The following is a 121,896-nucleotide window of genomic DNA, read 5'->3' on the forward strand; positions in this document are numbered from 1 at the left end:
GAAACAAGCACAGGTGTTTCGCTGAACGACTTAAACATCTCTGGAGTGCAAAGCTTCTTTCGGTTCTCCTCGGAGCTCCACAAACAGAAAGAACTAGCGTTACAGCAGAGTGGGAGTGGTATCCTTTTTCTTTTTTTTGACATGTCTATTTGTGTGAGCATCAGATGAGCTGATTGGCACTGGAACTGACTGATTGCTCTTGAGGGAAGGTGGTAATTTCTCTGTCATATTGTGACTGATTATAGCTCTGAAATATGTCACTGTTCCAACTCCATCAGAAGTTTTTGACAGGAGGCTTTGATGTGTGTTCACACAGACCGGTAGACAGACAGCTATCAAGAACCCACTCCACAGGAAGTAACACAGCTGCTTTTGACTCTGCTCCGTGCAGACACCTGTGTGTTGTGTGTCACAACATACCGTGCAAATGCACGACGAATAAAGTGATTCTTAAAAACGACACTACTTCCCCTGTTATCGCAGCTTGCCTGCTTAAAACGTATACAACATGTGCTGGGGTGATAATTGAGTGACGGACAGACTGTTGGAGAGAACATCTTACTTGCAAATTTCATACTGAAATAGAAAAGGAGACTATGTAGCGCAAAAACCTGCAAACCTCAGACAAAAACAACAGATTATGTAGATGATTTGCGCTTAAAAACCTCATATAAGAGCACATTAACAAGTTTTTCTGTCCTACACGGAAGAAAATTAAATGTCTAAGGAGATCAAGCTACCTCTACAGCTTTTGCCTGGAGGCTGCCAGAATGGCGTAACAGCAGACATTTTATGGAGGAGCACTTTATAAGCCAATGTTCCACTGGGGATGTGTAACATGAAAACTGACTCACATCCTTTGCTTGTGGGCACAATATTTAGCAAGTCTTTTTTTTTGTCTTTTTTGTTTCCTCACTAATAAATTCGGTTTATAGGAGTTGAAGCCCACATTGCAAGTCTATTAAATATAGATTTAGATTCACTAGACTAGTCATACCAGTAAAATATCTATTCTTTTAAGAATACATAGCATTTCAGCAGCACTGTGTTATAGATGAATTATTTGGATCTTACAGCGTAACAGTTGGATACTTTGGCTCTTTTAAGTTATTATACTTTAGACTCAAATAGGTCATTTTTCTCATGGGTCTCCACTGGATAAGGTTGTTTTAATGACCATGGTTATTCGCTCTATTTCAGGGGCCAGGCTGGAAGAAATTCAATCCCATCATCACACTGAATTTGAATAAGGAGCTAAGGGTCACAGTGTAGCGTAGCTATTATCATACGCCTCATTATCACACACTTGGTTCATTCAGATCAGGTTTTCTTGGTCTTGTCCCTTAGCAGACAGAGAGGAAAAAAGTACCCAAAAAGATCATGTTACAATAGTTCAAAGGGTGGAGGAAGTGGAAGTGACTGGAAAAATCAGTTTTCCTTGTAGGGAATTTCACAAAGGTTTTGTGTCAGATGTTTCACTTGTTTGGTATGAGCTTTATCACTTGAGGTATGCAATGAACTTCACACAACAGAAATCGTGTCTGAGTAGAAAGTTGTTAGGTAGGATAGGAGCAGGAGGAGTCACTCAGGTCAGATCCATCGCAGAGTACAGTATGAGATTCCTCTCGGTCTGCATGTCTAGCACAAATCCTTGTGGGGTATTGCATCAAGACACTCTTTTATGTCTGGAGACAGCGATCGATGGATCTCTTTCCCCGGACGGAAGCACTCCTTATTCAGCGGTTGATTTCACGGCTGGATATCCGACACGCCACTTAATGGATGTGTGAGTGTGTATGTCGTGTGGTTCAGTGTACAGTTGTAGCATTGTAATTCAAAGTGATAAATTAACACCATGGGTAACAACGAGGCTACAGCATACTTCTGTAGCCTCTCTGTATGAAATAAAACAGTATTGGGCTGAAAACGCAGTCTGGCTTTAGAGTGGGTCACAGTATAGCAGCAGCTTTACCTTTTGAAGACTATGACCTGTTGTTAGGCATACTCATTGATACTGGTTTGAGTGAGGGGGTAATATGGTGCTTCAGGAGCTACCTTGCAGATTTAACCTTGTGTGTATCCGTGAAAGGATTTCCAGTTAAAATTCTTGGATCTCTTCAAAGGAGTCCCTCCTGGTTCCATTTTAGGCCCTCTCTTTAAAAAAAAAACAAAAAAAAACAAAAAACTATTTCTGTAAATAAAATTTGGGATAATATGTTTTTGAGCTAAAGTTCACCTTTATGAAGATGACACAATACTTTACTCTGAGTCAGGAAACTAAGGAGCTCCAGACTGCCTTTCAGGCATCACAGCATCTTTTCAATTAGGTTCTAAATGCCAACATGTTTTCCACAAATAACTTAGTTAATGCTGGCATTCGTAATCTAGGAGGAGGTTTTATTGAAAGACTAATGAAAAACTGTCTTAATTTACCAGTTAAGAAAATCCACGTACTGGCTACATTCTTAAATGTTACTATTCGTGGTGACTTTACTTACATGCAAACTACCTCTTCTACACTACATTGTCTGGACTGCGTATCACAACTCTTTAAGCTTCTCATCAAATTAGTTGTCTAACACAGCGGCCCCCAACCTTTTTATTTATGTCTGACAATGTTTTCACAGACCGGCGTTTAAGGTGTCGCAGATAAATGCAACAAAATAAAACCCTGAAAACCATAAATTTCACACCCGAGCGTCAACTCTCGCGGCCCGGTCCATGAGTCGCTTTAAGAACAAAAACATCACACTTTTTTCTGGCCTTCTTTAGGTCGAAGGACACAATAATAATAATGGATTGCATTTATATAGCGCTTTTCAGGACCCCTCAAAGCGCTTCATAATACCACTATTCATTCACTCTCACACACTGGTGGAGGCTACAGTTGTAGCCACAGCTGCCCTGGGGCAGACTGACAGAAGCGAGGCTGCCATATCGTGCCATCGGCCCCTCTGGCCATCACCAGTAGGCAGCAGGTGAAGTGTCTTGCCCAAGGACACAACGACCGAGCCTGTCCGAGCCAAGGCTCGAACCGGCAACCTTCCGATTACAAGATGAACATCCAACTCTTGAGCCACGATCGCAACAACACGATCGCAACAGCACTTTCCCCAGTACAGTGCTATATTGGGTAAACTCCTTATCTGTGCAATCCTTTACAACTTACAGATAGCTGCTATGATTTGCACTTGTCTAGGTGGCTGCTCCTTAGGGTGTCTTTTTGGGAACTTGGTAGAACAGCTTTGTCTTATTTTGCACTTCTGTTTGGAATAAACTTTACACTGAAGCCGAATGCTTTTGCCTCCCTGGGCAAGTCTACTTTTTATAAAAACTTTGGTGCAATTAATATTCATAAGTCTGACTTTATGTTTTTGTAATATTGTATTTGTTGACTCTGACTTGGTTTTTTTTTTTTTTTAATAATGTATATTCATTTTTATTATATCCACATTGATTTTATAATTTCTGCAATGGCATGCCTTCTGGGTAAAATAAAATAAAATAAAACAGGAAGCAAAGGTAAAAGTACCACACAGAGGGTTGACACTTTGCTTTGAGCTTCAGCTGCCTGTCTGTTTTTCATTGCACAGATCACTAGTGATATGAACACAAAAATATTTAATTATGAAATATGCAGTGATATTACAGTACAGTTGAGGGAATTGGAATTGATGTCAGGGGAATATGTTTAGCTTTTCCCTCTACAACAATCTTCATGGGGGTTAAAAAAGAAAAATAAGGATTTAAGATTCTTTTGAAGGAAAGGAAAAGTGAGTGCATGATTTGTGTGAAATGATGCCTGCAGGGGTAAATAATAAAAATCAGTTTCACCTTCCACTTTCCTCGCCACTTTATGAGACCAGCTAGAATACATATCCAGTTAGCAGTGAAGTGGAAATATTAAGGTAATTTGCCTGAATTTCCATCCAAGATATAACAGTGCAGACTGTAGCCCGGGTTAAATACCTGTACGTGAAAATCATCCAGCATGGCTCAGCGGGGGGAAAATGCAAATCATGATAAAGAGTGCATTAATCCTATTCACTAATCAGACATAGCATTATGACCAGGAAAGCAACAGGACCAGTGCATCCCACAGATGTGCGATTGGATCAGGATCTCGGGAATTCAGAGGCCAAGTCAACACCTCAAACTGAATCTTGTGCTCCTCTTCTATTCTAAAACTAAAAAAATATATATCCTTAAAAAAATTCTATTCTATTCTCAAACCATTGCTGAACTATATTTGCTTTGTGGCAGGGCACATGTTCCTGCTGCTGAAAGAGCCATCAGGAAATACTGCTTCCGTAAAAGGGTGTACATGGTGTGCAACAAAGCTTAGGTAGGTGGTGCTCGTCAAAGTAACATCCACGTGGACACCAGGACCCAGAGCTTTCCAACAGAACTTTCCCAAAAGCATGACACTGCTTCCCCCAGCTTGTTTTCTTCCCATAGTGCATCCTGGTGCCAAGTGTTCCCCAGGTAGACGGTGTACATGCACCACACCATCCACATGTACAAAAAACAAAAACAAAAAATAATTCATTAGATGAGAAGGCTTTCTTTTGTTGCTCTGTGGTCCAGTTCTGATGCTCACATCCCCACTGTTGGTGCTTTTGGTGGTGGACAGCGATCAGCATGCACACTCTGACTGGTCTGTGGCTGTATAGCCGAAAACACAACAACTGCAATGCACTGTGTATTCTGATCAGAACCAGCGTCAACTGGCTACAGTAGTTCATCTGTTGTATCAGATCACACAGACCAGCCTTCACTTCCCACGTGCATCGGTGAGCCTCAGCCTTGTCTCCCCTGTCACTGGTTCACCACTGTTCCTTCCTTGAACCACTTTTGATAGATGCTGATCACCGCAGACCGGTAACAGCCCACAAGAGCTGCAGTTTAGGAGATGCTCTGACCCATTTGTCTAGCCATCATAATCTGACCCTTGTCAAACTCATTTAAATCCTTGTACATTTTTCCTGCTTCTAACACATCAACTTTTAGAACAAAAAGCTCACTCGCTTCCGAATATAATAATCCCGCCCACTAACAGGTGCCGCGATGAAGAGATAATCAGTGTTATTCATTGCACCTGTCATTGCTCACAATGTTATGCCTGATCAGTGTATATAGTAGTTAACCATACTATGGGTTTGTGTACACTCAACATAGCTAATCCCGGATCTGCTAAAGGCACCATCTCTTGAGGTCATAGTTTAAGGTCTCATTTCCAAAAATTTCATGCAGAGCAGATTGATTGAATATTAGATGACAATTCAATACAACTGTGCTATTGTAAAAAACCTAATTTATGCACTTCACCATCAAACCTACTGGTACTGGTGGCTTTTACTTATTCACAAGGTTTATTAAATTCCTACAAGTTAGCTTATAGTCCACACATTTATTTATTTTTTAATTCGAGATGCACTGCATTTTATTGTGAAGACTGTGTTTCTTTTTGCAACAAAAGTGTTGAGTCACCAAATCAGCTGGATTGCAGAGGTTAAGAGAGAAAAATATGCTGTATAGGGAAAAAAAAACATGCCTGTGTGGTGTGCTGAAAGCCAGCCTTGCATGTATAGAGCTGGGTCAAGCACACATGGACATGCATTCAAGCACAAGTGCATGCATGCATGATTGTATAAACACATACGCACAGGGCAATGTCTCGTGCAAATCACGGCCTTAACGGCCCATGCAGCGAGGCTCAGGCTCAACTCTATGAATAGTAAAGCAGATCCAGCTGGGACTGCAAATCAGCAACATAAATAACAGATTAATATCTTTTCTTTTACAGATTAAACATTATCTTTCCCTGCATGATAAATGAATGGCTGCTATTCAGGCAGCATTCATTAACAGCGAGTCCTGCATCTGCATTAGTGTAGTGATGTGTGGTGCTGAAAGCTCATAAAGGTACAATTGCTACACTAATAAACATTTCTGGATTAGCTCTCTTCCATATGCCTGGCAGTTATATTTCTGATCATTGGAGCTGCGTGAAGCAAATTGAATCGAAGAGCAAGACGTTTGCTGTTGACTAAAACGAAGATAAATGAGATGTTGTTTATGCTGCACTACTGAGTTGGACTGCTTTGTCGACAGATAACCAAGAAAGCTTTGAGAAGGCAATTTGAGCAGCTTTAATGTCCTGGATTTAAACCTGGAAAAAGAAAACAATCCTTGGCGAGCTTAGTTGTGTGCTTCTCTGGTACAAATGTTAGAAAATAAATAGTTTCTCCCTTTGAAGCAAAATTTGCTTCTATGAGGCAGTGTGTAAGTGAAGCCAATGGTGGCTGATGGCACACAGATCAGTATTACACACTAGAGTAGACCTCCGAAGCTGAGGGAGCGATTCAGCCCCAGTGCTGTCTGTCAGCCCTGTGATATACACTTGGAGAGAGAGAGGTGGCGGGGATGGGAGGGGAGGTAGGATTTGATGGGTACATGCTGCTCAAACAACGAATGGCCGCTGGGCCTGTGTGTGAGAGAGAGAGACTGTTCACAGAAAGCAAGAGCAAGAAAAAAAGCATGTAGCCTTTGAGGGATTGACTTTTATTTGTGGCACGATGTCATATTTCGCAGCGTCACACCGGCAGTTCTTTGTGTGCGCCTGAGGTTTTCTCGCCCACATTTCTTTTCGATGCAAATGAACCTTACCGCGTTTCTGTCTAATAAAGAGAGAATCAAGACATGGTAGAGGCACTGTTTGTTTGTCATCACACACTGATATTTTTGCTCATCTCTGAGCCTGCAGCAAGGTAGCAATTTAAATGTTACCAGGGAACAGGTAGCGCTGGCAGGACAGCAAAGTAGACATGTCATCTCTTAGACTGAAAAACCCATTCCTCTCCTTCCACCTTTCGCTTGTCTGTCAACGAGGAGTTTATGCCTCCATTTGCTCATTTGAAAAGCCGTCCGGATAAATTGCTTCCGTTATCATAACAATCTGCAGTCTTCGCTAGCAGTGTTGGGAAGGTTACTTTTAAAATGTATTCCACTACAGATTACAGATTACATGCCCCAAAATGTATTTTGTAACATATTCCGTTACATTACTCAATGAGAGTAATGTATTCTGAATACTTTGGATTACTTAATATATTATCATGCTTTTTAACAACTAATGAATGTCCTATTGCTGTGTGATTTATTACTATTACTGAAGGCTACTCACCATACCATTAGCAACTAGATGTTTAAATCTTAATATAAATGAGTAACAGTAGGTGGACATTAGGTAAGGCTGCACTTTTTGCAGCGATCTCATATAGAAAACTATTCCGCGCGTATAGAAAACAGGTCTGTGGCTCTGAACCGTAGTAAAGGACCTCTGGCTAATACGTCGGGTTCGTGTCGGGCTCGTAGCCAAAAACTAGCTTTACTTTGTTGTCTGGGTCAACTTTGGTAGCGAGAGACAGAGAGAGGCGTTGAAAGGCTGCTTCAATGGAACTTATTGTTTTGGAGGAAAACACGAACACTGTGTACAGTCGAGTCTTAATAGCTTACTTACAACTGGGCTCGTCAGGCTCTCTGTTTGGCTGCAGTGGTTATTATTATATTTACATGCTTCCAGCTCCCGTTTCTGCTCGGTGACAGCTCGTACTTTTCCACTCACCTTTTTCTCCCTCCCTCGCTCACAGACACATAACGGGTATGACAGTCCATTCTCCCTGCAGCACGGACTACACTGCCCATCAGGCTACATGCTTTAGGGCGATGCCTGTAACACTCTGCTATTGCCTTCATATTAAATCATTTTTAATATTTCTTCACGTCATTATGAGACGCGAGATTGAGACACGGGCATTTGAGCCTCTTGTTTTGTTTGGGTTTCCACCGGCGTGGAATTACCAAAAATAGAGAGGGCAGAGCCGAACATATGAAACAGGAAAAGACCGCCGTGGAATCCCTTTATTTCAACAAAGTAACTGTATTCTAAATACCACCCATTATAAACAGTAACTGTAACGGAATAAAGTTACTCATATTTTGTCTTTTAAATACATAACAGCGGTACATGTATTCCGTTACTCCCCAACACTGTTCGCTAGAACGCTTTTGTGGGGGGCAGGGGGCACTGTTGGCAAACTGCATTCCTAAATTGTGCAGGAGGATAGCACAGGCATTGATTCCTGATAATAAGTGGTAAATAAAAATTACTTTAGGTTCACTTACCAGAAGTCCTGGGCACAGTTTATTAGCACAATTAAGTGCACATCAAGCAATCATTTATCAGAGAGTTTCATTGAAAGGACTCCAAAGTCTTTTTTTGTATACATTCATATATCACTCCAAAGCAGCTAAAACATCTTAAAACAATAAATATGGTTGCGTTACAGTATTGTGGAATATTCTTGAACTGTCACTCTTTTCTTATATTTTGCTGGGAAAATAAATAGCAGGTGGAGTGATTTATTGAAATATTTGTACAGTTCTTGCCAAGTCAATTTTGGGTATGGCTGAGTAGTAACAGTGCAAACATTTCTTTGGATGTTGACTGTACTTTGTCCCATTCTGTGTTGAGATGATATCACACTTTGTTTAACAATGTGGAGGTTCAAGTTCTAGGGAGATCAATCCATGACTGATGGTGCTCTGTCGTGTGTTTTTCTATCTTCTAGGAAGAAACAGAGATTCTACAGATTCTTAGGAGAAAGCAGCAGCAGGGAGAATTTCATGGTTTGATCCAGGAGTTGAAGCTGTTTCATGACCACTTTCTTACATATCTCAGGATGTCAGCGTGGCAGTTTGAGTTCTTGCTGGCAGAGTTGGGAGCACATTTCAGGATCCGGACAAATCATTTCAGAGAGCTGACTGACCTGGAACAAACCAATGAGATCTGATTGGACAGGTGAGTCTCAAAAATATTTTTAATGCACAAAATATTTACACAGATTTTACCCTTCCTATGTGTAAAGGTCTTAAGATACTACAGGATACTATTGTTTGAATATGACAGGGTAGTAAATATAGCAGAGGGTTATAAAGGCAACTGGAGCCTAGTCTGTAAGTGATCAGCTGTCAGCTTCAAAGACATGAATGATAAGCGAGTCCCTCCCTGTGTGCACACCTGAACTCCCATGTCACACTTGTCATGTTGTTACATCACAACTCAGGAATCTAACAAATAGATTAAGTTTGCAAAGTGTGTAAAGGACTTCACCGATATCCTACATTTGTAGTGTTTATAAACTTTGCATTTTTAAGAACTCTCCACTGTAAGGGAACTTTTTGGTTTTATACATTTCAAACTGAGGTAGCTGCAAGAAAAAGTTTGTGAGGCCTTAGCAGGGTCATGAAGGCCACGGGCCAAAATGTGTTGGTCAAGCAATAAACCTGCTCCTTATACAAGTTTCGGACTCACTTATTCCTAATGCAGCCGTTCACACCAACCATGGAATTAAGTGCAGTTATGCCAGAAGCATTCATTCTGTTTTTAAGAACCGACTGAAAGTGCCGGCAGTTCTGTACTTATTTTTCAGTAATTTGTTTTCTAAATTTAACCTTTGTCGTCTGATAAACCATTAAAAACTAAAACCAAATTTGTCTTCTCCACAAAAAGTGCGACATCAGGCACCATCCTGAAACATGTAGAAATGATTCGCACATCGTGCAACGTTACCCAAGATCTGATTATTAAAAACTGATGAAAAGTACTACTTGTTTATTTTTTTACCTAAAACATGGGGGGGGGGGGATTTCAAGAAAAGAACTATAATGAAATATTTACATTTTGTTCATCAGTGAGTAAAAACTAAATGATAACACTCCAGCTCCTAATTAGTACAAGTTTCCTCAGCTTCCCCGAAGTATATTTAGCCACATGTGTGTTGTTGCACTGCTGTTAATTAGAGGTATTTTGTATTCAGTATCTTTATGTAGATGTCAGTAATGCTGTTTTATGTTACCACAAGAAACTGAAGTCAACTTTCGTTATACAAATTATAATTACAATCTGGCAAAAAGCAGCAACAAAACAGGAAAAACAAACCACGAGCCTGCAGCGTGCACATAGGATTTCTGTAACTTGATGGTAATCTATCACTGCCAGTGTAACACAGCTAATGTTAATCTAAAGTTAACTTTCATGATAGGAAAGAATGACGGTGCTAAATCTAAGGCTTCCACAAGATGTTTACCAAAGGAATATCACTGCATTAATATTCGCCACGTCAGCCAAGATGGGATGAGCTTTGACCCTGCTGTCATTGCTTGACAGGTAGGGTACACCCTTTACAGCTCACCAGTCTTTTGCAGAGTAACACAAGGAGATGGACAAGCATTCACACCTATCACCAATTAGAAACCACCAGTTTATTTATTAACACGCATGTGTGTGGAAGGATGACTACCTGAAGAGGACCTACAGAGGCACAGGGAGAACAAACTCCACACGGAAAGTTACATTATAGTTTCAACCCGTTCTCACTCCCAAAGCCACCAAAACTAGAAAAATTATAACACACACACACACACACACGATAATTAACGCAACACTGCTCCAAAAGCACCACAGACATGACCAAGAGGTCCATTTAGCAGGTTCTGTGTCAGCAACCATTGTGTTTTTGGAACCATTACGCATCTTCACACGTTATTTGGTGAACTGTAGCTTTGGCACTTTGACCTCAGGTGAGGTAGTGCTTAATAAGGTCAGAGAGAGAAAGATTTCATTGAAATACCACAAATCATACTAAAAACATCCATTACACCCACGCACATGTTTTTAAAGCAATTACTACTAACCATCAAGTCACTTCAATTTTCTTCTGTTCACAGGCAAATGTCTAGAAAATTATGTTTCTTTATGCTGCTTTGGTTATACTTACCATACTTGTCTATTTCGTCAGGTCCTGTATCTAAAACAGGTGTGTGGGAGGAGCTGCTCCAGTACTTCCTGTTTATATAGGGTCATGAGGTCATCGATCGCATCACTGGGTGCAACCAAATGAAGGGTTTTTCATTTTGTATAGTATTGTTTATTTTCTTTAATGTAGCCTTTTGAGTTGTATTGTATGCAGTGTTTTACTTTTCAGACCATTTAGCTGAGTAAATGAGTCAATTTGATGCATAATCATATTCCAGTTCTTTGTTTAGAATCGCATTGTTTGGTCTGACCTATTTTTTCAATGGTAGAGACTAATGAGGTTCAGGTGTGTGTATTGCCTACCTGGTTGGTTGTTTTATGGCAGAATGCAGATACCAGAAATAAAGAATACTTAAAAGAAACTTGACTAGTTTGCTGATGCTGTCTACTTATCACCTGCCTTGCTGTTTATGTTATGCTACCTCACAGGCATGCACAACAGAGGTGGGAATCTCTGCATTCTACAAGGATGCAGAACTTAGAAAAAGAAGAAAAAAAAAGACTCAAACCAACAAAAATCCACGAAAATGTGATTTTTCAGTTTATCCTAAGGACGAATTTGCATGAGTTAATGTATAAGGCTTGGCCCAGCTTAACTTAGGAGTTTGTTCCAGATCCAGGAATTTTTAAAATTATTCTTTCTGTAATTTACATCAATACTTCTAGTGCTGTCAACATTAACGCGTCATCACGATTAACGTAATTAAATTTTTAACAGTTTTAACTGGAGCGCAAAATGGACAAACTGCCCAAAATGTGTTGACGGAGACATTTCAGGGATTTTGAGTCATTCTGCACTCCAGATGGGTTAATTGTGTTAATCTCGATGACGGATCCTTCCGCGGTACCGCGTTAACGTTGACAGCCCTAAATACTTCATTTTCAAGAAAATATCACAAGTTAATCCAAATCTAGGTAATTTTCTGGAAAGACACTCATTTCCTGTATGGTGTGGAAGGGAACCTCCATCCTTGCTGGAAGCATTCAGTCTCAGACTGTTAATGTGAGAGCTCTTTTTTTTTATTTTATTATTATTTATTTAGTATCTTTTCTTTAATAAAAAAAGGGCTGTTGCTAGTCTGATAAAACTTTTTACATGGTATTAAAGACCGTAAACTTTGCAGTCTCCACTGAAATACCAGATCTCTACATTTGTAATGAAGTGATAATCCACTTTTTGCTTTGCACCTTATTAAAAAAAACCTCAAATATCTTCTAAAGCCAGAGCTGTTGATGAGCATAGGACATGACAGTTCTGTAACGGTGCTAATTTCTCCTCCCATGCAGTCCAGATGGCAAATCAGAGAGCCCATAATCAAACATTAACTTTAACAACACCACCACAAGCAGCTCAGAGCCATTGCACTCCACCAGTTGGTACATTAACAATTCAAGTGGAGCAGTGTCGGTCTCCGAATGGTCTTCAAACAGAGCGTCGCTTTAATGGGATCCTGGGGGCACCTCATATAAGGGTCGTGAAAGGGAATGCTTGTTTCTGTAGGAAATAATGAGGTCACTCTCTGTATAATGAGGCAACTGAACTGGGGGGTGGGGGGGGGTGGGGTGACTGGGTTTGAGACGGCAAGACGTGTGGGATTTCAGGCTCACCTCAACATCAATTTGTCAAAACTGATTTTGGATCGCAATTTCGTTCCCAGCGTTTTCTCCCTCCTGCTCCGGGCGTCCTCCTCAGCTTACTGTCTTTAACACACTGTAATTTTGTCGTGTCATCAGCACCAGCAGGGTGTGACATCCCGCTGCTTTTAATCATTCTCAATCAGAAGGGACTGTCTCCCGCTCTCCGTCTCTTCTGCCGTCGCCCTTCGCCGATTTCTCTGCAGGAGACAGTCAAAATGGAGAAGAATGAAACATGTGTGCAACCTTTTCAAGGACAGCAGTGAGGATGGGCTGTCCGGCTAGAAAGCACTTTAGGAAAAGAAAACCAGTGGTGCGGTTAATACAGAAAAGAAGAAGAGGGGAAATAGATGAGGGGGCCTGAAAGCCGACTATGATGACTTCTATATATAGCCACTGCCGCGCGTGGTGAAGGCCTCCACTGTTAAGACAGCGTGCTCTTCCAGCTAAAGGGATTTCACAGAGAATATGTGTGTGTCAGTGTGTTGGTGTGTGCACACACATGTATCTTCATGTGTTTATTAAGGCCAGAGATTACACTGAACACTGCTCCCGACAAGAGGGGAGGAAGAGAGGAGGAGGAGGAAGAGGAGGAGAGAGCTGTTTAGCTGCAGGAGCTGTACCGTCCTTAATTACAAACCAAACAACCAAAGGCCTTCTCCCTTACAGGATAAATGCTTATGTGTTTCTCTGAAGGGCTATTATTACAAAACCTTTCTACTCAGCAATTTCTAATAATTAAATGTTACAAGGACCCATTTTTCCTACAAGGATCATATGGATTTCTTTTTTTAACGCTGTGCATTATTCAGCAAGGAAGACACGTTTTCTTCTTGCAGGCCAGTTTTTTTAAAATAAACCAGGCTGCACAATTTATTCTCATAATTAGTCTGACATGCACCACAGATAACAAAGGACAGTAGTATGCAACAGGTTCTGTTTCTAAAGTGATGCAGTCATCTATCTCTACATGGAGAAGATTAAAAGATAGATTTAGGAAATAAGACGTTCAGATCCATAATGACAGTTTACCGGTTCTTTCTGGTTACTGCAGCATGCACACCCCATAAAATTAAAGCTTATTCACTTACCTTAAAACACATGCAAATAGAAAGCTTGTAAGTAAAGTAGTAGGATGTAGGGGTACTTTCTGAGTTCACAGGTAGATAGAGTCATTCATGCTTTCTGCAACATTTTCTTTCATTTTTATTTTTTCCTTGTTTGTATAGCTGAAACATGAGTTATACAACAGTTTGCAAAGTCTGGAAAATACAAGCAGTGATTTATTGAAATGTGTGCAAAAATAAATGGAACTACAGCAATGTCGTGTTGAAAAATTAAGATGTCAGATGGTGATCTGAGTGTAATTATCTGTGTTCACAATTCCACTGGCTGAGATGTTGCCCCAAATCATGACTGAGCCTCCACCGTGCTTTAGAGGCTGTAGACACTCACCGTTGCACTTCTCTCTTGACCCCCTCCATAGATATTGACACTACCTTAAACCAGAAATTTCAATCGGTTGCCACTGATTTTAAGTCCAGTTCTTGTTTAAGTTGGCATACTTCAGCTTTTTCTCCCCGTTCCTCCTCCTTAAGATTGGCTTCTTGACAGATGTCTGTGAAGGTTCTCAGTCATCCAGGTCATCGTAGTCTAAGGAGCTTGGAAAGAAAAGCGTCTGGACTTCTTTAAGTTTCATGAAGACGTTTCACCACTCATCTGAGAAGCTATGGTGGGGAGTCCCAACATTTGACCCTAGAACTGAAGAAGCTTCTCAGATGAGAGGTGAAACATCTTCAAGCAACTTAAAGAAGTCCAGACGCTTTTCTTTTTAATCTCCTTAGACTTCTTGACAGATCACTTTAGTTATTCTGAAGGTGGAATTTAAACCCTTAACTTCTCCAGCTTCATAGTCAGGTTCATTACTTTATTCCAACTTTTCAGTATGTACAATCTTAAGATAACAGTCTTAATTTGCAACAACTTAAACAATTTCTACTATAACTCAAAAAAAATTTGCTATTATTTACAAAACGACCAGTGTTAGATTTCTCTCGGAAGCCACACCTCAAGTTCTTCACTGCCAGTCAGTTCATCCCATCTTGGTCTCATTTTAATAAGAAAAACATTTCCTCCTCCCATTAGCTCCCATAGAGACCATGAGAGGGAATGGAGGTAAATAAAAGACTCCTGATTGTGAAATAATGAGTACGCCAGTTGCTGCTTCCCAGGCAGCTGCTGCTGTCAGCAGGTTTTGAATCACTGTGAAAGCAGTGGAACGGGGGAATAATGGGAGCTATTAAAATAGCTATAAAGATTACCAACATAACCACCTACCAAACACTTCATTTGATGAAAGACGATTGGCAGATAGGAGCAACACACGTTTGACAGATTAGTTCATTACAGTCATATATGATATCATTAGAAAATTAACATATTTCTGTTCTCTGAAGTCACACCCACTGTGGTGAATGACAAGGAAACGGCCACAGTCTTAAAGTGAAGAACTGCATTTGTCTTGATGTGAGTAGTAAACAGCTCTCCAACCTCACTGTCATTTCAGTTCCAGGTGTCACTGTGAGGGAAAACTACTGACATCTCAGCAGTCATTGCTATTCTGTTCAAGTTTGCACACATACAAATCAAATCAAATCACTTTTTATTGTCACATCACATGTGCAGGCACACTGGCACAGCACATGCGAGTGAAATTCTTGTGTGCGAGCCCCACAAGCAACAGAGATGTGCAAACACAACAACACAAACGAGCAAAATACAAGAATGGCCAACCTGAAACTAATAAATATATGTACAATATATAATAGTGTATGCATTTCTGGATGTGTATACTAAATATTTTCCTACGTGTGTGTGTGTGTGTGTGTGTGTGTGTGTGTGTGTGTGTGTGTGTGTGTGTGTGTGTGTGTGTGTGTGTGTGTGTGTGTGTGTACACATTTTTACAAATTAAATAGTAAAAAAATAAAATAAAATAATAATAATAATAATAATAATAAAATATATAAAATATACAGAGTTGAATATGTGCAAAACAAGTGGCATTTATATACAGTGTGGAGTGCATAATGTTGAAGTTCCAGTAGTGAAGCTGAGGTGTCTATGACGTGTTCAGCAGTCTGATGGCCTGATGGAAGAAGCTGTCTCTCAGTCTGCTGGTACGGGACCGGATGCTGCAGAACCTCCTTCCTGATGGAAGCAGTCTGAACAGTTTATGGCTGGGGTGACTGGAGTCCTTGATGATCCTCCCCGCTTTCCTCAGGCACCGCTTCCTGTAGATGTCTTGGAGGGAGGGAAGCTCACCTCCAATTATCCGTTCAGAGCACCGCACTACTCGCTGGAGAGCTTTGCAGTTGTAGGCGGTGCTGTTGCCATACCAGGTGGTGATGCATCCAGTGAGGATGCTCTCAATGGCACAGTGATAGAAGGTCCTGAGGATGCGGGGGCTCATGCCGAATCTTTTCAGTCTCCTGAGAAGGAAGAGGCGCTGCTGCGCCTTCTTCACTGTTTTGTTTGTGTGTACTGACCACGTAAGATCCTCAGCCAGGTGTACGCCAAGGAACCGGAAGCTGCTCACTCTCTCCACAGCAGCGCCGTTGATGGTGATGGGGGTGTGTACTTCTCTGCACCTCCAGAAGTCCACTATCAACTCCTTTGTCTTTGCGACGTTGAGGGTGAGATGTTGTCTTGACACTAGTGGGTCAGGGCGCTGACCTCCTCCCTGTAAGCCGTCTCATCACCGTTGGTGATAAGACCCACCACTGTAGTGTCGTCCGCAAACTTCACAATGATGTTGGAGCTGTTAGTGGCTGTGCAGTCGTAGGTGTAGAGTGAGTACAGGAGAGGGCTCAGTACACACCCCTGTGGAGCACCAGTGTTCAGTGTGATGGGGGATGAGGTGATGCTGCCCAGTCTGACCACCTGGCGTCTGTCAGACAGGAAGCTAAGGATCCAGCTGCAGAGGGAGCTGCTCAGTCCTAGATCCTGCAGTTTCCTGTCCAGCTTCGAGGGAACGATGGTATTGAATGCTGAGCTGTAATCTACAAACAGCATCCTCACATACGTGTCTCTCTTCTCCAGGTGTGACAGGGCAGTGTGTAGTGTCAGGGCTATGGCATCATCAGTGGACCTGTTGTGGCGGTATGCAAACTGTAGAGGGTCCAGTGAGTCGGGTAGTGCAGAGCAGATGAAGTCCCTGACCAGCTTCTCGAAGCATTTGCTTACGATGGGGGTCAGGGCTACAGGTCGCCAGTCGTTCAATGAGGAGATGGTGGAGGATTTGGGTACAGGGACGATGGTGGCCATTTTGAAGCAGGCTGGGACTACAGACAGAGAGAGGGAAAGGTTGAAGATGTGCGTGAACACTCCAGCCAGCTGAGCCGCGCATGACCTGAGGACGCGGCCGGGAATCCCGTCCGGACCAGTAGCTTTGCGTGCGTTCACCTTCCTGAAGCACTTCCGCACATCCTCCTCAGACACAGTGTGCGCACTGACGTCATCCGCGGTGCGCACACTGTCCGGTCTCATGGTGTTCGCTGTGTCGAATCTAGCGTAGAATACGTTTAGATCCTCACACAGAGAGGCCGTGGTCTGCGGTGTGCTGGTTTTCCCTCTAAAGTCTGTGATCGTGTTTAGTCCCTGCCACATACTCCGAGGGTTGTCAAACTGTTGTTCCACCCTGTCCCTGTACTCACGTTTGGCTGCTTTGATCGTCTTCCGGAGTTGGTAATGTGCGTGTTTGTAGTCCGATGTGTTCGCGGAGGCAAAGGCGGTGTTCCGTGCCGCCAGTGCCGCGCGAACATCTCCGTTAATCCAGGGTTTTTGATTTGGGAAGGATTTAACTGTTCTGGATGGGACGACATCTTCCACGCATTTCCTGATAAATCCGCAGACTGAGTCTGTGTATTCATCAATGTCTCTGGCGGCCACGTGAAACATTTCCCAGTCCGCGTGATCAAAACAGTCCCGCAGCGCAGACTCCGATTGGTCCGTCCAACAGTGCACCGCCCTCCGGGTTGGAGCTTCCTGTTTCAGCTTCTGCCTGTAGGCGGGCAGGAGCAGGATGGAGCAGTGATCTGATTGGCCGAATGGGGCACGGGGGAGGGCTTTGTACGCATCCCGGAAAGAGGTGTAACAGTGGTCGAGTTGCCGGTTTCCACGTGTGTTGAAAAGGATGTGTTGATGGAGTTTTGGTGAGACTTTCTTCAGGTTTCCCTCATTAAAGTCTCCGGCTGTGATAAATGCTGCCTCTGGGTGTGCGGTTTCCTCGCTGCTGATCGCGCTGTACAGTTCCCTGAGTGCACGGTCAGTGTCGGCTTGTGGGGGAATGTAAACAGCCGTAATAATCACTGCTGTAAATTCCCACGGTAGCCAGAATGGCCGGCACTTAATCATCAGGTACTCCAGGTCCGGTGAGCAGAAGGATTTGACCGGGTGCACGTTCGCATAATCACACCAGCTGTTGTTGATCATGAAACACACACCACCGCCTCTGCTTTTCCCAGTAAGATCCTGTGACCTGTCCGTGCGGTGCACAGAGAACCCCGGCAGTTGTATTGCGGAGTCCGGTACTTTGTCCGATAGCCAGGTTTCTGTGAGGCAGATCACGCAGCAGTCCCGCATCTCTCGCTGGAATGAGATCCGTGCCCGAAGCTCGCACAGCTTGTTCTCCAGAGACTGCATATTAGCCAGTAATAAACTGGGTAACGGTGGTCTGTAAGTGCGCCGTCTCAGTCGAACCAGAACGCCAGATCTTCTCCCTCTGCGTCGGCGTTTGCGGCCTCCAGGGCCAGAGAACAAAGGCGTCTCAGGTGAGATGAATGGGGGGTCTGCAAACGGAGCATCCGTGTTGCAAAACTTGAACTCCGGAAAGTTATAAGAAAGACCGTCTTTTATGTCCAGTAAGGTTTGTCGGTCGTACACAAGGAGACAAGTGCTGCTCGTGAAAAAATAAAGGAAAAGTAAAATTAAACACAGAAGAAAGCCGTTGCTTGGGGGAGCTCGCGACGAGGCTGCCATACTCAGCGCCATCTTGATACACAGTGTGGTAAATCAATAACATTAGGTTTTTTTATATACATATATATATATAACAACCAGCTCGCCCCTGTGGGCGGTCAATCCTTCAAGCTCGGGTCCTCTACCAGAGGCCTGGGAGCTTGAGGGTCCTGCGCAGTATCTTAGCTGTTCCTAGGACTGCGCTCTTCTGGACAGAGATCTCCGATGTTGTTCCCGGGATCTGCTGGAGCCACTCGCCTAGCTTGGGAGTCACCGCACCTAGTGCTCCGATTACCACGGGGACAACTGTTACCTTCACCCTCCACATCCTCTCGAGCTCTTCTCTGAGCCCTTGGTATTTCTCCAGCTTCTCGTGTTCCTTCTTCCTGATATTGCTGTCATTCGGAACCGCTGCATCGATCACTACGGCCGTCTTCTTCTGTTTGCCTACCACCACTATGTCCGGTTGGTTAGCCACCACCATTTTGTCCGTCTGTATCTGGAAGTCCCACAGGATCTTAGCTCGGTCATTCTCCACCACCCTTGGGGGCATCTCCCATTTTGACCTCGGGACTTCCAGGTTATACTCGGCACAGATGTTCCTGTACACTATGCCGGCCACTTGGTTATGGCGTTCCATGTATGCCTTGCCTGCTAGCATCTTGCACCCTGCTGTTATGTGCTGGATTGTTTCTGGGGCATCTTTACACAGCCTGCACCTGGGGTCTTGCCTGGTGTGATAGACCCCAGCCTCTATGGATCTTGTACTCAGAGCTTGTTCTTGTGCTGCCATGATTAGTGCCTCTGTGCTGTCTTTCAGTCCAGCTTTGTCCAGCCACTGGTAGGATATATACACACACACATATATATATATATATATATATATATATATATATATATATATATATATATATATATATATATATATATATATATATATATATGTATAATATATATATGTATATATATATGTATAATATATATATGTATATATATATATATGTATAATATATATATGTATAATATATATATAATATATATAATATATATATATATATATATATATATATATATATATATATATATATATATATATATATATATATATATATATATATATATATATATATATATATATATATAATATATATATATATATATTGGGGTAATAGGCTGGCCAAAGGAGGAGATAGAAGCCACTGACATAAAGACAAGAAAGCTCCTTTCGATGCATGGAGGGTTTCACCCCAAGTCCAGCACCCTGAGGCTGTACGCTAAGCGGAAGGAAGGGGGCCGGGGACTGGTGAGTGTCAGCACCACAGTCCAGGATGAGACAAGGAACATCCAAGAATACATTGGGAAGATGGCCCCAACTGACCGAGTGCTCAGTGAATACCTCAGGCAGCAGAAACCCAAGAAAGAGGAGGGAAACGAGGAACCATCATGGAAGGACAGGCCCCTGCACGGTATGTACCACCGGCAGATAGAGGAGGTGGCTGATATCCAGAAATCCTACCAGTGGCTGGACAAAGCTGGACTGAAAGACAGCACAGAGGCACTAATCATGGCAGCACAAGAACAAGCTCTGAGTACAAGATCCATAGAGGCTGGGGTCTATCACACCAGGCAAGACCCCAGGTGCAGGCTGTGTAAAGATGCCCCAGAGACAATCCAGCACATAACAGCAGGGTGCAAGATGCTAGCAGGCAAGGCATACATGGAACGCCATAACCAAGTGGCCAGCATAGTGTACAGGAACATCTGTGCCGAGTATAACCTGGAAGTCCCGAGGTCAAAATGGGAGATGCCCCCAAGGGTGGTGGAGAATGACCGAGCTAAGATCCTGTGGGACTTCCAGATACAGACGGACAAAATGGTGGTGGCTAACCAACCGGACATAGTGGTGGTAGACAAACAGAAGAAGACGGCCGTAGTGATCGATGCAGCGGTTCCGAATGACAGCAATATCAGGAAGAAGGAACACGAGAAGCTGGAGAAATACCAAGGGCTCAGAGAAGAGCTCGAGAGGATGTGGAGGGTGAAGGTAACAGTTGTCCCCGTGGTAATCGGAGCACTAGGTGCGGTGACTCCCAAGCTAGGCGAGTGGCTCCAGCAGATCCCGGGAACAACATCGGAGATCTCTGTCCAGAAGAGCGCAGTCCTAGGAACAGCTAAGATACTGCGCAGGACCCTCAAGCTCCCAGGCCTCTGGTAGAGGACCCGAGCTTGAAGGATAAAACCGCCCGCAGGGGCGTGCTGGGTGTTTTTTGTTTTTTTTATATGTATATATGTATATATGTATATTACATTACTGTTCAGGCTACTTTTAAGCCACAGCCTGCATAATTCATTAGGTTTGGAAGTTAAAGACAGCATTACATACTGGCCCCAACATTGCATTCTTTATCACAAATATATAATAAATCAGTGACACTATACTGGCACTGGTTACAAAGAGCTGTAGGACGCCATGTTAAAAGCTAGCTGTGTCATCTCTCCATGTGCACATATGTTTGTATGTAGATATATTTTCTCTAAGGTTCCAAAGTAGCAGTCGTTCATTAATGCTGACCCATCCATCCATTCATTTTCTTTCACTTATCTGACGCAGGATCACAAGAGGATCTAGAGGCGATCACAGCTACCATAGGGCAAGAGGTGGGGTACACCCTGGAAAGGTTACCTTGGTTGAATGTTTCTCTGTCAACCATTCACACTCGTATTCTCACCTATGTCCAATTTAGAATCACCAGTTACCGTAAACCAAATAATTGCATGTCTTTGGGAGGAAGCCGGAGTACTCGGGGGAACCCAAGCAGATGTGGGGAAAACATGTGAACTCCACACAGAAGCCAGGACCTTCTTGAGCCAATGCAACAGCGCTAAATGATGCAGTGCCCTAATGTTGATCCAAACCTCGGATAAGAATGCCAACAGTTATCCATTTTGCATACTTAGTACCATAAATACATTATGAAGAGGCCTTTGACAGTAACCATTGTGCCTAAAACTTTGTTCAACATTTGAAAATGTTTAAAGATGTGTCATTGATGCTGCAGTAAGCTCTCACTCAGATTTACATTTGGATCATTTCTGACCAAATCGAAGTGGCTTAAAATCGAGAAGGCTTCCAGGCCTTACAGGTGTAGTGATAAAAATGTCTTTGGTTTGCATTATGTATGTAAAGGATTAACTGCACCCTAAAATATAGCTCTCTGCTTGCTATCACCCAGCACTGTTACATGTATGGAAGAGAGAGGAAAAACGTGTGTGTGCCAGGTCTGTGAGTTCATGGGCGCCGGACCAGAGTCACTGAGAGTGGTTAATGAGAGAGTTGGCAGAGTTATTAGCTGATCAGTGTAAGTTAGTGATCTGTGTAAGAAAGGATTAGGTTCCACACATTTTGCACAACCTGAATAGAGCCACGAGCTCCGTCTGAGCAAAGCTCATTAGGTTTGACTGTGGCTGTCTAGAGAAAGAGAAGATGGATGTAAACTGCAATCACCATAATGGTGCAATTCAAACGGTCAAGAATAAATGCACGCGTGTGTGTGTGTGTGTGCATGAATATTTGAGTGCAATGTGTATATTTGTGTGAGCTTTGCTTAATCGGCGCCTCACATTCAAATTTGATTATCTGAAGTAACAAGATGTAATGCATTCAAAGAGATAAACACAAGGTGTCAGGAGACAAATTCTGGCAAAGCCCACTGATGGTTTGTACATATTCATTTCCCCCACCCACAGTACACAGTGAAGCTGCTGTAGTCGACTGCACAAACAGATCAGCTCTGGGCACTTTGTTTGATGTTGACAAGCTCCTGATCATAGGCTGTATGTTAAAAGTTGACGTGAGCAAGATGACATCACCTCGTGTGTGGCAGACCCCATATTGAAGCCATGAGTTCATCAGTTTGTCCATCGGTATCTTAATTTTTCAAACAAGACTATGCAAGCAAGGGGTGGATCTGACTGAGGAATCGAGAGCACTGCACACTCATGCAGGATTGGCTTCTTGTCTTTTGTCAGTTTTTGTGTCTGGATGTGATCATGATTTATAAAAAGGAAATTGGTCTTTGTTGGGGATTTAAAACTAGCGATTAAGACCTTAAACTTATTAGAAAAGTATCTTCTGTGATCATAAACTGAGAAGAAGGGTCACTTCTCCATAGATAATTACAGCTGCCAAAGAGCTTATATTTTTGATTGCTTGCCATCATTTCTTCTGTGAACACAATAATTTGTAAAGTTTTGCATGTACGGCTGTAGAGTGGAGTCATGGTAACCATCCATTACACCTTTGCTTATTTCCACCAAGCTCTTCAAAGTCAGTTTAATCATTTATTAGTCAAAAATGGTCAGAAAGCCTTATAACTTAGACGCCATGATTGCTACAAGTGTGGCGTGTGTTGTCAATATGTAGAAAGTACTGTATAAAGATTTAAAATAGCATGTTGCATTTGACCTTTGACCTCTCCTTCATCTTCAACAGATGAATCTGAGTGTCAAGGTGAAAATAATGCTATTCGGAGCTATTAAAACTATGTTTCTTACTGCCATTGTTTGACAACATACAGGCATATCGTGATTCCGCATGTCGTGTTATTTATAATGACTGTGTCATGCACATTATAGTAACAGGTTATAATTGTATAAATACATAACAATTTGAATACATACACAACGTATTTTGTAAAACAAAATAAAATAAAAATAAACCTCTCCCAACAACCACTGGAAAGAGTTTTAAGACACAGCACTGGCTACACTTTTAAGATCCAGGCATCTATACGTCCATATTTTATGTGCAATCTATGCTCCAGACAGGAAAAAAAGTTGCCATCTCATCTTGGCTATAATCACTAGGTGTTAAAATGTAAGCCAGGCCTGTAGATTTAGCAGGGAACTTGGAGATAAAACACCAGAGACGTGCTTTACCTTTAAAAATACAATAGCAATTAAGACGCTCGTATAAATTGTTTTCAGTAAATAAGGCTTACGGAAAAGAGGATGCAGCAGGACTGCATTAGTTGCATCTTACTACTCAAATTAATGTACTCTTTCAAGGTAGCCTGGTACATCTTTTTGCAGAACGGTTTTACAGCTGGTAGTTTTGCACAAAGCCCACATCCACAGCAGAGGCTTGTCAGCACACATCAGATCTTGTTACAGTTTATACAGTCTGCCAAATGAGGCCAGCTCTTCAACATCTTTAAAAGGTTTTGGATTGAAATGCAGGCCTTTATATGAGGGAAGAATTTGCTTGTCACTGTTGATGATACGCATGTGCATGTTCTCCCAAAGCACAGAGCCCCCTCACACTGCCTGATGCCAGACGTGTCTAAAGTCAAAGCCTTGAGATCTCCAAAGTTGATATATTCATCCAAAGGGATCATGAATGTCTCTGGAAAAATTTCAAGACAGTCCATCCAATACATGTCAACGTATTTTACTCAAAACTGCATATGTCAAGCTCCTGATGGAGGAGGGGGAAAGATCCTGGTACTATCAAAGCTTTTAAGATGATGTCGGGACAATGAATGTCTTTTTTTTTTTTTTTTTTTTCTTTTTTTTTTCTTAAATGACATCAGAAACAGCAGTATGCGACATTACGTGATGGCAGAGCTTCAGTTCATCCTTTGTCATTTTTTTTTTTTTTTTTTTAATAAATAGGACAGGGGGAATGAATGAGAGAAAGAGGGGGAGAGAAAGAAAGAAAACCAAAGGGGAGAAGAGACGGTGAGAAGGGGGGGGAAGAGAGAGAAAAAAAAAAAAAAAAGAACTCCTGGGTCACCTGTATGGAGAAAAAAAAACAAACAAACAAAAAAAACAAACAGAGGAGACAGCAAACAACAAAGAGTAACATAATAATAGAGAAAACAAAGCACCATCACAATAAACTAGCTAGTCATAGATATCAATATTTACTAAATAATAAACGATATTGTGCAGCACGCAAGATAGACAGCGCACAGTGTGCTTTGAGGCAGCAGCCAAGAAAGCTTTAGTCCGCGTCTGTGAATACCCATGTGTGCATACCTGTGTGGATCAGCATGCTTGCATTCCAAAGGTTTCTCCATGTAATGATCTGCTAGGGAGTGTGGGGGGGCCACAGCCCCGTCCTCCAGGGTGTGAAGCGGGTATGGAGGAGATCAAAACTCCAGACATCCAGAGGCCCCCAGAACACAAGAGACCATGGAAGACCAACAGAGGGGCAGCCGCGCCACTGTTCCAGTAAGAGCTGAGGAGAGTCCCAGATGAGGGCTCGCCCAGCAGCCGCGGAGCAGAAGTCAGGGGGAGTTGCAGTGACGCGCCCGTGAGCTCCGCCGGCCCCCAGCTGTGCCTGAGTGACCGAGCCCCAGGCCGAGAGGCCGGGGGCACCCCACCTCCAAAGGGGCCTGAGCGAGCCCCAGGCCCCAGGCCCCGACAAGTGGCCGCCAAGGAGTGAGCCGGTGTGTACCCGGACGCCCACCCCCAGACACAAAGAACCACCAACACACCGACACCTGAGGGAGTCCGCCACCGGCAGGGGAAGTGGTGGTGGGTGGAGATAGGCCTCCAAACCTTGGAGGGCCTGAGGTGTCCCCAGAGAGGGACAATGAATGTCAGTATAAAGTGTCATAGCAATTCTGACAACTTACTGAGTCTGCACCGATCTCTGTAGCTACGCTGCCGGGATGACTCCTTGCATCACGGATAAATGTTTCAGATTACATAGGAGAAACAAAAATAATGGAAATCTGAACACACCGGCACTGTGTGTCAAGTTGTCCGTGCACAGGAATGCTCAAGTAAATATGTTAGTAAAATAAAACACAGCGATTATTTCCTGAAGTGAGAGATCGAGGCTGAGTGTCGCTGCGTAGGTGCTGCTTGTGGAACAGTCATTTAATACGTTCCAAGTTCCGTTCTCTACTCCTCGAGTCCGAATACAAAACTAAATAGCACACACTGACTCGGGCATTTCCTGTAGTAAACGGTTATTATATAAAAACAAGGCCTCCTGCCTGGCATTATGTAATACAGTGGTGAATTAGGGAGATTATGACAGACGCACAATGTTGAGGACATCGGCCCTGCTATAAGACGCCCGTCAGTGTGACTCTTCCTTGTTCTGTTTCTCCCTCCTCCATCTCTTTCTCCTGTTCCTTTTATCCCTTCTTCTCTCACTCCTCAATCATTGCATCATTTCTTTTAGACAGCCTTTGTTTAAATGCACCATGCAATGCCTATAGTGTCAGAGCAACCTTGCAACGTTTTGGTTAATTCAAACAGGTGTCCGTCCATTATGTTAGGCATCCAGTCAGCAGCGCAGAGGAAACTAGACTGCTTTTTTTCCTAACGATACAGAGCTGCATTTGAAAGTCATTCCCACTTTCTCTCTCTTTTTTTTTTTATTACAAATAAGCCTAAAATTGTCTGGGAGACAATCAAGCCCCTGTCCTCAGCCTTGAAATGAAACGACTCCTTTGTCCCATCTGTTGTCTTCTGTATGAAGGAAATGGCCAAAGTGGCACCACGGGTGCTTTTGAAGTGTCCTAGAAAAATGAAGAACACCCATAATTTGATTAACTTTATGTTTGCTGCAAGCACAATGAACAGCTTCATTGAGCAATGTGTCACTGGATAGCGATAGAGGCTCTGTGAAGTCGTGCATTATGATGTTGGAGTGAAGAAACGGTTATTTAATTTACATGTAAGCCCCAAAAAGCTGCCTTCAGTGCTCGTCTGGACTCTGCATATCTACAACTCCTGACATACGGATAATGAACAAGTGTGTTTCTGGTTTGTAATAAATTGGACAGATTTGTACTTGTGCCTGCGTGTTCATTCGAGCATTTTGAGCAAACATCGGAGTATTATTTGACCTTCAGAGCGGCGTGGTGATAAGAGGAAACAGGAGGAGGGGCAGTTGGCCTGAGTGCAGCCTGATAAAGCCAAACTCCAACAATCTCTATCTCTCTATATATGTGTATATATGGAAAGCGCTGAGGCATGTAAGAATGCTGTGCCAGGCACATCACTACCCGGCCGTCCTTTTACTCTGTGCGCCATGCATGAACTGCCTTATTTCCCTCCCTCCTACCCTTACTTCACCCAAGTGAGCCAATCAAGACGGAGCAGGATAATGAATTACATAACAGCAACTTCTGTATAATTGTCTCCCTGTCTGGCTCCGTCCCCTCGGCTATAGGGGACAATTAGAGAAGAGAGAGGAAGACAGGATAGGATGGGCGAGACACACACATGAGCGAAGGATGAAGAAGAAAGCGTGTAAAAAGGGGGGGGGGGGGGTAAACAGCAAGATGGGAGTAAGACGTTTGACATTTACAAGGTTGTTATTGAGCCATTTAAAATTCTTGTGGCACAGCAGAACATCTCTATCAAAAAATATGCTTCATAGAACCGCAAACACAGTCTCGCTGCATCTTTTAATAAAAAAGTCAAAAAGGTCACTAAAGACCCCTCCTTGTTCGGCCTTTCGTGTGGTGTTAAACACACACGTATAATAAAAATAAATAAAATCGATTCAACAAAAGCAACAGCCTTGCAAAGTGCACAGCGGTGCAGGAGTGCTCGTGTTTCAGAATCATCAGGGGCGACGCCAGCCTTCACTCCTCCCGTCTTTTGTGGACCTGGCAAACTCGAGAGAAGAGACTTCATATAGCAGATCACTCCTTTGGAGACTGCAGGTTGTCTCTGTCACTTAATATCACAGTCCTAGCTGCCAGTGTTAGCAATGACTGACATGACACAGAGGTCATGCTGAGACTTCCTCCCAGCTTTAGATATATTGTGTTTTGTGAAAAGGGAGAAACAAAACTTCTTCAACTCGCTACACCTGTGTAGTCGTCTCACTCTAGGGGCAGGTAAGGTAACCTCCAATATCTTTCAGTATTGCAAAGCTGTGTGAAAAGTTTTTATTGTGAGGATCCGTCGCTCAGAATCAAATCACATGACACAGCTCGTGCCGTTCCTTGCTTGTTGCTGTGTGTGTGCCAGTGCCCACAGCTTGCAAGAAGCTTACCAGCTAGCAAACATTTAACTTTCAAGCATCTTTCTGCATGCATGCAATGCTCTGCCAAGCAGCACTTTGTGTTTTCTTTGAACTCTTGTTAATCCAAAACTAAATTGTTCTTCTCCTATCGACTAGTGTCTGGAGCAGGGCTGTCGCAACATGGGATTAGGCTGCTACAACACTGTTCTCCAAAGAATCGGAAATATTGATGTCTTGATACCAATGGAAGTTTGTAAAATAATAAATAAAATAATAGTATTGTCATCACATAAATTCATCTTTAGCTTTGTATATGTACTTTGGTCTCTTTTTAATGAGTATATGGGTTAGAGAAAGAGACCAGAAACAGACAATATTATAATATTATCAGATAGTATTTATATTCTAAACACATAATAATAAACATTTTAAATATTAACACCAGTAAATCACACTGTCATGATCCTGGGCCATGTTGGCCCAGCATTCTTAGTTTTCATGTATTTTTGTATTTTGTTCTTTATTTAGGCCATGGTTCCTGGGTTGCTCTGTTAAGTTGTTCCTTATTTGATTTCCCTCTTGTGACTTTTACCCCCTGTGTGCCCCTCTATATCTGTGAGCCCTCGTCTCCCCTCCTTGTGTTTTATTCCATGTTTCCCCAGCCCGCTATGCCTGTGCTCTTCTGTCTCTCTCTCTCCTCCTGTCTGCACCTCTGTGTACTTCCTGTTTTACTTTGACAGTCTCCCGTCAGTGTTGTGTTACGCCTGCCGTGTCTCGTTATGATTATCTGTGTCAGCTGTTTCCCGTGTGCTCCCACTTCCCTCGTTAACCCTCTGTGTATTTATGTGCATGTCTCCCTCAGTTCGGTGTCGCGTCGTCAATGTCTCCTCCCCGAACATGTGTGCTTTTCTGTGTTCCCTCGGGCCTCAGTTAGCATTCCCAGTTTAGTTCTGTTTCTTTGTGAAGCCTGCAATAAAGCAGTGGTTTTGAGTTCAGCTTTTTGTCTCCGTGAGTTTTGCGTTTGGGTCCTCTTCTGCCTCCACACAGCCAGTTTATGACACACACCCTCTCTATGCATATGCGTCTTTCATTTAGCAAGATGGAGACTTGACCTGTGTGAACCACAACCTCACTCACCAGCTCAGTCACTCCTTGCCTCTGATGCCCGTCGTGCTCCTGGCTCAGCAGTTACAACCAAGTTGTAGTGAATGAATGAGAGATTTTAAATCTCTCATTCATTCATTCATTACAACGTGGCTCTTAGTGGCAGTCAAGGAGAGAATCAGCTTTTAATTCACACGCATGATGAGACAAACACACTAGAGCACTATAGCATAATACATGAAAGTACAAAATTCATTCACAGCTGCCAGAGCGATCATCAAATTTCCTTTGAGTAGCCAAATTCAGAATAGATGGAGATTAAGCTAGGGGAGAAGCACAAACTGGGACTATTTTAGCGAAGAGTCAATGAAGACATTCTTTGATGACTTCTGTATCTTCTGGAGAAAATAACCGAGGCGATGTGACTGTTGTTTGTTGCCATAACTAAAGCTGAAAAGTTATTAATAGCCACATCTGTTTGTTGTCCACTCCCAGTGTATCAGGTCTGGATACAGTGACTGTTTAAATTTAAAGGCTTTCTCATGACACTGCTATACCAGGAGAACGAGCCTTTGGGTTTAGGCCAACTCCCCGATCTGTGCAACACATCAAAGTCTATAAAGCAAGGGTAGTGCATCGCTTTGTGGACACCATGAATGCTCTACAATAATGAGAGTGTGGCTGCATGTGCTCTACTGCGATTAATTTACCTTTCAGTTGAAATATTCTCACCTCCAAAACATTTATGCAGCAGGATTCTGACATTGCAGGGAGTGCCATGAACTAGAAGTTATAAAACTGCCTCTTTTATTATTTTAACAGCAGTTATGTGTGCAAAAATAATCTGTAACTGATAGAGAGCAAGGTGTTTGAGCGATTTTCTTTAAACAGTGGACTTATAAGTGTGTGTGTTTCATTAACCTATGGCTCTCTTCTTAAAAAGACAACTTCCATAAAATATGATCAGATTACAGCAGTATCAGTCACTCAGACCTCATCTTATTTGAGGTGTTACCAAACCTTGGACATTTCTGTTTTCTCTACACTTAACACTTGACATTTTGAGATTGGATTCATCCCCACATATAATTAGAAGTTTAACAGCAGCAGCTGGGGATTTTATTTTATACATAAATTCAGAATCAATAAAACTATTTAGTTAAAATACCACTAAAGCTGTTACCATTTGCCCCCTACAGCAGGGTCGCCTATATCTGAACTGGTCTTCTATTGCATCCTGCTCCTACATCGGCAGCACCATCCACCTGCTCACTCTTATTTCACTATTGGCTCAGAATGCATTTCTTGTTGTGAAGAAAAGTAAAATTCATTTGGGTTCTGTACAGAAGAAAAGCACAGAGCAACAGTGGATATGGTGTCTTTTTTCAGCTCAACAACAGCCAACAGCAAACATGTCTGTTCATTCAATCCATTTCACAGAGGACTCTTCTCAACAAAGCTCAGTATGAAACTGAATTTTATACAGCCAAGCTAAAAGACAGGCTGCTATACATTACAAGGCCAGTGTCAAGGAGGCAGAACCATAAGCTATTAGAAAGATTGTACAACTGAAATGTTTGTACTGATAACTGAATTGAGTCACTTGCGACCACAACAACCTGCGACCAGAACGCTAAATCCACCACAATGTGCTACCCTAAGCAAATAGTTTGGCTAGTTTTTGCCAAACAGAGACATCCTGCTGTTAGCGTTGATGCTGCCCTCTCTTATAGTCTGGCTTGAACATTAAGGATGGATTCCAGAAACTGCCACTTCCAATCAAGAATGAGAAACTCCTGTCAGTTATAAACAGGAAACAGTTTGCTCAAGTTCATAAAAGTAATAATAAAGTTAAAAAATATATAATGGATGATAAAAGAAAAACATTGCCTGGTATGATGAGTCTTGCTTTCTGCTACAACATTTGGATTTAGGGGTCAGAATCTGGCATAAACAACATAAACAGCATGACGGTCTGACTCAATCTTTGCATCGGGCTGCTGCTGGTGGTTTAAGAGTGTGCGAGATATATTCTTGGCTATTAACACCACATTTGTAAACAAAACATCCTACCTGAGTGTTGTGGCTGACAATGCCAGATCAGATCAGCTCAAACTGGTTCCTTGAACATGACAGAAAGGTGAACTCATTCTTCTCAAACGGCCTCCAAAAGTGGGCTCAACCTGCCTAGAAAGGTATACCTAATAAAGTGGCCGTTAAGTGTATTTTTTCCCTAAAAGTAATTCAAAAGAAGCTTGAATTATTAATATTAAAATAGTCAAGTTAAGTTCTTAATTATATTTCCTGTATAACTGTCATCTGTTATTTGTGTCCAAGTAGATTTACCAAATTACTCATAATAAAACACATTTGCACATCTCCTTCAGCCTGGCTGAAGCTATGCTCCGTGGTGTCCTTTTTATATCCAGATGGGTATTAAAAACTAGTGGGGGGGAAGACTAAAGTGAAAGAGAAGGAAATTAAATCAAATTGCAGGGTAGAGTGAAAGAAAGGAGGAGATGAAGTATGAACCTGAGGAGTGAAAGCATCATCAGGCAGGAGGAAAAGGGGAGTAAGATGAAGGTGGAAGAAGGAAATGAACAGAGTAAAGTCAAAGTAAGAGGAGAGATGATGTGTGAATGTAAAAGAGAAAAGGATCCAGAGCTGCAGGTTAGAAAAAAATCAGGAGTATATGTAAGAAAAGCCAAAAGGGAAGAGATGGGATGGGGATTAAAAAGATGGTTTCCTGTTGCTAATTAATGACTTAATAAGTGATTTAAGCTGATATCTAAGATTTACAGTGGTAAGGACAAACTGCCCTTTAACAGGAAGAAACTAGAGGTGGGCAGACTGATATCGATAGTATTGATACCAATGTCAGTATTTTTTTTAAATCTGTAGTATGAAAAATGTCTGAATCTGTTGACTGTCACATTTATTTTTTATAGCCTATATCACATTTAAACAAACGAAATTGCCCAAAAATGTTTTAGAGACAGACATGTTTACATTCCATCCTTTTTCTTCATCTTATCCGGGGCCGAGTCATGGGGGCAGCAGCCTAAGCAGAGAAGCCCAGACCTCCTTCTCCCCGGCCACCTCCTCCAGCTTGTCAGGGGTAACACCAAGGTGTTTCCAGGCCAGCCAAGACATATCACCTCTCCAGCGTGTCCTGGACACACTGTCATGCCATGGGGCCTCCTCACAATGGGACATGTCTGGAACACCTCACCCAGGAGGCACCCAGGTGGCATCCTGTCAGATGCCTGAACCACCTCAACTGGCTCCTTTCGATGTGGAGGAGCAGCGGCTCTACTGTGAGCCCCTCCCTGATAGCCGAACTAAAGGACTCTCCTTTCCAGCACCCTGATGTAGACTTTTCCAGGGAGGATGAGGAGTGTGATCCCCCTACAGTTGGAACACACCTTCCAGTCCCCCTTCTTAAAGATGGTAACCACCACCCTGGTCTGCCAATCCAGAGGTAACGCCCCTGATCTCCATGCAGAATTGCAGAGGTGTGCCAACCAAGACAGCCCTACAACATCCAGAGCTTTTAGGAACTTAGGGCGGACCTCATCCACCCCAAGAACCCTGACACCAAGGAGTTGTTTAACTGCCTCAGTGACCTCAAAAAAATGCAGTTTAAAAATACATTAAAGCAGAAAGGTGTGTTTTACTGTGTTACCTGACTATTGTGGAAAGTAAACAAACAGTGATTTACTGGTCATTAAATTGTGTTCAGAATTTGGAAAATGAATGAAAAGTCATCTCATAAATGATGACACACTGCTATCCGCTAACATGGGTTAAAAATACAGCTTTTGGTAGTGGTATCGGCATTGGAAATACCAGCCCTGTATTTATTCGGTATCAGATAGATACCAGCACAGTAATAAAAGAAACCTTCAGCAGAACCAGATTAATAATAACAATTTTTTTATTTATTAATTTTCTGACAAGGGAAGAAGAGGGAAACAACACAGGCATCTACACTAACCCTTCAGTCTGTGGGGTCACCCACTCAACCTGGTGAGCTATAGTGGAGCTTTCTGTACATTACTGCGGCGGCGCAGATATAAAAGCCAGACATAACTGGATAACTGGGTGACATCAGCCCTTAAACTTGTGATATTGCGCCGGCTTTCTCTGCCTCTGCCGACAAATGCAAGAGAATACATTCAGAATGGAAATTAGCTGCTTGATGTGCAGTTTTATGTGCCGTGAAATAGGGTTTTCCAGGTGTTATTTCTCCCCACATTCACCATAATTTACTCAAGGACTGTCACACAATGCAAACCATTTTTTTTTTCTGCTCGCGATGACTCTGCCAGTTAGGGAGGCATGTATGACACAGACCAAACAATTTTCTTTTTTTTCCAACAGAAAAGATCTTGGCAGCATCATCTCGAATGACGGGGTCTCTGATCGGGATGTCGACGCCAGAGTAGGGAAGGCAGTTGGTGTCCTGCGACGTCTCCAACCTATTTGGAACTCGACTTCCCTGAATGTGAGGGTCAAGATCAGACTACTGAACTCTATCGTCTTCCCTACTGCACTTTACGCTAGTGAAACCTGGCGCTCAACAAGTGCAACTATTCAACACCTGAACGTGCTTCAACAACGTGGCTTGCGGCGAATCCTGAGAATTTCCTACCGGGACCGAATAACAAATGAGGAGGTCCTACGAAGAGCAGGCACCCGCCCATTAGCCGATGTTGTTGCAGAAAGACGCTTTCGCTTTGCGGGACATATTTTACGCCTACCCCCTCATCGCCCAGCTAAGATTGCCATGACATGGCGTCCACGAACTGGCAAGCGAAAGCAAGGCCGACCAAAGACCACATGGCGTCGAACATTTATGGACGACCTGAGAACTGTCGACATTGCCTGGGACGAAGCTGAAGCAGTCGCTGCTGACCGACATCGATGGAGATCACTAGCTGCCCGATGCGCCGCTCGGCGTAGGAGGAACTAATACCTAAAATAAATCCAACAGAAAAGGCACCTTACCATCAAACATCACCCCGAGCCTGTCAAAACAGATTTCTCTGACACAAGCAAGGGCACCCTCCACCCCTCAGAGAGGTTTCATAGAAGCTACAAAGATGTAGAGACAGACAACACTCATAAAAACCCCAATTCCCTGACAAACCTCATGCCCCTTAGGAGAGAATGCTTACAAATTGACATATAACTTCACACTATCTGCTGTTATTTCTCATTTTCTGATGTAATAAGAAAATGAGAAATACACAATACACTGTCACAAGACTTTCTGACGCCGGTGGCTTTTTGTGATGGGTATAAGTCCGTTAGATAAATTAGCCTCACTTGCACAACCAGGCACCCACACATACAGGGACACATCCTGGTACACCTCATTCTGCTTATGTCATCAAATGTGGTGTTAAATTTGCGCTCAGAGCAAGAATACGCTCTACCTGTCACCATGGCAGCTGCGTGGGGTGATTGCAATCATACAATCAGCGACGGCTCGTGGGAAATAAGCTCGGGAAGAATGAGCTCTCCGGAGAAAAAGAAAAGAGAGACTGAAGAAGAGAGATGGAGACAGATGGAGTGAGAGAGAAAAGAGGTGAGCAGATATGACAGAGGGAGAATCAGAGTAACCTTTTGTCTGCAGCAGTGTGGATAAAGTATTTGACTTTGGCTGTCTGCAGCTCAGAAGAATTTGAGTGCATAGAGAAAGCGCGTGTATGAATAGCACAAATTATTGAACAACAAGCAGGCTAAATTAGTAATGAGCCATTTCATAATGCACTAACTCTGATTTCGACAAGTAGGCAATGGTGCCATTGCGTCTAACTTTTAGGCTTACTTGTGTGATGGCCACAGGGTTGTTGATTGGAGTTTTTCCAATTTAACCGATGGGTGAAGCTGGCCTAGTTAAGGATGCAGCACACCTGAGCAGGTTGGAGGATGCAACAAAGCAGCCCTGCCAGCAGCTCGCAAGGGATCCTGTCCTTGTTTGGCACGCTGGCCGGTTGTCTGGCTGTCACTACAGCTTGTGTAGTCTTCCTTCTTAGTCACATTCTTTTAAGCAGAGTTGTGGCACTTGAATTATTACATTTTATGCTCCTTTATAGTCCAGTAAATTTCAATGTATCATTTTTTTTTCTGAAGATTTCTTTTTTTTAATATATAGAGAAGATGAAGCCAAACACACCATGATGAGGTGTATCAGATGAAAAATAAATAACCAATTAGACACACAGGGCATGAAGTATTTTTTTTAAACCCTCCCAGCTGTTCAGTAGTTTGATTGAGCACATATTTTTTTTAAAAAGTGGGTAATTAGCTGGAGAATTCAAAGGAAACATGTAAGAAAGCGCAACTTTGATGAGAGATGTTCCTAGCAACTAAGTTGCTAATCGTTTAAAGCAAAGAAAAAAAATGTAAAAGTTGACTAAAAACCAGAAAACCTTCAGAACCTTGAACAGACTATTCTGTGAGTATTTTATATGAAACCATTAATAGAATCATGTTTCCGATGTAACTGAAATGTGTGGCTTTTTTGGCTAACCTTAATAGCGTTAGCAGCAACCACTGTTTCTGCTACGCTAGCAACCACATCCCAAAACACTATATGATTTTACCTTAGTTCATTGTAAAATCATTGCTTACATTGCTTGTTTGAAACAGTAACTGACACTGCATATTTGTAAAATAAGAACAATACATTTAATGAGCAAGGCAGCAACTTATTAATATGTAGTCAACTGGTCCATTCGTCATGAATCCAGACCAGAGTTCCTGTGTGGAGATGGTTTACCAGCTGTTGCTACCTTTCTAAACTTCCTAATTTAGGTAACAATTATGTCCTGAGTGTGAATACTTAAACCTAGGCTACGTTCCCATGTAGACAGGGATTTGGGTTACTGTAGTTTTTGGAAAACTCACACAGGGTGAAGAATTTTGAAAGACGTACATCTTTATCTGTCACGGTTCTGGGTCCGTTGGACCCAGTATTTGGAGTTTATTATGTTTTGGTTCACTTTTGCATCATGGATTATTCTTTGTTTCTCTGGTACTTTGTGTTTCAGTTATCTTGGTGTTTTGGATTGTTTCTCATTCTCTTGTTGTGATGTTTATTATTATTATTATCATTATTAGAGTTTCATGTTTCTATTATCCATGTTTTAGGAATGGTGGTTTCATGTATAGTTCAGTTCCATGTTTCATTTTCTGTCTCTGTGTTGAGTCCATGTCTCTGAGTTGTGATTCATGTTTCCTGTTTTATTGTGAAAGTCTTTGTCTTATGTTAGTGTGTGCAGCTTTGTTCCCCATGTCTCGTTAGCCCTGATCTCTCCCAGCTGTGTCTCCCTTCTGTGGCCCATTTCCTCATTACTACCCTGTGTATTTAAGCCCTGTGTTTTCCCATGCCCAGTGTCGTGTCGTACCCACAGATTATGCCTGTGTGTCCTTGGTCTCAGTGGTCCATCCTCCCTTCATGTTTGTTTTCCTGCCAGCAATAAAGCTGAGGTTTTTGAGTTACATTCCGTTTTCCGAGTCCTGCATTTGGATCCTCATCTCTGCCTGCCCGCACACAGAGCCCTGACATTATCTCTTTTTTTGGACATCAGACTGTGCGCCAGGTTGTTTGTTGGCCATTTAATGGCCAACATACCTCCATGGTTAGGTTATTGTCTATGGTATGCACTTGACAGCCCTTTATGTTTTTAAAAACACCTGTGTTCTAGACTAAATATGATGTTTTTGGCTAAAAAAATCAACGATAATCTTTCACAATATTGTAATTCAAGAGGCCCACAGGAGGACTAGACCAACCAACCAACTCTCAGTTCTATTTCCGGCTTTAGAAAATACTGCCAGGGAAAAATTTAATGTAATATAAAGACTAAAGATGTCCACATAACCATTTAGAGTAATGCAGAACATTAATATTTTCTCAGTTTTCACATTTAATGCCGTTTGAAATGTCTACAAAATTCACCTTGAAGGGAAATGAACTAAACTAGACAATTATTATAATCAAGAGTGTGACGAATGCTAACTTGAGCTGAGTTTAGTTTGATGTATCCTGGTGTCTTTAGGAGTCTTTTTTTCTGAGATCTGTCTTCAGACAAAGAGAGTAATTTTTAGATCTACATACAGTGGGGCAAAAAAGTATTTAGTCAGCCACCGATTGTGCAAGTTCCCCCACTTAAAATGATGACAGAGGTCAGTAATTTGCACCAGAGGTACACTTCAACTGTGAGAGACAGAATGTGAAAAAAAAAAATCCATGAATCCACATGGTAGGATTTGTAAAGAATTTATTCGTAAATCAGGGTGGAAAATAAGTATTTGGTCAATAACAAAAATACAACTCAATACTTTGTAACATAACCTTTGTTGGCAATAACAGAGGTCAAACGTTTACTATAGGTCTTTACCAGGTTTGCACACACAGTAGCTGGTATTCTGGCCCATTCCTCCATGCAGATCTTCTCGAGAGCAGTGATGTTTTGGGGCTGTCGCCGAGCAACACGGACTTTCAACTCCCGCCACAGATTTTCTATGGGGTTGAGGTCTGGAGACTGGCTAGGCCACTCCAGGACTTTCAAATGCTTCTTACGGAGCCACTCCTTTGTTGCCCGGGCGGTGTGTTTTGGATCATTGTCATGTTGGAAGACCCAGCCTCGTTTCATCTTCAAAGTTCTCACTGATGGAAGGAGGTTTTGGCTCAAAATCTCACGATACATGGCCCCATTCATTCTGTCCTTAACACGGATCAGTCGTCCTGTCCCCTTGGCAGAAAAACAGCCCCATAGCATGATGTTTCCACCCCCATGCTTCACAGTAGGTATGGTGTTCTTGGGATGCAACTCAGTATTCTTCTTCCTCCAAACACGACGAGTTGAGTTTATACCAAAAAGTTCTACTTTGGTTTCATCTGACCACATGACATTCTCCCAATCCTCTGCTGTATCATCCATGTGCTCTCTGGCAAACTTCAGACGGGCCTGGACATGCACTGGCTTCAGCAGCGGAACATGTCTGGCACTGCAGGATTTGATTCCCTGCCGTTGTAGTGTGTTACTGATGGTGACCTTTGTTACTTTGGTCCCAGCTCTCTGCAGGTCATTCACCAGGTCCCCCCGTGTGGTTCTGGGATCTTTGCTCACCGTTCTCATGATCATTTTGACCCCACGCGATGAGATCTTGTGTGGAGCCCCAGATCGAGGGAGATTATCAGTGGTCTTGTATGTCTTCCATTTTCTGATGATTGCTCCCACAGTTGATTTTTTCACACCAAGCTGCTTGCCTATTGTAGATTCACTCTTCCCAGTCTGGTGCAGGTCTACAATACTTTTCCTGGTGTCCTTCGAAAGCTCTTTGGTCTTGGCCATGGCGGAGTTTGGAGTCTGACTGTTTGAGGCTGTGGACAGGTGTCTTTTATACAGATGATGAGTTCAAACAGGTGCCATTCATACAGGTAACGAGTGGGGGACAGAAAAGCTTCTTACAGAAGACGTTACAGGTCTGTGAGAGCCAGAGATTTTCCTTGTTTGAGGTGACCAAATACTTATTTTCCACCCTAATTTACGAATAAATTCTTTACAAATCCTACCATGTGGATTCATGGATTTTCTTTTTTCACATTCTGTCTCTCACAGTTGAAGTGTACCTCTGGTGCAAATTACTGACCTCTGTCATCATTTTAAGTGGGGGAACTTGCACAATCGGTGGCTGACTAAATACTTTTTTGCCCCACTGTATATGATCAATAATGCCACACATTGATCCTGAATCAATTAGAATCTTAATTTCACTTCAGAGAAGTGATTATTTGCCTTAAGTTTATAAAGTCGATGATTATAGTAACACTTTTATTATTGTTGTTGTTGTTGTTGTTGTTGTTGTTGTTGTTGTTGTTGTTGTTGTTGTTATAAACATTTCAAATAAAATATAAACTACAGTTTCAGGCATAGGTAGCATGTGTTACACTGAAATAAATAAATATAATTTTTTATTATTATTTCTATATATGTGTAGTATTACGGAACCCCGCAAGGGACATTGTATAACAACGCCACAGCAGATAGAAGAGAATATCAAGAGTTTATCTTTTTTTTTTTTTTTTACCTAAACACACAGCGTAAGATAAAAATGTATAAAGGGTTGCTCGTGATAGAAAAGCCATCTCACATCATTGGATGACCATTTTATTGCTTTGGTTCAGCCCGGCTATTCTTTTGTTGTTGGTCTTAGCATGTAACTATTGCATAGTTCTGCAACGCCAAATGAAAAGCCAGTGCTTGGACAGCAAACATAGAGGAGCATTTAGCATCTGAAAAGCTGGTTGTTTTTTGTTTTCAGAATGTAGGTAACTGAAAACAAACCAAAAAGGCAATAAAGGCTTTCAGCAGATGACCAGCAGCATCACTACAAAGAAATACCGATTCTTAGTTTAGTGATATAAAAGACGACAGGTTGACAATTTGTTTACGCTGCCCCCAAGTGGCCAAAAGCTCTGATTTGAGAATAATTGTTAGTGTAAGTGACTTTTAATTGTAATGGAGCATCTGGATCATTCTTCCAAGACCGTGAGCAGGGGCAGGAAAACCCCAACAGGACCAAAGATTAAAAGCAAAGCCAAAAAGAGGCAAGCTGCTTCCTAATGAATCATTAAAAAAATAAAAACATGGCTAAAACCAAAAGGGCTCAAGGTCTGTATTTTAAAAGTCTCCGCAGTTGGAAGTGCTCCTGGGTGACTGTGTAGTTTGTTCCACCAGCAGGGGGGAGAGCAGCAGCCCTGGGTCCCCTGTGGTGCAGTGCTCCATCCTGGGGGCTCAGAGGTGCAGACTGTTGTTTGACCTGGCAGTGGAGGACTGTGAGATAATAAGCTCTCTGAGTTATCGGGCTGGCTGTTATTGCACGCTGAAAAGGCAGCAGAGAGATTTCGAATTCAGTCCTAGAGGAGACAAACTCCCACCTGACCCAATCTTTTACTATTCCATGATGTAACACTCCTACTTATGCCCTAAGCTCATATTTCTCTACTTCTTTCCTCTCTCGTTTTTATAACTCTCTCTATCCCACCCACTCTGTCTGCCTCTCTTGTACATTAGCTTTCTGTGGGAATACGTTGAATGAGTGAACTTGCCTGCTTGACTGAGCCTACTGTTCAGCTCATTCCCCCTTCGTATGTCCCCACATTAGCCTCAATGCATTCACTCTCCGACCCCCTTCCCCTCTGGGCTTCCAAATCAGCCTCTGCCCCACCCCTAGCTGCTGCAAAACACAACAACATGATTCACCCCTTCACCTGCCCGAGCTCATCTCTTCTGTCATGCCCCTCATTCTTGCAAGCCCTGCATGTGCCCACATCACCATTTGCAACCCTGCCCTCCACCACTCCCATCACTCTTGCTCGCTCTCTGTCTCCAGCAGCTACTTCCAGCTGCACGAGAGAGCCATATTTAGCATAAGCCGTGAAAATCGAAAAATGCTCCGTCGGAGGACGCCATCAGAGTGTGTTAGCGGGTGAAGTTTCACACTGGGGCCCGGGGTGTGTGTACTCGCAACTACATGGCTCAAACCAACCAGATGCTCCATGGGGAGATGAAAGAGCTAGCGCAGCAGTTTCACTGAGCCACTATTACTTCATGCTTCACAAGAGGAGCATGAAGAGGGAGGAGGAAGGAGGATAGTGCCTTCAAAGGAATGGAGAGCACAACAATACCGTAGATCAGCTGGGAATCTGTGCAACAAAAGAGACAGACAGTGAACGCTCTCCACGGTCAAACACCTTTCCATCTCTGGGCTTGTAAGCATTTGGACATCTTAAGGTATTCTATCCACCAAAATGTAAAGGATTAGGTGTAGTTTGACACAAGCAGCAGAGGACACCTCTCTGTGACTGACTGTTGGACAGGTTCTGTCAACCCGGGCACAGCCAATAAAAGTGCAAGCAGAGAGGAAATATTGCTGCTCCTGGCATGCTTTTGCTAGCCCTGCAGCACACTCAGATTATCAACAACCAACAACAACAACAACCAAAAAGATAATCTCCTGCACTGTAAATAGTGGGAAGGAACATTTAGGCCAAAACACACACACACACACACAGAGCCAATTCCAGAGAGTTAATTAGGGTTCGAATGATTGGCTGCAGAGAGTGTGGATGAGCAATGTGGTTCTCACAGATAAAGACGATTGGCTCTACTTATTGTTGTTTTTGCCTTTTTCTCCCCCCAAAAACTCATTCTTAGGCTCATTTGGTTAATTAATACTGATTGCCAGATTGCTTCATTAATCCGATTACTGACCAGACTGCCTGTTATCTCTGTTAGGATATTATGGGATGTTACAGGGGAGAAATGTATGTTATCTCACAGACCGAATGTAACAGTACAAGCAAAGTGTTTGAAATTTGCATGCAAAATAAAGAAGCCATGATGTTTATTAGTATGTAGAAACACTTTTTTATCACCCACAAATACCTGCAGTGGACAGCCCCGAGCACCTAGATGGTGTTCTAGAACAGACATTTTGAAGCCTGCACTGATTCCACAGACATTTCCAAGATGAAGTGTTTTTACTTTCATTGAACTTGTGCTCTCATTTCCCTAATCGCTCGGTGTGGATCTTTAAATGCACGCAACAAGTTGAGCTTATAATACCCTGTGAAATCGCCAAAATCAATTTGTAATTTTCCTCCTAACCTTGCAGATGTACCCTTAAATTACCATACGCTAGCCCAGCACCAATCTTCCAGTTCACGAACAGTTAGTGTCTTCATCAACGCTACTTTTCATATCTAAAATATTTAACTCTTTCCCCTTAGCAGCTTTTCTAACACTTTTAAATTATTTGACGTGATCACAGGACTTTGTTCAATTTTTTTTAATTAGAAGAAGAAGCAAACCAAATATAGAGCCCGGTCAAATCTCCCCCACATCAAACTTGTTCTTGACATTTAAATCCCCCCACCCCGAGGGGCTTTTTGCAAGTATTGGTCAATGTAAGTGATGTTTCTATCGACTCTCCGTTCATACTGCAACTGGCCCTCTGCGCTCCAATCAATGGACGCTAATGCCTCTATTATAATCCATGCTCTCAAATTAAGGCTGCATTGATCAACAGGCCTTGAGTTGCTACAGTGTGCAGCAGCGTGAGGGACTGGAGGGATATCTGTGTTTAAAGCAAACAGAAACTCGCAACAGCAGCGAGAGAGAAGACGACGTGAGAGCAATGCTGGATGCAAGCATGCGTTTGTGTGTGTGTGTGTTTGTTTTTCCAACTCGATTTTTAATTTGTAGCATTTCCCCAAGGTTTTTTAGTATGCATTGTCGCTTTCGGTTTAGAGGGGCTGAGAAAATGCATCATGCGTGCCGATCAAAGGTGTGCTGGATTTTAAACACTGCTGAGCTTTGGGGCGACGAGTGAAGAAATTGCGCCAGGTGTTTTTCCAACAGAACAATATTGCATCAGTAAGCCTTTTTGAGCATTGACATGCATCTTGTTTTTCCTTGTATGCTCAGGATGATGTATGCAGCGTGGATTTGGCCATGCAGGTACTGCAGATCACAGCAGCTATGAAGTGTCGAAGTGCACTCGCTTCTCTGTTTCTGCCCTTTGGCAACAATAAAATGAGATCTTTAAAGTCTTTATCGTATTTCATTACCGAGAGTAAATTGAAGCGACAAATCAATCTTTTCTTCCAATAGTACAGGCTATGACTTCTCAAACTGCTCTCTTCTTCCAGAGTTGATTAAAAACTCTTAGTATTTAATCTTTAATCTTTCCAAGTGGAAGCATGCGTACTCGTAACAGTCCACACGTGCTGCATGGCCAATCCATTGAGCCATACCTAAAGAGCAGAATTAGAAGTAATGTTCCCCTTTGTCTAAGAACATCTTTAATTGATAATAAAACTTCAAATAATAGCACAAAAACCTTGTTTTTGCTCACGCTTTCTCAGACAGACGGTCTTGCTTCCTGCATCTGCTTTTGGTCTCTGCTGCTCCCTCCTCTCTCAAATTCACCTGGAGGCCTGTAATATACACAGCCACTCAGTCAGCTTTTCATTTCCAAGGCTGACCGAGGCAAAATACATCTCAAAAACAAAATGGAGCAGTCAAAAATACACAGTGTCAGGGAGAGGTGTCAAATATGCATCTGTGAACATTTCAGCCTGCAGAAAAGACTTTTAGAAAGCATTTTCTTTACATTGAGTAGATTTTTTTTTTTTTAAAACAGCACATCTTTTTACATATATATGAAACATGTTATGGAATAATTCGGCACCACAAGAAGTAGAACTGGGCAGATTGATCTAAATATCAATAGTGTCCATACCAATGCAGGCATTGGTATCGGATCGATACAAGAGCAATAGGCTTGATAATTTGTTTATTATGTAATCCACTGAATTGTGTTGAATTTTGGGGGGGAAATGAAAAAATATACGTTGACTGTCACATCTGTTTCATGTGCTAAATTCTGTAGCACATTTAAACAACAGAATTTGACCCAGAGTGCTTTAGAGACAGGCACATTTACATTCTAGCTCTCAAAAAAGAATTATTGGTGCATATTATTTGTGAACAATTGGCCCGATGGGCGATGCAAGGTATTTTATTTTTTAAATTTCCAATTAACAGTTGTATTTTTTACAGCCTTTTATGCATGTTTGTTAATAAAATGAACTGCTTGTAATAATAGCAAATAACAATTGCAGAAAGGAATTTGAGGAGGTGAAAGACTAAACTGAAAGATATGTGTGCGTGTATGTGTGGTGTTTATACCACTGCTGTTGAGACTTAGTTTTCTTTTCACTGTAATTAGTTCGATAATAGTTCATGTGGAAGATTTGCCTTGTCTGATTTATTTTTCACTTTAACACCTGAGCACTTTAAACCAAGCAATCGATGTTTTGATGTTGTAATTATCTCTTTATTCTTTTTTTTTTTTTTTACATCTTTGTACTTTTTCTGAATTGGGTGTTGCTGGTTTTCTCACAGAGTATCTCTTGACTGAATGTGGCTTTTCTAAACTTCAAGGCTGTAGTAACTCCACAGTCACCTTCTTTTGGTTTGTGAGTTTGCGTGGGTGTACAGTTGTAAGTTTATGGTCACAATGCCAGTGCGGTCATCAGGTTTTTCATTTGTTCAATAGAAAGGTTTTATTTAACCCAATATTATTTAACAATATTGCTATTTTTAACTATTGCCAAAAAATATTTCACATGTTAGCCTGACAGTCACCCTGGACTTTCAAATTAGAGTTATGGTGGTTACAATTTTTACCACTAGCTGTCAGTAGCTTCAGACTGTAGTCATCTGAGGTCTGTTTTCTTACCCATCACAGTTAGGTGCATAATCCTAGCTACAGGACAAACAGGTTTTAGTCAAGAGAGATCAAAAACATTATATCAAAATACAGCCTATAACAGCCAGTTCCAATCAGCATGTTTATACTGCTACCAGTATAAACTGGTCAGATCCATTTTTTGTTGAAGGCTGTGAGTCCACTTTTACCTCAGCCGTCAATGCCAGGTGAGCAGCGTCCACCTTTATTTACTCTGAAAGAGGCTGTGAAACTTTGGGAAAGGAGTCTGATACACGTCAGTTAGTCAGAGAAGCTCAGTTCTGATCAGTGATAAAGATACTGTGGTGAGTTGTTGAGGATATGCTGAACTGTTAGTGAGCACTGCTGTTTTTGCCACTCTTAGCTACTGTTAGCCTCTGTTAGCTGCTGTTAGCCTCCTTTAGCTGCTGTTAGCCTCTGTTAGCTGCTGTTAGCCTCTGTTAGCTGCTGTTTGCTGTGAAGCTTTTTTGAAGTGGATGTAACATTGCTGGATTCTGAGGGTTAGCAAATACACTCTCATACAATGTGAGAATTTAATCAAAATGTTTATCAGAGAGAAAGTGTGATTTCAGCCCAACATTAGCTAGCATAATGTTCGCTTATTGCCACTTGTTGTTGTCCAGCCAGTTCTTGTCAGCTGCAGGAGATGGCAGGGTCACATATCTAACCTGCTGACAATAAGTAACTGTGACATTTTCAGGAAAAATGAGCATGTTTATGCACATTTTCATGTGTTAGAGCCCTGATTTCAGTTCAGGAAATGAGGCTTGGGGTGAGAAGGAAGAGGATGATATTTGATTAAGGTGCCAGTAGTGTTGTCTCTTTTTTTCACGTTTCCCTTCTTTGGTGAAGGTGATCCCTTCTCAGACAATAAAACATAGGTATGACATATTCATATTTAGAATCCAAAGATTCAGTTATTAATCTACATGTCTCTCAATGGCAAGCGAATGCCTGCGACTTCTCTTTTCCTCCACTTATGTGGCCAGTATCTTTCCAGAAATAGTAAAACAATGCATAAGTTTATGAGAATGCATCAGTTTGTTGGAAGATGTAATTACACAGTATTCATTGTATATTTATGAGTACAGTATCCTTTTTTTCTGTTAAATAACCTTACAAAAATCACTAACTGTACCTTTAAATTTGAGAGGGACTCAAAGAAGAACAAAAATTCACTAAACTTTTTTTTTTGTATCTACTGGGTTTTTAATACGCAACTGCTTGTCGGTAACATCAGCCTTACCAACTTTATAGTGAAAACAGTAGTTTATAAATGTGATCTGTGTGACACTACTCCCCCTGAATGGTCAAAAATCCGGTAGGTGCTAAACATTACTTTCACATTTTCTCCCAGTTAGGCTCCAAATACATATTTGCTAAATCAGTAATGATTTGAGTAATTTAACTCTAATTTTAAGAATTACAGGAATTAACACTGTTAGCTTATCCCTGAAACAACAGCCCCAATTCTTGTATTATCACCGTTATCTCACAGCCGAGGCACTCGGTCCAGCCCTGAATTATGTTCTCCTCTCGGGCTTGCTAGCTGCTCATTTCCTCTCCTGTCTCTGTATTATTTTTGTCTTTCTCCCTCTATACTTCTATCTCTCTCTCTCTGTGGTGACATTAATTACAATGAGGAGAAAGTAATAGCACTCATTGCTTCAGAATTACAGCAGACATATTCAGAAAATGCATAGCCTGATGAAGTGTCCACTTCACAATACTCCATGATTTATCACTTGTTCCTGCCACAGCGCTGAGGCACATAAATCGTATTCTGCACTGTTTACTGCCACGGCGTATGTCTCACATGCAGAGAGGGCAATGTGTCATTTCTAGTGATGCAGGCTCCGTGTGTGTATGGAAGGTTGTTAAAATAATGTAAGAATCTGAGCTTGAGGAAATGCAAAATATTTCTTTAAGATCAAAAGGCACATAGGTTTGTATGTGAGTGCACCATAGACTATTTCACATTAAAATGTTCACCCTAACAGCATTAAAAATACATGCTTACAGCTAATTTGAAGCCCTGTAATCCTCCCCTCCATAGCAAATGACAGGTGCCAGACAGCTGTAGCTGATCACTGTGTGCTAGACTTCACTTCCACTAATTCAAGTCCTGGAACTGGACCGCTCCACAGCACCTGCGGTGCTGTCACCTTTTGGAGCAATTTTAGTGGATATATCGCACAAATAACAAGTGCCTGCGGTGCGTTGCAGACCATCCAAGTTATTTGTGCTTCAGTTTCAGCTTTCATATTGTTTCCAATTCTTGAAATGAATCTAAGAAAAACTCCAAAGACCGCACAGACTGACAGGCATAAAAAAGTATTTTTGCATCAAACAAAAAAAGCTAATAACTGAAAACACACACGTATCCCGACATGCTGTTCATTGTGTCTTTAAAAAAATTAAGGAAACTGGGAGAGTGGAGGACCAAAGGAGAAGTGGCAGGCCTAAAAAAAACCAGCACGTGAACAGTATTTGAAATTCATGTGCACATATCAACTGTTCACTGAGGCCTCATCAGAAATGGTCTCTGGGGAAGGGTGGGTGCCAAGAAGCATATCTCCCTGTTTGCAAAAAGGCTCAGTTATGCCAAATTAAACAAGAACTGGACTTAAAGTTACGGAAAACAGGACTTACAGGGTCAGGAATCCAAATTGGAACTTTTTGTTTCAGAGCATCATCATCAGTACATACAGAGGAGGTGCAACAGTGTCTGCAGCCATCTGTAAAACACAGATTTTCATCCAAATCTGATGGTATTTTCTGATGGTATCCATGGAAAGCATCCGATTGGGAACAGATTCATTGTTTCACCACGGCAATTATCTCAAAAACACTTTAACACTGTAAAAACATACCTGGATAGCAAAACACACAGAGCCTGGACCTCAGTTGAAACATTGTGGGATCAACTTAACAGGGAACAGAACAAAAGGCAGCCAAGAATAAAGGACAAAGGAAGAATAAAGGCTGAAGACTAAATATCTGGTGGTCGTACCAGATATTGTCTTTCAAGCTTGTTACAGTTGTACAGACTCTGTTTTTGCTTCATATACTGTATTTCCATGTATGTTTGTACAAGCTTCAATAAATCGCTGCACTCATTTCCCAGTTTCCTAGTGAAATATAAAGAAATGAGGGGTGGCTTAAGACTTTTGACAGCGCTACAAGGCACAACTTTGTCACCCTCCTCCTCTCACCTCAGTGTTCATAGCATGCAGTGGCATGCACAGTGACACACACTGATGCAGTACCACATGCCCTCCTCTCTCTTGGTGAGGCATGGAGTGTGTAGCCAGAGTAATGGATGGATGGATAAAGGAAATATGGAAGTGAAAGAGAAAAAATGAAAAGCATCATAAACATTATCTGAGACACCTGCACATTTTCTAAAAATTTGACTAAAGCTTAAATAAAACGATATTCATTAGGAAATTTAATCGAAGTCTGTGTCTCACTATCACTTTTGTATGTCAGTGTCTTTATCTTTACATTTGTGTGTGCTCTACATGTGACCTCAGTGTTTGATTCCAAAAAGAGACGAAACGCTCAGCTTGCCGATTCACTGTTTTTTTAGTCTATACTAGACATCTAGTAGCACCTTTAAGTTAATTACTTTAATCACATAGAGAAAATATGATATGGTGAAAACCCTAAATAATACATACTGTATGCCTAAGCCTAAATGAACAGCCTGAAATATTATTTCACTTCAGCTATCATTATTAATATATTAATCTTTTACATGCAGTATATAAGTGGAGGAGTCCCATGCTGAAGATTAAAGTTCTGCAAACCTTGTGGCCACATTAAATAGAGTCTAAAGTTATTGGTTCATTTTTCCTAGCAAGCTTCACAAGACTGTGGAATGTATGCACCACATAGCCAGATGTTAATTATAGAGAAATAAAAATCTCTTTTGGGGCATTCTGTTACATTCAACCTCTCAGCAAACATCATATTTCTCAGGATTGGATTAAAAATGCCGCAAACGGCAACAACACCACAAACATAAGCAAGAGGTTCAGTTCAGCTCCTGAGATAAAGTCAAGCTCACTGTGTAACATCCGTCTGTCACTCACAGCCAATTAATTCATTTTCAATTATTAATTTTTTTAAACCCTTGGTTGCAATAAATGTTTTTTCTCCTGTAAAATTTTTTAACACGGGGTCATTCCATCTTCAGGCATGAAATACAACATATATAATATACAGAGCACATACTAATAAAAAAAGTAAAGTATACAGCTGAATTATACAATAAAGCAAAATAAAACATCTCGGATACTTTTTAACATGAAATTCTTAGTAAAATGAAGAAAATGCCATTATTATTCAACAGTCATGCTATGAAACTATAACAAGATATATAAATACGTGCTGCATGGCCAATCCATTGAGCCATACCTAAAGAGCAGAATTAGAAGCAATGTTCCCCAAGATATATATATATAACAAAACTTTTCATAAACACAAATAACATAGTAAAACAATTAAAAGTAGTGAAAAAGGGATTAGCATCTCATTTCATGGGAGTCTTGCAAAGCCATGTTGCAATGTCCACATGATGCATTGGTATGATTGGCAGCCCAACCTTAACCATAACCCTGATGGCTTGACTGCTACATGCAAGCAAACTTGAGGCAGTCAGCACGCCAACTGCTGAATAAATGCTGCACAAGCTGTAATAAAAATAAAACAGTTAAATTGTTGCTTTTTTAATGCTTCTTTGTATATTTTAAACGTAAAATTATAGGACGTGCATGCTTACAAAGTGGGTCCCAAAATGTAAAATATGCATATATTTGGGTTACTACTAATATTTTGGTTTTTGTGGTACAAGTTGTTATAAATGTTCAATCCAACCTGCAAAAATGAATAAAAAATAGCATTTTCTTCATTTTTATGACTAAGAATTTCATTTCAAAAGGTGTTTTACATGTTTCACTTTGCATTATTGTGAACTGGAACTATATGCCTTTTATAATATCGCAAGAGTGATCAAGCCAATACTAATAAAAGCCAGTGAAAATGTCTGGCTTACCTTTAACAGTTCTTGATATACTCATGTTGAATTATTGCCTCAGATTTCAAAATGCAAAAATAAACATACAGTGGGGCAAAAAAGTATTTAGTCAGCCACCGATTGTGCAAGTTCCCCCACTTAAAATGATGACAGAGGTCAGTAATTTGCACCAGAGGTACACTTTAACTGTGAGAGACAGAATGTGAAAAAAAAATCCATGAATCCACATGGTAGGATTTGTAAAGAATTTATTCGTAAATCAGGGTGGAAAATAAGTATTTGGTCAATAACAAAAATACAACTCAATACTTTGTAACATAACCTTTGTTGGCAATAACAGAGGTCAAACGTTTACTATAGGTCTTTACCAGGTTTGCACACACAGTAGCTGGTATTTTGGCCCATTCCTCCATGCAGATCTTCTCGAGAGCAGTGATGTTTTGGGGCTGTCGCCGAGCAACATGGACTTTCAACTCCCGCCACAGATTTTCTATGGGGTTGAGGTCTGGAGACTGGCTAGGCCACTCCAGGACTTTCAAATGCTTCTTACGGAGCCACTCCTTTGTTGCCCGGGCGGTGTGTTTTGGATCATTGTCATGTTGGAAGACCCAGCCTCGTTTCATCTTCAAAGTTCTCACTGATGGAAGGAGGTTTTGGCTCAAAATCTCACGATACATGGCCCCATTCATTCTGTCCTTAACACGGATCAGTCGTCCTGTCCCCTTGGCAGAAAAACAGCCCCATAGCATGATGTTTCCACCCCCATGCTTCACAGTAGGTATGGTGTTCTTGGGATGCAACTCAGTATTCTTCTTCCTCCAAACACGACGAGTTGAGTTTATACCAAAAAGTTCTACTTTGGTTTCATCTGACCACATGACATTCTCCCAATCCTCTGCTGTATCATCCATGTGCTCTCTGGCAAACTTCAGACGGGCCTGGACATGCACTGGCTTCAGCAGCGGAACACGTCTGGCACTGCGGGATTTGATTCCCTGCCGTTGTAGTGTGTTACTGATGGTGACCTTTGTTACTGTGGTCCCAGCTCTCTGCAGGTCATTCACCAGGTCCCCCCGTGTGGTTCTGGGATCTTTGCTCACCGTTCTCATGATCATTTTGACCCCACGGGATGAGATCTTGCGTGGAGCCCCAGATCGAGGGAGATTATCAGTGGTCTTGTATGTCTTCAATTTTCTGATGATTGCTCCCACAGTTGATTTTTTCACACCAAGCTGCTTGCCTATTGTAGATTCACTCTTCCCAGTCTGGTGCAGGTCTACAAAACTTTTCCTGGTGTCCTTCGAAAGCTCTTTGGTCTTGGCCATGGCGGAGTTTGGAGTCTGACTGTTTGAGGCTGTGGACAGGTGTCTTTTATACAGATGATGAGTTCAAACAGGTGCCATTCATACAGGTAACGAGTGGGGGACAGAAAAGCTTCTTACAGAAGACGTTACAGGTCTGTGAGAGCCAGAGATTTTCCTTGTTTGAGGTGACCAAATACTTATTTTCCACCCTGATTTACGAATAAATTCTCTACAAATCCTACCATGTGGATTCATGGATTTTTTTTTCACATTCTGTCTCTCACAGTTGAAGTGTACCTCTGGTGCAAATTACTGACCTCTGTCATCATTTTAAGTGGGGGAACTTGCACAATCGGTGGCTGACTAAATACTTTTTTGCCCCACTGTATATATGCATATATCTTGAAAAAAAATTGATATATGAAGCTAAAATTTCACAGAAATCTTTACACATATCCAAACTTTGGACTATTAATTTGCAGGGAAATCAGAGACGGCTGAGCAGAAGGCCCACAATAATTGGAGATGGAATGACCCATAATGCTATATGGGGGATTGACTCAGGTTTTTTAAGCTGGCCTCAAGTGGCCATTAGAAAAGATGCAGTTTTCAGGGACGTTATTTTCCAGCCCACACATACATTTGCTTTAAATGTACCTGTGGGCAATAAGTATATTGTGTATTCAGTACAGCTGAGTTGGTCTTTATTGCTAAGGTGAAAATTTTAGGCAAATGTTTTGCTCATGCATCAAGCCATCGTACACTGACTTGTTTTCATCCCGAACACAATGCCAGCGGTTCCCTGTAGTGACAATGCTTCATCTGCACCTGACATGCCACGTCGTTTTAAGGCACCGCAAAAATATGTAATGGATATCCCAATCACAAAGGCCAAGCACAAAAGGAGGCAAACAGGCTTGAGAAAAAGCTGCACAGGCAAACATTTCATTCAGAAAAAACACAAACGAGACGTAGATTTGACTGACGCGGAGCAAAAGGGGTGCAGAAGCACAAACAGAAAGACAGGTATTAACAAACTGTGCTTTATCAGTTTAAATTAGTTTGAACCCTGAGATGGCAGAAGACTCTCTAATCCTTTTTCCCTCAGGCCTTAAATCACCTGCCATCCACAAAGTCACCGTCCATCCCACAGGAAAACACTCATTACAGGCTGCCATTACGTTTGACTGCATCTCTCGCCATAACCTTGAAACACTGTTCACTCAGCCAAAAACACCTCATTCCAGTGGGAGAGCCAGGTCAATTGAGTCAATGTCGAGTGACTCCTTTCTTCCATGGGCTTTTTTTGTGGTGTGGGGGATAGGAAATGTTACTTCAACCCAGGTGTAGGTGCATCACATGAGAACATAAAGCATAAAAGCAGTGGGTGTAACTATATGCATTGATCTCGCGAAAGCCTGCTGAGGGAATTACACCTGAAACGAAAGTCATGCACAGAGAGCGAGACAGATCCTGCAGAGTCACTGTCCTTGAAGACTTCCATAAAGATGTCCTTTATGATAGCGACGTGTATCATGTGAGAATGTGTCATCAGCTAGCTAAAAGACACAACCAAAGAAATCAAGGCCACGCGTGTTAGCAATCTCAGAGGCGTGGAAAAAAAGAGGAGCGTCTCATCATTTATTTCTGAGAGATATTTTTATGTTTGAAGTTGTAAAGAGTAGAGATCAGTTGGGACATAAAACCTAGACATTTTCAAGGCATCGTTGCACAATTTTTCTCCTCTCATAAACAATTTCACACTTAAAACAGCCTTGTCTTTAAAAATTCAAAGCACACATTTGCTGCCAAATCAGAATATATGTACTCATTTGAAATGCATCATGTATTGCTCATTCTTTCTTATTTAGCAGCAAATTATGTTACTGCTTTGCGTTAGACATAACCATACTCCACTCCACAGTGCTGATCCATAACAAATCCGATCTGCATTTTTCTGCTACTTCATTTGTAATGGAAAAATACCCCCCACCCCCAAAAAACTCCACACACACACACAGCAGAGAGCAACTGATGTCACGGGAGACAAATGACAGAGGAGGGGAGCTGTAGCTAATTTCATGCCTTGTATTTTACTGTCATGCATGGCTAATTCACAGTTCAGGCCAGCGCAATGAAATGCATGCCCTGTGATCTTTCACAGCCCCCACCCCCTCCACACACACACAAACACACACACATACATACACCCCTTAACCAAGGCTGCAAGTGGTAGCGTCTGAGTTATCTTTATGCGGTGGGGGCATTGGTGGGGTGGAGGGCCTTGAAAATCCATATTCCAGTTTACTTTCATACAGTGCTAATTCGGAGAAAGCCCGATAAAACCAAGGGGGAGACAGTACTGGCAGTTCCATTTGGGTTCGCCACCCTTGACTGGCTCTGAGATGTAAATGAATATCCACTCCAGCATCCGCTGTGCCTTTTCTGATCTTTAATACCTTTGTCATAACACACTACTTGGCAGAAAAAAGAAAAAAAATACATATATATATATATATATCTATATATCTATTGATAGATATATAGATATTGAGGAAAAATACATTATTTTAAAGATTTTATAGAGTTTTAAAGAACAAATGTGACACTTTAGAGAAATTCCACTCTCATGTCTATAATGGTGAGTAATATGTGGTCTGTTTATTCAGCTTTTTAAAGCATAAAATATTGTTTAAAATAAGATTTTTTTTTTTTGTTACGCACCCCATGACAAACCATTTCCAAATAAGAAAAGATATTTTGGTTTAAGGAGACGTCAGCCTACATTTTCGCACATTTTCCAGCCCTGAACAAAAAGCCAGGTGATTCTCGAACATCGGCTCACTGGTGTGTGACTAAGCGAATGAAAAAGACACAATATATGGATTAGACAGCTGTGGAGTTACCCGGAGTCACATTTCTCCTCTTTTTGTTGAGACTAACGTCACATCGCCAGCTCACTATATATAAAGTTGGATACCATTACAGCTCCCTGGAAGCAGGACATCGATACCACGTCGCCGTCACCCCACCCAGTCACTAATGTGCAGACGGTAGTTGCAAATAGTGTCACCAGTGCAGTATGACATTACTCAGATATTTGGGCTTCAACTGTGTGCAATCCAAAGAAGAAATGATGTCTCATTCATTCTTTATATATCATCTGTCCTTCAGCCAATCACAAGCCTATCATAATCAATCAGATCAGCGTGTCCACTGAAAGTAGTGAGACTGAAATGATAGCAAATAATCAGATTCCTTTTAACTCAAAAAAATTAAATAGCAAAGAAGCTGCACTTGAAATGTCAAAACAGTTGGTTAGAGCAGCTGTAATCTAGGCTAATTACTGAACCCATCAATGAAAAGAGTAATCACATCACTTTAATGTATTTAAGTGCTGAGCTGGATTTTGTTTACTTAAGAGCCAAGATAATGGTTTCATCTGGTTTCCAGTTTTCAATCTGCACTAATACATTAAGCCCCCATAGTGGTATAGAAGTCGTGCCAATCTTTTCTTTTAACTTAAGGTAAAAAAGGTGAATATTGATTAAAAGAACAATTCAATGCTTGGTGAATTCTGCTTCACAATGAGAGGAAGGATCAAAAAGCAAAATCACAATGAATGCGCGTCCACCACAAGCCAGTTATGCCTGTGGTAACTTTTCAGTGATCACCAAAGGCTCCCCTCCCCACCACACCAAATAAGTGAAAAAACAATAAGTGTAGAGGTATTTCACTGGCTGCTGAAGCCCAGGATGTTTGCAAGTTATTAATGCAAAGTTCTTCACAAACCTTCACGTGCATTTTTGGTCTCTACCCCCTCAAACTGAATTGAGTTAGCGCTGCTGAAGATCAGAAAGCACAGAAAATGTTTGGAAAACTGAGTGCAAAATTGGGGCAACCATTCTGAGGAACAGTTCTCCTTCACCAGCCGGGGCTAGTCATAAGAGACCAATGGAAGATCGCTGGCACTACTGCGTCTATGTTTAAAAGACAACATTATTGCTATTGCTAGCATATTTAATATTTAATAATCAATCATTTATAATGTTTTGGATTGCTGATATGACCAACATGTCTACAACATGGATCAAATCCTGATGCTGCTGTGTCCCTTCTTGCTTAGCAGATAATGCCAGGTGATCTGCTACCAGGTACGTGCAGAACCAAGATGCAAATTCTACTTCCAGTTTCCTTCAACTGTCGAAAGCTGTTAGGGTGGAGCAGCCCCATCGCATCACTCACTACCAGAACACGTCATCTGGTTGTAGTGGAGAAGCAGCCATCCTAAGGTGAACCTCGCCTGCAATTATTATGATAATGAGGTCCATTTCAGTACACTGGCTGCCTGTGGTACGTTTGAGAGAGCCATGAATAGAAGATGGTGAATGGAGACTGAAGGGGAAATGAATAAAATCTGGGGTTTGATCGCCTTGGGGAGCCTCCATGCATAAAGATGAAAGCACAAGGGCCAACGTTGTTCCAACGAATCAATCAGACAGTGGTTAGAGGGCGTGGCTGGCCTGGCAGTTCCCCAACTGTCACAGGAATATGTCCCACACACAGCTGTGTGTGAGTAAGCCCACTGATAATTATGGACAAATCACATGGCACATCACTGACACAGACATGCACAAACCAGAATCCACATAAAAAAAATCCCAGGCAAAAGGTATGAAATATGTACAGTTCTGTTGGCCTTACATGATCAGAACTCAGTTACACCATCAAAAGCAGATACATTTACTTCTCCTTTTTCTACTTAGTTAAGCAAACGCACCACCTCATTTTAATCTGAGTTTAAACGTAACAACTTTGCTAAAAAAAATATATAAATATATATAGTTTTGAAAATACAAGAGTTAATAAGAGTTTAGAGTTTATTACATACTTGCTGTATTAGACCTCACCAGGAACCATCCATGACTATTTTAGTTTAATTCAATTCAGTTTCAAGAGTTGCCTCAAGGTGCTTTATATTGTAAAGATGCCAAAATAACAGAGAGAAAAGCCCAACAATCAGATGACCCCCTGTGAGCAAGCATTTGGCGACAGCGGGAAGGAAAAACTCCTTTTTAACAGGAAGAAACCTCCAGCAGAACCAGGCTCAGGGAGGGGCAATGATTTGCGGCAGCCAGCTGAAGGTGAGGGGAGGGAGAGAGGACACACTGTGGTAGAGAGAGAGAGAGTTTAATATCTAATGATTGCATTTTTTAATGATTGTTCTTTCCAAAAGTGAGAGTTTCATGCCTCTAAACACAACAGCAACAAATTCCTCAGTTATGTATTGCTCTTAGTTATTTCGAACACACAGACAGAGGATTGGTCACATTGCGTAGACATGGGCTATCCTGCCAGACACAAGCAGGGGGGTGGGGGTGCTTACCCAAACATCACATAAATCTAAAAACCCTAACATAGGTCCACAATTAAATTTACAAACTAAGATTCCCTGATTATATATAAAAAATACAATTAGAATTCCCCAAAAAGAACAACAACTAATTATTTTACAAATTTTCCAATGACATGTCCTCTACTTTCAGTCCACTTTTTCGGAAACACAACAGATAAGTATTATTAGCAGAAAGAGGAAAACCAGAGTCAGAACTTTTGAGTAAATGTGTGCACCAATATTAGAAAATAACTATCTTCAATAAAAGTATCAAAGCAAGATTATGTTCCATCTTATTTAAACATTTTTATTAAAAATTTAAGCTAGCTAGCTAAACTAAACAACACATAGCCTTGTGACGATGAAGCAGCTCTAGCAGTGTGTGTGTGTGTGTGTGTGTGTGTGTGTGTGTGTGTGTGTGTGTGTGTGTGTGTGTGTGTGTGTGTGTGTGTGTGTGTGTGTTTTCTTTACCCTGGCTTACAATCAATCTATGGCTTGTTTTTGTAGCCACAGTCCTGAGCTGTTGTGTTGTGCTCTGTTTGTGCAGGTTGGAGCTGTAGCAGAGCGATAGTTGACTTGTGCTGGAGAAATCAAGGGGCTTGAAAAAGACACCCAAAAAAGTCCCTGCAGCCCATGGTGTCCTAATGTGACCTTGACAACAAGTGCTGAGTTCCAAATCAAACATTTACTACAGCAGCTTGCACAAGTTTCCTTACTTCCCTGTGAACTGCACACGTAACACAGAACTGCTATTTTGCTGTGTTTCAGGTGAGAGCAGTATACAGGCACTATATACATTTATGTAAAGTTGATACTTCTACAGACTAAGGAAGATATTCAGGTGAGACGTGATGAGGTACGTGGTGCGCTAGCTAACGATGTTAGTCCTGCATCTGACTTTGTAACTGTGTTGTTCCATCAGAAATATGATAAAACTGGTTACTGGTTTATTGTCTATCAGTTACCCTGTTTACTAAGGGCTAATTACACATAATCCCTTACAAAAGTAACACAGACCAGTCATAGTAGTGGAAGCCAACAGTAACACAGAACTACTATTTTGCACCTGGGCGAACATTGTCTTTCTTTAGTGTGTAACGCTAGCTCCACTGAAAACCAGGGAGCGCATGAAATGAGGCTGAACTGCAGATTCTTAAAGTCGCTTCTCAAATCCTTTGCTTCACTTCGAGGGCTCTGTCTCAAATCTGGAGCGATGCATATCTCCACTGTTGGAGACGCTGCCGCTGCTCACTATCAGCACCCTTCATCGAGCCCCGTGTGCCACTGCTCATACTTAGCTCTGCCTGTATCTCCCCCTTCCCCATTCTCAAGGTCAGATCGACATCGAGGTGCCGAAAACCAGCCACGGCGTGCCCACGAATGCATGAATGCGGCATGAAATTAGGGTTTAACAGAGAGCAACTTGGCTTCCTTGTTTATTTGAACACACGCAGCAGGCTGAATAATTGCGTAAAAGGCTTGCCAGTGTGTGCGGAGAGCATTTTAATTTGTTCTTGTCCGCCCTCTCAACAACAAGCTCTCTCTGAATGACAGAGCAATTTTTTGTTGATTAGGAAATCAATGACTTCCTCTCCAACATGGGAGGCAAATGATGGGAGTGCTGGTGTTGATGGGAGCCCATTTCACAAAACCAAGCACCCTAAATGGGGTGTGCACTGTCCAAGTTGGGAAAATGCCAAAAGAGCAGGAAGCGAGGGTTGGGGGGGGGGGGGGGGGGGGGGGGGAGTATCTCAGACAGCCCGCCTGCTGATGCAAAGAGGCTCTGACTGGCCGCTGTTGGCTCCCTCTCTCTCTCTCGCTGTCTACTAATGCGTTTCCTGGCACTCGCACAGAACTGCGCACAAGCACGCCTGCTTTAGAAAAAAAAACATGCAGTCGCCCACAAGTATACAGCATCATCTCGCCATTTCAGTGTCTGTCTCTTTCTTATGCAAAACAGATGCAGTGTAGTAGGGCTCAGAGTCATAGAAACACCTGGAGGCATCTTTGTTCTCACTTGTGATAGTGGATGTGCTCGGATTTGTGTGTGTGTGTGTGTGTGTGTGTGTGTGTGTGTGTGTGTGTGTGTGTGTGTGTGTGTGTGTGTGTGTGTGTGTGCAGAACTGATGACCCTTCTCGGGATGGTGCTGACATCTAGTGGCAAATCTGAGAACTGAGGAGTAGATATGATTTGCTTGACATGGTTCATTCATTATGTAATGAGCCAAAGGGTGAATAAACACATTTATTTATTCGACCTCGAAATTCATGAAAATCAAAATAAGCATTCCAAAAGAAAAGAGAACATGATTGATGCAATATATATATTGGAAAATGTTTGTATTATTTGCTCTTCTATCTAACCATTGCTAAATAAAATAATCATTCACAACCTCGGGCAGGGATGTGTACATTTGTTAATGTTGTTTACGCCGCCGCATAAACTACAAGGTCTTCAGCACTGAGTCACCCACTCCTCTGCTAACTTAATCATCCATCCCCTGACCTTATTGTGTCCATCAGCTGAACATGCATGTTTTAAAAATAATGGATTCACAAAGACAAATACGAACAATCAAATATTGTTCTTCTTCCACTTAGTCCGCAGTGCTGCTCCCTTTCTTTTAGATGACAAGCTCCATTGGTTTATTTAGCCCCCATAAGCTGTGCAAGCCCTCTGCCGACCTTATTTGGCCCAGTCTTTTTCTGGAATCCATCCTAATCCTGGCAAAGAGGAGCACTGAGCAGGACTCCACTGCAGGAAGGCCAGTGAGCATTGCCCCTGGCTTTGACAACACAGTAACCCAGGATTTTGCCACTCTTAAAATAACTTAATTTCACTCAGTCTTTTTTGCATTGTAAAATTTGTACCCATCTTCCTTTTTCTTTGCTCCCTCTTTAGTTATATCAGAAATCCCAACAGTTTCTAGCTAGAAAAAGAGAACAACATTTTGTGAACATTAAGCACTAATGACCAGTGAGGGATAACGAGCAAGGTGTCCATACCTGTCTAACAGATTTACAGATTCTATTTGTGACAATACCGAAGAACTTACATCCATGTAATTCAAACCGATTCTCTTCATCAAGCAGCCGGAAGAGGGAACAGAAACAGCATTCTCTGTGTAACCTTGTGTGGCAGGTAAATGGAAATAGACACAGACTCGTTTAAGACCATCTTTCTGTATCTAATATCTGAGGTGACACATAGTGACGCTATATGAGATTGTTAGCTCAGGTGGAGGACTGCAGTGCAACAATGAATAAACAAAGTGCCACAATAGCTTTGCTCTCTTTTGTCAAATGTGCTGCATGGCATGCAGTAAACATCCTCTCGAGTGTGTCAATTTGTATTTGTGCACGCATATTATGCATGCAAATGTGTACTTGTGCGCGTGCATGTGTGGGTGCGTGTACATACACCAGACTTGGAACTGGCAGTCTGGTGACCCACTTTAAGTTGTTTTCATTTTATTCATTCACTCCTCACGAGGAGCTACAAGGCTCTCGTGCGTTCTCTCAATGTCTCTCTCTTTTTTGAAACTTATTCCTGTTCTCCTCCCAGTATTTACCTCACAATTCGTGGGGATCGGGCTTTTCAGGCACTGGCACCTAGGCTGTGGAACTCCCTGCCGTTGTCTTTACGCTGTCTAGACTCTACTGACTCCTTTAAAAAGCAGCTGAAGACATTTTTATACAAACAGGCTTTTAATTAATTTTAACTTGTATGTCTGATCTTATTGTGAAGCACTTTGTGATTTTTATCTGTGAAATGTGCTATATAAATAAATTTTACTTGAATTTACATGAATCATTTTCAGCAGAGGGGAGCTCATCTGTGAGAACAACTCCTCCTCTCCAAAGAATAGAGCGAGGAGAAGACAAATTCTTTTGATTCCCGTATCTCCAGCGAGCAAATTACAAGTACTTCTCATAGCTCGGCGCTCATTGTCCACTTTTGAGTTATCCAGGTATGCTTTTACTGCACCTGTAGTGTGTTTAGAATCATGATCATCCTGAAAAATTTCATCCTTGTCAATCAGAAGCTTTCCAGATGGTATTGCATGCTGGCTCAAAATCTGATGGCATTTTTCTGTCCTCATAGTTCCATCAGTTTTGACAAGATCTCCAACACCACTGGCTGAAATGCAACGCTAAACCATGACACACCCTTCTCTTCTTACACATGGCTGTAGATACTTGACACTGTATTTTTCTCCTGACCTCCTCTGTCTAAATTTGGAATGAGCACCCCATCAGACCCATTACCACTAATTTTCCTTTCTTTGCCCTTTAGCACACATTAAAATAATCATCTGAAAATGGTCAGGTATAAGGATGTGACTGAAAAAAGGTGAAAAAGAAGCCAATGTCCAAAGAAAAACTTTGAAAGACCTTTGGAAAGCCTGGACAGCTACTGCTTAACATCACTTTAAAAAATGACAACCATTATTCTTTGACAGTCTTGCTGTATGGTAATGTTGTGCACTAAAATTTGCATGAAGCTGAAACAATGAAGAAACAATGTAACAAATAATTCTAAGAGTTCTTATTTTTATTTTAACAATGTATCAAAACTTGCCTGAGCATGACAGCGATGCTCAGCTGATTGCATGAGAGTTCTAAAAAAACACAGTTAACATATTACTTTCCTCGTGTACATTAATAATGAAACATTTGTCATTGTTATATCAACACAGTTGGTTTTCCATAAGGAGTCTTTGAACGGATAGGTCATGTTTTTTTAAGCAACAGAAGCCAGCAGCACTAAAAGGAACCTAAAACTTTCATTCAGGAGCCGGGTGGGCCGGGTGGGCAGAGGGATACATTCAGTATGTATAGACGTGTGGATGAATGATGGATGTATGATGGCTATGTCCATTCATCTTGTGCCCTAGAGTTTAAACATCACTTTTCCCTGGTTGATGTCCCCCTACAGTGACACTGAGGGGCCATGTTGTCATGTATCAGGGCATGCGTCGCCTTCCCCAGCCTCAGACACTACTGCTGCTCTGAGCGTCCACATCGCCAGGAGCTCTGCCACCTCCGTGTTGGCCTGCATCACCTTTTGTCATGACCCCAAATTAAACACAGCCAGGAACATGCGGAAGCGCCCTACTATTATTAGTCTGGCCTCATGATGTAGAAAATGCACGACTGGTTTGCTTTTTGTGTGACCTTAAGCTGAGGAATATATTCCATTAAATGTTGCTCTTCAAACAAAATAGAGAAAAAAATTGAATTATTTGTCATTGTCATTTTTAAATCCCACTGAAGAGATTTGTGCAGCCTCTTGTATTTCATTCAACGGCCAGGAATGTGGGATCAATCAATCATTAAAACTACTTGTGTGAAAAATGTATCGTGACCACTTCTGTCAGCGTAACCTAAAAACTGAATTCAAACATCCCCCGTCATTCACAAAGAAATGCTGCTTGTCATGCGTCTACAGCACTTCTTAGAAGCTCCCCGGAGGTTTTTCAGTTGAGTGGTGAAACAATGACCTCTCCATCAGTAATCCTGATACAGCATATCCAGGGTGTGCACACAGGATGGTGTAGGGCTCCTCAATGCCAAATGTCAGGCACATTAAATAAAGAGCGAGAGGGAGAAGCACCCAGATGATTGGGTTTATTAAAAGCTTTCTTGTCCTGTACCACAGCCCGATGATTGATCTCCTTTGACGTGTCCTTTTACCCTGTGTCACATTAATAAACTATGTCTCTGCTGAGGGACTGACAGACTGCCTCACAGGAGAGACACAGAGGAAGGGGAGGAAAGAAAGCTTACAAGCACCTGTGGGGATGTCCCGTATTGCTTTATGGCTGATCATCATGTCAGAAGGGTTGATTCAAGATATTCATCACATACAATATAACAGCAAACTCTATTATTTTGACATAATCCTACAATTCTTGGGCAAAGCACGTTTTTGAAACAAATGTAAAAAAGTGAAACATATAGGCTTAAATGGGAACTAGGACGTGATTGCTTGAGGGTTTCCTTCCAGCTGCTTTACACAAGATAACGTCAGCTGTTTTTCCTGCTTGTGCTTTTACACTACTTTGTAGAGTCAGTGCTTGCAAAAACAGAAACATGTAAGTGCAGCTTGGACTGTTGGTCCAAAGGGCTGCAATTTATCAGTGACTTGTCAGTCCATTCAGCAATTTTTATTAAAAGCACTTTAACTAGCATTTTATTTAACACCGCACTTTAGGCATAGAGTTGCACACCAATAACTATTTGCACAAAAGAAGTTTATTTATTGAATATTTATTGAGTAGTTTAATAATTAGCAGGTAGCCTTTTGTTCCAGGGCCTGCATAGCTGCTCCTCATTGAGACGTGTGGTGGTTGCCCTGGAGGGGTAAAGAATTGTTATGGGGAGCAAATAAGGTCTAGTGTTTAGTAAAACTTAGGAAAAGGTTTATGTGCGAAGTCTAGAGGTAAAGGTTTTGATGTAAAAAGTCCTCTGTGACCTCTCCAGGCTGTTTGGGCAAATGCTTTCCCGGGAGTCCGGACATCGTTTAAAGGTTCCAGGAAAGCCGATGGGTTAAGAGAGTGTGGGGAACATGTTCTTTTGGTGTTTTTATGATGGTGCTGAGATGTAAGGTTAAAATATATCATAGTTTTCATTGTTATTAGAAAATGGTAAAATGCATATGTTTATTTATGAAAATGTGGGTTGTCTATAGATGGTGGAATATTGGAATTTGGTAAACTCACATGTGAGCAAATAATGGTTTAGTCCTTTAACAGATGAGAGTATTTAAGGCTGCCATTTGTCCTTAGACAGTGTGTGCGCTGTGTTACTGTTGGAAGGCCTGACCTGCCCTTAATTGTCTGTGCAGTTATAGCATATGTGGACAAATAAGCACCTCTTGCCTCTGCTATACTCTGCCTCAGCCTTCATCTCCACCTAAATCCAGCCCAAAATGTTGCTTTGTTACACTTTGCTTCAAAAACAAAAGATATTCTAAAGGGGGGACATCAGGGCTGTGAAACTTTCAAGTATAGTAATGCCATGACAGATGTCAAGGACATGTGTGCTGCCATTTTCAACACTTAGCACGAAAAAAGCGTCATGAAGCAAATATCATTGACTGTAGGGTATAAAAGATGGAAATAGCCTCCGTGATTTCTGTTATATGTTTAAATACTTGCTAACTTGCGTTTTTGGAGCCAGAAAGGTGCAATTCACCAAAACTGGAGCACAGCAGAAAGCTCCCATCGACAGCCACATGTGCTGGCACCTGCCATTTAAAGCAGCCAAGCTGCTAATGAAGTTGTGAATTTTAGCAATGAATTAAATTTAATTAATTAAATGGATAAAACATGCAAGAAATACTTGCTTTAAATGTAGGCACTTTAACAGGAGCATCTGTGGGGTTTGATTCACAGCCAGGAACTGCAGTTTTTGACACGTCTATGCCGGGTTCATTTTTCAGCCCTTCAGTTTGATGCTTGGCACGTACACTCAATACAGAATCTCCAAATGCTTTTTGCAGCAAGTTACAATCTGATCTGTCTGCACTTACTGGCTTGCCTGAGACTCCACTGATAGCCGTGAGTATTACTTACAACACCAACTGAAAAAAAACATACAGATGGCTTATAATAATAATAATAGATACTTTATTGATCCCCATGGGGAAATTACTTGTTTTTCTCTGCATTTGACCCATTCACTCAGTGAAGCAGTGGGCAGCCCACTAAGCAGGCGCCCGGGGAGCAGTGTGTAGGGACGGTACCTTGCTCAGGGGTACCTCAGGGTAGCCGTTAAGTGGATTCGAACCGCCGACCTTCCGATCATGGGGCGACCACTTTACCTACTGAGCTATCCCTGCCCCTATAAAGGCAGTGAGTATAGTTTTGTATTTTCACAACAATGTAAATATAACTCCCGCACACTGTCTCACTTACTGCATTAGGACTCTATAAATCTAGCATGCAGGAGGACCTTTTTCTATTCACTTTGTTACTACATGATCTAGAAAGCCTACTGTCAATTTTTAAGAACATAAAATCAAGAAATAACCACCAAAAATAAAAGCATGAACAGCACATCTTGAAGAAACAGATTCTGAGTTGTCTGGTTCTTGTTTTAGGTGGTTAAAAGGGTAGAAAACTAGTCTGAATAATTTCAGTTCCAGAGACCAGAGGAGGCAGAAGCTGGGCTCTATTTCCTGTTACACATCAAATTTCCTACACATCTATTTCCTGTTTCTTGTTTCTGGTGGTTGTCGTCTGTTCTATTCTGCGCATGTCTGCTCTGTCTTCGCGCATGTGCAGTTCATTGCTTAGGAAGAAACGGGAAGATGTCTCTGACGAGGTGAGCTTCACGACAAAGCCTTTTGTAGTTATAAATTGCAAAACTGTTAGGAAATAAGATATCGATTCAACCGATTGGTTTCTGGTGTGTAGACTACGATTAATGTATCACACTGATATGTGTGGTATGTACGCTGTCGTTTCTGTATCTGATTTAGTCGATGCCAACGGCTACGGCTAGCAAGTAAAAATGTCGCGAGTTCCACATTTAGCATAGCTAGCTTATCAGCACGCAGTTGTGGTCACGATATGATGTAGTTCGTTGTGTAGACGTAGTTTAGGCAGCCACGTGTTTAAGCTTGCTTCTTTAACGTTTTCTCTTAACTTACCTTGATCATTAGCTATTTGAACTGACACACGAGTGTCTTAATTAACCTCGAAGCTACTTGTTGTCACTAGCGGCTAATGCTAGCCAGGGCTTAGAGCGCCTGTGTTACTGTTCATCACTTTGAGACTTACATGAGGATTCCTGTGTGTTCAGCTTTTTACCGGCGCCGACCCAGCTGTCCCAAGATCAGTTGGAGGCAGAGGAGAAGCTCCGGGCCCAGAAGTCTTACTCTACCGCCCTGGTTGCATCCCGTAGAGAGCCCCCTCCTTATGGACACAGAAAAGGCTGGATACCTCGCTCACTCGAGGTAAAACCTCTTGCTCGTATGGGATAAGGTTTCTTGTTTGGCTCGCTTATAGTTGGGTCCCTTTTTGTCTAACCTCTACGGGTTGAAGATGAAATCAACCCTGAGTTTTCACTGCAAAATATGTGTTTCTGCAGGACTTTGGAGATGGAGGTGCTTTCCCAGAGATCCATGTGGCTCAGTTTCCTCTGGAGATGGGTAGAAAGAAGAAGACATCAAATGCCCTGGCAGTACAAGTGGATGCAGAAGGAAAGATTAAATATGATGCCATTGCCAGACAAGGACAGGGAAAGGATAAGGTATATGGGCATTTTATCCCTTCGACAGTTAGCAGGGATCCTCTCAATACAATCCATACAATCCAAGAATTTGTCTTTAAATCATAATATAAAAATCAGCAATTCTTTTAAGGCCTGAATAAAACCTGTCATGTACATCGCTTTCGCACGGCCAGAAAATGACTTTTAGGCTTTAGTTTATTTGCATCTCTGGCTCTGTTTTCATTTTAAAAAGTGGTATTCCTTTATTGGTTTCATTTTTCATGCTTATAGGTGATCTTCAGTAAATACACAGACCTGCTTCCAAAGGAAGTTCTCAATGAAGATGCTCCAGGACTACAGAAGCCAGATGAGGAGGCTATACAAGAGGTAAGAGCACGTCGCCCTCAGAATTACTTTAGATTTGAGTGCTCACTTGTCATTTTTAGAACCATTTACCAAAGAAGTAAAAATTTTATATAAAGCCGTCACAAAGTGCTTTTCGGAGGTATCAATGATGTCAAAGAAAAAATGGACAACGTATATTTTTGTCCCAGTAAAGTTGCTGAGCGAGTGAAACAATTTGTCATAATTAGTTTTGACAACTTTGTATTTAGACTTTTTAAACTTAATTAGTAAGAAGTGTTGGACACCAGGATGACTGCTTATCTTTAAGATTCGTTTTAGTTGTCATTGTGAAATACAAGGTTGTCTAACAAAATTACTGATTCAAGTCTATTTAATCCTCCTGCAAACTAAACCATAAAGACCTAAATGAATGAATAAATAAGTAAAGAAAATAAAAAGACAGTTCAGGCTGTAGTGTTTTAGTGTACTTGAGATATTACTGATTCTCAGTAGATCAAAGCCTGCAATTGTTTGAGATTGTTCATCTCCCGATTTTGCACCATGCTCAACCTTCATCAGTTTATGTTGTTTCCAGTCAGGATGCTTTCTTACTACTACATGTTTGAGAAGTACAGTTTCTCTTGTGTCATGTGACTGCTTTTCTTGAATCTGGAATGTAAACATGATCATCCTTTTGTAGCTCACAGAGAAGACCCGTACAGCCCTGGAGAAGCAGGTGTCTCAAAAAATCGCTGCTGCCATGCCTGTAAGAGCCGCAGACAAACAAGCTCCTGCACAGTACATCAGGTATGTATTAGTCAGAAGATTATCAACACTGCACACAGTCAGGGAGGAGGGTCGGAAGGTTGACTTCCAGTTTCTGTAGTGCTCTGTAGTACATGGGCCTGAGGCCTTCTTTCAGTTCTACTCCTGTTCTTAGATTCTTTTAATGCGGGTACAACAGCTTTTGGGTATAGCTTATTAACAGTAAGCTAATGATGTAAACTAGCTAACATAACTACTCAAGTCTAGGAATCAATTCAGATCATCCCCCCAAATTACCTCTTTGTTAATAATGCAGCTCTCCTCTGGATTCACTTGAATTTCAGTCTACAAAACCAGAGTTTTGCACTGAGACTGTATTAGTTTAGTTAGTTATTGATTAATTTCTGATCATCCTAAAGGCTGCAATACAAGAACAGACGGTACAGGTGCAAGCAGAATTATGCAGAACCTTGAACACACTGATCAATTAGTCTGACTCGTGATTCTGAGAACATGCATAGATCTGTGTATTTCATGCAAGGCAACAACTTAACAAGAAGCTTTTTATTAGAAAAATGTGATGATCAGAGTTTAACTGATAAAATATATCACTAACTCATGACATGAAATGGAAGATTAACTTACAATTATCATTCACATTACCTGCACCACTTTGGCAGTTATGTTAATTGTTTATATAAATGGTCAAATGGTGTATCACTAACTTGTGGGATAGCATTATGTTTTCTCCTTTCATACAGGATGCTGTTTAAAGGGCTATTAAATGAACTATTGAAGTATTTGGAGAATTCAGAAAGCTCTTATTGCTGCCGCGCAACTACATGCTTGTATTTTTTAGCTTTAACGGATGTCAGTGTGGGTTAGGATAAAGTTTTGTCTGTCTGGCACTTTCCCCTCATCCTCTCCCTCTTTTCAAGGTACACCCCGTCCCAACAGGGAGTGGCATTTAATTCAGGGGCCAAACAGAGGGTGATCCGCATGGTGGAAATGCAGAAAGACCCCATGGAACCTCCACGTTTTAAGTAAGTAAACATTATCTCCATCATTAATTTATGTAATTTGAAATGTGTTCATTTAACCTTTAATATCTGTTTTGACACTTTAATACATAGTTATGATATCTAGATGTTTATTTTGTAGAATGTGTCCCTTTTGTGGGTGTGGTGTTTTGATCACCCTAGAAATTTAAAGTAAGGAGTAAATGAGGACTTCCAAGTAAAATGTGTTAAAAAGTCTTACAGGATTAATTTTTTTAAACATCTAAAATATTTTGCCTGTCATTCTTCGTGCTTCAGAATCAACAAGAAGATTCCTCGTGGACCGCCTTCTCCCCCTGCCCCTGTGATGCATTCTCCAAGCAGAAAGGTAGAGTTGGCTCAAACAGATGTCCGGCTTTTCAGGCATTTTAACGCTGCATCCTAAATCAAGTTGCTTGCACTATGTTTGACAGTTTCTCAGTTTTGTTACAGATGACGGTCAAGGAGCAGCAAGAGTGGAAGATTCCACCGTGCATCTCCAACTGGAAGAACGCTAAGGTAACATGACATCTGAAATAGTTATTGGGTCGGTTTTGTTTTTTGTACATGTGTGTGCCCACTTTTTTTTCCTCACTATGCTTGGTTGCGCTCAGGGCTACACCATCCCACTCGACAAACGTCTGGCTGCTGATGGGAGGGGTCTTCAAACGGTTCACATCAATGAAAACTTTGCCAAGCTGGCTGAGGCCCTTTATATTGCTGATAGAAAGGTAACACATGATTGTCAAAGGGAATCTGAAAGGTTGTGCTTTAAAGTGATCGTTCGTTGGTTATATTTAAATGCTGATTATGTCTGCAGGCCAGAGAGGCCGTGGAGATGCGAGCTCAGGTAGAGAAGAAGATGGCTCAGAAGGAGAAGGAAAAGAAGGAGGAGAAGCTGAGGGAGCTGGCCCAAATGGCTCGAGATCGCAGGGCAGGGATCAAAAGTCACGGTGACAAAGGTGAGCCCTGAAGATAAGAGCCAGGAATATAAAGTTTACTTAATATTCATGGGTGTATCTGTGTGAGGCTTTTCTGAGCAAGTAGAGCGGACTCTGTTATCAGTGCTGTCACCACTGCCAAATCGGGAACATGACCGGCATAAATTATGACAACATTTTTCAGTCTGCCAGTGTTGACAGGACCAGTAAGCTGTGAAATGATGTTCCTGCTTCCCCACTGATAATTCACGTATATTTTTGAGAGGAAAAATCAATGTTTCGTGTCTATTTTTTTCTTCTTCTTTTTTTTACGCCTTGAATGACTGTTTAGCTACAGGACATTGACTGTGATTATAAAATAGAACTTTTGCTGTGGTAAATGCTTCATCCATCAGCTGTGATTTTGATTCAAATATTCTAAGGTTACTTATAACACCTTCTCTTGTTCTCTCTTTCTGCCCCGCCCTGTTCCCCTGCTCTTTTCACCCCACACTTCTGTTGCACCATTTCACCTCATGTGTACCCCTTGCTTCTCTCTTCTTCTTTATTATTCGTTTTTTCTTTGCACCCTGTTCTCTCCCTCTTCCCATCCGTCCATCTCTCGCGGCAGGTGGCGAGGACGGCGAGGCCAGGGAGCGTGACGAGATCCGCCATGACAGAAGGAAAGAGAGGCAGCACGACAGGAACATTTCCAGAGCTGCTCCCGATAAGAGGTGCTGGACACGCACTTTAAACGCACCGCATGTGAACTCAACCACCCTTTCCCTCTAAACACGCACGCATACACGAATGCAGTCCACACTGCTGAATCATTCATGGAGCTAGAGCTAATACTGAACAAACGCAGCAGGATCCAGCAGCGCGCTCAGGATCCACAGACTGTTTGTGCATGGGGGATGCGCCGCCAGTGTGCATTTGTGTGTTAAGTCATGTGTTCTGCACGTCAGGTTGTCAGTTGATGGAACTGTGGGTCCGTGGAGAAGGGAAGAAAGTGAAATTCAGAGGAGAGCTCATTACAGTCACAATTCCAGCTGTCAGAAAGCACAGACCTTGTTATCTTAAAATTACTTTTCACTTGACTGTTTGCTGAAGGACAATCAAGATGTTAAAGTCACCAAGAACTGAATAAAAAAACTTCACATTTCAATATATATTTAAGCTTTAAGGCCAGGATACAGAGTTTAAGCATTCATGCAAGTTTCTCCCAGCATTTTTCCAATAAATTTTTATGTATTATATAACATGACATTGAAATGACACTTTTATTCTCTTTAAATTTTTGAAGCTGTAGCACTCACATTATTACAGCACTTTTAAAGAAAGTTAAAGTAAACTTTCTCTAAAGTTTTCCATGAGTCATTTCTTCTATCTTGTCTTTGATTTCTGCTGAACATCCCTTTGATTTCCTCTTTCCGCGTCCCAGGTCGAAGCTGCAGAGAGATCAGGACAGGGACGTCAGTGAGCTCATCGCTCTGGGCAAGCCCAACCCTCGTTCCTCCAGCGAGGCGCAATATGACCAGAGACTCTTCAATCAGAGCAAGGTTGGAATGATTCTCACGTTTTTAGTTCCACTCTTCCAGCGTTCACATCTTGGGTTTTTTGCTGTGAAGATAAATGTAGCTGAAAGTTTCAGTTCCAGATCAAACTGGATCTTAGTCTTTCTTTTTTCCCTCTTTCTTTTCAGGGTATGGACAGTGGCTTTGCTGGTGGTGAAGATGAGACGTACAACGTGTATGACCAGCCTTTCCGCAGTGGCAGAGATATGGCCTCCAACATCTACAGGCCCAGCAAGAATATAGACAAAGATGCTTATGCAGATGATTTGGACTCACTCATGCACAACAACAGGTATGAGGACTTTTTCTTTTTCTTTTTTTCTTCAGACGGCGTTATTTGACCTGTTCACCTTTTTAACTGTTCTGGGAAGAAAATGATTACAAAAATGTTCCTTTTTATATTACTACTGGGCTTGCCATGCACAAATAATCTCAGGGTGGTTACATTCCTTCCTTCACCGGGGCGAACCATCGGTAGATGCCTGGTGCTGTGACCCTCTCTCACCTCTTAGTCTCTTATCCACTGACCTGGCGGACCTCCCTCTTGGTGTCAGAACTAATTCCGTCTTGATGCCCACTTTAAAGGTTTGGCGTGATATTACTGCCCACGTCGGAAGAAGAGGTTTCTCTAGTGCACTGCAGCCTCTAACTAGGAATAAAGCTTCCCCCCCGGGTATTGGCATTAATATATTTGATGATTGGTATTCCAAAGGTATAAGATTTATTTGTGATCTGTTCGAAAGGGGTAGTTTTATGGCCTTTAATCAAGTTCAAGTTAAGTATAATTTACCACAGAAACACTTCTTTGGATTCCTGCAAGTAAGGCATTATGTGAACTCCCTTAAATTTCCAGCCAATCAACCAGTTTTGAACCCTGTTGAAAGCTTTCTTCTCAAAGTTAACGAGGAAATGACTACAAAAAAGAAATTTATTTCTCTTTGTTATGGGAAATTGTTGTCTTTGAACTTTATAACCACTGATAAGGCCAGGGTTCGGTGGGAAACCGACCTCGAAGCTCAGGTTGGTGCGGAAGCATGGTCCAAAACTTTCAGATCTGCCATGAAATTGTTTCCCTGTAACAGACTAAAGGAAAGCCAGTACAGAATCTTACATAGACTACAGCGTACGCCGGAGTTCCTAAATAAAATTCACCCTCAGATTTCTGCTCTTTGTGTGAAGTGCAATACGGCTGTAGGGACCTATTACCACTGCATATGGCAATGTCCTTTAATTACTAGATTTTGGAAGAATATTGCTATAGAGCTTTGCTCTATTTTCCACCGAACGATCCCACTGAACCCTATGCTGTTCGTTCTGGGTCTATCTATAGAAGGGCTCTCTCTGTCTTCTGTACAGATGCTTTTGTTAAGTAAACTTTTACATTTGGCGAGGCGATGTGTACTGTTTCAATGGATTCAGAGACGGCCTCCTACTGTTACACAGTGGTACAGAGCACTGCTCAGGGTGCTGCCGATGGAGCGCCTCAGTGCCATCATAAAGGGCAATTGTAATGCATTCTGTAGCATATGGCAGCCTCTGCTTGATCACCTACCTCATGACCTTACTGTGCTATTACATAAAGGGGACTCGCAGTTTGTTTTTAAACACACTGATTAATGTCTGTGTTTTCCCCCCCCTTTTTTTTTTTTTTTTTTTTTTTTTTTTTTAATTTATTGTTTCCCTTGACTTCGAATGTGAAACGCTTTACATATTTTGTCCCAGGCGTGTGTACTGGTAACTCATATACCTGCATTTGCTTTGTTATTATTTTTTTTTTTTCATTTTTTTTGTGCTTGGCTGTGCTGACTTGTTGCTGTTCGTGTTGTTCTGACAAAATCAATAAATCATCGTTTCAAAAAAAATGTTCCTTTAAGATAAACATAATGTGTTGACAACACATCCAAAATTTAGAGTCACCCAAGGAAGGACTGAACACAATAAATCAAGAACACCTTGGACTTACTTTATTATATTCATATTCTCATTATGAGGTCATTTCAGAGATATGTTTAATATGTCTAAAAGGGTAAAAAAGCTGAAGTGGTGGTATCTGTGTCAGCTTTATTTGGATGTCGTATTGTTCCAGCAAGTAATTAACAACATAACTCAGGAACACAGTGACAGATGTGTGATCATACTTCCTCATGTGAACCTTATTTCAGAGCTTTCTGCCATGGATACAATTTGGTATTCCAATACGCTCCGTCTGCACAGGACGTGGGTCGCTCATTGTGCATCGTTTGGTGCTGACGGTTTGTTGCTAGCAGACATTCCAGGCTCCGGTTACCTAAATAACTTTGTCATATATATTTTTTTTATACCAGGTCATATGTCAGCTAGTGGTATCCTGCCTTCTCATTGGTAATTCCTTCAGTCGCTCGCATTGGGAGTTGATTTTTCCCGGAGCTGGTCAATTCACATCGCCAGCAGTTTTCTCACTTTTATAATAACTTGAAGTCGTCGCTGTTGTCTTGTTTGAATTTTGCGTTTGAAAATGTGTGGAATCTAAGCATAGTAACTGTTAATTAGGCTGCTACCAAGATGGCTAAGCCTGCGCCCTTTAGCCAGGGGAGTATCTATGTTTCTTTTAAATGACAAAGACCTAAAAAATTTCAAGGTTATTCTAATTTTATTTTGAGGCACGAGACAAGCATTCACATGAATCCCAGCAGGAAGTCTCGTCCTTGAGGCAGCAGTGCTACACTCGGCTAGTCGAGCATAGCCTGTCCCATATGTTTAGTCACCAGGTTGTCATTGTGCTTCAGGAGTGTTTGGTTGGCCACAGGGTGCGAGACCATTGTGCAAAACAGAATGTTGAAAACAGTTTTTGACTGACTTACCAGAGACATTTGCTCCATGATATTTTCAGGGTCATTTTCTTCTCATTCAAAATGTTCTGCCCCTTGTCAGTGAGTCCGTTTAATAACCTGCAGATCAGGTAGGGATTGGTAATGAGTTATTTTCCTGTCCACTTTCAGGTTTGCCCCAGACAAAGAGTTCTCAGGCGCCGACCACGGGCAGAGGCGCGAAGGACCTGTTCAGTTTGAGGAGGATCCCTTCGGTCTGGATAAATTTTTGGAGCAAGCCAAGCAGCACGGCGGCTCTAAGAGGCCATCCACTAGCAACCGCTCCAAGGATGACTACCACGACAAGAAGCGCAGGAAGGAGTGAGAGCAGCTCGGTGCACTTCTCATACAGAGGGGGAGTCAGTGCATCCCCTCAGCGGTTGAGGGGTGTTGTGGTATACAAGTATCTGTCAGGACTGGACATTAAGATTGATGTCTTCTTTCAGTGTGAAAGAGGGTGTAAGGCTGTGTAAAACGCTTGTTTTTTGTTTGTTTTTTTGTCTATTAGACTTCATTAACCCATGTTGAGCATTTGTTGTGAGGCAAAGTATGAGTGGGCTCTGCATCTGAAACATTACTCTTTATACAGTGCAACCTCTTTCATTTCACATGTGGCTGGGAATGGTGATAACTGACCCTGGAAAAAATGTAGATTTTAGTCACTGTCTGCTTTTGTTTTTATAAACCTGTAATGCTGAAGGTTACAGAATAAACTCAACAGGAATTCCTCAGTATTTACCCCCTTTTTTTTCCTCACTTTCTCCTCACATTCCCTCCTTTTTTTTGTTATGGCAGTGTTTTATTTAAACCCCTCGTACATTTGTGAGCACAGTCCCTGTTTTATGGCAGATGTGTACAGCAGCTTAAATGTATCTAGAAGATATAAATCCAGCCAAATTTATAGTTCTTGTACATTACTACCAATGGATTGAGTTTCATATCGTGTGTAACTGCTGTGCTTTTTTAATTAGTAAACAAGTTTGACTTGTCTTTCCTTGTCAGTTATTTTTAGTCCGGTTAAGCTTCAGTTATTCTAAACTTTTCCAACATAGTGGGAAGTCCATTAGTTGTGTAATTGGCATAGTTTGTACATAGTAGATTTCCATTATTTTAATCACTTCCTGAGTAATGCAGTCCATTTACATAGATGATTAAATGCCTGAAATGCATTCAGCAAAGCCATCAATTACAGTGTGTGAGTAGTTTTCAGGGCTTTTTCCCCCCCACTGGAAATTGGCTGTGCGATTTATGTGATGATTAGGCTAAAACTAGTTCAATTAATTACAATTAATTATGATTTATGCAGCCTGACAGTTTTATTTTCCCTGGCTCTGGAAAATAATCAGCGTGGCATTACACAGCCCAGTGGACTCCAAAATCTTTGCACCATGCCATTTTCCACTGATGCTTGAAAAGGGACAAACAGTGGTTACATGCACAAGACTGTTCTTCAGTGGGCGCTGTTTATGGGTATTGACTCATGCACGGTTCTGAATGCGATTGTTATGTTGCACATCTTTTTACCAGCAGGTGAGAAATTATAGCCTTAAGCCACAGCTGCACAGGAGGCTTAGTGTGAGCAGCTCACTGCTGAGCTGAAGGTCATCTGCAATAATACTTAGTCCTGTATTTATGCACTCCTGGGGTCGTACTCGCAGGTCTATATAACAAATCAAATATCAGCTATCGTACAGCCACTTTGGATAGCTGGCTTTTTTTTTTTTTTTTTTAAGAAAGTATGTTTTCTGTTGGACGTGAGAAAGATCAGATACTGATGTAAACCTGAGGTTATTGGAAAGGTCATTCCAAAACTGAAGACCTCTAAATACCAAGTTAGGATATCCAAGTGTAATTCATTTTAAAGACGGGTGTAGTGTGGCCTGCAGGCCAGTGATAACATTTTATTGTACGTGCAGATGTCACAAGGAAAGGGCGTACTACTGTACATTTACTTCATACACTGTTTAGCACACAATAAATAAACCAAAGCCAAACACGACTGAATCTATTTCTTTAGTTTTCATAGCAGACTAAGTCTTCCTAACATTAACAAATACAGTGAGTTTCAAGGAATTTCCAAGTCACAGCCCCCACCCCACTAAATTGCAACTAAGCTTTTCAATCCTAGCCCTAAAGGAACACTTTGCACCATTTCCATAAAACCTAAAGTTGCTTAAACTTTTAAAACCTGCTTTGTCTGCCAGAATTTAAATGGAGATGACAAATTTGCACTCAGCCCTTAAGCTTGTTCCTATTCTATTTAATATTTCAACTGAGCACAGATCCTGAAATGATACTCGATATATATTAAGGGTATAAATAACACAAGACCATTGTACACATTTACATCTATAGTAGGAATGGCACTGACGATCCAAACTGCATATGTAGTTGTAAAGAAAAAAGTTTTCACTGAAGTCTTTGCAGCCATGAAAAGCTAAGTACTGCCTCACCGCTTCCATAAGAGGATGTTAAGTGTGAGCACCTCTGTAAAAGCAGCAGTTTAAGCAGTTTGTCGGTCTGAAGCATTCAGGCGTGGGTGAGCACAATGACACAATCGTCCCAGTAAATCCACTCCAAGGTCAGACGGTGCAATGCTCAGAGAAACTGCAGCAAATCCAAGAGCCGCATCTCAGACTCTACAGTCTCAGTTGGCATGATAAACGTTAACGTTCATGACAGTACAACTGGAAAAAGATTGAACAAGTGTGGCTTGTTTGGGAGGGTTGATAGGAGAAAGCTTCTCACAAAAAAAGAACATGTTAGCACAGTTAGGCTTTGCAAAGTTGCATCTGAATAAAGCAAACAGCATATCAGCACAAACACGTCATATCAGGTGTTAAACATGGTGGTGGAGGTGTAATGATTTGGGTTTGTTATGCAGCTACGGGACCTGGGGGCCTTGCAGTCATTGATTTGGTCTATAAACCAAACCAAAGTATACAGACGTTACCTGTGTCCCATCTGCACACAGGTAACGTCTGATCGAAACTGGGTCATGCAATAATATAATGGTCCCGAGCACAGCAGCAAACCTAGAAAAATTGTTGCAATGCCCCAGTCAAAGTCCAGACTGACTGAAATGCTGTGGTGGGCGAGCTGTGCACAAACAAATTCCTGTAAACCCCAACAAATAGAATTTCAATTCAATTCAATTTTATTTATACAGCGCCAAATCACAACAACAGCCGCCTCAAGGCTATGTATATTGTAAGGTAGATCCTACAATAATACATAGAGAGAAAAACACGATAATCACATGACCCCCTATGAGCAAGCACTTTGGTGACAGTGGGAAGGAAAAACTCCCTTTTAACAGGAAGAAACCTCCGGCAGAACCAGGCTCAGGGAGGGGCGGGGCCATCTGCTGTGACCGGCTGAGGCGAGAGAAGGAAGACAGGATAAAGACATGCTGTGGAAGAGAGACAGAGATTAATGACAAGTATTATTCAGCAGAGAGGCCTGTTAACACATGTTGAGTGAGAAAGGTGACTGGAAAGGAAAAACCCGTAATCCCCCGGCAGCCTACACCTATTGCAGCATAACTAAGGGAGGATTCAGGGTCACCTGGTCCAGCCCTAACTATATGCTTTAGCAAAAAGGAAAGTTTGAAGCCTAATCTTAAAAGTAGAGATAGTGTCTGTCTCCTGAATCCAAACTGGAAGCTGGTTCCACAGAAGAGGGGCCTGAAAACTGAAGGCTCTGCCTCCCATTCTACTTTTAAGTACTCTAGGAACAACAAGTGGTTCATCGTAACGAACATCGTAACGAACATCGTAACGAACATGGTTCTACAACCTACTGAATCATGGGGTGTACTTAACGTATAGATTCCTATGAAAACCTTATTTTTCCTATAAGTCTAACTAGGTATAAACATATGTAATGATATGGCAGAAGAAATTCGAGTCAAAAATAAAATAAAGGTTGAATGGACTATAGCCTAAAATTCATTCTCCTCACTGTGCTGATACAGTTCTCACCTCCCGTCGGACCAGAGGAAAAAGCTGTGAAAGACCCAAACTCGTCTACGGACTGAGAAACCAGGCGCGAACACATTAAACTCTCGCTCAGTTTCAGCAATGTGGCTCTGATGTGATTTAACACTGACCTATACTTGCGAAGAAAGAACCCGACATGCTCCAAAGTCATCTAATTCTTCACCAGTGTGGGGGAAAGCAGGTGGTTTGTCACAGTCTCCCCTCTGCTCTTGAGGAAATGAGCTGAATAATAAAAAAAACACGAGTCAGTGGTAGGAGAGGGCTCAGATATTGTAATATTGAGAGCTGTCCTGATTTTTCATTTCTGCGTGAGGCATCATTTTTAGGATCACTCTATTGTCTCGAACATGTTATATTATCTGGAACAATGACATGAAAGGGGAACAAGCTGTATATGAATAAATGTTGAATGGAGGGATAGAAACTCAACAGTGTGAGAGGTACTTTAGGGACAGCGGGGGTTTATTGTGAAGGCTTGATATGAGTGTCAGTGTGAAGAAATCAATATGACAGACACCAGCTGAGGGTAACTGAATCACAAGTGTAGTCACGCACGACTCTCACGTGTGGTTGTGGAGGCACAAAAAGAAAGAAGGTAAAAAAAAAAAATGTTGTAAAAAATCTCAAAAGTCAACACAATTTAAACTTTCCTATCTCAAAACAACAGGAAAGTTGTGTTTCCCTTCAGCCGCATTTGTGCTTAGACCACTGTGGAAGCACTGAGGACAGCTTGATAATGGGCCTCCTCTCCACTCTTGTCTGCCTTTATGGATGTGCACAGAGGAAGATGAATGAGATTCTTTATTCATGAAGGTAAGAGGAAATTGGTTCCTTGGCATTGCCTTTGTGTGCTGCTCAATGTAAACCGTGAACATATTGTGTCGGGACATAATGGAATCCTCAGGTCACCAGCCGGGACCGTGATGGATAGCTCCTTATCTGTGCTCCACAAGGAAACAAACCCAGAAATAATAAACAATATTGAGTTGTTGCGGCACATCTTTCCACTTGCTGGACTTGAAGGAGGATAGCTTAGTTTATTTTGTGATTCCTTTTGTGATTTCCTCCCCCCCCCCCCCCCCCCCCCCCCCCCCGACCCCACCCCTTCCTCCTGTTGGTGGCAGCAAAGCAATAAGTTTGGTGATAAATGTTCTAGCCTGCTGCTGATGACCTGTCGAAAACAGTGGCCGGAGAGAGATCTTGTCTCCCTCTGTGTCTCTTCCAGTATTGAAGGCAACCTTTTCATTTTGTCAGAGAAACACCCCTGCATCCACGGAAAACACTGGATCCATTCCCTCTCTGCCATGAAACTGGCATGACTTATCTGCTCTGTAGGACAAAAGGTCAAAAATCCCTACTCTCTCTATGGGCTCAGAGATGGATTTTTCTTTATTTACGTAGGCACTGTGCAAGAAATGTAAATTTGATTTACAGCAGCAATAATCTAGAAAATATACTTTCACTTGACCACCACATTTTGCCTTCAGAACTCCCTCCATTCATAACAGAGATTTTAGTCCACATTGACATGATAGCAGATGATGATAATGCATATTTGTTGAGATCTATTGGATTGGGATTTGCAGACTGTGGAAAAAAACAGTCTGAGATGATCTGAGTTTCATGACATTACACATGATTGTGCTCCAACCGTCTATCAGAAGATCGGTATGATGTGGTCGTAAAGAGAAGTACATGTTCAGTGGGCTGTGGTGTTTAAACAATGCTCAGCTTGCACTCAGGAGGCAAAAAAAATGCCAAGAAATTCTACAAACAGCATTACAACAACACAACCATCCTGAACTGGTGATAAAAGGCAGGATGGATTCACTGGTTCATTTTGTTTACATCAAATTCCGATCCAATCATCTGAATGTATCAGCACCAATCAAGACTCAATGTTCTTCCAAACGTCTATTTGTCCCGTTTTTGTGAGTCTGTGTGAATTGCATCCTCACTTTCGTGTTCTAAGCAGAAAGGCTTAGAACACACCTGGTGTGGTCTTCTGCTGCTGAAGCCCATCTTCTTCAGGGTTTGACAAGTTATGCATTCAGAGAAGCTGTTCTGCATATCTTGGTTGTAATGAGGGATTTGAGTTGCTGTTGCCTTCCCATGATTCCACCATAGCTTTGCAGACCCTTTTTATCCTCTTTTAGCTCATTGTTTTGGATGTAGCCTGGAAGATCAAATTAGCACCTCGCTAGTAAATATAAGGGAACATTTGACTGCAAATTAAGGTGTTGTCCCTTGTCTGCTGCTTACTTATTAATTAACTTGGTCAGTTTAAAATGTGTCAGGGCTGTGTTTACATCTTATTTCTGTGCCATTAAAAAAGTCAAAGAATTAATGCTGATTGTAATATATGAAATATTCATACCGTCTTTAACTGGCAGAAAAAAATATCTATTTATGCACTGAACATTTAGCATAAAAAACATGACCTACATTATGTTCCAGCAGTCTTCTACTTACAATGTTTATTTTATATTGTAATCTTGAAATATTCCCCTTTGGGCCTGATATGGTTTTTCACTCAAACACATACTGAGATATTTATAGGGTTAGTGCAGTTTACAAAGCCGCACAGTCTGGAAATTGAATATGTCAAACTGACACTCAGCACTAACAGCAGCACACACCTGAGCAACCTCTGTGCCCCTCAATCACGTTCTTATCATTAGTTCCTCATCTGCGCACATTCACGCCAGAAGTCACTCCTCATTATGCAAGCGGTGTAGAGCTGGACAGAGTCTACTGCTCTCTGGAAAATAGTCCACCTGTCAATCTGTCTGTCCCGCCTGCCTTACCTGACTCCATGGAGGAGGCTCTGTCCTCTTCTCAGTGGCTCTCTCTGCTGATAATCTGTGATAGAGGCGAGGTTTCAGACAGGTGTAACCATCTCTAATGGTGGTGTCAGTCAGAAAGCAGCCTAGCTGCTGCACAGTGGCGACAGGATCCATCCAACATTGTGGAGGTGCGCGTATAGATTTTTTTCCTTTCCCATTGCCTACAATATTAAAAAGTTGTCTTATATTGTGTGGTTGCTTGATGTATACGTAACTTGATAAGAAAACTCAGAAGAGGGCCACAAGATTTTTCTAATTTCTCGCCCATATGGGATGGACTGCTCCGCTCCCTGATGGATTATAACCACGGCAGCTGATGTCTTCATTTATAAAACAAGCAACAAGGAATGACGATGGTGGAGTAATATTGCTCATATGAGTATCACCTAATCCTCCTCCATGCTACGCCCATACTGACTATTCTCCCTTTAGCCGTTTACAGTGTCACAAGCAGTGCTCTAATTAACACTTTGTCCCTACACGATTGTTGGAAGCATTGATTACAGGAATTATTAGTGAGCGCCGGGATGGATCATTGATTGGGATATGACTTGCAAATTCTCTGCGAAGCGGAGCGTAATTCCTAGCGACGAGCACCCTCGTTTATACTCATTTATATTCTTACTTGTGCACCAGTTTGATTTCATCATTTGTTATCGCCCTGCGTTTAGACACCGCCGAAGTTAAAAATGGCTGCTTGCCTAGACTTCCTCTAGTGCTGGGTCTTAATAGGCTGTCGTGGGAATAGGAGGAGAGATTGATTCTCCTGATGATTTCATTAGATTACATCAAAGCGGGGAAATTGCAGCAGAGAGCAGGAATGCATCTTCGGTAAATGGGAAATAATGCCCTGTTTGAATTACACTGTAAGAACGTTGGCGGGGACATATGACCTTGTCAATGGAGATATTGTAATTGTGATGTTTTTCTCATCAGGGAAGTTTTCTTGGGGCATCACGCTGGGTAGATTATGATAATAAGGTATTTGGATTATGATGCAAGAGCAGGCACATAGGTTTTATAGCACCGCGGATCAGTGAAAGAATCAATATCTGTAAAGAGTTTTTGCATTCATAGTATGTCTGAGTCGCTGCAGGTATCCAATCAGCCAGGTGCCCAGGGAAAGAGTTGCTATGTGCAGTGTTCTCCTTTTGAATACGAATAAATTGCAAGGATAATTTTCCGTTTTCATGATGAGGATGAAGCTGTTGTTGGGCAAATTTTGAAAAAACACCAACAGGTAGCATGACTAGGCTAAAGCTGAATATCAGTTGGCTGGAAAGTTGATGTTTGCTTGAAAGAGGAGGCTTGAGGTACATATGCTCCCAGGCATAATTACTCTCATGTTGCATTTAGATTCAAATATTTTATAGACAATAGATCCTCATGTCTAACCAGAGATGGGGAGAGGATGAAAAAAATCCCTTTGATCAGTTCCCATAACAGACCATATTATTTTAAAGCGGGCTGCAGATGTTGAAATGTTAACATCAGACGAACAACTTGTTTGTTTCATTGACCAGTTAATCATTATATTAAGTAAGATACAAAGTCAAAAAATGAAGTCATGGTCATCCAAATTACGGAAGATATACAAAATCAGGCCTCTTCAGCATTCATTTGCCAACAAGTCAGTCTAACAGCCAATCACAACTAGCCAAAATAAATCGAAAACTAAAAGAAAAAGCCCAATACCAGTAGAGTTGGCAACTTTAATTAGGAGTTTGTTAGGATTTGAGTATACAGATTGGAAGGTGCTAAGAGTTTCACTGGGAGTGAGCTGGAGACAAAGTTAAAGAGTCGAGACTGAGGTGTTTTGGACATGTGCAGAAGAGGAGCTGCCAGGCAGGAGGAAAATAGAAAGACCATAGAGAAAGTTCATGGATGCAATGAAGGAGGACATGCAGATAGTGAGGCAGATGATCCACCTAACAAGACGAGCTGAAAGAAGAAGAGAAGGGTATACATTTTAATTCTACCCTATTTAACCCACTCTTCTAGGAAAACTACAGATCTGGCACCCCTGGCAGGAATGGAGGTCAATTTTTAATATCTTTTCAGCTCTTGGAGCTCAGTACCTGGGACTGCTGCCTCACTTGCTTTAGTTGGGAACCCTTGGACGTGCGATAGTAGCAGCTGAAAAACAAAAAGGTCTGTGATACTGTTAAGGTTATATCTCAGAGATGAATCTGTTCCACAGTTATCATAACGCGTAACATAACATAGAATTTGTATTATTAACAAATAACAGTGTAATGACTATCCAATGCATCAGATCTGTTTAAGGGATAAAGCTAATAATTACGAGAAGACAGAGGTCATACCAAGAACAAACAAACTGCTTGCTCATTTTACGTTAGTATGGTTTCCACAGTCTCATCAGAACGAATACCATCAACGTAAAAGCTCCTTGCACTATCTGCATCCATGAGAGCACGTCCCTGTACCTTTTAACCCTGCCTCTGATCCTATTAAAGCTGGATCCTTATCACCTTTATCAGGTTTGGAATGGATGGGTGCTTAACTGCATTTGTGCACAGTGGTAAGAGCTGACCAGGCTGATGTTGCATTAATCCACAAACAAGGTTACCACCTTGAGAGGAGGGCTGACCATTGATTAGAGAATTAAATCATCAGATTTTATCATCAGTGTCTTAATTGCGGATGTGACACCGAAGCAACACGCCGATGCCGCTTAACTCTGAACTATATTTGACCGACAGCACCAGCATATAACCTCTGACTGCAGGTACGGGAACAGATGGGGCTCAACCTTTCCATAGCACAACAGTGCCATCTAGGAGGCTAAAAGTGGGAATGGGTTTTTAAAGAGTCTGAACAGCCCTGTTCACATGAAATATTCCTCCAGCAACCAAACAAATACATGCAAATGATGGACCCAGAAAGGAGCGTAATGCTGCTTTACAGCAGGAGGATTGTACAAACAGTCACATATTATCCAGCACTGTGTGCTGACAGCCAGGCACGTTTCCCCACTAGACATGTACCAAACAGGAAAAGAACAGGAAGTACAACAAGGAGGTCCACCACAAAACCCTGGCTGTGTGTCCAGGAAATGCCATTGTTGCTGCACGCTTTCACAACAGAGATCTCTTCCCTGCCTGTGTACTTCAAATATGGTCCATGGCAGTGTTTCTCCCATGAAGTAATACGTAATTAAGGCGTTAATAGTGGAATTAATTTATTGCACAGTATACACAGTGACGCATTGTTTTGTATCTTCTCAGCACATAAAAACGTCTGCGGAAAAAGGTGTTCAGTTGACGCCCAAGCGAAGGTTATTCTGGGTTATTTCCAAGGCCCGGGCTTTAGGACGTCCAACGCTAACGAGAGGGTGGGCCTAGCAGAGAGGGAGGGAGGAGTAGAGTAAGAGCTCTCACACTGTTCCTAATAAAACGCAATGTCATCACGTTGTTAAATCCCGCCACGAAATTTGCAGATTATGTTTCCTGAGCTTAATGGCAAATTGTTTGCCTAAAAATTGGGAGAATCGTGACAAGTGCTAATTGCAATGAATCCAAGACCCCAAATTAGTTATCATCACTTTTCTTGTTATTTGAACAGCAGCTGTTACGTAAGACATAGCAGGAAATGTATATAAGCAGTGACAGTCGTTTCTCTCTTCTCTCTCTCTGTCTCTCTATTTCTCACACACACACACACACCACCACCATATATATGTGTGTGTGTGTGTGTGTGTGTGTGTGTGTGTGTGTGTGTGTGTGTGTGTGTGTGTGTGTGTGTGTGTATTTTATCGTTCATTGTTTTGTTTAAACGATAGGAACAATATTTTTTGACTTAAATAGACGATCTTTGTCCTGGAGTAACCGCATTGGCCAATAACACCATTGAGGGGCGGGGATTTCCGGCAGTCTCGTGTCTTCATGGTTCATAGTGGGCGTTGAATAGCGTCTTCTTCTTCAGCTCATACTTCACGATAACGTTACCCAAGTTAAGCTACGTCAAACCGGGAAATTTATAGGTTTAGCCGGTCGACGAAGATGACGGAAAGTGCTACGAGTAAGCTGCTAAACGGGGACATTTGTCACCGGACCTCGAATGGTAAAAAGGCCAGTAAAAATGGCTTCGTGAAGGATCACTCTCTGTTTGAACAGCCACAGAAGTATCGCCGCCCCAGAGACAAGGTAAGGCCCAACCGTCAACTGCTAGGGCACATTCATATACAAACAGCTCTTCAGCATAGTTTGAATTAATCCTGTTAGTGTTAGCCTGTGAGCCGTTCGTTTGTATTACTTCTGTTTGTACTGTGGCCACATACTCCTGTGAGGGAGTGTGTTTCCACAGCAGGCATGTGAGTGTGAGTAGCTGCCATATGACTGTGACCTCACGAGTTAGCTGCCATGTCAATGAAATTAGCCAAGACTGAAGTCTGGGCAGTTGGTTCACGTCTTTATTATTATTGTTATTATTTCATATTCCGTACGTTTGTTTTACGCTTTCTCCTTCAGCGCCATTCAGCATAGAAAAAAACTGTAAACCACCGTTAGATTCCTCTTCTTTTGGACATTACTGCTGGTATTTTCCCTCATTTCTAACTTTTATATTTTCAAATTATTCAACTTTATTCAACAAATATTTATAATGTATTTCAGTGGGGGAGACTGTTCAAATCTTCTTTCAACTTACTCATCTTTCATCTCTAACTACTTCCACATACGTTGACCTACAGACACAAAGTTTGAATGGTGTCTGTGGTGTTCAAAGTTTGAGTTTAATGCTTTTTTTTCACCCGTTTCAGAGTTTATAATGGGTGTCTATGGAATGTTGGCAATTACAGTGAGAAAAGCCAAATGCCAGAGTGGCATAGATCAAAAGATGCACCTTAAAATCTTCTCTTTCAACTGCTGCTGTGTCCACAGAGTTTGGTCTACAGTTATCAACAATGCATCTTTCAAAACTAACACATGTAACCTTTTTAAACTGTGGATGCAAGTGAAGGGAGTAACTTCTAACCAACCCATAGAGACATACTGTGTTGTATTTTTAGTTAGTTTGTCTCAACAGCAGGAAAGACTCCACTTTTTAAATTGCTCCTGTGGCCACATTTATGACAGCAGGAGCATAACGAACACACTGTTGTGTGTCTGTAGTGGATTCTCCCCACATTTCAGTGATTTAAAGAATATGAACTTTCAATATTCATTCAGATGTTTTGTGATTCTAAATTTCTTTTGGTATTGGTCAGCTTTTTCTCATCTCAATTTTAAAGATGTTCAGCTACTTTCCAATTTTGAAACTACTTCTGTGTGAACTTTAGCTCTTAACTGTTCTACATTTTAGCCTTCAGGTGAATGATTCGGCCTATTTCAGCTCATTCAATATGACATTACATTTCAGCTCAAAACATTCAGCTATCAGCATTCACACTGCAGTTTCTTCAGGAAATGCATTCTCTGGTGATCTCATACAGTCTACACTTTTAGGCCTAATACTATAAACCTCAAGCTAGCTGTTTAAGTCAAAATTAACTTGTACGTACTTTTTATTTTTAAATAAGCATTTCTCTTTAACATATTCCAATCTAGAAAGTCACTACTGTGATTCTACCTTGTATTGGGTTTTACTGCGCTGTATAGGCTACATATACTTATGCTGTCAAGGGGAGCATGCCACCTGATCAGGCCTGACTGCAGTGGAGACTTTTTTCTGTAACTTTACACTCTGTTGTTTTTCACCTCTTGTATGTATATTGCACCTGTTCCAGGTGAAATCAGACAGGCCTTTGTTTGCGCTGACCCCAGTATGAGACGACTGAGGTCCTGCGGAGTTATTACCACAGAAACCTATCAGTATCCTGGGAGAGAAGGACACCACTACTTTCACATGACACTTGAGCAGGAGAGGAATGTCTTCAGGCTGTGAAGGGTGGGGTCCTTCCCTTTCATTCCCAAGGCAGGAATGAAACCCACAAAAAGAAAAGAAAAGAACTCTTTTTGAAAGTGTTTTTTTTTTTTGTTTTTTTTTTTTTGTGGTAGTGGAGGTCTGCCTTGTGCTTGTTGTTTTTAGCTTGTTTAAATTGAACACAGAAGGGAGACAGCATTAATCCAACAGCATTCAGAATGCTGATTTCAACACTAATGCATTTACATTACTAGATCCAGATTTTGTGGCTATATTAACAGCTTAATCCTTAAAGATATATATAGACGCTCGTTTTAACATCGTCAAAGTTGCAAATAATGAAATGAATGTATGTGGCGGTAAAGGCTGTGAACCAAAAGATCAGTTTAGAAGTTTCTTTTTCCTACTCTTGCCTCTGTGTGAGTCACTGGTAGCGAATATGGTCATCTTAGGGACACGAGGCTGACTGCTGCCCTACCCACCTGCTCCTCAAACCTTCAGTTTATGAGGGCGGGGCCTGTAATGAGCTGGTTTAAGGCAAAAAGTAAAAGCTAATGGAGTCCCAAAAAAAAGAAACCTGGAGCTAGAAATGCGCACATTAGGACCTCTTTAATTTTATTTGGCAATGTCAAACTGGGTGATTGGCCTTGGTCATTGTTATACATGGTATTTACACTTAAACTGGAATTGCTGTAAATGGTGAAAAAGCGTTCTCCTGTGCCTGCTTTGATTGGGCACTCTGCTTGCTGTTGATAAGGCCTTGAATTTGTTGTTGCTTCCTGGTGAGACCTGTGTTTAATGGAGGAATAGGGCTGTTAATAATTTCTCTCTTTTAGCAGCACTGTTTTGTTTTTTAAACTGTTTCCTTCAGTCAGCTAGTTGAAATGAGTGTTCCCTGTTGATCGAGTGCAGTATTTAACACATTTTACAGTAAAGACTGGATTTCAATGACGGATCAATAATCACGTATGACAAGTTTATCAAAAAATGGTTGGAAGAAGGATTTGAGCTTGCAGAGTGAAAGATCCTTTCAGCTGACAATTAGACATAATTTGTTGTGTCTGATGTGAACCGTACACCAAGAGCTGCTCTTATTATGTATACAGTGTAATATGATCTGCTGAACTGCAGAGGAAGCATGAGAAAGAGCAAACATAAAGGGTTGTTTTTTGGCTGTTTCTCTGGGTGCAGTTTCAGTGATGCTCGTCTATAAACAAATGGGACCTCTGGTGTAGTTTTTATTTTATTTTTAAACAGAGTAAATCTGAAGCCAGGCAAACTACATCTAGTCTTGTTGGCTGCCATCGGTATGCAACAGTCTGTTTGAACAGTGCACTTGAACAGGACTGTTTTGTGCTCACTGCTTTCAGAAAACATGGCTGCCCGAGTGCTATTCTCTCAGTGCTGTTTCAGTGAACCTTTACCTGTGTGGTTGGGTTTAGTTACACACCCTGTGCACACACATGCACGCTTCTCTCCTGGTCATAAGCTCAAAGGTGTTTCTCGGAGAGGCATGACTGGTCATATGCGATATGGCTGCTAAGCTGCAGGGCAGAGCAATGTAATGAGTAACTGCCCTCATCGGTTTACTGTTACCAAAAAAATCAAATACCCAAGCTTTTTTATTATTATTTTTTTCAATGTTGTGCTGCTCCACCAATCTATGACCACATTTATATCACCTCACAATCCAAGATCAATATAACTATTCATAAAGCTCAGTGACTCAGAGCCCTAGAGGGAATGGGCTGGGGGGGGCTGCAGTGACACAGGAATGCCTCAGTGTCCACGAATATATGTGCTTATTGTGTAACTTTTAGCTTTCTGACAGTCTTTGCAAGACAAACTCAAACTCCAGCTTAAACCGGAGTGACCGCTGTGTTTTGGAGTTCTTGTATAGTAGTAGTAAGCGAACAGATCTGGCGAGATGCGGAAATGGTCTTAAATCTATATCTCACACTCAGATTGGCTGGTTGAATCTGCACAAAGATGTTTAAATTTCACTTGTTAATTGCAATTGAGATTCTAACCTTTTGTTTTGTTTTTTGTTGACTTCCAGAACCAAAATGTCCCCCATAATTACAGCTTGTACAAGAAACCATTTGTGGAATCCTTCGAGGAGACTCCTCTATGGGTTGCTGTGCTCACCTACATGGGCTACGGTATCCTCACCATCTTTGGCTACCTCAGAGACTTCCTTAGACACTGGGACATTGAAAAGTGCCATGTGGCCCGTGAGAGAGACGAGCAGAAGGTAATGAAGTGTATACTGAAGTTTTTCACATACAAGACAAATTCAGGGGACAAATTCCAAACAAGACAAAATAATCTAGTCGTCCTACTTTTATTGCAACATGTTTTATGTTTGAATTTTGGATATTTGATGAGTTGGTGTTCATGTTATGTTGTTTTACATCTGGTTCAGAGATTGCTCCTAATTTAAACTGTCAAGATTATGTTAGAAATCGTCTGCACTTTCTCGCTTTCTTTCTGCAGGATTTTGTCCCCCTCTATCAGGATTTTGAAAACTTTTACACCAGGAATTTGTACATGCGGATCCGAGACAACTGGAACCGCCCTATCTGCAGTGTTCCTGGTGCCAAGGTGGACTTGGTAGAGAGAGTAACTCACGACTACAACTGGACGTTTGAGTAAGTCGCTTGTTTTTTGTGTTGTTTTTGTGGTTCTTTGTCTCCATGTGTTTATTTTGAATAGAGGTGTTTCACACGAAGGTCATTACTCCCCTGAGAGGTGTGTGTGTCTGTTCCATTAACATGCACTTTAAGTCACTGACCTTGCAGTTCTGATAATGAGAGTGACGTAGTCTCTCTGAGGTGTGTATTTCTGTGTCACTGATTTACACTCACAGTTTACTGACCTTGTGTTTCTGATAGTGAGTGATGCAAGGCATGATTCACGTGGTTATGTTGAAACCACTGCTTTCTGTCACATGATGTCCTAAGATACACCCTACACAACTCATTACAGTAAAGTATGAAAGAGAAATCATCCCTGAACATGCTGACATCCCAAAGCAAACTGGCAGTCGGTCCTTTAAAGCCTCAAATGTATTTCCCTTACACCTGTAGATTTCCAGAGGTACTATTTAGGAAAATATGATTAGACGATAATGACGAACCAAATTAGATGAGTGAGTTGATCATTTTTATTTCTGTGTTTACTTCAAGGGCGTTCAGAGTGCTTTAGCTCAGTGCCCTAAAAGAGCAGCTTACTTCTGTAAAACTTTAAATACAAACAGATTCCTGTTCTGCCAGGAATCTCTCGGCATACAGTTTTTGTGCTGATGTTAATGCCAGAGGAGGTTTGGAATTCTGTAGTTAATGAGTCTGCAGAGCTTTGGCGACTTTTACCTACGATTAGAGCTGGGCGATATAAGATTTTTTCATATCACGATATGTTCTTTTCATTTCAGGCGATAACGATATCTATCACAATATAAGCCAAATAACTATATTTGTAAGATTTAAATGTGCCGTTGCTCACAAGTAAAATGTGAAATAATCAGCAGCTTCTTTTGATTTAAATATTTATTTCCCATAATAAGTTCAACAGGGTAGATGTACTTAAGGAACATGAGACTTTTTCAGATAAATAAAGGCAAATATTGCAAACTACACAAAAGGCAGCCGCTAAAGCGTTTAAGTTTCAAAATAGAACAAACGAAACAGACTAAATTGTCAATTCCACTTAGAAACAAAATATTAATTCTAAAAATAAATCTTAGTTTGTTTTACAGAAGAACAGACAAAATTGACTAACTTTTGTCAATATCAAATAAACTGAGAACTAAAAGGAAATTCTCAATCTCTCCTTGTTGTATAGCTGAGCTTTTCAAACAGTTTTAACAGTTACTTTAGTCTGACAAAAGCCGAATGACGAATTAGCGCTTCCAGTCAGAGATTGAGCATGCACTGGTTTATTGTATTTCCAGACTTGCTTTCAGCACAATTTACAGTGGGCGCTGCTCTGTTTTTGTCAGACTTGAAATAGCCGAAATACCTCCACACTACGGAACTTCTATGGCTCTTCCGTTCGACAATCTCTCCGGCATTGGAACCATCATCTGTTTTCTCTTCGGTAACCTTCGGTCACGCTCGGTTGATTTTTCTCTAGTCAGTCATTTCCTCCATTACCGCTGGCTGCTTCCCAAACAAATACACATGTGCGGCACGTAACAAGTCACGTGACGCTGCGGCTGTGATTGGTTCGGCTCTGCGCTACTTAATTTGGATTGGCTGTTGTTCCTTTTTTTTTTTTTTTTTTTTTTTTAAAGAGGACAAGAGAGATGAGGCCTATCGCAATAGTTTAACGTTTCCTCGATAGAAAAGTTATTTCGCAATACATATCGTTATCGTTCTATCGCCGAGCTCTACCTACGATCCACCGTAACTTTAAAAGGTCCACTGCTTTGTAGCTGAGTTGTTGTGGTTCCTAAATGCTTCCATTTTGCAATAATGCCACTTACAGCTGCTCATGAAATGTCTGGGAGGGAAAACTTTCATGAACTGACTTGTTGCAAAGGTGGCATCCTGTCACAGTGCCATGCTGGAATTCAGTGAGCTCTTTAGAATGACTGATTATATCACAAAAGTTTGTGAAGGCAGACTGCAAAGCCAGGTGTGTACGGCATTTGGCAGTAGGGCTGAAAACAGGTGTGGCCCAATACTTTTGTTCATAAAGTCCGGCTCTGCTCTAAGTTTCTTTCTGTTAAAGGGGATGTTGTTATTTCTCCCTATTGTAGGTAGCACGAGCTAGCACATGCTACCTACAATAGGGTACAGTAGGGTCTTTATAATGTTAAGTGATCTGTAATTAAAGAGTTGAAAAGTTTATTGACAGCTACTGAATTTAGTTCAGTAGCTGTCAATAAACTGCTCTGCTTATTTTAAAGACTATCATTCTTTAAAAATATTTCTCTGATTAGTATCTATTGTTTTAAAAAATGCAGCATACCTGCCAAATTCTATTGATAACATAAGTTTATTGTTCCAATGCGCATGATAACATTGGAAGCTGAAATGTAAACACTAAAAAAGATTTGCATTGCAAAATGAGCAAACAAGGTTAAAGAAACAACTTTTTTTAAAACCCAATTTTCTGTCTCTTCCCGTCAGGCATACAGGCAAAGTGGTGAAGGACGTTATCAACATGGGCTCATACAACTACCTCGGCTTCGCTGAGAACACCGGAGCTTGTGCCGATGCTGCTCTCGAGGTCACCAAAATGTATGGAGTGGGAGTTGTCAGCACTCGCTGTGAGATGGGTAAGGGGTGAAATCTTTTGAATGTTGACATTTGGTCTGTGAAATCCTTCTTGTGATTCGTCATCCTTCAAGGATGCTTTTTTCCACTATGAGTAAAAGTGGAATTGCCCAGACTCTCCACTTCCACTTAAACCGCTGCTCCACATTTGTTTTCACTTTCAGGATGCATCAGTAGCCACAGCTCAAGTGCTGAAATAATAATCTGTGATGGGAGCTTTGAAATTCAAATCCTTTTACAGTTCAGCACCTAGTATGCTGCTCTCTTTTTCTCTTTTTTTCTTTACTTTTTTTTGGGGGGGGGTGTAGCTTAAGGGAAATGGACTGACTTCACCGATATGATAGAAAAGGCAGCGTGACTTAGAGAAAAGTCTGTAATTTAAATATTAGAGGAACCTGAAGAGCTGCTGTGATTTTTCAGGAAACTTGGACATCCACGAGGAAATGGAGCAATTGGTTGCCAGGTTTCTGGGAGTTGAGTCAGCCATGGCCTTTGGCATGGGTTTTGCAACCAATTCCATGAATATTCCTGCTCTCATGGGGAAGGTGAGGAATTTCATTCACTTCCATTGTCACTCAAATGTATTCATCTGAGTCTGTACGTATGTTATCACGTTGAGCCCTTTGTGAGTGTTGGTAACAGCAATTTCTGCTGAGGAAACCCACCTCTTCCTGTATAAAGTGAAAATGGGATACTTACTGGATACCAGGCGAAGATCCTGCCCTCCCACAGAGCTACTGCCCAATGTCACTTATAAATGTAAAACTAAATACTTTACAAAGGCCTTGCCAAAACAGTTGGAAAAAAATCACTCCATTCATAATACATCCTGGTCAAACAGGTTTAATCGGGGTCTCTGGGTGTGGGGCCTGGGGTGTTGTGTTGGTGGGAAAACCAAAATGTGTTTGGCACAATCATGCATTCAGATCATAATTCAGATTGCAGAGGCTGCCAGAGGGGACAGGATTAAAAAAAAAAAAAACAACAACAAACAAAAACAGGGTATTTTTTTCAGATGGATAGCCACGCTTGTAGAGTTCAGGTTGTTCTAAAACCCGTTAGTTTCTGGGAAAGTTTTCAAAACATCTGAGTGTTGGAATTCCTGTTGTTCCAGCCGTGATGCTTTTCTTCTGTAGCTGGTGGGGAGGTAGAAACCTGTGCTGATAGGCGCGTGTCACTGCACCTTGTGAGTCAGAGCATACGTCTTTATGACCATTAATGACAAACGTGGGAAAGGGAACAACATCGAGACTGACATTTAATCAGACTGCTCTGGTCATAAACATTAATAAATTCTTAACTGTGGTTGTCACGTTTCTACTAGCTCACATCCTTGTCCTCATAGTGTGATGTTGTAACGAACTCGGGTTTTCATTGGCTAGAGGAACTTTTATTTGACCGTTTGGGCGTGTTGATTTTAAGAGCTGGGCAGGCTGCCATTTTGCTATGTTATCTGTTTTCGGTTTGTTTGTTTTTTAAACGGGTTGGTATTGCTTTTAATGATGTCTTTTTTGCTTTCAATCTGTATGAACTTAACAATTATCGATCCATTTTTTATCTGTCATATTTAATTCACTCTTCAATGTAATAAAAATTCACATTGGCAGGCATAGTGTGTCAGTTACGCGACTTCTTCTTCTTGTAATATTTGCCTCTTGTACTAAAGGCTTACCTTAAGTGTAACCTAAATAACAATAGATCCATCCCTAAACAAGGATGAGCGAAGATAGTTCTTTAAATTCTGAGCTATATACATTTCTGGAGAAATGATGGCGTTCTGCTGTTCTGGCTACTTGGTGAGCTGCTAAAGTTACGTGAAAATGTGTAAACTTTGTCGCTTTCATTTGAAAAATTCATTTCTGTTTGCGGTTGTAGGGTTGCCTCATCCTGAGCGATGAGCTGAATCATACGTCGCTGGTGCTGGGTGCTCGTCTGTCGGGCTCCACGATTCGGGTCTTCAAACACAACAGTGAGTGACTTCCAGTTTTAAACCTCTGACCTGCAAGCAGTTGAGCTGTATTTTGCGTTACACCCAAAGCTTGACATTACACTGGAGACAAAGGATTAGAATGGATCTTTCAACTCTATGCAACAATTAACAATAATTCCCGTTAAGTCAAAAGGATAGCAAAGACATTCAGCGTGGGTGTGTGCGTACATTTCAGCATGCTGCTTTTATAAAATCCAAACTATTTTTTTGGACACTTGCTTACTCACGTCTGCAGTTATACATTGACTGTATTGTTTCCAGTGCTAAATAACACATTATAGGGTGTGGTTATTTTTCGGCTCAGGATAAAAACATGACACACACACACACCTGAGATCATGACGTGTAGTCAGCAGGCAGGAACCAAGCTGTGTGGCTTCTGAGAAAATGCTCTGTGATCATGAAATATTGACAAAGTTGTTCATCCATTTAACACAGGTCTCATATTTCTGTTGGGAAAATGTTAATCCTTAAATTTGCTTGTCTTTTCATTACTTGGCTTTTCTTACTGTCAGTGATTTAACGAGTAACCTAAAACAAACATTTATTCACAAACTCCTTTGTGTTGTAGACATGCAAAGCCTTGAGAAGCTACTGAGAGATGCCATCGTGCACGGGCAGCCGAGAACCCACCGACCCTGGAAGAAAATTCTTATTGTGGTGGAGGGCATCTACAGGTGCAGACAGCAGTTTTTGTGGTTTTTCAGCACGATAAAATACTATTCTAAAGCATTACACTTGCCTAAACGAAATAATGTACTGCCTTAACGAATTAGCATAGATTATATGCTGTGTGAGCTGGTAATGTATACTTAGTCATTTCAACCTCATAAATACTTCAAATCAAATTAATTATTAATATTTTATGACTATACTACTGTGGTTGGGTGTAAGTTGTTACATGACCATCTGCCACTAGCCAAGGCAGACAGCTGCACCCAAAGAGATAACAATTAGCCACTTCTGATATCATGACACATAGGTGGTGTTAGCAGATTGGTAGTTTAATATGTTAGCTTCTTCAACCACAACTTCTTTTTTTGGGTGGTGTGGGACTAACATGGATATCTGTCCATGTGAGCTGGTTGATCGGTCTTTGAGCAACATAGCAGCTGTCTGTCTGTGGGAACACAATGAATATGACTGCACATTTACTCCGACAGCATCCTGGTGCAAAGACAAGTGGAAGCAGACAAAAACAACAAGCATGCATGCTACAAACTTTACCCGAGTCATTTAGACAGCCGTTAGCACATGATTCTCCTTATGGCGACCTGATATGTTTAATATGCTGCTGAGAATATAGCCCAGAAGAAGCGTATAGTATAGCTTTTATTTTGGAAAGAGACATTTCTCTGTAATAAACTCTCTTTTCCAAGATGAGTGATTCCTCGATCAGATTTATTTTGTTGTTTCAGCAACATTAAATTTAAAAACTGTACTTTTGAGTTAAAATATATATTTATAATTTTAATAAATGATAAATTAAAAAGGCATGAACATTTTTTTTTTTTTTGTATCACCAAAGTACCGAACCGAACCGTGAATTTTGTGTATCGTTGCACCCCTAATTCCTTGTTCTTTGAAGGGATTTACTATAAGGACAATCAATCCTGTTGATCAATATAGTTCTCAGACCAACTGCCTGAAAGAGTCAGTGCCCTTTACTGATGCAATGTTAATGGAGTTTCATTTCCACAGGGATTTCTAGAGTTAAACCTTATGTTGCTAAAATAGACTGTACTCACCTATGCATAAACAGCCCTGCAAGTGTTAGGCATGTACCTTTTAATGTCAACTGCTTTACACAGCAGCCTTCTGGTGCTTTGGTTCAGATTGTGGGTGTTTGTTAATAATGGCTTTAGGTTTGTTGCAGACGTTTAATTTAGTTTCTTTCTTCTTCTTTTTTTTTTTTTCATAATCCTGAAGTATGGAGGGGTCCATCGTACGCCTGCCGGAGGTCATAGCTCTGAAGAAGCGCTACAAGGCCTACCTGTACCTGGACGAGGCTCACAGTATCGGCGCCCTGGGCCCTAATGGCAGGGGAGTGGTGGACTACTTTGGCCTGGATTCCAAAGATGTTGACATCATGATGGGAACATTCACCAAAAGCTTTGGGGCTGCTGGGGGATATATTGGAGGCAAAAAGGTTAGTGAACTGCTGACAGTTTTCAGAAGGCTAAGTCTAGTCTGTGCAATGTGAAGTAGTCAAAGCAATGGTTCATGGTTATTACAGTATTGAGACACTTACTCATAGTCAATAGCTTGAGTAGTTTCCTAACTCCTAAATTGCTTAATTCAGTGTTGGCCAACAGTGTTTACTGGTAAAGTAGAATTCAGCTTCCTGTTTTACAAGATAGGATCTGATTGAGTGTATGCTTTCATTTTGAGCTAGAAACGACAGTTTGAAAAACTCAAGTATGCCACGTTTAAAAATAAAATAAAAAAATCATGTCCCAACTGTCCTAGTGATACTTTTTTCCCCCCCCCTCACTTTAATTGCATTCTGTCAGGAGCTGATTGACTATCTGCGCCGCCACTCTCATAGCGCCATGTATGCCACCTCTATGTCCCCTCCTGTGGCCCAGCAGATAATCACCTCTATGAAAATCATCATGGGAGAAGATGGGACCACACTGGGTAGGTGGAAAAACTGCTCACAGCTGTTTGGAATACTGGAAGGGAAGTGTAGACGGTGTTTTTATCCATAAACTGTTTCTGATAACTGCTTATTTATTGTTGTGCAGAAACATTTTGGTGGTCAAATTGCAAATAGAAGTTTTGTTAATTAGCCTGGCAAATCAAATATTAAAGTTGAATCTTTAAAATTTTAATTACAAATGGTTTTTGGTATGGTTTGGGGTTTTTTGTTTGTTTTCCCCCTGCAGTTTTGTTTTGGTTGCAACACTTAAGAAATCACTGAAATTTTAACCTTGTGTTTGTGGTCAGTTTTCCTGCTATTATTTGACCTAACCACAAGATGGCAGTATAGACCAGTCATTCAGATATTATTCTGCAGACATATTGGTGGGTTATTGGATGCAAAGTTACTATGGTATTGCTTTTATTTAATTTCTAATCAACTTTGCCAGCTTTTCTACTCCTTCATACGGTCTATATTTTATCACAGCTAAGAGATAAAAGCCAGTGTTATTAGCTAACTGGTAAATATTTACCTATACATAAAGGTGTGTCAGGCCACTTTATCAAAGTGCGTGTGTGTGTTACAGCTTTCTGGGTGTGCTGTAAATGCTGCACAGGTACATGCCCATATTATATAAGAAACAATCTGACAGTGTCACGTGTGACTGCAGCATGGGGTGCAAAGTTTAGTACAAGACACTTCTGATTCTGATTTCTAAATATGTTTAAAAACTGTTGGCTTACTGATGATGGAGTTTTAGGCTCAGAATTTTATCAGGGACTGAGAAATGCAGTATTTATTTATTTATTTATTTTAAAGTATCAGACACATATAGATTAGTTGTCCATGGTACTACGTGTTATAAACATTGAGATTGGAGCACGCTCTGCTGGACAAAGCATGTGATGAGACCAGATTACTACAGGCACTTTTTTCTGCATTATGTTCTCTTTAAAAATAATGAGAACAAGTCTTGGCTCGAGGAGGGTGGCTATCTGCTGCAACATGTTGAGTTAATAATAAGCTCACCTACAACGTTGATTCTAAATGAACTCTTCCCAAGCCCAGTTGCATATTTGACAACATATACACTGATAGCAATATATCTGTGTTGGTCTGAAGTTAGCTGAGAACATTTGGCAAACCAACATATGTTGGTCAGGCTCTGAACTTTGTGTGATTGTGGCTCTTCCATTTGGTTGTTAACGGTTCCTTTCTTTTGTCCAGTTCAGTCCAGGCTGATGGAAGGCTTTATTCTGCCCCTCCCCTCTCCCCCTTTATGGCTTTCAGATGTGTGTTTCTTTGTATATGTTTGTGCTCCTTCACGCTGTGGGTACAAAGCAGCATGGTGCTCGCGACCAGAGGTCTGTGCAGATCAAACTCTGCTGGACTCTCCTACACACACACAAATAGATGATAGGGTCTTGTTTTCTTGCAGGGTGGGACCCCTTTACTCTTCACAGGGCTTGACTGACTTGGAGTTCCAAAACATGCTGATATAAGATGAAATGAAACTCATTAGGCATAGGAATAAACATCTGGTGTTAACTTTTGTTACTGTCTTTCTACAGTGTCATCAGCTTTTCCTGTAAGTTAGTCTGAGAGGAGTAGGCCAGACCAGCTGACCTTGCAGCATTGCAGCAGTAACTATTACAGTTTGATTGGTTGCAGCCCCGTCAGCCCTCGAAATGAAACCCTTTGAAGATCCAGGCGCTGACACAAAGTCACGAGTGACATTTGAGCCGCCTGCGAAACTGTTGTTGTTGCTGAAAGCCTGTAAGCTTATATTAATCAAATGTATGTAGACAAAGCTTTCATCCGTATATAAGGAGGTTTAAGAATCTTCCACTCTTCTGTGGATACCTTTGGATCCCCTGACTGGAAAAGAAGCATGTGGTTAAGTGTAATGTCAGACTTTGTTGTGTCTCTTAGTGCTCTGAAGCTGCTGTTTCTGCTCCATTTTTGAGCACAGCCAGGCAGGCGCTTTGTGCCATATGGTTATTTGTTGGGTTACGATGCTATCTCTGGAGGCTCAGACAGACTCAGTGAGTGAATCCACAACATGTATCAGGTTGACACATGATTGATGTTGACCTCTTGACCATAAAATATTAGAGTTCTGTTTGACTTCAAAGCTAGTCTTCAAATAACTAGAAGGCTGGAAACAATGTGGCCCTCTTGAGAGTTTTGTACTTTTTTTGTTTGTTTGTTTTTGTTAACATGGTTTTGCTGTTAGAACCACAACTGCGTATTTCACTCTGGATCAGTTGTGCTCAAAAGCGAGCTAAATTGAGGAATAAAGACGTCATGAGTGGTGGTGGGAGGGGTCTCTGTAAAGTACACACTGCTTTCTTCACTTGGCTGCAGAAAAAGAGCAGATAATGAAATTTTACGAAGCTTACAAGCACCAGTAACCAGAACGGTGTGGTTTAAAGGAGCAGCACACCCTCACAGGTGCTTTCACTCTGGCTGATTAGACGTCTGCTCAGGTTGTCTGGAATGCGTGAGATCACTGAAGTTCATGTACTAATAAAGTGCCATAAAAGTGTAAGTTTTCCTGTTCTGACAGGTGCAATGGGGAGTGAGGGGTGGGGGGATGCCAATCAGGAACAATTTGTACTGAAGAGGGCTTATCAGGCAGATTTAGTGAAAACACCTGTGTGGTTGCACCATTGATGTGGAGGGGCTTTAATCAAGGCCGGGAGATGTTACTTGGTGAATACTTGAGGTCTCCAATTGCAAAAAAGTTAACTTAATAGAGATTATAATATTTAATTTGACAAAAATGCGAAGAATCAGTTGATACTTCTTCAAGAGGAAGAAATCTCAGGGAGTAAAGAGTAAACTGACTCAAAAGATTGACTCAAAATTGTGAATAACTCTTCTGAAGCCCAGTTGGATCTCTGTCTACCTTTTCCAGGTGCTGATCGCCTCCGACAGCTTTCACAGAACACCACCTTCTTCCGCAGAAGACTGCACGAAATGGGCTTTATCATCTATGGCAACGATGACTCCCCCGTTGTACCGCTGATGCTCTACATGCCGGCCAAAATCGGGTGTGTTTTTTATTTTGTTTGTTTAGATTTTTTGGGGGTATAGCTGCACAAGAGCATATGCTCTGTTTTTAATATAACCTTTTACTTAATGAGAACATTAATCGTAGATCCATCGTATGAATAGCAGCACACTGCCCTTTGTCTAAGTTTCCTTTGCTTATCAGCGCCTTCGGTCGGGAGATGCTGAAGAGGAACATCGGTACAGTGGTCGTCGGCTTTCCCGCGACGCCCATCATCGAATCCAGAGCACGCTTCTGTGTATCAGCCGCTCACACCAGAGAGATGCTCGATACAGTAAGTCCCATTTCTAACATGAAACACAAAAGTTTACTTTTATCTTCTTTCCCCCCCCCCCTTACTCATACTTGCAGCATGGGCTGTTTTTACTCTAAAAGTTAATCGTATCTGTGTGCGCATGGAAGCAGAATTGGTGCAAAACTGAGTTGAAAATATTGTTCACTCTTTTAAAAACAGTTTGCAATGTTGCTTTGTAAAGCACGACCTAAAACCAGAGCTTTGCAAAAGTGCCACTTCTGATCTGCAGCTTCCAATAAGTTCTTAAATATCATCAAAGACGTAAAGAGAGGGGCACATCTGATCTCTTCTAAGTGGTCTCCTTCACCACTGAAGCCAGTTCAAGAGTTGTTGTTACAGGATAGACTATTTGATTGCTGAAGACTTAATTTTATCCTCAATGTGATTTAAGAGTTTGTTTTGATCCACTGTGGGTGATCATGGATTCCTGCACTTTTAATCAACTGCCTGCCTGACCGCTGACTGACAGCTTTTTGTGCCTTGCGTTCGAGTCCATGTATGTGTGAGCGTGCCTGTCGAATAATAAATGCTTCCAATATGTCCTTTTATTTCGAAGGAACCTAGAAGGGCCAAGCTGTCTCTAAAGATTACAGCGTGACTCAGGCAGAGACTTTTATTTGAGCTGCTCTGTCTCTCCAAAGACACTTCATTCATCTTACTGGGAAGCTTGTCAACACCATTTGTAATAGTCCGTTTAAACGGCATCAGGCCTGCCTTTGTAGCAGAGCTTCTAGGAGCCGTTTTTTCCGTCTTTGGAAAAGCCAGGCAAAGCGTGGAATCAGAAAAAAGGTCAGGAGGAAGGTAAATTGTTTCCAGGTGCCCTGCAGTGTGTTGCAACACTGATACAGTCTCTGGTGGAAAGAAGTGTTCAGTTGTGGTTTATACAGGGAGCCTTCTGTTCACCTCTGCTTTTGGACTCCTCGCCTCCTTCAACACTCTGACGTGTTAGAAATCAAAGCCAGTCTTATCAGTCTGGCTGAATCCCTTAAGTTTTGGCATGTGTACCGTCTTTTTGTTTTGTTTTTTTACTGTGTGGCTTTCTTCTTGTATTTTGGATCGAGATTAACTGCATTCTTCCTGTTGCTTTGTCAGGCATTGGAAGCCATCAGTGAAGTGGGCGACCTCCTGCAGCTGAAATACTCAAGACGTGAGCAGGCTCTTCCCTCGCTTGGGTGGATGTCCGAGGAGAGTCTTCTTCAGGACTGAGCCTCGTCGTCCTCTTCTTGTCACACAGAGCGTGTTTTCCTAACTCACTGGCCCCTCTCTTAGCGTTTCTCGTCTGATATCAGTCTTATGCCCCCACGTATTTTTGTCTGAGCCAGTGTCTGCATTCATGCTATCCATATTTGTTCACATCAAACTCCAGTGGACTCAAAGCCAAAGTCCCAACAGCTTCACCGCGACCAAAATCAGCCACATGCGTCCGTGTCCGTTGTTACAAAGTCCATTCAGAGCCTTCCAGTTTGTCCTAACTTATTGCGACTGCATCTGTCTAACATAAAGTCTTATTCTTGTGCGCACATTGAATGTGTATCTTATTTGTGCAATAACAGCAGCAGCGTGGTGTTTCTTTGTAATTCAAATAACTCAGAGCAAGGTAGAAGAAGCTCTGCCATGACTTCCTGCTCTTGCACTCTTGAAATCTGATCATAGCTCGTGCTATGATGAAGTCGATAGGAAACGATCATATATGTAAATATTATTTATCACAATGTTGGTAATACTGCCTTGGGGTAGCATCCCAAACCTCAGCGAGAGATGCATTATTTCACGGGAATAAGCATGTGTATACTATATGTATTTATCTGCTTTTGTTGTTTTAATCCTAATCACTTTTACTTGAACAGAGAGATTATTGGGTTCTTTTACCCAACCAAAGGTTCTAAGTATATGTATAGATATGTTTTCTAGCCTTCCTGTTAAAATGCAAAGCAGATATTCAAAATTAAAACATTTAACAGGGAAAGAATTCCAGAGAGGAAGACAAAGGATTTTTTTTTAACTGCATATTTTCTAGAAATATTTTTCAGCTTTATTTACGGTTTACACCTGCACTCAAAAACTTGAGCCTTGTGTCTTTAACATTTCTATAAGCTAATGAGCTACATGTGATTTCTATCTTGTTTGTTGCTTTCTCACCTGCTGAAATCGTTCTCACTCAAGCGCTTTCATGAGAATCGCCAATCTGAGCACGCTGTATGCATGACGATGTAGGGCTCATCTGATATACAGACAACTTTATTTATTTAACATGTGTTTGTCGATCGTTAGCGATCTCTTTTATTTTTTTATTTGTGGAAACCATTATCTGAGTGGAAAGTGTGTTTCAACTTGACTACATGTCTTAACTTCAGTGCAGCACTACTGACGGGCGTTTTGTGTCCAGATGACGTAGTCACTGAAAACCTGTAAGGTTTGTTTGGTTATAGTCCAAATGTCATTGGGGTTTTCTTTTTGGTTTTTCCCTTCCCCCACTTTATCATTCACCAGATGTTATCATCCTCTGGAATGACATTCCATATCAACCTGCTTTTTGTGTCACATTTGTTTTTTTGACTTTCTGTTTTGGTCCGACATTACTGTGTAAGGTCACCCCAAACATGTGGCTTTACAAGCCACTGTCAAACATTGTTCATCTGAGTGTGTGTTGTTTTTGTGTGTTTATGTTCCATCACTTTATTGATTTGAGCTGCAGTGTCAGTGTAGCCAGTAAGAAACCTGGCCAGCGTCTGGCCAATTCCCGCAAACACTCGATGAAACACAAGTTTAGAGACGTGTGTGTGTGTGTGTGTGTGTGTGTGTGTTTAATGTTTTGGGCATTTCAGCACAGCGTGACTGCTATTTGCTGGTCTTTTAAACTGTACATCCATCATACATTAGTCACTTTTTTTTTTTTTTTTTTTTTTTTTTTTTTTGGTCTGTATCATTCCAGTACTGTGTTCACACAAAAAAAATAGTTTGACTAACAGATCGGTGATGCATTTGCTGTTAACAAGCAATAAAATGTGGAACACTTCATTATGATCTGTATGCACCCTGACATAAAACTCAGTTTCCTGCAGGGCCGTGCAGTATGTTAAGTCTTCACATTTCTGTCCATGGAGGCAAAAAAAAAAAAAAAATGTAATTGCAAACAGCAACACGGCTGTTTTTCTCAGCCTGGTTTCCCCTCACTGAAACTGCAGGTTTAATGTCTGCAGAAATGATTCAAATGCACAGCTGCTTACAATACCTGTAAACTTGCTTGCAGTGACCAGTGGAAACTTATCTGTTGCTTTTGCCTTTTGGAATCGTATTTGGGTTGGAGATAAACCACTTAAAGGAGTTTATAAAGCCATGATGTTTGTTGACCGTGCTGTTGGAAACGGTGCTGCAAAGATTAAATCACTTTCTTTGTATCAACTTCTAGAAAGACGTTGTGTTTATTTACCACACACACGCAGACTGCAGGCACAGCTCACGAAGAATACGTTACAAAGGCTTCTTGCCTTACAAGTCAGCATTCCTTACAGTCCAGTCATTGGCTGCCCTTTAACCTACTTTTAAAGCAGTGACACAAATTTAAATTGATTAAAAAATTTCACAGAGCTAAAGCTGAATAATTCACTTAACAGTGTTGTCAAGCTCATCTTACATTCGAGGGTCATGCTTTGATCTTAAGTAAGGAGGACAAGTAAGAATACCCTTTGTCAGCATAAAGATGTCTAACTTCACATTTTATCTCTGAGATATCTCATTATTAGGACAAAAAGTGCAGTTTCTACATCTCAGTTTACCTATATAAAGATGTAGTAAATGAAATAAATCTGTCACTTTGGGCTTAAATTTGTAAGAAATGTGTAAAATTACAGAGAAGTCTGTGACCTCACTGCCCAGACTGTCCTGTAATTATAAAGAAAGTTTTTGTTAATTTCCTGGGAAATTTCCTATTTTTGTTTATTTTACCGTGGACACAGTAAAACTAGACATTTCTATGGTATCATTTAATTGCTTATCTGTTACTTCATCATTGTAGTATTAATGTGTGTGTCTTTATCAGGAGGATAAGCTGTAACATTTATGAAAATACAAAAAAAACAATTATTGCCGGGCCTTATATTTGACACTCCTCCCCTAAGCCACTGGTATTCGAGATTGAAGATAATCTCTAACTTTTCCCAGTAACACGTGAGAGCATGTCCGCCTTGTGGCTTGCCGTCTGCAACGCAAACTAAACCTTACCATGTACCTCAGTGCCCAGCGCACCCACCCTCCGCACAGCTGTGAGCAATGAGCATCCTGCCCCCTCCTCCCTCAGCATCAACCCCCCTGAATGCGTGCGTAAAAGGAAAGTTTACCGAAACCGGTTGGCTGGGCGGTGCGCGCGCACACCCTCTCTAGAGCCGGTGGATGAACTTCAGCTGGATAATGGATGAACGCATCAGACAGACAGCTAGCAAAATGCAGAGCGTACTATGAACTCCAGATGTCAATGTATTGGAAGTGAGCACCCGCCCACGACGAGTGAGTCACACTCTGAAGTAGCTGAATAAGTGAGCGACAGTGCGGACGGGGAGTTTCTGCGTGGGGTATTTAACTTCTTTCTGGTACTTAAAGCTCCTCCGTCCCGCGGTGTTTATGGAGAAGCGCAGCATCGAGCTCGAGCCGCCACACGGACTGACAGTTGCTGCGCGAGGCGCTGGTGTCAGGAATGGATAGCGCGCGGGATACCTGCGGACGCTCGTGCGCATCTTATTAAAGTTGCGACACTTCTTGATAGACGAGGCTGAAAACTTTTATTTGTCCTGAGCCAAAAGTCGGAGAGAAGAAAACGCGAAAAGGACACAAGCGTTTTTTGTGTTGTTGTTGTAAAGCTGTAATCTAACCTAAAACACACAGTGCACAGTGAAGCACTTTTACCGCCTTTAGGCTTCACGGGAAGCTTTGAAGTGGAGAAGATGAGTCAAGAGGTCCCGAGAAGATTTCAGATGCTGGTTGTGCTCTGGTCAATACTTCTTGTGAGTGTGGTGACAGGGTTACCTACCAGACGCGAGAATATTGCCCACAAAGTAAGTTCTCTTCTCCATTTTTTCCTTTTTCTTTTCCCTTTCTGTGTGTTGGCTTTTTTTGTGGCGTAGAGTTTAGCAACAAGTTAGAAAAAGCCATAGATCACACTTGCCACTGACAGGCAATTAGCTAATGCGTTGGAAGTTTTTGCTGATGGTTGTAAAATGTCTCCTGAGTCCTGTTCCTTTTATTACTACAATAGCTTATAAAATTGTACCAACATAATTTTAAAACTAGAGCACAATAAAATATCAGAAAGTTGGTGCTTAGCTTTAATTTCCCATTCAGCCTCTTGGTAATATAACTGCTTGGTGCAAATTATTTAAGTTATTCACTTTGTTTGCAACATTTAAAACTTATGTTGTGCATTTGTTTGTAATTTTGTTTGCTGAAATTTAAAAATCACAAACACCTTAATGAAATGTTCTCACCCTCTTTTTCCAGGCATTCTTTAATCAACTAAAGAATTTCCACATTAGAAATTTGTTGCCTTCTTTTGTTCCACTGCTCTCTCCATGTATAGTAAGGTTTGCCATCTCTGGGCATTCACTCTGCTAAATCCAAACTCTCTGCACACACGCACACACACACACACACACACACACTGTGCGGTGTGTCAAAGGGGAATGTTTGTGTTACACATGGACATATTTGGATATCAAAGTCTGCTTGTGTGTGTTTGTGTCAGGGTTCAGTTTTTGCCTTTGAACTCTCTCCTTCTTGTGTGGCCTCCCATGGATGCCCTATTGGGACTTTCTCTCTCTCATCATCTGCCTGATTGATGTCAAAGCAAAAAGACACAAGGAAGGACTCATTAGTGACAAGAAGAAAATAAAAATCTTACTGTGGCTGCTGTGACTGCTCATTTCATTCACCAAAAAGCCAAATGTTGGCGACTCTCTCTGCCTGTGACCCCCCTGCATGTGTGAGTGGTGGATGAAGAGGGGAGATTAGCAGAGGAAGACTGCGGGAGGAGGAGGACAAGCTCAGTATGGGTTAGGGTGCCCAGTAAGAAGATGCTTATGTAACCAGAGAAAGGGAAGCCTTAGGCATCTCTCACACTGGAGCTCAGGTCAAGTGTCATTCATCTGATTGTTTACGTTGGCTCTTTTTTGTGTTAATGTGGAATTTCCTGTTTTTGCCTTTACCCCCATGCCTCGGTGGAGAATAGAGGGAGGGGCGTTGTGTTGAAGTGGCCTCTTTTCCAGATACTGGGACCTGTTTGCCCTCTTCTGCTTTGTACCCCCACTATACATACCAACTTCCACTACCTCACCCTGATTCTACCAGGCATGCATTTGTTGTCCTCTTTCCATTTACACAAAGATGGTGATCAAAGAGAGTCCATAGTTTATTGTTCTTCTGTAATGGTTTGGAAACAGCCAAGTGCAGGACCCTTTGATATCTGCGGGTGCATAAATCAGGGCTGCCATACTGCATACCCCCCTCCCCCAAACCCCAACCGGATCTTGTCCCTACCCCTCTACTCTGGCTCACCCCATCCAGTCTCCGGACCTCCTCTCCCTAACCTAATAATAATGGATTGGATTTATATAGCGCTTTTCAAGGCACCCAAAGCGCTTTACAATACCACTATTCATTCACTCTCACATTCATACACTGGTGGAAGCAAGCTACCGTTTGTAGCCACAGCTGCCCTGGGGCAGACTGACAGAAGCAAGGCTGCCATATCGCGCCATCGGCCCCTCTGGCCAACACCAGTAGGCAAGTAGGGTAAAGTGTCTTGCCCAAGGACACAACGACTAGGACAGAGAGCCCAGGGATCGAACCGGCGACCTTCCGGTTACAGATGCAATTCCCAACCCCCTGAGCCACGGTCGCCCCAATAAATGCGTGTCAGCAGCAGCAGTAGCAGTGACAGTAGCCCAACATTCAGTCTTTCCGGGCACTTAAAAGCAGGACACTGCGGTTTGCCAAAAGGGTGTATTGTCAGGCTGTTTCAAGAAGAAAATCCAGTCCCCAGGCCAGAGCCGAGTACCCCCGGTGCATCATGCAGTGTCCCTGTTAAAACGCACTGCATGCCATCAGCCATGATGCCTTTGATCAGAGGAGCCCCACTACCAAGAGGAGGAGATCACGATCAGAGAGAATGAGGGGGAGGACGAAAGGAGGAGGAGAGTGATATACAGGGCGAAAGAATACAGGATCCAGATGTGTAACAGGACGAGATGAGGAGGGTGTGAAAGTATGCGGTCTCTTTCATGACTCTGGACTTGAGATTTTGTGTGTGTTTGGTTTGTGTAAGCCCGTTATGACCTGTATGGACTAAGGTCAGGTACGGGGATAAACGCAGCAACGTGGGGGTGAATTTTTACCAGTGAAATCTTATATCAGACATGAGATGTAATGTTGAAGATGGTGAATCATTAGATCTGTGTGGGGGGTGTTGCGTGTTGGGGGTACAGCAAGTTGGCGGTCTTCTTTGGCTGACTATGTATTGTAAAGTATAAAATGTTCAGTAAAAATCACATTAAATGTTCATCTAAAAATTCTAAAATCCAGTAAACATAACTGTTTTACATTAGTAATATAAATACAACTGTAATGTTACTCACCGCTACTTATATTCTTACAATTAATGTTAAAATTCTTGCTTAAAAAATGTGCACCATCGCTATTTTCAGTCAACTTTTGTTGTCATTTCTTGTAAGAAAAGTGGCAAATAGTGCAAAGAAAACACCTAAATGTTTCCAGAAAAAAGTATCTGTTTGTCACCACCAGCTTACACATATTTGAGGAGGGCTCACCTTTATCCATCATTTATCATCCCCGACAGGCACCGCCTCCTAACCAGCTTTATGTGTTCACATTCTTGGATTTGACTGACTACATAAGTTCTTTATGGGATGATCACAGGCGGTCCCTGAAAAGTCTGCCCTGTTCTCGAGGCCATAACCATAAATCATGAACTGACTGGTCATTCATTAAAGCGTTTCTTCTGCTCTTTAGCCCACCGACTGCCACTGTTGTGCTGAGCGTACCACAAACTGGCACAGGTCCAATCTGAAATTCTTGTCAAATCATATGTTTGGGCCAGTTAGCTCTTTCACAGGATGACAAAAACATGAACGAATGGCAGACAAGGGTTCATTAGGGGTTTTTGTTTTTTTCCTCTTTACCAGTGACTGTCATGAAACAGTCATGTGTCCTATTAGATTTAAAACAGACTAAGCAAAAAACAGCATCTCATTTTAGAGACTGCATTCTACATTTGGTACATGTTTCCGCAACTACCCACTATTATAATGTCACCTCTAATCACCATTAATCTCGGAGATCAGCGATTCTTCCTGCCGGCCTTCCTTCTTAGTAACTGTAAAACCTGAAAGGTCAAATTAAGCAGTGGCAGTAGCGGCGGCAGCACAGCAGGTTCAGACACACTCGCATCAGCCCAGGGGTCCCACGCCTCCCAGGCCCTCTCATTAAAGCTAAAAGTGGATCTCGCTCTGGCACAGGACCCTCTTTGTCCACGGCCTGGATGGCATGACTGTTGTGGGAAAAAAAAAAAAGAAAACGAACCGAAGGCTGGGTGATGACTTGGCTGGTTAGTGGATGCCCAGGGGCCTTTTGGAATTGCTTACCAAGCTGCAAAGCGGTGGATGGTGTAAAGGCTTTCTTCCTGAAAACTGAACACTAATTGTTTTTAGACCCTTCAGTAAGCCACTATTAATAATAGATCTTTCTTTCTGCAACCAGCCCTTAAGCAGCACACACTGGTGGTGTCTGCAAACTTTGTCACCTTGCAAGCAGAATCGCACCTTAAGAGTTTTTCTGTCAAGTGTTCTTTTGGTTAGTTTCTTAAATTATTCCAGTAGATAACTTGTGCTCACTGTAACCTGCATTTACCTGTTCTTTCCGTCAGGCTCATGGCCAGTCAATTCATAGTGGTGGTGTCCAGTTTGCCTCTGAGGCTTTGGAGCAGCAGAACCAGGTTCAGAGTCTGCTGCCTGAGCCCCACAGCCACCAGAGGAGGTGGTCTCACCGCTCCCTTGGTGTTCTTCCACAACCTGAGCCTGAGGAGGAGACCAAACCTTTTATACTGGATCTGAAGAACTTTCCAGACCTGGCCAAAGCTGACATTAACTCACAGAACCCCAACATACAGGTTAGTAGGGACAAGGGAGTCACGTGATATTACCTCTGTGTTATATGTCTAGAGGCTAAAAGGAAACCCTTTAATGTCTACAACAAACAGATGAAGACACAGATTTAGTCTTTTCTATGATCTCTGCAGGCACTTATCTTCTCCTGTTTGGTCAGAGTATTCAGAATGCGAGACATAGTTTTACCAATCTGCTGTACATCAATATAAGTACAGAGACATTTGATTTCCGAGGAGATTTTATGTAACATAGACCTACAAGACCTACCCTAGGCCGAGGATAACAGCAAGAATATACCCAGCTATACTGAAATGACCATAGTACTCGATCGTCAAGCTACTTTCTAACTATTCATTTTACAACAATTACAGAAACATAGCTTTTCTCTTTAGTCTCACTGCTGTCTGGTCTTTACATCAGCTGAAGTGGGCCCTTGGAAGTACTGTGAATCTGGGATGAGTCATATCGAGGTAATGAGAGGTAGTTATCCAGAATAAAGGTTCGCATTCTCTCCCTGAGAGGATCGTTTAGTTGACTGAGTGCTCATGCTTACGTCTGACTGGCTTACTTAGATCCGGAGAGCGGGTTTCCTGACTAAAATACCCTTCCAAGGATTTGACATGGTTGATTTCTTAAGAAGAGTTGTAAGTCAAGCACTAAAGCTGCAAAAAGTATATGCTGTACTTTTTCATAACCGCAAAGCAGATTTATTGTAGCGATATTGAACATTTCAGATGGATAATATTTGATTATCTTTCATTGACTCCAAATAATTCATTTAAGCGTTGTTCATGCTGTGATATCAGTGACACTCTCTTATTTTACTCAGGTGACCATTGAAGTAGTCGATGATCCTCAAATGGAAGTGGAGATGGACCTTGCCAAGGAAAAAGATTGGCTACCTTCCTCTTCCTCCTCCCCCTCATCCACAGTAGATTTGCTCGGAGGCAAGAAGCTTTTCTGGCCCCTGTTTTGGAGTTACACCGATTCCAGCGAGGACAGCAACAGCCGGTCGGGCATGGAGGAAACTGGCGAAGAAGAGGAGGAGGAAGATTACTCTTTGGATTACGGTAGTGAGGAGCCCTTACCCAGCGGAGTAGGCGGGGACTGGGATACTCACTGGAACGAAGGCTGGGATCCAATACAGAGTTACTATGGTAGGTTTTGCAAAGTGGTGCACTCTCTGTGTGTAACTAAGGCCGTATAAACACAACTGTTTCTGTTTCCCAAAGGAAAAAAAGGCTTAAAAATGAACCTTTGGACACTAAATAGCTCAGTAAATCATATTGAAAGCGATGAAGATGGTCCTGAAGTAGAGCTGGAGAAAGAAGTGTAGCTTAGAAAGACTGCATGTTAACTGTAGTCACAGAGATCCAAACAATGCTAGCAAGTGAGGCTGCATGAGCACTTGAATATGAGGACATTGTGGGTTATGGGTACTTTGAAGTTGACACTGGTTGTGCTGGTCGCAGAGGCCTGCCTTTTGAAGATGGGTCTGATGCTTTTGCTAATGGCAGCGTGAGGCCGGCACTGTTCCCTGGGACAAAACAGCCCTCTGCTTGTAGACAATTAGAGGGCAGATTGGGAACAGAGAATGACAGCGGCCATTTGTCCGGCCCTTTCATCTTTCCCTGGGACCCCTCGGGCCCCCCTCAGACCCTGATGGTCCTCAGTACCCTCGGCGGCTTGGCCTTTTGAGCGAGTTCAAGAATTTCGGGGTGCTTTAAAGGATCCACATAACTAGTGTTGTGTCTCAGCTTGCACAGACAATTTGTTCAGTTGTAAAAATAGTAAATAGTGCGAGATGAGAAGAGGTCAGATTTGTACAGTGAATGAAAAGCAAATTAATTCAGTGCACAGCCATAGACTCACCACAGCATGAAAGTTTTAGTCGTCAAAGGTTTTCCCATAGATACAAATTTGTGCACAATTAATCTATTTGTGTTTTTGAACAGTTATGAAGGTTGACGCTGCACAAAACTCCTCTGTTTTATTGTAATGCAGTAACAGGTGCTTAAAACTAGGTTTTACTGTAACGCTTTTCCTCTGTCCTTTATATCGGTATATAGGCTCCATCTGTTTAACTGTTGTGCGTATAGACGAGCGAGCAAAGGCAACAATGCCTATAAAGTGGTCACATCTAAAGGCTTGGTGAACATAAATCAAGGATGTCTGCCTTAGCTTCTTCTATAATTAAGACTCTCCTGAGACCTCATTCCTGTATGGCCACATGGCGAGTTGGCAGCGCCCACGAAGTAAAATTGGGTGCTCGCTACACCCAAGCTGGTATTTCTGCACCCACCTCGCCTTTAATCAAGAATGACTTGTTTTCAGTGTTATTAACACCACAAGGAAGCATGGCGCGGAGGCGGACAGCCACAGCACAGCTTTTCTCTCTTTAATTTTACTGAAGCCTTCTTAAAAAGAACACGGGTTTGCATGGGAAAGGTTAGACCAGGAGAAAATTGGGCTGAGGCAGTCAGGAAAGTTTGAAAGCTCATTTTGGATTAGCCTGTCGAAGTGCGTGTTTAGTTCATAGCAACACAAAACGGTGTTATTGTATTTTGCCGGTTCTTCCTCTTGTGCTTGTAATTATTTATCAACACTTCGAAGCTGCTTCCAATTAGCTCCACCTATTACAAAAGGAAGGTGCAGAGCTGCTATTCTAATCTTCTCATCACCTCTCGTAATCTCTACGACACTTTTCCCATTGTGTAAATTCTCTTGTGCTTTAATCTTAATAGGCTTTTTCTTGTTTGTGTGGAATAGGTTTTGATCAGTAGGAAATGAGTTCACAGAAAATGCTTACATTTTCAGTCTCTGATGCTCTGATGAAAGCCACAAGGCTGAAACACGTTTGCATGTTTGTGTGCGTAAGAGCAAATAAATGTCTGAAGTTAAAATCTGTTAAGCACTACTTGTGTACCTTTGGGTTCCTGACACTGATGTTTACATTTTCTCTTCCACAGAGAAAGACATAGATGATTGGACACCCTGGTCTCCCTGTTCAGTGACATGTGGACATGGTGAGAGGAAGAGGACCAAGTCCTGTGGGTACTCCTGTACTCTGACAGAAGCTTCTAAATGTGACCTGGAGCCCTGCCCGGGTAATATTTTACTTCCAAGCATATTTTACTTTAACACGTGCATTAAATGATTCAGATTTTTATTCTGATTTGCAGGGCTTTTTTTTTTCACTAATCGGCTAATCTATCCCTCTCTATGTAGGTGATGTCAACACTGTGGTAGAGCCTTTCCCTTTCGAAATGGAAAATGGCACAGAGCCTTTTGGAACAGGTGAGTGTTTATTCGGGAAGTTTTCCATAACCGTAAAAAAGGTTTCTCAATCAGATATATACTGGAACTGGATCTAGATTAGGCTTACTCAGTAGTGTAAAGCAGATGTATACAGATGCAAGTATAGGATTCAGACTTGACTCCATGGTGTCTGTTCATCTGTTCATGCTCTCAGCAGTGGCAGAGATTAATGCAGTGTTGCTGTCTTCTTTCCAACAGATGTAGACAGCTGTGAGAAATGGCTCAATTGTAAGAGCGAGTTCCTGCAGAGGTACCTCCATCAGGTTTTGTCTGAGCTGCCCAACTGCCCCTGCTCCTACCCTTTCGAAGCCGCGTACACTGTGGTCAGTGTCTATGATGACGCTCACGGACGGCCGTTCCGCTGGCACGATGCCAGCGGCTCCAAGGAGCGCCTGGACATCTACAAGCCTTCAGCGCGCAGCTGCATCCGCTCGGCACTGTCCAGTGACTCGACTACCCTTGCGGCACAGCACTGTTGTTACGACGACCGCGGGAGGCTGATCACACGAGGAAAAGGCGCAGGCACGCCGAACCTGATTAGCACCGAGTTTTCGCCCGAGCTGCACTTCAAAGTGGATGTGCTGCCTTGGATTCTGTGCAAGGGAGACTGGAGTCGCTTCCATGCGGTGCGACCACCCAACAATGGACTGAGTTGCCCAGAAAACCCCCACGAGGACGTGTTCATGAATGAACTCGAAGAGGCCAGGGAGTACTGAAGGACCACAGCCAAAACTACCACTTCACTCAGAGAGTCAGAGGGCCCAATCCTAATTTGAGGGGAGGTAGCCTACCTTAAAAGTCATGAAATATTACATCAAAGCCACCTATAAATAATTAAATAGACATGACTTGAAGGAAATTTACAGGTTAGGAGTTTTGCGGAGGTTTAGGAATATTGGTGAAGTCTGGTTTCCTCAAGTTAGGATTTGGCACATTATCCTTATATCGGCCTCAACCAAGCTGAACTAAAACAAAAAATACATTGTTGTCTCATCACTTGCCAACCTGTTACACATCTGGCATGACACCAAGCTCTTTCTCTTTATATCCAGTACTCTCTCCTGGGTGTGTGTAAGCATGATGTCTGCCTACTGGCTTTTTTGATGCTATCTTTGAGCGCTTGTGATTGACAACACCAACATTAAGGAAACATCCTGATCATGCTTATTGTAGATTTTACATGAGGAAATATAATGAATATGAGCTTGATTGATTGATGGAACAAGCACATGGCTTGGACAGTCCAGGTGATAACTAACTATGCTGCTACAGTATAAAATCCTTCAGGTTTTACAAAGGCATTATAAAGTGGAACAAGACATTAGTTTCACAGGACACATTCATTCAGCCAGTCCTCTGAGTTACTTAACTGAAGTAGGAGGTTATTGAGAAATTTGAGGTCTCAGCCAGACAACTAAGCTAAAAGGATTTGGAACATTCATTTGCAAGTGCTTAGTTTGCTAGAGAGAATGATGCTATTAGTCTTCAGGTAGAGACTATAAAAGAACAGAACATTTGATTTCAAATGCTATTTCACACCGATTGATTTCAAGTGTTTCCACACATTTTCTTTCATTGCCAGGAAGTATATGTGATCTGGGTGCCAAAGAGCTAAAACAGAAGTCTGACTGTTGGTGCCTGTGTAAATCCCACCTCCGTATCTCCACGCAATGTGGGGAAAACATTACGTTCTTTTAGATTGTGTCTCTGCTATCTTCTCAGGGGGGGACTAGCTGACCATCACAACAAATTTGCTCATTTACCTCGACAGCGGAGCACTATTGGATCTTGTACAGTCTTGTGGGTAAAGATTAGTAGAGGAGTGTTGGGTGTGTAATCAATAATTGCTGAACAGATGATGCTTTAGTGCAGTTGGAGTCCTTTGATCCCTGTTGATGAATTGTGTGGTTTGTTGTTTAAGGTCTTTGAGTTTATGTACAGTGCTTGATTGGATAGAAAGGACATCGCTTCTCAAATAAACATCCCTGAGAGGTCATTCAGGTAGCGACCCATAAACAGGCTGACGCAGGATACTGGTAATAGTCTCTTACCGTTATATGGTGTGTGTTCAAGTGTGTGGCTTAAGAGTGTTAAGTGTGGCTCGTGAGATTGATCAAGCGACTGTTTAACCGCTCTCAGAATATATTTTGGCTTTGTAGCTACAGAGGTTTTTAAACACTGCACATCACTTAAACAATCCTCACTCCTATAACAGCCTATCAAATGACCTCGTGTGCCACTTGTCCTTTCTATCCAGTCTAATTCTATGGATGTCTGCTCCAAACCTTTATCTTTTCAGGAAGTCTGCATCCAGATGCATTTTTGCAATCATGCATTTGCATTTTGGTATCACCAATTCTAAAGAAAAGGCACTTTACTTTTGCCATTTGTTGATGAGAGTGTTATTGTGAAGGGAAACTCGCCAGAAATGCTGCATTGTTATATGAAGGTGCATATATACGTATAACTGTTCTGTTGAGAAAAGCATGACCTTTTTGTGACTTCTGAATCTAGTATTACATATATGGTGTTGTACAGTATTTATTTGTCTGTTCTTGTTTTTTAAGTTTGCTGAAGCTTTGAAATGACTCTACTCTCATCATGGTGCACTAGTAAGACTGAATAATGAAGGCACCCATTAACTAAAGGGAAACCTCCTGCCTCATATCACTACATGAAACAACAACAGGTGTCTGTGTTTTATTCTGTTCTACTGCAGTACTCTATAAATATGTTGCAATTATACTGAAGAAATATATATATAAAGACCTTGCATTCATCATCTGACTCTTGTGGTGTTTCTTTTTCCACTCTTTAGGTACTGTGTAGTAGAGCCAAGCTGAATGCTTTAAAAACATGAGCAGCCTGAGACTGCACGCCTCCGCCAAGGCTGAAATTTCCCTCAACAACATGCATGAATTGAATCCCTGTATCCAGACAGTCATGTGGATCTGGATCAGCTTGTGATATAGCAATATAAAGAGGATGTCTGTCACTTCTAGTCATTTCTATTCCATATGCATTTGGAAAGAAATGATTCTGAATGTGCAGTTTTTTCCTATCTAGCAATGGTAAACAATCCTTTAAAAAATTCCTGGATGCTAATCCAGATCCGTACTGACACTTCTAGGGGCGCCAAGGCCTACGAGGGGGACTTGAACCCAACAAACTGAATGTGAGGAGAACAGTATGTAAGAGTTCAACAATATGTTACTAATGCCTGGAGTGGATACAGTTTTATATCTAAAATTAAGAAAAAGAAAAAAAAAACTACCGGTATGTAGGTTACAGGCTTAGTCCAAAACATGTGAAGGATACACTCACCCAACAACTTTATTAGGTACACCTTGCTGGTAGTGGACCCCCTTTTCCCTTCAGATCTACCTTCATTCTTTGCGACAAAGACGCAACAACGTCCTTGACACATTCCTCAAAGACTTTGGTCTATAGTGCCATAACAGCATCGCAGAGGTGCTGCAGATTTGAAATCTACAGCCAAGAATCCCCCCCACACACACACACATTACACCACCACTGGAGAGGCAAGATCGATCCATGCTTAAATTCTGATGCTACCATCTGAATATCTCAGCAGAAAATCAAGACTCATCACACTATTCTTCCAGTCATTTATTGCCCAATTTTGGTGAGCCTATGTGAGCTCAGTTTCTCATTCTTAGTTCAGGGAAGACACTTGGTGTGGTCCAATCTGCTCCAAGGTTCGACACGTTGTGTGTTCAGACATGCTCTTCTGCATACCTTGGTAGCAGAGGTTCCCAAAGTGTGGGAGGGGGGCGTGGTATGAAAAGAAAAGAAAAAAAAAAAAGAGCGCTCGGACACTGCTAGCATAATGGACAGGTTTTTGACGTCACACACAAACGCAAAGCAGGAGATGAAGCATCGCCAAATATGTTTCCAAACCAACTTCCTTCCAAGCCAAAGACTAGAAAATATGGTGAAGCATATCTTCCCTTTGGCTTCACCTGCACGGGTGCGAACATTTTTCTTGTAATACAAAGGGGGGCCTAGCAAAAAAAGTTTGGGAACCACAGCCTTGGTAGTAACATTTGGTCATTTGACTTACTGTTACCTTCTGTCCTCCTGTGACCTCTGGCATCAACAAGACATTTTCACCCAGAAAACTGATGCCCACTGGATATTTTGGAGGGGACCATTGTGTGGAAACCCTAGAGATGATTGTGTGGAGAAATCACTGCATATCAACAGTTTGTGAAACAGACCAACCCACTTGTCACCAGCAACCATGTCAGTTGAATCATTTTTCTTTCCCACTCTGATGCTGAGTTTTAACTTCAGCAGGTCACCTTGACCTAAATGCATCGAGTTGCTGCAACGTGACTGGCTCATAAGATATCTGCATTCCCCAGCAGTTAAACAGATATAGATAATGAATTGGGCAGCGACTGGGCACTATATTTGATTTGGACCCAATTTCCCCAACTCCGTCACCAAGTACATACTGAGTGAGGCACCTTGCTAGCATGTTAGCAAAGAGTCACTGCTTGCACCATCACAGTCCAACATTTCATCAGCCTACTCTGTTGATTGTGTTTGCTTCTTCTCAGTGTAACAGTGGTCTGCCTCAAGACTTGACTTCACGTCTACAAGTCAAAAGTCATACTAACATTTTCTCTAAGACTTCCAAACAATCAGCCACAGCTTCATTGAGCCACGCATGGGTCACGATTTACAAACATGTTATAGCTGTCCTAGTTGTGATTCACGAGGGTGAGGCATAATTCACGAATCTAATTTATCAATTGTGGTTTGGGCCCAAAGTTGAAAGACTTTACAAGACAGAGAGAGAAAGAGCTTGATGGTGGTTTTTGGCTAGAAAATCCTTTAAACTGATGTTCCAGAAAGTGGGTAAATAGTGTGGTACTTATATAGCACTTTTCCGCTTTATTTGAGCACACAGAGCATTTTCTTACTAGAAAAGTTCACCATTTACACTCAATCAAATGCATCTGGGGGCATCTCGTATATCATGCCCAAGGATTCTTCACCTTGCAGACAGGAGGAGCTGGCATTCGAACCTTCAACTGTTCAACTAGTGGACAACCTGCTCAAACTCCTGAGCCACAGCCTCCTGAAGTTGGATGTCAGCAAAAGACATCAGACTGTGGAGAGGCTCTACTCAACCACACTAAGTGCATACAATGAGCTAGTTTTCTGATTAACCAATTAGAAAAATATACCTGCTTAAACACATGAATTTAACCTCTTAAGCCATTGCATGCCTTAGCTGACAGCCGCCATCAATGTCAGCCATCTCTGCTGTGGCCTAGGTTGACCTACTCGTACCATAACATTGTCTGAGGCTATACTCTTTCCAGAGGATTAAATAACATTGAGATTAAAAGTTTAAAGGTCAGGCTAATGCAAATCCATAGGCTTAGGCAAGCCAAATACTCCTTTCAGATCCCCTAATTCCTGTAGGTCATGTTGGCTAACCTTCATTTACTGCCCACATTCACCCAAGAAACAAAAGAATATTGGTTTAAAAGTGGGCCCCCATTGCAGAAAGATTTACTGTCATGTCTACATGCTTTAGAAAAACATATAAAAATCAGTCTCCATCTCCATGGAGAGTATCTACTTAGAGTTTGGTAGATCTACTATGGTCGTCCAGTGATTCCTAAGTTGACTACAGATGAGTGCTGTGTGGAGGGAAGCCAGACACATGTTGACCACATTGCTCCCACAGAATAACAGATAAATAACCGCAGATGTGTAGACAGAGGAGAAAGCAGGGAGAGGGAAACAGAGAGGGAAAGGGAACATAAAAGGGAGGGGAGGTTTCAAAGCTTTGTAGCTGAAAGATGTTGTCTGGAATATTGAATGAAGCAGGAGTTTTTTCTGGGCAGATGCGTTTAAAACTGGGTGAATACACTTCACAGCTTATGGAGAGCATGTGGATCATGTCACAGAGGGAGTGTGCTGTGGTTGCACAGAAGTTCAAGCTGACAAAAATCATTGTTTTTCAAATTAGGGCGATTGATTTTACGCACGAAATGTGAGAAGACCGGACCGGCGTGGAGGATTCTGGATACGCTCTTTGCCGTGCACTCTAATTTTAGGCCGTGAACGTGTGTGTGTGTTATGTGATTCATTCCTTTAGTTATAGCGCTGGTGGCCCAGGCCTGGTGCCAGCCCTCGGTGGTTACAGATCTGTTTACTTTTGCAGGCTGGCAGGAACATGAGATTTCCTCTGGGTGTGCTGCGGCTGGTCGACCTGCAAACAGCACGGTCCTTCAAGTGCCTCGCTGCTCCTGTTACAGGCAGCCTCATCCCCAGCTCTCCCGCCGATCGCTTGTGACGTGGGTAACTCCACACAAACAAACATATATTCACCGAGACAGAAAAGGGTTCAGTAAGGTCGAGTAAAGCGGTCGTTACGGACGTGCTCACAAACCTAATTAAACGCTAATTCACATATGCATGTCTGCACACACGAACAGATCCATACACATGCCTCAGCAGCTCTACCTATGCGACTTGGAGAATACCAAAGGATCAGTGGAACTGATGGATTATCTGCAGGCCTGAATTATCCCATTCCTTGACCAGCTTGACACAGAGGAAGGCCTTGTTCTCAGGTGGTCAACAAAACTAATCTGAAAATGGAGCCTCTATCCCAGGGAGAGTCTGAAAAAAGAGGAGCTGTGGGATACAAGTGGCACTTCACACAATTTGTACTTCCACTCTTACAGACTGAAAACCCTGCAAATATAAAACTACTTAAGCACAAATGTACTTGAAGCTAAATGCTAACACCAGCAGGCCGAATTAATGGCAATTGCATGTTGTCAACAGTGACTGGTTGACTCATTTGCCAGCTTCATTTTGCATGTTGGAACACCATATTCAAAAAATCATAAAATCCAAAGAATTGGCATTTATAATAAAGCCTTTTTAAAATGTATAAATGTTAATAATCGCTGCATGTGTGATGATGCTTGTGAAAGGTTTTGTTGAGGTTAGCCCATCCGTTAAGGACGAGGATACACTACGATTGTTACAGTGAAATGGGAAGGCGGAGCGTGCTAGCTAGCTTGATTTGCAGACTACAAAAATACTAGATGTCAAGAAAACTTTCTAGATGCAAGAATAACCACAGAAAACTAAGGAGTCACCAGTTTGCAGACAGAGTGACTCACAGTGACTCGGAAAGTGACATTCTTTGTCAAGAATGTTGTTGGTGAAATTACCCATAGGTATGCTTACAGTATGACAAATATGCCTTTCAAAGTTGTTGTATTTGCCATTTTAACCATACACAGCATTAGAGAGGGATTTAGTTACCATGGCATCACCAGTTGGTTCTCAGGTCACATTTTGATGAGGTGACACCAATGACATGTGAAGCTACAAGTTCACTGGCGTGTTGTTCCTCATCTCTGATGCCTAGAATACCCCAATTTTACAAAATAAACTTCATGTTTTGTGCAGTATGACCCAAAATGAGGGCATGAACTCCTCAGTAAAGTGGTTACAGATGTCTTTGCAGAGGGCTGTTTGCCTGTAGATACTATAGGACTGTAGGTCTTTTTGCAACCACCCCTGGTGGCCTGTAAAAAGAATGGTTTAAGTCACTTTCATGCTGGCTTCACGTGTCAGACCCAGAAGCTAAGTCTGTGTTTTATGTGAATTAATTTAATATGAAAGGCAACAGGACAAGAGGCCTCAAGTGGCCGCTAAAGCAAATGCAGTTTTCAGCATTGGTTTGGCTTGATAACAATATCGTGGTGATTGGGGAAAAATAATTAGGTGATCCTCTAGGCATAATATAATCCTGTCACAAGTTAAATTGCAATCAATACGTACGATTTTAAAAGGTATCTGCACGACAGTTTTTCAAAGAGATGAACCTAAATACGCCCGGTCAAATTTTCACAAGGACATATCCAGTTATTACTGATGTATTTCAGCTGAAAACAAACAACCCTCGCTGTCACATTCCAGCTTAAGAGATTAAAAAAACTGGGTTCGGCATGCATTTACATGAACAATCTCAAGTTTGGGATACTTGTCCTTCCCTCTTTAGTATTTTCATGCTTTTCATCTCTCTCGCAAACCAAGGACTGATAACATTTTCAAGTAAGAATAATATTCGGCATGATAATCCCAACACTGGACATCAATATCCTCAGAGCAGTCTGAATAGCTGACATTCTTTGGATGAACCAGACTCTACAAACTTTTGTTTGTTTACTCATGTCCAGTGGGAGTCTTAATTTTCTCTCTGTTGATAATATAATCAAAAGAACAGCCAACACAATACCTTTGGACATGAGAGGGGCCTGCAGATCCAGTAGGGCTGAGGCGGCAGCCAGCCAGCCATAACAACATCAAACGGCCCCCAGCCTCCAGCGTTTACACAGAGCCAAGATCCTGGACCAAAATATGATTGCTTGTTCTTTTTAAGATAAGAATGCAGACAAGCTTGAAGGTTATTGCGAACAATATGCACAGGTATGAAGCGGCCGTAGCAGTAAAAGTGGCTGGATCGTGTCAAACAAATAGAAAGAAAGTGGTATTTAAGGTCAGATGAGGATTATTGGATTCCTTAGATCAGAATTGCGATCTTGTCTTGCAGGAAATGTTGGAAACAAAAAACAGACGGCATTCTCGTTTAAATGTTTGATTAAAAAAAAAGTGTGTTTTAAAGTAGAAACCATTACAGTGTTTTCTAGCCAGTCTATGTATGTCGTACTTTAGTTCTCTAAAGAAAAAGGCCAGAAAGAATGGTGGGAATTATTTTGGAAGCTGTCATTGAGCACCATCTGCTGGTCATCATTTGTAAGTACACAGGCCTTATTAATTCAGCCTGAACTGCAGCAGTCCTGGATATAACGCTTTGTTTGTAGCCTAATAAATGACCTAATATTTGAAAGAATAAAGAGAATTTTTTAAAAGCTATTTATGTTTTATTTAATTATTATTTTATTATTTATAAAATAATAATAATAATATTTTCTATTATTATTTTATTATTTATTTTCATCATTTTAGGACTTTGTTTGGTATTTATGAAATCGAGCCATGTGAATAAGAACGGTTTAGAGTTCTCCAAAATCCAAGTAAATCCTTCCATAGGAAGGAACCTCCAGGTTAGACTGTAGTAATTCTCTTTACTTTGGTCTCCGAGCCGTCGCTCTTCATAGGCTACAGCTTGTTCCGAATGCTGCGGCTCACCTTCTTACTGGAGCTAGAAAATTAGATTCTATCACTCCAGCTCTTGTTGATTCACATTGGTTAAATATCGCATTGAGTTTAAGATTTTGCTAGTCACTTTTAAAATTCTGAATAATATTGCGCCCAGTTATCTCACTGATCTCCTCAATCTGTACTCTCCTTGCCGAGCGTTAAGATCATCAGGTCAATTACTCCTGGCCCAACCTAAGTTTAGGCTGAAGACCAGACGCGATCATGCCTTTGCTTCAGCTGCACCTAACCTTTGGATGTTCGATACCTATTTTACTTAACTCTTCTGGTCTATTAGTGCCTCCTTTCCGTCTGTGCTGGTGCTAGTGCCCAATCTGTACTTTCTTAATTGATTTATGTTGATTTTCTGTATTATTGTGAAGCACTTTGGTGTGCCTTTGTGTTTTTAAATGTGCTATATAATAAAACTGTATTGTATTGTATAGGAATTAAGAGGGTAAATATCAGCCATGTGGTGCCAATTAAATGCACCCGTATAAAAGTAGAGGTTTTGCTGGACTGGAGCACTCAGGTGTGTTAACAAAATGACAAAATCTTCAGACTGTGCAATTCTCAGAGAAGGAAAGAAAGAACGCCATAAGGTGCCATAGCTTAGGTTTTTAAGTTGCATCTGAACAAACAACAAGACTTGAAAAAAAAATATACAAATGAGCAGAGGCGGAGCCAGACATTTGAAACACCCGGGGCTTAGCCCAAAGGGTAGTATGCATGTGGGATTTTTCTTTTTTTTTTTTCTTTTTTTTTTTTGGGGGGGGGGGGGGGGGGGGGGGGGCGGGGTGTAGAAATGACTGAAAGATTAATAGGCTCTGTTTTGAGTTTTGTTCAAAAAAGAATGACTTCATATAGGGAAAAATATATATCACATGTGCAGGACACCTTAAACTAGTTTTTTAATTAAGCAGCGAGGCAGAACAAGGTCAGGGCTGTATCAAGACACAGGGACTAAACCCCAATTCAACCAGACCCAGAACTGATCCAGAATTAAAACAGGACTACAACAGTTCAAAAGCAGGACTACTGAGGACTTAACCAAGACATAACCACAATCAGAACTAGATGATAGTAGCACTAAAAATCATCATAGACCTGCACTACACTTGTTTTTTAATTCTACCAAAGTCCACTATTTAGATTGAGAAAAGTTTATATAATTATTTAGCCTTGTTGTGCAAACAAGCCTGCAGAACTTAATAAATACAGAATTTGAAAAATAACAAACCTAAAAAGAAACACTAGGTACGAGATACATGAGTACCTATGATACGGTGATACTTTTGGTAAACAACCATTTGACTAACATGTGTGTCTCACCTGCTCTTGTTCCACCTCTGTTCTGTCCTCGTTCTCCTCTCTCTCCCTCTTTGTGCTGACAATCATCAAATATACAGTTGAAACCAGATATTTACTCTTCATATAAAAACACTTTTTTAATTGTAACATCAAATCAGACAAAATGTTTATTTTTTTAGATTGATAAATATAAAAACATATTTGTTAACTTTAAGAGTAAAGAGAGAAACTATCTGTATTTCTTAATAGCAAATGGCACCAAATTGTATTCAAACTTGAGCCACACTTATGGAGCTCCACAGTTCTTTTCCTGGTGTTTTGGTTGATATCTCTTGATGTTCCCATGTCACAGAAACAGGCTCTGTGTTTTGCCTTATATGCATCCACAGCTGTGCCACCAACTTACTCACATGGACTCTACTAACCTATCAGA

The 121,896-nt window shown here is 41.6% G+C and overlaps 3 protein-coding genes across 3 annotated transcripts; all 3 read left to right on the forward strand.

The window, feature by feature from the left end:
* Positions 1-63,918: 63,918 nt before the first annotated feature.
* snw1 (SNW domain containing 1) lies at positions 63,919-73,408 on the forward strand. Its single transcript, XM_080882952.1, has 14 exons — positions 63,919-64,038; positions 64,519-64,672; positions 64,807-64,968; positions 65,221-65,316; positions 65,975-66,081; positions 66,978-67,082; positions 67,356-67,425; positions 67,530-67,595; positions 67,691-67,807; positions 67,897-68,038; positions 68,628-68,730; positions 69,441-69,558; positions 69,702-69,865; positions 72,552-73,408. The coding sequence occupies exons 1-14, from the start codon at positions 64,025-64,027 to the stop codon at positions 72,742-72,744; spliced, it is 1,611 nt and encodes a 536-aa protein (XP_080739078.1). The 5' UTR covers positions 63,919-64,024; the 3' UTR covers positions 72,745-73,408.
* A 9,753-nt stretch (positions 73,409-83,161) lies between these two features.
* Positions 83,162-101,838, forward strand: sptlc2b (serine palmitoyltransferase, long chain base subunit 2b). The gene is made up of 12 exons (XM_080882125.1): positions 83,162-83,432; positions 87,209-87,403; positions 87,646-87,800; positions 90,285-90,433; positions 90,852-90,976; positions 92,307-92,400; positions 92,993-93,098; positions 94,351-94,570; positions 94,935-95,061; positions 97,986-98,121; positions 98,286-98,415; positions 99,529-101,838. Exons 1-12 carry the CDS (start codon positions 83,289-83,291, stop codon positions 99,640-99,642), a joined length of 1,695 nt encoding a protein of 564 aa, XP_080738251.1. The 5' UTR covers positions 83,162-83,288; the 3' UTR covers positions 99,643-101,838.
* An 882-nt stretch (positions 101,839-102,720) lies between these two features.
* On the forward strand, positions 102,721-113,510 carry ism2b (isthmin 2b). The gene is made up of 6 exons (XM_080882126.1): positions 102,721-103,484; positions 107,366-107,608; positions 108,436-108,763; positions 110,576-110,713; positions 110,835-110,903; positions 111,123-113,510. The coding sequence occupies exons 1-6, from the start codon at positions 103,374-103,376 to the stop codon at positions 111,638-111,640; spliced, it is 1,407 nt and encodes a 468-aa protein (XP_080738252.1). The 5' UTR covers positions 102,721-103,373; the 3' UTR covers positions 111,641-113,510.
* The last annotated feature ends 8,386 nt before the right edge of the window (positions 113,511-121,896 follow it).

Source organism: Rhamphochromis sp. 'chilingali' (assembly GCF_963969265.1).
Source record: "Rhamphochromis sp. 'chilingali' genome assembly, chromosome: 5".
Lineage (NCBI taxonomy): Eukaryota > Metazoa > Chordata > Actinopteri > Cichliformes > Cichlidae > Rhamphochromis > Rhamphochromis sp. 'chilingali'.

What these genes read in the sequence shown, in the direction of transcription:
- snw1 (XM_080882952.1), top strand. An exon ending in TTTATATTGCTGATAGAAAG is followed by an intron (nt 67,808 to 67,896) that starts GTAACACATGAT and finishes TTATGTCTGCAG; the next exon opens with GCCAGAGAGGCCGTGGAGAT. An exon ending in AGAGCTGCTCCCGATAAGAG is followed by an intron (nt 68,731 to 69,440) that starts GTGCTGGACACG and finishes TCCGCGTCCCAG; the next exon opens with GTCGAAGCTGCAGAGAGATC.
- sptlc2b (XM_080882125.1), top strand. Translation starts at nt 83,289, where the DNA reads ATGACGGAAAGTGCTACGAGTAAGCTGCTAAACGGGGACATTTGTCAC. An exon ending in GACTACAACTGGACGTTTGA is followed by an intron (nt 87,801 to 90,284) that starts GTAAGTCGCTTG and finishes TCTTCCCGTCAG; the next exon opens with GCATACAGGCAAAGTGGTGA. An exon ending in TCGGGTCTTCAAACACAACA is followed by an intron (nt 92,401 to 92,992) that starts GTGAGTGACTTC and finishes TTTGTGTTGTAG; the next exon opens with ACATGCAAAGCCTTGAGAAG.
- ism2b (XM_080882126.1), top strand. Translation starts at nt 103,374, where the DNA reads ATGAGTCAAGAGGTCCCGAGAAGATTTCAGATGCTGGTTGTGCTCTGG. An exon ending in TCCAATACAGAGTTACTATG is followed by an intron (nt 108,764 to 110,575) that starts GTAGGTTTTGCA and finishes TCTCTTCCACAG; the next exon opens with AGAAAGACATAGATGATTGG. An exon ending in CACAGAGCCTTTTGGAACAG is followed by an intron (nt 110,904 to 111,122) that starts GTGAGTGTTTAT and finishes TCTTTCCAACAG; the next exon opens with ATGTAGACAGCTGTGAGAAA.